Source organism: Eumetopias jubatus, unplaced genomic scaffold, assembly GCF_037043125.1.
Source record: "Eumetopias jubatus isolate StellerSeaLion01/CBP00866 unplaced genomic scaffold, mEumJub1_p1.0 scaffold_7, whole genome shotgun sequence".
NCBI lineage: Eukaryota > Metazoa > Chordata > Mammalia > Carnivora > Otariidae > Eumetopias > Eumetopias jubatus.
Genome location: NW_028274813.1, coordinates 25,317,973 through 25,459,775, shown reverse-complemented (window position 1 = coordinate 25,459,775; position 141,803 = coordinate 25,317,973). Strand labels below are relative to the sequence as shown.

The following is a 141,803-nucleotide window of genomic DNA, read 5'->3' as shown; positions in this document are numbered from 1 at the left end:
ATATTAGCAATGATAACAGCCTTGTCTTATTGATATTAAACGGACAACTCTCTCAGGCATTGTTCAGAATCACAAGGAGTCTGTGTCCCTTGGCCCCCATGCTCAGAAGTTACCACGGTCCTGACAATCATTGCCCTTCACTCCAGGAGCAAACGAAATCCTGGAGCTGCGGCGCCCGGGCAGGCCTGGCAATCCCAATTCAATCTCCACTCCTTTCTCTTCTCTCTAACTAGCTCAGGCCGCCATCACCTGGCTCTGGAGTGATGACAGCAGCCTCCCAACTAACTTCCCTTTGTCTCCTCCTGTCCCCTCCTGTGCTGTCCTGCAGTCTGTCCAGCACACAGCCACCAGAATGAGCTTTCAAAATGCAAATCTGGTCAGGCCCCTCTTCTCTTTTCCCCACTGTCTGAGGACAGGGATGGTGCGTGGCCATCCTTGTGTGAGTTCGTCCCTGCCTGGCTCTCCAGCTCCCTCTCATCCGCTCTTCCACACTGTGAGGGAGAACCAGCTGCCTCTCAGTCCTCTAGAGGCACCCTGCCCCTTCCCGTCTCCACATTGTCACACCTTTTATTACTTCCTGGAACACCCTACACACATGCGCATGTGTGCATACACACACACACACACACACACACACACACACACACACATTCTCTTTCTCTCTCCCTAACTCATATATATCACCAATGTCATTGACTCCCTGGGTGTATACTATATAATTATTTGTTCAATGTCTTCATCTCTAGCCTGTATATCCTACCAGGGTAGGAACTGTGCATTTCTGCCACCCTTAACCCCAGCACCCAGCACAGGGCCTGGCCCAATAATTTTTTTTAAAAGATTTTATTCATTTATTCTGAGAGAGAGTGAGCGCGCACAAGTGCGGAAGGGGCGGAAGGGGAGAGAGAAAAACTCAAGCGGACTCCACAAGGAGCACAGAACCCGACGTGGGGCTTGATCCCACGACCCTGAGATCATGACCTGAGCTGAAATCAAGAGTTGGTCACTTAACCGAGTGAGCCACCCAGGCGCCCCTAAATTAATAATTAGCTAGTAGGCCAGCAATTATCAGCCTTTTATATTTCACAACCCACCAATTTCGGTTTTATCCCCATAAAAGGTGGCTGGACACAAAAGTGCCTTTTATTCTTATTTTTAAAAATGCTTTTGGCTAGGCACTTAGTATTACAAGGTCGGTTTCCTTCTAGTCTCAAGACTGGGCACCACTTGGTCACGTCACGCAGTTTCCTATCCTCTTTACCAGCCAGGGAGGGTTGTGTGTTGAGATTGTCATCCTTCCCTGATTCACCACAGCAAGGCTTTGTGTGGGGAAACGTGAAGGAGATAGAAGTCTCAGGATGCCAGGGAATGCCCATGTTGCTTCCCCTGTCTGCACGCACTTGCCCCCAGCATCCCAGCCCCTTCCATTGAAACCCAGCCCTCAGTGCTGCTGCCTAACTCCAACCCGCCCATGCCAGAGCCTCTGCCCAGGCTTTTGTTCTGTATTGTGTCCCATTCTCACAAGTAAATGCCCTAGAGTTAACCGGCTAGAGTGGGGGGGGGTGTCCACCCGCCCCCCACAATAATGTGCTCTAAGAAAGAACTCAAGCTGGCGTCCCTCCCTGGAGCCTGAAGTCTTGAGGCAGAGACAGCATCTTATGGATACCTATCATTTTAGCCTTCCTGTTGGCCTGCCCAAAGTGCATGTGGAGGGCACTGGCAAAGCCTGGGGGCAGAATTTCAGAGCAATTAACTACAAATGCAAGAGGCCTCCCCTCTCATGTTGTCAGCCAAACCACAAGTACATTCCCTTCACTTGTTATAATGTAGCCAAGACACTAAAGTATTGTAACTGTGGCACAACGAAAACCCCTGTAATTAAAGGCGATGTGGTGAGGAGAAAAGGCCTCTGGTTCTGGAAGCTCAGCCTCAGGTTGAGCAATAGAGCAATATATATATTTCCCAGTAGATGGCAGGCTTCCTGCTTTATTCCCCAATCAGCTCAATTTCAAGTTGAGAAATGATTCCAAAGAGCACTCCAACAATCCAATCCCCCCCGGAAGTACCTAAACACGCTCAGATTCATAGAATGTTAAGGGTGGGCAAAAATTTGGTCAATTTTTTTTTAGCCAAACCTTTCATTTATAGAAGAAGAAAAGTGAGAACCCAAGAGGTCAGTAGACCCTGGCTTCACAAATTCTCCCAGGCCATCTTGCTTTTCTGTTATTCCACCCTGCCTCTTGACAAAAGCTATCCAAAAATTGTCCTAAGAAGAGTTATGACACAGGTGTGTTCAGTTTCTGTAGAGCAGCGTTATGATACATGCAATTTAATGTGTATACCTCATACTGACAGAGAAAACAACTCTTCCATAAACAGTGGGATATGTAACTAGTTTGGGTCTTATAATTATTCGTGAACTTGGCTAGTCCTTGGCTAGTGAGCAACTTGAAGTCTGGGATCCCTTATGCAGCTCTGTGCTCCCACCAGCCTTATACAACACCTAGCAAAAGGACACATCAAGCATCAGAGGTGGTTGAAGTAAATTAAAAGCAGAGTGTCTGAGAGTATCTAAGAGACTAGCTTACTAGGACCTTGACTTCAAAAGAAGAGAGTGTTAAATTTATACTATCATCTAAATCTCTAATTGCAAAATATAGAAGAGAAATGCTTAGTGCAGTGCCAAGAAGGTTGTAGGCAGATGGTTCTCAAACTGTGGTCCAAGGACCCCTGAGGTTTCCGTTTCCCTTTTCCAACCACATGTCTGTGTGAGGGCAGACTTTCTTTTCTTTTTTTTTTTTTAATTTTAAGTAGGCTCCATGAGTAACATGGGGCTCGAACTCATGACCCCAAGATCAAGAATCACACGCTCTACTAACAGCCAGCCAGGTGCCCGGCGCAGGTTTTCTTTAGAAACTTCAATCAAACAATATATCATAAAAGACTGAATGCACAAGTGGATATGAGAATCTATAAACTAAACATTAAAAAGATTTATAGGGGCGCCTGGGTGGCTCAGATGGTTAAGCGTCTGCCTTCGGCTCAGGTCATGATCCTGGGGTCCTGGGATTGAGTCCCACATTGGGCTCCCTGCTCCTTGGAAGCCTGCTTCTCCCTCTGCTTCTCTCTCTCTCTCTCCCTCTGTCTCTCATGAATGAATAAATAAAATCTTTAAAAAAATAAAAAAATAAAAAGATTTATAAAAATGTAAAAATGTCATTCTCAAAAATTTCTTTGTTTTGGAAAATACAGTTACTGTTTATAAAAATATGTAATGTATGTTAATATGCTCTGGGTTTTTATAGTTATTTTAAATAAGTATTTTTGTAATTTTTCAGTTATAATTTCTAATATAGTAAGGCAAATATCAAATATCTCATATAAACAAAAGCTCTTTGGGGTTCTCAATCACTTGGAGAAGTATAAAGGCTGACCCAAAAATTTGGGAACCACTATGCTGGGAACTTCATTAACCCCTTCATTAGCTCTCTCTTATTTATCTTTCATTCTTCAAAATCAGAAAGCTAAATATCTGATGATGTTAATTTTGGCATTTGCTACAACAACAACAAGAAAAAAGATAAAAGAGACATCCTGAATGTCTAATATCAGGGGAAAGGATTAACAATAATAAATATGCTCCACAAACCCAACGGAATTAAATATTATAGTTATTATGTAATAATAAAATGATTAAATGACATAACATTAAGAGTAAAAAAACATAATTCAGGATGGCCACTAATTATAAAAGTGTGAGAGTGGAACCTAATACATAAAAACGAAAACAGTAAACACCCATCATATTGTGTTTGGATGTGAGGTTATGGATGTTGTTTTTCTTTAATTAAACTAGTGGATGTTACCACATCACTGAGTATCTTTTAAAGCAACATTTTTTTTAAGATTTTATTTATTTGACAGAGAGAGAGACAGCGAGAGAGGGAACACAAGCAGGGGGAGTGGGAGAGGGAGAAGCAGGCTTCCCGCCAAGCAGGGAGCCCAATGCGGAGCTTGATCCCAGGACCCTGAGATCATGACCTGAGCCGAAGGCAGACGCTTAACGACTGAGCCACCCAGGTGCCCCTAAAGCAGCATATTCAAGTAGCATTTTCAGACCAGCTCCCCCTCCCCCAGGTCTCCTATAGTAGGGGCAGAGAGGCTGTCATCTTTTTCCACTTAACAAGTCAAAAAGCTTCCCAATTTTGAAAGCTAACTTCCTCCAGAAGTTGTTGTCTGAACAACATCTGCCAAGCGGCAAGTCTGTACCACCATGGCCCAGCCACGGCAGCCACGGTGCCACGTAGGAGGGTAGGTAATCAACGGGAAGTCGTCGGTGCTTCCCAGCTGTCAGCGAGCAACAAGGGGTCTTTGTGAATGGAACAAAACTGCATCTGCCCCTCCCTCACTGGCTGTCCTGCACTGCCCCCAACACACACACATGCACAATGTGGATTTCTGGTTTGCTTCCTAGCGTATTAATAAACTCCCTCTTAAGCAAATGGCTTCTGAGGTTTCGAAGTGAAACACATTGTCAGAAGGAGGATGCACGCTTCAAGGAATCCTGCCTTTCAGTCCATTCACTGGGTCCGGTACACATTTTGCCCAAGACCCCCTAGGGTCATTCTTCCTCTTAACTCCAAATATGCTTAGGGCGCTATTCCAGGCTCCCTGGACAGGGCAGCAGGTGTGAAAAAAATCCACCGGAGAATGAAGGAGATGATTTTATTTGGGCTATTGCAACTGGGAGGACATTCATTAACACAGAGGAACATCTCAGAGAAAAGGAAGGCGGGCCTGAGATTTTGCAGAGGCAAGACAGTGGGGGGGGGGTGGAGGAGATGACAAGTCTTATGGGGTGGCGGGGAAACAGGCTGAATCTGTGCCAGCAGGGAGGGAGGTCCTCTGCAGTTTCTCTCGTGTCTCAGCTCTCTGGCTCTCTGTGAGCACAGGGCTCAGATCAACTTCAGCATGGTCAACAGGTCACCAAAAATCTGGCCTGACTTGTAGCTGAGAGGGAAGGAATGAACAGTGAGAGTGTGGTCCCAGAAGCCTCCGGGCGGGGAGGGCACCACAGGCAGAGACCCACGAACGAGTGGACATATCTCCAGGCGCTGTTGGCAGCTGAAATTTTGCTCCCGAAATTCAGAAGTCTTCTTCTCCCTTCCTAATCCCCCCCGCTTGCCTTCTCATTTGGCAGGTGGGTGAGGATACTGTTGAACAAAAACCAGTTCAACTGCTTTTAATTCCTCTAAACACACACACACACACACACACACACACACACACACACACACACACACACACACACACGGCTTGGTTCCAACCTCCTGAAAGAAAGCTGGCCATCACCAGAAGATTCTAACCAAATATTTGGGGTTCCTGAACGATGTCTTTTGAAAAGAAAAAAAAAAGTTGAGATAATTTGAATCACTCCAGTCATGTCCTGAAGTTATAATTTTTCTTGACAGTGAGAATAGCCTTTCCCTTAACATCTTCTGTGACAAAGCCTGGCCCCCCACCCAGCTTCTCTGCCCCAGAGCCCCTCATTTCAACAAGTCTGGCCAGATGTGTGCACGTGTTCCGTTCACACAGCACAGGGTTTAAGGACGGAAGAAAAGATGAGCTGTTTCCTCCATTAGTGGGTCTTTGCACCCCTGCAGAGAGGGTTGTGGAGGGTTTGTGCGGTTGGCTGCAGATAAAACAATGGGGGTGGGAGCTGCTTTGGAAATAGGGGGAGGGATGGGGATTTTTCCATCTGGAATCACAAGGCTCTTGGTGGCAGGGCCAGATGGAGCCACAGTCTGTCTGTGGAGACAAAGCTTCTCTGTGAACTGGTCGTGCAAACAAGAATATGAGGTTTTTGACAACACAATGGCCAAGAGAAAGGAAGCTGAGCTTGGCTATGAAATGCCAAGTGCAGATCGCTCCAACTTTGGTGGATTAAGCCCTGAATATTAGTCAGTTAGGAGCTTCCTTGAGCTGATGAAAACAAGATTGTAAAGCTTTGCATTCAAACCAACTCTGTCAGCCAGTCCCCATTCTCTGAACTTAAGTCATCTTTCAGCTGGGAGCAAACACGCTTCCTTAACACACCGGAACAGTGTTGGGACTTAAATTACTGTAAAGAATTTTATAAATGCTGAGTGTCCCTGTCCACACTCTTAATGAACATCCTCTAAGCTGCACTTAAGCCAAATTCCAAGGTATAATTAGGGCTACTAAACAATGATATAATGTAGATTGCAAGTTTGCTTGAAGCTCCCAACATCCGATTAGAGGGATGGCAGCAGGTTTCCCAGAGCACAGGAGATGAAAACCATCTGTCACAGCCTGCTTCCCAAGCCCTTCCTTCCAGGAAAGCTCTTTGTGTCACTGAATAATGCCAAAAGGAAGGCCTTCTTGGCCCTTAAAGCCCGTCTTCGAACCAGAGATCACTTATCCAGCTGTGTGCCCTCGAGAAAGTCACTTCCCCCTCTGAGTCTTCATTTTCTCTTCCGTAATATGCAGCAGTTGGACATATTTGGGTGTTTTTAAACTTTTTTGAAACAATGGAACATTGGGTTTTTCCCCAAAAGAAAACTTCAGGATGGAAGTCTGTTTGTAAATATCCTATGTCGCTTGGTGGAGGATATAATCAGCATGCCAGCGATCAGACTGAGGGAGGGAGATAGCTCAGCTCTAGGTGCCTTAAACCCCCACGAGACTCTCAGTTCTAATGTAATGGATCACTCCCTGCAAACATTAAGCACTTTATAAATGTTGTATGGGAAAAAATGTGCGCTTCAGTGGAAAACTACACATCACTTAGAGCACGCTCTTCCAGGTTATCTCACTATGATGCTAGGGGACCCTTTCATTGCCTTCGAGCTATTTTACAACTCTGTAAATTGTGGACAACTGATAGCAATGCAAATAATTCTTGTTTACAGATGCACAAATAAATTCCATCCTGTGTAGAGGCTTAATTAACTTCCCTCCCTAACCCAGAAGAGAAAACAAGTGTCAACATGCTTTTACTCCATATAAATTTATGCTTCTTTGACTTCTCATTTGACATCTCAGCTACACTCCTTAATAATGAGCTAAATAGGGGCGCCTAGGTGGCTCAGTCAGTTGAGCATCTGCCTTCTGCTTAGGTCATGATCTCAGGGTCCTGGGATCAAACCCCGCGTCGGGCTCCCTGCTCATCAGGGGCGTCTGCTTCTCCTTCTCCCTCTGAGCCTCCCCGCTGCTTGTACTCTCACTCTCTCTCTCCCTCTCAAATGAATAAATTAAAAATCTTTTAAAAATAATAATCTAAATGAAGTCTTTAACATGTGTTCATCTATATCTATGTGAGAGTCATGGCTTTAGCTTTCTTTTCTAGTTCTCAGTTTAGCTACTGATCCCTAATAGCATTTATACTCTCTACACAATTGCCTGTAGAAAACAGGTGACAAAACTAAAAGGCAAACTACGGAATGGAAGAAGATATTTGCAAATGCCTTATCAGATAAAGGGCTAGTATCCAAAATCTATAAAGAACTTACCATACTCAACACCCAAAAAACAAAAAAATCCAATCAAGAAATGGGCAGGGGGCACCTGGGTGGCTCAGTTGGTTAAGCGTCTGCCTTCGGCTCAGGTCATGATCCCAGAGGCCTAGGATGGAGCCTCACATCAGGCTCCCTGCTCAGTGGGGAGTCTGCTTCTCCCCCTGCCCCCCCCATGCTCCCTCTCCCTCTCTCTCTCTCTCAAATAAATAAATAAAAATCTTAAAGAGAAAGAAAGAAATGGGCAGAAGACATGAACAGACATTTCTGCAAAGAAGGCATCCAAATGACCAACAGACTCATGAAAAAATGTTCAACATCACTCAGCATCAGGGAAATACAAATTAAAACCACAATAAGATTCCACCTCACACTGGTCAGAATGGCTAAAATTAACAAGTCAGGAAATGACAGATGTTGGCGAGGATGTGGAGAAAGGGGAACCCTCCTAGGCTGTTGGTGGGAATGTAAGCTGGTGCAGCCACTCTGGAAAACAGTATGGAGATTCCTCAAAAAGTTGAAAATAGAGCTACCCTATGACCCAGCAATTGCTCTACTAGGTATTTATCCAAAGGATACAAAAATAGTGATTAAAGGGGGCACTTGCACCCCAATGTTTATAGCAGAATGTCCACAATAGCCAAACTATGGAAAGAGCCTAATGTCCATCAACAGACGGATGGATAAAGAAGACGTGGTATATATATACAATGGAATATTACTCAGCCATCAAAAAATGAAATCTTGACTTTCGGAGCAAGATGGCAGAGGAGTAGGAGGCCTAGATTTCGTCTGGTCTCAGGAATTCAGCTGAATAGGGATCAAACCATTCTGAACACCTACGAACTCAACAGGAGATCAAAGAGGAGAGTAGCAACAACTATCTGAACAGAGAAGCGACCACTTACTGGAAGGTAGGACGTGCGGAGAAGTGAATCCGAGGCGATATTCGGGAGGATAGACGGCGGGGGAGGGGCCTCCGCCGGCCACTTCTGGCAAGTGATACAGCCGCGGAGCACAAAATCGGACCTTTTAGAAGTCGGCTCCGCTGAGGGACATCGCTCCAGTGGCTAAGCGGGGGTGGAACCCTCGCGGGACAGTGGGGTCTCAGGACCCTTGGGGTCACAGAAAGACCGGGGGAGCCTGAGTGCGCCAGAGCTCCCAGGTATCGGAGCGGGGAAGCCGGCTGCAGAGACGAGCTGAGGCGCGGGCTCTCAGGTTGGGGTTGCCATAAACGTGATCCGCGGCCCAGTCGGGCCACTGCTCCTGCAGCAGGGACCCAACAGGCGGCAGATCCGGGGAGACTCCCCTTCCTTCCCGGGGAGGAGCGGCGCGGGAACGCACCGCAGGGATCTGCTGGGTTTGGAGACTCCACACGGGGTCGGGTGCCAGAGATACAAACGCTCGGTCACAGGCCGGGTGAGCACGGAGTGCGGCCGGAGACCGGGGACAAGGGAGTGACTGCTTTTCTCTGGGGGCGCACTGAGGAGCGGGGCCCCGAGTTCTCAGCTCGGGAGATTGGGAGGCCACCATTTTTGCCCTGGTCCTCCAAGGCTGTACGGAGAGCTTGCAGGGAACAAAAGCTCCTGAGATCAAACCCGAGCAGCTTGCTTAGCCCAGACCGACAAGGGCGGGGCAATTCAGCCTCCGGCAAAGACATTTGGAAACCACGGCAACAGGCCCCTCCCCCAGAAGATCAGCACTAACAGCCAGCAAGCCAAGACCAAGTTTACCGATCAAGGAGAACGGGAGAACTCCAGCGCTAGGGGAATACTGCACATAGAATTCATGGCTTTTTTTTACCATGATTCATTAGTTCATCAAAGTTAATTTTTGTTAACTGTTTTTTTTCTTTTTTTTTCCCTTTTTCAACCAACATCTTATCAATCTCTTTTAAAAAAAAAAACATTTTTTATTTTTCATTTTTAGAGTCATATTTTATCCCTTCATAGTAGTTACCCTTATTTTTGGCATATATATATATAAGTTGTTTTCTCCTTAAAATTTTGAGATACAGTTTCTTCTAACAGATCAAAATATACCCTAAATCACTAGTGTATGATTCTGTTCTAGTCTCCTGCCTGATCACATTCTCTCCCTTTTTTCTTTCTTTTTTTTTTTAAATCTTCTTTCTTTTTTCAAACAACTTCTTATCTTATCAAGTCCTTTTATAAAATCTTTTATAATTTTCCTCTTTACAGTCATCTTCTATCCCTTCATTGTATCAACCCTTATTTTTGTACATATATGTCTTTCTTCCTTTAAAATTTTAGGAGGCACTTTTTTCTAACAGGCCAAAATACACCCAAAATCTAGTGTGTGGCACTGATCTATGCACTAGCCTGATCATATTTGATCACATTCTGCTTTTTTTGTATTGTTCTGTTTTTGTTTTTATCTCTTTTTTTTTCTTTTTTTTTTCTCTTTCTTTTTTCTTTCTTTCCCTTTCTTTTCCCCTGGTTTCAGGTCTTTTCTGATTTGTATACAATATATTTGCTGGGGACGTTGTAAACCTGTTAGCATTTTGTTCTCTCATTCATCTATTCTCCTCTGGACAAAATGACAAGACGAAAAAAATCACCTCAGCAAAAAGAACAAGAGGTAGTACCGTCAGCCAGGGACCTACTCAATACGGACATTAGTACAATGTCAGACCTAGAGTTCAGAATCATGACTTTAAAGATACTAGCTGGGCTTGAAAAAAGCGTGGAAGTTATTAGAGAAACCCTTTCTGGAGAAATAAAAGAACTAAAATCTAACCAAGTCGAAATCAAAAAGGCTATTGATGAGGTGCAATCAAAAATGGGGGCACTAACTGCTAGGATAAATGAGGCAGAAGAGAGAATCAGTGATATAGAAGACCAAATGATGGAAAGTAAAGAGGCTGAGAAAAAGAGGGAGAAACAACTACAGGATCAGGAGGGCAGAATTCGAGAGATAAGTGATTCAATAAGACGGAACAACATTAGAATAATTGGGATCCCAGAAGAAGAAGAAAGAGAGAGAGGGGCAGAAGGTATATTAGAGCAAATAATAGCAGAGAACTTCCCTAATGTGAGGAAGGAAACAGGCATCAAAATCCAGGAGGCACAGAGAACCCCTCTCAAAATCAATAAAAATAGGTCAACACCCAGACATCTAATAGTAAAACTTACGAGTCTCAGAGACAAAGAGAAAATCCTGAAAGCAGCTTGGGAGAAGAGATATGTAACCTACAATGGTAAAAATATTAGACTGGCAACAGACCTATCCACAGAGACCTGGCAGGCCAGAAAGGACTGGCAAGATATCTTCAGAGCACTAAACGAGAAAAATATGCAGCCAAGAATACTATATCCAGCTAGGCTGTCATTGAAAATAGAAGGAGAGACAAAAAGCTTCCAGAACAAACAAAAACTAAAGGAATTTGCAAACACGAAACTAGCCCTCCAAGAAATATTGAAAGGGGTCCTCTAAGCAAAGAGAGAGCCTAAAAGCAGCAAAGATCGGAAAGGAACACAGACAACATACAATAACAGTCACCTTACAGGCAATACACTGGCACTAAATTCATACCTTTCAATAGTTACCCTGAATGTAAATGGGCTCAATGCCCCAATCAAAAGACACAGGCTATCAGATTGGATTAAAAAACAAGACCCATCCATATGCTGTCTGCAAGAGACTCATTTTAGACCCAAAGACACCCCCAGATTGAAAGTGAGGGGGTGGAAAACCATTTACCATGCTAATGGACACCAAAAGAAAGCTGGGGTGGCAATCCTTATATCAGACAAACTAGATTTTAAAACAAAGACTGTAATAAGAGACGAGGAAGGACACTATATCCTACTTAAAGGGTCTATCCAACAAGAAGATCTAACAATTGTAAATATCTATGCCCCGAACATGGGAGCAGCCAATTATATAAGGCAATTAATAACAAAAGCAAAGAAACACATTGACAACAATACAATAATAGTGGGGGACTTTAACACCCCCCTGACTGAAATGGACAGATCATCTAAGCAAAAGATCAACAAGGAAATAAAGACTTTAAATGACACACTGGACCAAATGGACTTCACAGACATATTCAGAGCATTCCATCCCAAAGCAACGGAATACACATTCTTCTCTAGTGCCCATGGAACATTCTCCAGAATTGATCACATCCTAGGTCACAAATCAGGTCTCAACCGGTACCAAAAGACTGGGATCATTCCCTGCATATTTTCAGACCACAATGCTTTGAAACTAGAACTCAATCACAAGAGGAAAGTCGGAAAGAACTCAAATACATGGAGGCTAAAGAGCATCCTACTAAAGAATGAATGGGTCAACCAGGAAATTAAAGAAGAATTAAAAAAATTCATGGAAACCAATGAAAATGAAAACACAACTGTCCAAAATCTTTGGGATACAGCAAAGGCAGTCCTGAGAGGAAAGTATATAGCAATACAAGCCTTTCTCAAGAAACAAGAAAGGTCTCAAATACACAATCTAACCCTACACCTAAAGGAGCTGGAGAAAGAACAGCAAATAAAGCCTAAACCCAGCAGGAGAAGAGAAATAATAAAGATCAGAGCAGAAATCAATGAACTAGAAACCAAAAGAACAGTAGAACAGATCAACGAAACTAGGAGCTGGTTCTTTGAAAGAATTAACAAGACTGAGAAACCCCTGGCCAGACTGATCAAAAAGAAAAGAGAAATGACCCAAATCAACAAAATCATAAATGAAAGAGGAGAGATCACAACCAACACCAAAGAAATACAAACAATTATAAGAACATATTATGAGCAACTCTATGCCAGCAAATTAGATAACCTGGAAGAAATGGGTGCATTCCTAGAGATGTATCAACTACCAAAACTGAACCAGGAAGAAATAGAAAACCTGAACAGACCTATAACCACTAAGGAAATTGAAGCAGTCATCAAAAATCTCCCAAGAAACAAAATCCCAGGGCCAGATGGCTTCCCAGGGGAATTCTATCAGACATTTAAAGAAGAATTAATACCTATTCTCCTGAAACTGTTCCAAAAAATAGAAATGGAAGGAAAACTTCCAAATTCATTTTATGAGGCCACCATTACCTTGATCCCAAAACCAGACAAAGATCCCATCAAAAAGGAGAATTACAGACCAATATCCTTGATGAACATGGATGCAAAAATTCTCACCAAAATACTAGCCAATAGGATCCAACAGTACATTAAAAGGATTATTCACCACGACCAAGTGGGATTTATCCCTGGGCTGCAAGGCTGGTTCAACATCCGCAAATCAATCAACGTGATACAATACATTAACAAAAGAAAGAACAAGAATCATATGATCCTCTCAATAGATGCAGAAAAAGCATTTGACAAAGTACAGCATCCTTTCTTGATCAAAACTCTTCAGAGTATAGGGATAGAGGTTACATACCTCAATATCATAAAAGCCATCTACGAAAAACCTACAGCGAATATCATTCTCAATGGGGAAAAGCTGAGAGCTTTTCCCCTAAGGTCAGGAACGCGGCAGGGATGTCCACTCTCACCACTGCTATTCAACATAGTATTAGAAGTCCTAGCCACAGCAATCAGACAACAAAAAGAAATCAAAGGCATCCAAATCGGCAAAGAGGAAGTCAAACTCTCACTCTTTGCAGATGATATGATACTTTATGTGGAAAACCCAAAAGACTCCACCCCAAAACTGCTAGAACTCACAGGAATTCAGTCAAGTAGCAGGCTATAAAATCAATGCACAGAAATCAGTGGCATTCCTATACACCAACAACAAGACAGAAGAGAGACAAATCAAGGAGTCGATCCCATTCACAATTGCACCCAAAACCATAAGATACCTAGGAATAAATTTAACCAAAGAGGCAAAGGATCTGTACTCAGAAAACTATAAAATACTCAGGAAAGAAATTGAAGAAGACACAAAGAAATGGAAAAACGTTCCATGCTCATGGATTGGAAGAACCAACATTGTGAAGATGTCAATGCTACCTAGAGCAATCTACACATTCAATGCAATCCCCCATCAAAATACCATCCACTTTTTTCAAAGAAATGGAACAAATAATCCTAAAATTTGTATGGAACCAGAAGAGACCCCAAATAGCCAGAGGAATATTGAAAAAGAAAAGCAAAGCTGGCGGCATCACAATTCCGGACTTCCAGCTCTATTACAAAGCTGTCATCATCAAGACAGTATGGTACTGGCACAAAAACAGACACATAGATCCATGGAACAGAATCGAGAGCCCAGAAATGGACCCTCAACTCTATGGTCAACTTATCTTTGACAAAGCAGGAAAGAATGTCCAGTGGAAAAAAGACAGTCTCTTCAACAAATGGTGTTGGGAAAATTGGACAGCCACATGCAGAAGAATGAAACTGGACCACTTCCTTACACCACACACAAAAATAGACTCCAAATGGTTGAAAGACCTAAACGTGAGACAGGAGTCCATCCAAATCCTAAAGGAGAACACAGGTAGCAACCTCTTCGACCTCAGCCGCAGCAACTTCTTCCTAGAAACATCACCAAAGGCACAGGAAGCCAGGGCAAAAATGAACTATTGGGATTTCATCAAGATAAAAAGCTTTTGCACAGCAAAAGAAACAGTCCACAAAACCAAAAGACAACCGACAGAATGGGAGAAAATATTTGCAAATGACATATCAGATAAAGGGCTAGTCTCCAAAATCTATAAAGAACTTATCAAACTCAACACCCAAAGAACAAATAATCCAATCAAGAAATGGGCAGAAGACATGAACAGACATTTTTCCAAAGAAGACATCCAAATGGCCAACAGGCACATGAAAAAGTGCTCAACATCGCTCGGCATCAGGGAAATCCAAATCAAAACCTCAATGAGATACCACCTCACACCCGTCAGAATGGCTAAAATTAACAAGTCAGGGAACGACAGATGTTGGCGGGGATGTGGAGAAAGGGGAACCCTCCTACACTGTTGGTGGGAATGCAAGCTGGTGCAACCCCTCTGGAAAACAGTATGGAGGTTCCTCAAACAGTTGAAATTAGAGCTACCATTCGATCCAGCAATTGCACTACTGGGTATTTACCCCAAAGATACAAATGTAGGGACCCGAAGGGGTACGTGCACCCCAATGTTTATAGCAGCAATGTCCACAATAGCCAAACTGTGGAAAGAGCCAAGATGTCCATCGACAGATGAATGGATAAAGAAGATGTGGTATATATACACAATGGAATATTATGCAGCCATCAAAAGGAATGCGATCTTGCCATTTGCAACGACGTGGATGGAACTGGAGGGTGTTATGCTGAGTGAAATAAGTCGATCAGAGAAAGACATGTATCATATGACCTCACTGATATGAGGAATTCTTAATCTCAGGAACAAACTGAGGGTTGCTGGAGTGGTCGGGGGTGGGAGGGATGGGGTGGCTGGGTGATAGACATTGGGGAGGGTATGTGCTACGGTGAGCGCTGTGAATTGTGCAAGACTGTTGAATCACAGATCTGTACTTCTGAAACAAATAACGCAACATATTTTAAGAAAAAAGAAAAAGAAGAAGATAGCAGGAGAGGAAGAATGAAGGGGAGTAAGTCAGAGGGGGAGACGAACCAGGAGAGATGATGGACTCTGAAAAACAAACTGAGGTTTCTAGAGGGGAGGAGGGAAGGGGGATGGGTTAGCCTGGTGATGGGTATTAAAGAGGGCACATTCTGCATGGAGCACTGGGTGTTATGAACAAACAATGAATCATGGAACACTACACCAAAACAAATTATGTAATATATGGTGGTTAACATAACAATAAAAAAATTAAAAGATAAAAAATGAAATCTTACCATTTGCAACAACATGGATGGAACTAGAGGGTATTATGCAAAGTGAAATATGTCAAAGACAAATACCATATGATTTCACTTGTATGTAGAATTTAAGAAACAAAACAGATGAATATAGCAGAAGGGAAGGAAAAATAAAATAAGATGAAATCAGAGAGAGACAAACCATTAGAGACTCTTAACTCTAGGAAACAAGCTGAGGGTTGCTGGAGGGGAGTTGTGTGGGGGGATGGGTAACTGCCTGATGGGCAATAAGGAGGGCACTTGATGTAATGAGCACTTGGTGTTATATAAGACTGATGAATCACTGAGCTCTACCTCTGAAACTAATAATACACTCTGTTAATTAAACTGAATTTAAATTGTAAAAAATAGATAAATAATTAATTAATTAAAAAACAAAGTGTTGTGTTGGGGTGCCTGGTGGCACAGTCCATTAAGTGTCTGACTCTTGGTTTCGGCTCAGGTTGTGATCTCCGTGTTGTGAGATTGAGCCCCTTGTTAGGCTCCACGCTCAGCAAGAAGCCCGCTTAAGATTCTCTCTCCCTCTCCTTCTGCCTCTCCCCCCAACCCCTGCTCGCTCTCTCTCTCTCTCTCTCTCAAATAAGTAAATCTTGGGGTGGCTGGGTGATGGACACTGGGGAGGGTATGTGTTGTGGGGAGCGCTGTGTGTTGTGTAAGACCAATGAATCACAGACTCGTACCCCTGAAACAAATAATACATTATAATTAATAAAAAAATAATAATAATTAAAAACATAAAGTGTTGTAGAAGTGCCCTCAGAAAAGTAACATATGAGCCTTAGGAATAAGAAATAAGAGGCAAAACAATAGGGTTAATAGTAACCTGGCTCCTGCCCGTCGGAGAGGGCCGGCAGGGGGAGCAGTTACACCAACTCAACAGGGTGGGGGACTGAGAAGGCCGCCTGATGGGAGCTGGGAGCTCAAATAAGAGGAAACAACTAATCCAACAAGGAGAGAACAGAAATGAGTGTTCTGACCTCACTATCATCCCCTCTCCCTATTGGCCTGGGCCAACTGGACGCAAGAAAGTAAGAGAGAATGGACCCAGTCATACATGGTGGCGGCCTCCAGGGTCCAGCACGGTGGAGGGCACATCCCTGTCATTCAGACAGCCAACAAAGGTGGTTTTGGGTGAGAGTCAAACCACTCACAGCTCTATATTAACACGACCTTACTATTCCCTTGTCTTTATCAAAATAACTTTGCTATTACTCCAGAAGATTCTTGCCCAGGAAGACAAAAGTTGCAAATGACTTTACAGTTCATTCCAGAAACTTCCTGAAAGATTGATCATCTCTCTCATAGGAAGCATCAAAAGACAGTTTACACCACAAGACTCTTTGAACCCCTAGGCTGGAAATCCACACTCTGCTGTGTCCACCAACCCAACTGTTCATTATATCATGATCCTTACCACTCTTAATCAAACATGTCGCATCCACCTTGAAAGAGCCACCTGAAACCAGGCTTCAAAGTCTCAATAGATACCCCAACTCTGCCCTCCCCTGTGAGCCACACTGAGGCCCTGTGGAGTGGTGCTCTCCCTTACCACAGTGAGCAATAGGCTCAGTTCTGCCTTCTCATCCCACTGTTTGTGATGTAGAAGAGACGGCATTCAACAGCAGGGAAAAACATTTGGAGGCAACTGTGTATGTGAGCCTGAATTATTCGGGAAGGTTTCCTTCCTGCTCCAGTTCCGTGGGATGGTGGCATAAATACTCTTTTTCTTTTTCCTATGTGGATACACAATCTAGAGTTTGGGAGCTGGCCGGAGCTCAGGAGATGATCTAATCCTTTCCCTCCCTTAGGGATGAGGTCGCTGGGACACACAGAGGCGGTCAGCCTGGACAGGGTCTGAATCCAAGTCCGGTGGCTCTAGGCCAGGGCCCAGCACCTTCTCTCCCTTGCTCATTCACTTTGAACAACCATTTCCTGCATGCTGGGCTCTGTGCCTTGGGACAAGTGCTCAGAGTCTGGGTCACAGTTTCAGATATCTGCCCCCTTTGCTACCCGCCCTTGTGAAGCAGATCCTGAGCTCCACATTCTTTCCTCCAGAAAGCAATGAAAGGGCAGAAAGCTGAGACCAGTCCGAGAACTCCCAGTTTCCGACCTCTGACGTCTCAACACTTGGGAAGAACACAGAAACCTGCAGGTGACAACCAAAACATCGAGGACGGGTTTTTCTCTGGACGGGTGTTGGAGGGGAGAGGATGAGAACAAATGCGACATGGGTCCCGAAGGGCCAAGCTCCAGGGGCGCCCATGGCAAACCCCCGAGAGGCAGTGTCTGTGTGGACAGACCTCGAGAGGGGCTCGGTGTCCCTATGCCACAGAGCAGCAGAGAGCCCCCACACTTCCCCAGGGCCACATGGAAAAGACTGAGGGACGGCCCAGGAGTGAGCTGTAGGACCATTACCTGGACCTAATGCCCTGGCATAAGTAGGTCTTGGCACCATTAAGACCCCGGAACTTAAAAAAAAAAGTGGGAAGTGGGTGCTGTAGATAGAGGGGCAAGACAGTCAGAGCTAATGAGGCTCCAGGCTTTCTCCCTAGAAGTGGGTCAAGAAGATAGTGTCTCTTCTCTCTCAGCCTAGACTGATCAAACTTCCGACCAAGCACTGTGGGTGACCACTCCATAGGGTGACTTCCTACCCTGGGGTTGTAAGGAAACCTTCCGCAAAGAGCAGTCCTGAGCAAAATGATGCAGGAATGATGGATGCCCTTGTTGCTTTTAAAATAAGCCTGATCTTCCCAGCAAATGGAGGGGGCTAAGGGGGGGGGGTCTTTTGGAGGGAGTGGGGCAGGGAGCACAGGCAGCCTCACTGCCCTGCCCCGGGGGTGGGGGGGGAGGGCAGCAGATGTGACCCTGGTCTGACCCCACAGAAGCTCCCTGTCCCCTGCTGGCTGCCGGCCAGATCTCAGACTCCAGTCTTTCCCACTGCCCAGACTTTCAAAGGAGGGAAGGAAGGGAGGAAGGAAGGAAGGGAAAGGGGGGGAGGGGAAGAAGGGATCTAAGAGAATGGAGGTGGAAACTGGTGGGGAAAGGAAAACCCAAGAAGAGGAAACATAATGAGTAACTAATTATGAACTCGTGGCACCTGTGTCCTCAGTGCTTTGGGTCAACTCTTGCCCGGCTGGGCCTCTCACGGGGGCTCAGGAGGGCTGTGTGCTGGGTCCCCTCAAATTTAGAGCTCCAAATGAAATGCTGAGAAATGCTGAGAAGCACAGACCTGTGTTTTGAAGACAATGCTCCACCTTCAACTTGAAGTGTGTCCCCATCCTGAATGACTCCAGCCGCAATGCACTTGAACTGGTACCATTCACAACTTCACTGACGACTGTAGCCAGTTTTAATGGGCTAATCTGTGGAAGGCAAATATTTAAAATAAATCACGAATTTTATAATGCTGTTTGGGTTCTGCTCTTTGTTTTTTAATTTACAGGGGACCTTTAAAAACAGAGGTGACCCCAAGTCTCCCTCAATCCCTGAGCGGCCCTGCCATGGCCCCAGGCCTCAGACCCTGGAGGACACCCACAGGAACAAGGAAGGCCCCACCAAAATGTTCAGGAAGGAAGTCATGGCACTGTAACTGCTCCAGAAAAAATTATTCTGACACTTGTTCAAATGGTAAGGAAGATTTTATTTGAGATTACTGCAATAGGTATCAAGACTGTTACAACAGGGGAGAGAGATGGGACTCAGCTCCAAACTCAACAAGAACAGGTGGGGATTTATAGCCAAGGAGCAGGTTGGAGGGTGGACATTTCTAGGAGGAGACCTCAAGGCCAGGGTGTTCTTGCTCAACCCACTTCATAGGAGCCTTGCTGAAGGCAACCAGGGTGATCGAACCTCAAGGGTGGGGGGATTCTCTCTAAACTGATCTGGCAGGGTTCCTTCTTCTGTAACTGGGCTCTGCAGGCCCAGCAAGGATAGGACCAAGGTCAAGGCCAGGCCCAGCAAGGATAGGACCAAGGTCAAGGCCAGGTCAAGAAGAGTGCTCAGAGAAACCTGACTCAAATATGATCACAGAGAGCCTTTGTCCTTCACAGCCACTTTGTCCTAGAGGGTCCCCCAGCTACCGTCACACCCCAAGAACTCATTTTCCTTCATGAGAGCCCACAAGGAGGTGAGGAAGGAGACAATCTGGATCCCAACTCAGGGAATATTTTGAGTCCTGGCACTGTACCCCCATTTGTTGGTAACCGGCCCTGACTCCCTCCTCCCATGAGTTTGCTTCTCAAGGGAGGGGACAAAATGCCAAAGAATTGCCTTCCCAGCCTTCTTTGCAGCTGGAAACAGCCTTGTGACTCAGTTCTGGCCACCAAAAGAGAAGCACAATTCTCCCAAGTGGCTTTTAGGAAATGTTTTCCCGTCTGGATGCAGAGTGGGAAGACACCACGCCTGTTACTGAGGCGGTCATCCCCCACCATGAGGTGGCAAGCCTGAGGACAGGAAGCGTGCTGACGATGGAAGGAGGGGAGCCCAGGCCCTGGGTGACATCGCTGAGCTCTTCCACCAATCCCCAAACTGTCTACACCCAGACTTCTTCATGAGGTGAGATCATTAAGTGGCTTTTTGATACAAGTTACTCTTTTGTAGGTGTTCTACAACTTGCAGCCCAAAGCATTTCTAATATCCCCCACCCCCGCAATGCTGGAATTTGTAAAGGATACAGAGACATCTAGGCCTAGATTTCATCCTTCTATTCTAGAAGTTTATAGTCAAGATGGGGAAACTAGCCATATATACATGTGCTCAATGTCCGTTAAAATTAAACAACTTAGAATATAATCAAGTTTTAAACTAAAACTAACAGCAACTCCACTCCTAGGAATTTTTCCTCAGAAAATCCAAAGATATCTACCAAATTATAACACATGATAGAGAAAATGCAGACATACCCCAAACATTCCACAATAGGGGTTGACATTATAACCCGTACATGTGTGTATATATATATATATATATATATATATATATATTGTGAAGTCATTAAAGATGACACTACACTTAATGAAGGAATTCTCTAGGTGATAATCAGAAAAAAACAAGTTATTATCTTGATATGACATGAATCCTGTCTTGTGCAGAAAAGCATCCCTGAGTCTAGGTTATGTGTGAAGCTGTCAGCAGTGATTATTGCTATATGGTGGAATTATTATTGATTTTTATTTTCTTTACATTTTTCTGTACCTTTTGTATTTGGTGCAATGAACACAGATTTCTTTTTTAACAACTCCACTAAGAATGTCTCGAAAGGCAACAGATTGGGAAGACTATATATCTAACGGAGCACGTGGGGAACTAAGACATAAACAGGTGAAATGGCCCCACCCATTTCTGTGGGCTGTACAATATTTGTCATGTAACCCACCCTTCCCAATGATATGATATATATTGAAGTGAAACTGAACTCTAAGTACTTGCCTTTTATAAAAAAAAAAAAAAAAACTCTACGCAAAAATTTTTGTATTATATCTGGTATGGACAGAATGTAATTCAGGCATTGTGAACAGCTTCCAGGAAATGCTTTCAGGCCTTTTAAGTTTTGGGCTTTTTTAAAGATTTTTTTTAATTAATTTATTTGACAGAGGGAGAAAGAGTGCACACAAGCAGGGGGAGCGGCAGGCAGAGGGAGAAGCAGGCTCCCTGCTGAGCAGAGAGCCCAGTGTGGACCCCAGGACCTGGGGATCATGACGGGAGCTGAAGGCAGACTGACCCACCCAGGTGCCCCAGGCCTTTTAAGGTTTGCCTAAGAATTGTTTGCAAAGTCTTTATTGAAATACTCTGTCTATAATATAGAACCTAATTCACAATAAAGACTTTTGTGTTTCTTAGAGGCATAAATACATCAGAGGATCTCTCAATTTCCGGAATACTTCCAAATCCTAGTGTTACCAGCTTATTAAACTCTATGATACTCTGATCAGCTCATCGCTTACTTGATGTGATTCTGATGCTCCCAGCAACATAGTTTACTTCCCGAGTTTGACCCTCTTTCCCAGTTTCCCAGTATATTCTAGCAAAATAGGTAGCTTTCCAGCACCCTTTAGATTAGAACAGCATTAAAACAATCAAGATTAGGGGCGCCTGGGTGGCTCAGTCGTTAAGCGTCTGCCTTCAGCTCGGGTCATGATCCCAGGTTCCTGGGACCGAGCCCCGCATCAGGCTCCCTGCTCCGTGGGAAGCCTGCTTCTCCCTCTGCCCCTCCCCCTGCTTGTGTTCCCTCTCTCGCTGTGTCTCTCTCTGTCAAACAAATAAATAAAATTTTAAAAAAAAATCAAGATTACATTTAACATTTGAGTACAGAAGAAGATGGTGAAGGCTGGCAGAATACATCACCCCAAAATATGCCACGTTGGTGTAAGGACTATTTTGAGCTAAAGACACCTTAAGAACAGCAGATGCAAAAAGGTCATTCTGACCTCCTCTTTTCCTGGAAGCAGAAGTTAAGTCTTTAATGTGAAAGATGCCCTCCCTACCCCAGGAGGAAAGAAACATTATCATCCCCAGAGACAGGGATGGAGGCAGAAAGAAATCTGTACAAACGGACCTTTTTAAAATAACTTATCTTCCTCTAGTGTCCCCGTGTATTTTAGGTACTTTTCCACAATTGCTAGTCTTTGTTCAATCTAGCATATAAGCACTAGGTCCAATCTGCCCTTTGGGTCTTCATTTTCCTCTGGGGGCTCCCACATACATGCAAAACTCTGTATGCTTCTCTCCTATTAATCTGTTTTATGTCAATTTAATTCTTAGGAGCAGCCAGAAACCCTAAGAAAGTAGAGGTAAAGTTATGCTCCCCCTACTACACGCTCTACGTTTATTTACTAAAACCGTTGGTTGGGTTCACTGAGCCGCCCAAGATCCAGATAATATTGATTCATCCCACCCTTGGGGTAACCTCTGGCTCTGAACTGCTTCTTCTAAATTACTTGACGTTAGGAACCATCCTGTCATCCTGTTCCTGTGGCCATCGCTCCACATACCAACCTAGGCATTGGCCTCAGACCATCTCCCCCATGCACACAGGGGCGGGTGTGTTTGTGTGAGTGTGCGCATGCATGGGCACGCCTCTGTGGTGAAGGGTGTACTAAAGATTGACGCATGGCCCTCTCACTTCTTTCCTCCCACCCTCAAATGTGGGAACTGGGCTCGATCTCTGTTTGGTCGCTTTGGCACCGGTTGGCCAGTACCCTTGGCATCTCAACTTCTTCTTTATTCATTCAGTCAACAAATATTTATTAAAGGCCTACTGTGTGCCAGGCACTATGCTAGGGAAGAAAAAGAGTCATGATCCCTAACTTGAGAGCTCATAGTCTCTGGTCAAAGACATAACTTACTCGAGGAATGACACCATCAAATATAGTTCCTCTAAGTGCTTTTTCCTAACTTGATATTTTGAAATACTTTAGACTCACAGAGAAATACCATAGAATTCCTATGTACACTTTGCCTTCAATAACATCCTACATAATCATGGTACAATGATCAAAACCAAGAAATTTACATGGATACAATACTATTAACTGAGCAATGACCCTTACTGGATTTCTCTAAGTGCTGTTTATTACATTAATTCTTCAATCATTGTAGCAATCAAAGGAAGTAAATACTATCATTGCTAGTTTTATAGAGGCAGAAACTGAGATTCAGAACAGTTAACGTAGTTTGCTGAAGATTTCAGCTTGGAAGGGGCCAAGTGAGGAACGCAAACATAGGCAGCCCCCTGTAAGGGACCTGCTCCTCTCACTGAACTATATACTGCCTCTTAACATGGCCCCGGCCAGCCAAAGCAGCTCTCCTTGTTTAAACCTGAAGAAATGTACTATCATCACACTACAGTAAAATGGCTAAGGAGCCAGAAGAAGTTGTAACCCTTGGATGCCATCTTTAGAGCCCAAACATTTGCTTCCAACATCAAAGTTGGCTTCAATAGCTAAGGCTTCCCAAAGGAAATTACTATTGCAACCACTGCTGATGAAACAATGTTCTTTAGGCTAACAAAGGCTGACTTTCAAACATTTCCCTGGGGTGGAAAATAACTTCAATTGATACATTTTAACTCTCAAAGGGAAGTTTCTTTGTAAGAAACTGCAAGAAATGCAGATGCAGGTCAGGCACCGCCAAAACAAAGGCTTCAGGAAAACACTGGCTTCCTCTCAAAACCAAACCATTTCCAAGAGTCTCACTCCCACTAACTCAAACCTGAATACAACATGCCTTCATGAGTCCATCGACAGCAGAGTCATTCGAGATTAACTTGGGTTTGCTCTCCTCTGCTTTCAAGCAGATAGCCAGGCCCTTTGGAACTGCTTAGCTTCCGGATTTTGCAAAGCAGAAGGCACAAGAACTTGTAGTCAATGCCTCCTTCACTATTTTGGGGGTGGGGCACGGGGGTGGGGCAAGAAGTAAGGGAATGTAGTGAAGAGCGGTGTGCTACATCAGGTGGGGAGCGAGAATAGCAAAGGGCAGAAGAGAATCCCCTAGCCTGCGATGGGGAGCCATGCACCTCTTTCTGACAAGATCTGAAGCAACAGTTGGCTGTCTGGTGCACCTAAGTGAGCTGAGCCCCAGGCACCAAAGCTTCAAATCTTCTCAAGAGTGCTGGCCCCGAATGTGGCATAGGGGCAGGGGCCTAAAGGGAACATGGAACTGAGACACAGGGGTCTCAGAGTGGTCAGTGGGATTGAGGCTGGCAGAATATTTCAGATGAGGCTTTAATGCTTAAGGTTTTAAGATCTTTGTATAACCTGGAGAAGGCAGAGTGCTGTGGGGAAGAGCCAATAACCATTGAAACATAACTTCCCATCAATTCAACAGGCGAGATAAACCCAAGTTGATTTAAAGAATACAAAGAAATGTAATAGTCTTGAACATCTGAGTTTGTGGACTAACATTCACACCAACTATACATTCATCCATTTGTTCATCTGACAAGTAGTTATTGAGCTTCCACAGAGGTCTCGTACACAGAGACAGGACCTGAGGACATGATGGTTTCTAAGACTACCAGTGCTCATGCACTCTGAGATATTCACCCTAAACCAAGGAGAGGCCACTACAGTGTTGCTGATGGTAAGAGAAGGCGCCAGGACATGTTATAGGCATCATAAATGACGCATATTGCATTGCTACTCTTTCACTGTTAAGTTATGCCTAATGTATCAAGTTTCAAAATTATCTATGGATTTATTCCAATGAAAGACTCACAGATGAATGCAATGATTTTGCTAAAATAATGTTCATCTTACTGTTACAATACCAAAACCCTAAAAACAGCAAAAAAGATTAGTTAAATATATTACAATATATCCACTCTTTGGAACACTATACAGGCATTAAGAATGTTGTTATGGGTGCTTTTTTTCAAAAGATTTATTTATTTATTCATTGGAGAGAGAAAGGGCACGAGCGGGAGGGGTAGAGGGGGAGGGAGAGGGAGAGAGAATCTGAAGCAGATTCCTTGCTGAGCGCAGAGCCCCACGTGGGCTCGATCCCAAGACCCTGAGATTGTGACCTGAGCTGAAACCAAGAGTCAGCTGCTCAATGGACTGCACCCTATAGGTGCTACTTTTATAATTAAAAATAAAACACTGAAGAGTACTAGAGAAGAATATCTGATAACACAGAAAAACATGAGCAATGTATTGTTAAAAAAATGAGCAAATATGCTCACAATTTTGTAATAATGACACAAATATGTATATGCATAGATGTGTGTTGCATGTACAGGATACGGGAACACTGGGAAGATATACAACAAACTATTAAAAGTGGTTATTTCTGCCAGGGTTGCTTTATGATTTTTATGGGCCGTGGGCACTTTTGTCTTCATGGACCCCTTCCCCCATAAAAAATGTTAAAAATTATATTTCATAGTGGCATTGGTATAAAGATAATACAACCCAGGCCGGATTCATTGTTAAATGTTCATTATTATTTATTTTTTTCTTCTCATTTTAGGAGAAATTAAAATGAAAATATTCATGGGCGCCAGGCTCTGTGCCTCCAGGAGCTATCAGATGACTTGGTCCTCATTTCTGAGTAATGGAATTACTTGATTTTTATTTCCTTTTTGCTTATCTGTGCTTTCTAAATTTTCAATACCCTAAGATTTATTCTATTACTGTAACGAAAAACCATTTGAACAAGAGATTGGTAAACTAAAGAAATGGCCCATTTTATGCACTGCTTACACACAATACTAAGAGTGGATACAGCTTCTGGGGGCAACACCCTCCAGGGACTTTAAAACATCCCCACTGGATACAGCCTGGCATCTGCAGCATTGCTGATCTAGCCCATCCAAAGATTTCCTGCCAGAACCAACCAAGAAGACAAAACCTCTAGTTTTCAGGACAAAGTAACTCTCTGGCTTACCAAAGAGAATGGGTTCATGCCTTGTCCTTTTCACCCAGAGAGGACTCCACCAACCCACACTGGCTTTATTTCTCCAGGAGCACAGATGGTTGGCCATGTTCCAGCCACGCTCTCTGGCCCACTCTGAGAAGCATTTAGACAAGGAGGGCAGGCTTGGTAAATAGGCAATGGCACTAACCTTCTACAGCCTCCATCCATGGCACTGGTTATCATAAACTGGTGCTCTTTGCCAAACTGCGAAGTTTGCCAAAACTTAATAGATTTGATTTTATAAAGTCAGCCTTTCAAGTATGGATTTTTAATTTACACATTCATTTATTTATTCACATGTTTAATAAATATTGATTAGACATCTACTCTGTACCAGGGATTATTCTAAGAGCAGGCAACACAAGGGTGAGCAAGACAGACACAGTCCCTGTTCTCATGTTGCTAGAAGGAGAGATTCTGAACAAGGTGAAGAGTGGCTTGAAAAGGGAGAAGCGATGGGTGTGTTGAGAATGTATGGCCAGGGGATGGCACCCAGTCCAAGGAGCTGAGGATCCAGCCTTCCCAAGGAATGAAAGTTTAAACCCAGACATGGAAGGTAAGTAGAAGTGGGCCAAGCAGGGAAACGGGAGGATCAGGGAGAAGAACAATGGGCAGACTGATGCCCAGAATCCAAGTCTAGAGTCGATGAGTCCTAACGAACTGAAGACATCCAAAAGCGTCATTAAGTATGGCAGAAGGCCGGGTTAGATTGGCAGGCAGGGGCCAGATATGAAGGACCATTTTATTTAAGTCTGGGTTGGGAGGTGGGATACGTCCTTACTCCAATGGGAAGCCATCCCAGAGCCTTAAGCAAAGGAGTGCTTTGGTGCTGTGTGGAGAATGGATTGCCTAAACTCCTGCAGTGGCCCTTGGGTCACTCATGATGGCTAATTGTACAGTATGAACCCCACAATAAGACTTACTCCAGCCTACTTTAAACAACTGAAAGAAACAGAGATGTACACTGCACCTCTGTGCTTCCCACTGTCTCTATCCGAGGCTTCAGAACCATACAAGGAACACCTAAGGTGAGGCCACAGGAGGAATACCTCACTGTCCTATGTACTAGAGCTTTGTCATACTCGGTGCTTCTTCCAGCATACATCTTCCAGCATTTTCTTCCAGATTATCTTTACTCTTCTTAGCTGTTTGAATTTCCATATGAATTTTAGAATCAGCTTGTCAGTTTCCACAAAATATAACCTGCTAGTATTTTTATTGGGATTACACTGAATCAAAAAACTGATTTGGAGACAACGGACATCTTTGCAGTACTGAGTTTTCTGATCTATGAACATGGTCTAGCCCTCCCCGCATTTAGGTTTTCTTTTAATTTCTTTCAATAATAATATGTCGTTTCCAGGGAAGAGGTCTTGCACATGTTTCATTAAATCTAGCCCTGGATATGCGATGTCTTTAGGTGATTTTATGTGTAAATACTAAAAATATTAATTAAAGGAAATAATGTCTGGGGAAAGTACTTTGCAAAATGTAAAACGTTATACAAACTTGAGATATTCTTTCCCACCAACATTACTGAACACATCCTTTTGGAAAACTAGTCGACACACCTCCTTAAGGCATTTTTCTCAGTATCTATTGATTAACCAAGATGCTGAGGCTATCCAACCCAAACGGCCAAAAAACAGCGATACCAGAAGCCAAGAGGAGAGTTACCGGCCTGGAATAAACTTTAAGGGGGAAAACAAATGAGTTCTCAACCTGAATTTTAATTTTACCCAAGAGCCACCAGATGGCCTGGGGGGGAGGGTATTTTTTCAAAAAGCACATCATTCAATCAAAACTCAGGGACTGGATACGCTCCATACAGTATCTCACTCAATCTATGAGCTCCTGACACCATTGCCGAAAATTAGCCTAGACCAGCCTTCAGTGGGAGCTGAGGTGCTACCTCCCATCTTCAAAGAAATTCTCATCTGCAGAACAGACAAAGGCCAAGGCTGGCCTCTTCCTGGGGCCAATCCCTGGTAATGCTGATGCTCTCACTGGCAGTGCCTCTGAGTCTGAACTAGTGACTCACACCCCCTTCTCTGAGCCCAGCCTCAGAGACACCCTCCTCCACCTGCCAGGCCCTGCCTGCCACCAATACAGCTCCGGTGCTCACCTCTTTCCACCAGTCTAGAGGAGAAAATGGCCAGAATGAACCAGAATGAAGCCTCCAGGACATGAAGACCGTTTATAAAACACAAAAAAAGAGAAAGACTTTGCTGTGATTTACCCCCACATCATTCCACTCCAGTCTCTTGGATCCCCCCTCGATCAATGTAGCAACAATCGGTACTTGCTGAATCAGCAGATATTTATTGAGCACCCACCACGTGCCAGGCACTATTTGAGACACAGCAGTGAACAGCACAACAAAAGGTCCTGTCTTCTTGCAGCTTACGTTCCTGGGGGGAAGGTGAACGTGCCCTCAGGGATGATGGGGAACAGCAGGCAACAGGACCATCAGCTACAAAAAAAGGATTTTAGAAGCCTGGGGTCTTAGTTGGGGTTCCCCCAAAAGGAGATCCCAAGATAAGGATTTGAGAGTAGGTTGCTTATTGGGGAAGTGATCCCAGGAAGCATAGGTGAGCAAATGGGGAAGTGACAGCGAAGAAGGAAGACCATAAATAGTTTGTTAATGAGACACTTACCACCATGGGCAACTGAGGCTCAGTCCTGGGGGACCCTCGTAGAGACTGTATAGAATGTGCCTCACAAGTACCCCCCTGAGGGGCAAGGAAGCTCAAGGGTTTACCCACCCACTCCCAACCTCATTAGCCGAAGGTCCCACCAGGGTCTTAACGCCCTGGCACCCCAGGCAGAGACAAAGGGAGGCTGTAAGCAGGCACAGAAGAATCTAGAGGCGACCTCTGAGATGAGCGACAGGGATGGAGGAGGCACTGGAGGCATCTTGTTCCCTGTGATAAGCCCAGAACCTAGTGGGGTTTCAGGGACATAGTAGGCACTCAATAAATATTTGTTGAGTAATTAGATGTTTTATTATCTGGAGATGTCTTGAAAGCTATTCCAAAGTCTGCAGGAGAAAGGGCCCTGGATGTGAACTTATAAACAGTGGGCTCAAAGCACATTAAGCTGTGTTATCCTGGGCAAGTCCCTTCCCCTTCCTGATCAGTCTTCCCAGTCATAAAGCAGAGACAGACACCTGCCTTGCCTGCTCTGTCAAATTGGGATGAGGAGCCAACAAGAGAAACTCTGCCAAAGTACTTGGGAAAACCGGACTATGTTAGAACGATTTTTCTTGTGCAAAGACCCTGGAATATGGAATGAGATCTGCAAAAGGAGATTCTGGTCAAGTAAATTCTGAGTCTGTTTCCTCACTTATAAAAGAGGCACTATGATAACCAGGCCACAGCACGTCCCAGAGTGCTGTTCGGGGGCTCAGGAGGCAAGATAATGGATGTGGTGTGCTCCATCCCCTTCTGAAACTACACTAAAATGACAATAAAGGGATGTGGATTTTTAAAGGGTGGGGGGAATCATAAACCCATGATGACAAAGCAACAGGAGAGGAAATGATATCCACAAAATTTTGGAAGCAGAAGAATAGATGGTCAATTAGCAAATGGCTTCGCTAGTAGGGAAAATGAAATACCAAAATCACTAAAATCCAAGAAGAAACGCAGCTTGCCCCAAACACGAGGCACCAGCACCTTGGGAAGTGAGGGTGGCGATGGGCAGAAACAGGAAGACTGGCTGAAAGGCTTTTTAAGAAGTTAGAGCTCCAAATCCCCTGCTCAACCTTGGTGGAAACTGAGGGGTGGGTCTAACCGTTTGTGCAGCGAGGAGCCCCCTGGTTCTGATACACGTTCAAGTTTGAGAAGCACTGCTTTAGGACATCCAGCAAATTCTATCAAGACACCGCTCTATTCCGGACTCTGTTGAAACCTTGGACCCTGACCTCCTCATGTGATCCGTCTGTGATGGATGAGAGCAAGCCAGGTCACCCTTCTCTCTCATCTCCAGGGACGCTTCAGCTATCCCATCCCTCTCTCTCTGCAGCACAAAGGGATGGAACAAGGGTCCTTTGTGAACCAGAAAGAACATGAATGTCAGGATATCTTTAAAAAGAGTTTCATCTAGGGTCTGTTTGTGCCCACTGGTCTGACTCCATGGCAGCTAAAACGCCCAAGCTTCAGAACTAATGGTGCCAAAGGGACCATGACCCCCAAGAGAAGGGAGGACACAGATAAAATGACCTCAGAACCCAGCCCCAAATATTGTGCTTATTTATTCTATGCCTCCTGCAAAATAGAGTGTTATTTCATTGCTGGCAGATGCAAAGTAATGAGCCCATTGTGTGCTGATCTGGAGTCCATATGTCACCCATTTGTCTTGCAGCCTGACTGGGGGCTCTGCCCCGCTCACAGGAAGCTCTCCTGATAGCCATGCACCATGCAGCCCCGATAATTGCCCTTTACTGGGGGAGGATCCACCAGCACCACCAGAAACACTGTCTTCCCTCCCACAGCCTTCACAACCCTCACCATCCGCCACCCCGACCACCAACAAGCCTGCTGGGGCAGGCTGCTCCTGTGGTTCTCCTGGGAACTCATCTGAGGGGTGCATAAAGCCCAGTGGGCTGCCAAATGAGGGAAGGACACTCTTAAGAGACAGTAGCATACTGAGGTTAAGAGAGGCGAATCAGCAAGGCCTGGGTTCAAATCCTGCCTCTGCCACTTTGCATAGGCATGAACTTGGGCATGTTGCTTCCCCCTCTTCTGGCTGGCTGCCATCTCCCTCCCCACCACCATGGAATGGGGATAGTAAGAACCCCTTCCTCTTGGGGTGCTGTGAGGGCTAAATGAGTTAACCATTATAAAGCCCTTAACACAGCCACACTCCAAATGAGTGCTGGAGGAATGTGCTTGGTGGTGGCGATGGTGAACAGATTCTCTAAGAGCCCCCCTGGAAAGGGAATTAGGGGCCAGAAGATGGAAATGAGGCATTAACTGCAGGCTGAACGAACAGAGGCCAGGAAGGACCTGGCTCCCGAGGACGCCTGCAATCTATGCAGGGCCCCTTCGTGCACTGCGGTCCCATGGTGACTTGATGTGGCTGTTTGTTTTGTGTGCTGACACAAGCACGTCATGGGGCCAGGGGGAAGACCAAAGTGGAAACTCTTTGTCCATGGAAAAACAGTAAGCAAGTGACCGTTTTCCTCCTGTCTTCAATTGCCCAAATCCTTGTCTTATTTACAGGATTCTCACAGGCCCCAGTGGAAGACCATTTCTTTCCTACCACCTGTGATTTTATGCCAGGAGTCACAATGGGGGAATGCTACCAGCATCTCGTGGGTAGAGACCCTGGAGGTTGCCTAGCCTCCTGCCAGGCACAGGGTGCTCCCCACAACACAGGATCATGCAGCCCCAAGTATCAACAGTGCCTAAAGCCAAACGCTGTTGCCAAGATTAAAAGGAAGCTCTCCCTTCTCCATGATCTGCAAACACCTTGTTTGAGCTTGTGTTGGGGTATTGGCCTGACTCTCCTAGATATGCTAGTTAGCTAGTGGCGTCCTGGTACAGCCGGAAGGGCCCGGGTCCTGACTCAGCCACCCGCTGGCTAAAACCCAGAAACAGTCATTTAGCTTCTCTGAGACCATTTCCTCATTTGAAAAATGGAGAATTAGAATCCTAATTTACAAGCTTAAGGGCAGGGTTACATAGAATGTTGTGCAGAACCCCTGGCACATGGCAAGTTCCCACCAAGTTATCGGGACGCGTTTCACTAGATACAACCCAGAAGGTCAAGTAATGTCCTGCATACGTCTGCAACTTAGGCTATGCCATGCACATAGTAGGCGCTCGGAAATTGTTGAACTAAAGTGAAGTGTTCCCTGGAAGCCAAGGATTAAGAAATAAACCCAGCCCATCTCGGGGACCTATACATGGCCCCACAGATTTAAATGGTTTTGATTTAGTCTTCAGGATACACCAACATCCCTGCCCCTGTGTCTTCCTGTCACCAAGTCCCAGGCCCTTCCAGTGAGCAGGGAGACTGACACTGGTCTTTCCATTCTTTCTGGGACTGCCAGAGTCTTGGCCACTGCTTGGGGCCATTCCTGGCTGAGCAACTCAATAACCCACCACCAGCCAAACATCTGCTCTAGTGGAGGCAGAAGAAAGTCAAAGGAAATGCCAGTTTCCTAACAGGAGGGATGCAAGCCTGGAGAAGTGTGATCTGCCTGGAAAATGAGAGTGGTCATCCTCCAGTCCTTCAGATTGAATGGAGACTTCCTAAACACATACTCAGTCCACACCCAACGGCTGACATAGCTCGGCTACACCCGGGAGCAAATGTGAACAAACCATCTCTACCTCTTGCCACTGCAAAGCTTTCCAAGGCTCATCTACTACCCCTTTTCTCCTGCTGATGAAGACATCAGGGAAGGCCTACTGGGCCAGGAGGGAGACCTGACTGCAAGTCTGATCCCTGTCTCTAACAGGCTGTAATTCAAAGGAAGTCCTGTTAGTTCACTGAGCCTCAGTTTCCCATCTGTGAAATGAAACCTGCAAAGCTCTCTACGGTTCTTTCTGGCTCTGATAGCCTATGCTCTTTCTATGGCCAGTCGTGGCTTGGCTCCCACAGAGACCTGCTGAATGCCATACAGACAAGCCCTGATGCAGTCCAAGGGCAGCCCTTCTGTTCTCCAAGGTCGGGATCTCCTATTACTGTACGAGGTGGCCCACAGAGAATGGCAGGGGACACATATCTCCCCCACTGTTCAAGTTGTTTGGAATGGACACAATGAGCCCTGTCCCTTCACAGCGCCCCGAGGCCAGGCCAGGCTGCCCAGGAAGTATCAGGCAGGGACTCAGATTGCAAAGATACATGGCGACACAGACATTCTGCAAGCCCACAGGGATCTAGGCCAAGAATAGATAATGCTTCTACCAAGCATAATCATAATTGCTAGGTATCTAAGAGCTCACTGTTCCAGGTACAACACTGTTCTTAGCTGCTTCCTCCAAATCCCTTGGTAAGGAATCCAGACACAACCATTTCGTAAAAGGAGAACTCCACTCCCAATCCCTTCATCTGTTTTATCCCTGAATCCCTCTTCCCTCCAGGCCCCCAGTCCTCTCACTGAACTCACATCAGCTCCAGGGTGATCCCTGACACACTAAGGACTGCCTGTCACCTCCACAGAGCCTTCTTCCCTCCACAAATCGAGCACCATGCCCCTGTCTGCTGGCTGCCCTGCACTCTTGACTATGGATAGGTGCTGGGTGGCGAAGGGGAAAGAGTCAGAAATCTGGAGTTGGAATCCCAGCTGTACCAACTTGGACAAGTTTTAATCCTTATCCTCCTTGCATCTCAGTTTGCTTCTCTATAAACTGGTGTCAGCAAAACTCACTTTGAACAGTGTCCTGAGGATTAAATGACGCTGCATAGCAAGTGCCTGACCTACACTAGGTACTCAGAACAGGCAGTCTTTTTATAAGGATTTCCCTGGCTTGCTGAATAAGGCAGGCCCAGGCACAAAACATGCAAACAGTTTGAGAAAGAAGTGATTTAAAACCAAAAGTTCTTTCGGTTTTGGATTGGATTCTCTTTGGGTTAAGGAAGAGTTGACTTGTTCTTCCCTAAGAATTTTGCATTTGATCAGATAGATGCCACATCCGTGGAGAGTTCTGATATTACCATAAGGACCCTGAGGTCAGACACACACACACACACACACACACACACACACACACACACACACACACACACACACACAGAGATATTCAGGTTTTCAGGTTGTCTGAAGCAAATCACTTCCCTAGCCAGACCAGACTGTCATGGTTCTCCAGCACAGCAACACATTAACATCACCTGGGGAGGTTTTCCACCCTAAGGGTCTGCCAGCCCCATCCCAAACCACTTTCACCAGGGTCTTTGCTAGGTGGAGCTTGGATAGCAGTACTTCTAATAGCTTTCTAATAATTCTAACATGAGATCCACTGGACAGGCTCGCTCTGAAGTCCCTCTCAGCATCCTGGTGCCTACAACAATGTATGATTCAAAACTAGACACTTCATGTATGCTTGATGAATAAGTTCGTGAAGATTTTGACTCAGGTTTTTTGCTATTTCCCTATTCACGATGTATGAGGTAAAAGAACAAACAGTTAGATTGCAAATTAAGAATCCTGGAGCGGTGCTATCCAATAGAAATTTCTGCAGTGATGGAAATGTTCTATAATCTGTGCTGTTCAACCCAGTAGCTATAAGCCACATGTGGTTCTTGAGCCCTTGAAATGTGGCTCGTGTGACAGAGAACTGGATTTTTAGTTTTCTGTCATGTGAATCACATAGCCATGTGTGACTTCGGGCCACCTTATTGGACAGTGCAGACATAGAGTGTCTGCCTTTCACAAACGTACCTGTAGCCATGCCCCTCCATGCCCCTCTTTTACTAACAATGCCGTTTTCATTTAGGGCAGTCCCCTGCCCCTACTGCCTGAGGTCTTTTGGGGGCAGCTCATGAAGTTGCCCTGCCCTCTTCCAGCCGAGGGGTGGGCCCAGAACCCCAACTCCGTCAACCAGACTCTCCTTTCCAGGAATCTAACTGTAGCTTCAGTGTTGCAAGAAAATGAGTTGGAGCAGGTTAATACCAATGTGGATTCCCTAAGACACTGTGTATTCGTTTCCAGAACATTACTCCCTAGTGTGACAGTAATAAGTGAGATATGATGTGACCTAAGCATCATTATCATCATCATCCCTATCATCATCCAAGTACATCAGCAGTACCTAGCAGCCCTGGCATGCTGGCTCCTAAACCACGTACTTAAGCTGCCTACCTTCCCTGTGCATCATTTCTCCATCTGTAAAATGGAAATTAACTCATCCAAATTTCTTCCAGAGTTTTTGTAAAGGTGGCAAAAGAATTAGCCATAAGAGCTTTGAGCCAAATGAGGGAGTGACCAAAGTGTCACCAGAGGTGTTGTTTCCTGGGTCTAGGTATGGGGAACCGTGGGAAGGTTTGATGCAGGACCCAAGATCTGGGCCCCGTTCACAAGCTCTGTGACCCCAGGCAAGACACTTGTCCTTGCTCAGCTTTCTGCTAAAATGAGATTAAGGCACATCCCTCTCTAGTTTCACCATTTTCTCATTGATTTGTATGCTCCTCCCACCTTGCCTGAAACCCGTCTCCTCCTTCTACGAATATATCCCAGAAAACTCTAGGCTAGATCATGCTGGCCTTGTATCCAATTCATTTCTTCTTTCCCCAGTAACCCACTTAACTGGCAAGTTGCCCTGGGTATGCACTCTCATAGCTTCCTGGACTAAGCCTCTGGCAAAACACTTTACTAGAATCATGTTTAACCATCTCCTCCAGTAGTAGACCATAAGCCTTACCAGGGCAAAGCTCACGTTCCTCTTGTTCAGCACCGTGTCCCCAGTGCCTCGTACAGAGCCAGGCACATAGAAGGTGCTCAGTAACTATTTCCTGTTAGAATGTTTGAATAAAGACTCCAAATCCATTTTATTATTTGTCATTTCAGGAAGTGTCGTTTCACAGAATTAATCATCTAATGCTGCATAACAAAATACCCCAAAACTTACTGGCTTAAAACAACAATGATCGCTTCTTATCTCTTGTTTTCTGTGGGAGAGAAATTCAGACAGGGCACAGCGAGGTTGGCTTTATCTCTGCTTCTTGTCTGCGACCTTGGCTGGAAGACTCAAAGGCTGGTGGTGGAATAATCTCAGTTCACCACTTATCTGATGAGTGATGCTGGTTGTGAGCTGAGAGCCTAGCTGGAGATGTCAGCCAGAGCACCTCCTGTCCTCTCTCCATGTGGTGTGGGCTTCCTCACAGCAGGGTGGCTAGGTTCAAGGGTGGCTGTCCTGGGAAAGTAAGAAAGAGACAGGAGGAACGTCTCTTTTTTATGACTTCAGTTTAGGAGTTAGATAACATCACCTCCACTACGTTCCGTTCATTAGAACATCAGTCACTAAGCCCAGCCCACAGTCAAGGGGAGGGGAATTAGCCAACATCTTTTGAAAAGAGAAGTGGTAAAGAACTTGCAAACATGTTTAAACTACCACAACCACTTAGCTAGTGCAAGAGGCCAAGGGCAGGGTGAAAAGTAAGTGTCTAAAGAAGGTTTCGGTTCAAATTATTATCCGTGTGAGCTTGAAGGAATTGCTCTCTGAGAATCAGTTTTCCCACCTGTACAATGAGTAGGTTGCAGTTGTTGGCGCTTGGTGGTTTTCATGCTTGGAGTCTTCTTGCCTCAGTGAGCTTAAGAGGAGCGCCTCTTAACTAGCTTTCTTGAAGTCCCGTGACCCTTCCCATCACTCATCACCCTTGGTTTCTGACCCCGGAGGCAGCAAGAGGTAGCTACTGGAGCTCAGGGGACCTAGGAAGTTCAACACCAGGGATAACTTTAGGGAACGGAGGAGGAACCACTGAGCACCTCCTGATTCTCCAAGGCCTTCTCTGTCCCAGCCCAGGTGTAGAAACCTCAGCTTGTCAGAGACGGGGTGGTGAGAAATGCAGCAGTTACAGACCTGAACAATCCACATATGCGGGCTGGCAGGCCAGAGCCCAGGAATCTGCATTACCCCAGCCCCCACCCCCACAAGACTGTCATTCATACTAACTCCTGGTGGGAGAGAGGAGAGAAGTCTCAAAGCGCCCATGGCTATCTGTCTCCTTTCGGAAAGTTCTTTCCCTCTGCTCCCTCTTCGCGCTTTTTCCGCGTTACTGCTCTGTGGAGGGGGAAGAAAAGTTTGCCTTGGGTCTCCGCAGTCCTGGGCCCATACACAGCAATGGGCTGTACTTTCTCCTTCTTCTGAGCCGGTTGGACCCTGCAGGACCGTCGCCTCACACTCCCACGGGACGCGCGGTTCCCAAACCCTGGTGCGCAGCGGCCCCTCTGCCCCGGGGCACGAGGGCGTCCACCGCCGGGTCCAGGGAAGCCAACTAGGGGCGAACCCCGCGCCTGCCCCTCCCACTGGTGGAGGTCTTGGGGTGGAACTGGGTGGCTTTTAACCCTTTCGCTTCCAGAAGTCGTGACCCTAACCCCCAGATGTCTTCCTTTAAGGAGCCCGCATGCCAGGAGGACTCTGCGCTCACCCGGGGTGACGAGCTCGGCTGATACATGGGGAAACCGAGGCCCACTGAGGGAAGCGATTTGTAGGATGTCCCGCAGGAAACTAGACTCTGACTGCTGTCTAGAACCCGGTCCTCCAGGCCGGAGCTCTCGCTCCTAACCCCCTGAGGGCCCCTGCGAGGTGCTTCCTTTAGGAAATCCCCGACCGCTGGCCTCCCGAACCCGGCATCTCCGTGCAGTTTGCGCTCCGCGCAGTTTGCCCTCCGTGCAGCACGCTGCGAACTTCCTCCGCGGCTCCGCGCCGGCTTCGCAGCGCCCTGACAGAGAGGTGAGAGCCGAGCGGACGACCCCTTGCCTCCTAGCGATAACCTGGGGCGCAGGGCGGGCCGCCAGAGGCTGAGGGCCCGGCGGGAACGCGCTGGCCCTTTAAGGGGGGGACGGAGCGCATGCGCGGCGCGGGCCGGAGTGGAGCCCGGTGGGCGGCAGGCGGGCAGGGGACGCGCGCGGCCGGCGCAAGCTGGGCCCTGGGGCGGCGGGGGCGGTGGTGGCCCGAGCCTCGCGGAGCAGCCGAGCCGCGATCTGTGCCTGGACCCCGCGCTCGGCCGGCTGCTCTCCCGGGACTAGCGCAGCCCGCGCTCGCCGGGGCTTTGTCACTCGCCTCCAGCTCCATCCGCGGACTGTGGCTGCGCGAGCCTCGAGCCCTCCCCGCGGGAGGTCCTTCCTCCCGGCTCCGCTCAGCCCGGGCAGCGGGAGCGCGAGCGCAAGCGGACCGCCGCGGAGCATCCTTCGCCCGGCCCGGCCGCGCCACCGCCCATGCCGCAGCCACTCCGAGGCTGCGACCGCGCGGCCGGAGCCCGCCGCTCGGTGACCTCAGCCTGGCCCCTGCGCGCCGCCCGAGTCGGCCCCGCTGAGCCCCGGGCCTGGGAGCGGGACCCGCGTCCCACGATGGCTCGGTCGGCGCTGCGCGGCGCCGGGTGCCCGCTGTCCGCCCGCTGAGACGCGCCGGGCTGGGGACCGGAGGGGCCTTGGCGCTCCCCACCGCGCCCTTCCCCCTTCTGAGAGCTTCGCTGCTGTTTCCCGGGGGCTAGGGGACGGGGGCCGAGACAAAGCCCACTTTGTGCGGGGAGTTGGCCGCTGGCGTGGAATGAGCGTGTCGGCGCGCGCCCCCTCCCCGCGCCCCGCCAGCTGCGAGTCTTGACTCCCAGGCTCGTCGCGTGGAAGAAATCGCGGCCCCTCGCCACCCTCCGGTCCGGGGGTCCCGGCTCCGACCTGATGCGGCCGGGAGTCGCCTCGATATCCCCCGGAGCGCACGCTGCCTGAGCGTGCGATATTTTGGAGAGGAATCTGTTCTCTCCAAAACTGGGACTTGGGGCGCCCGGTCGGCCTGGGCACCGGTGCCTTGACCCTCTGTGGCTGCAGGTCGGAGCTGTCTGGCCTCAGTTTCCCTCCGACTTTTCTCCTCTCTGCAAGCCCAGACTGCTGCCATCATTGTTCTCGCTGTCAAATGGGGGAGCTTTGTGAAGGCTGCCAACTTGGGGTGTGTTCTCTTTATCCCGCTTCACAAAAAGAACAAAGCCTCTAAGGCTGACCCCGGACAACCACCTCTCTACCCCCTACTTCACGTTGAGGCACTGATTTTTTTTTTTTTCTTATCGAGTAGTATTTTACTGTACAGGAGCCACGCCCTGGTTTCTTAAAGGCGCCTTGCACTCTGTTTGGCCATGTGTTATCTCTGCAGCTGGTGTGTGGGAGGCCTCTTGTGAGCCACCTATTTTTTTTTTTCTGCCTCCTGATACATTCTCCCACCCCCGTCAAAGATTCGGGGATGCCAGGGGGGAAGAAGGTGGCCGGGGGTGGCAGCGGTGGTGCTGCCCCCACTGTCGCTGCCGCCCCCTCTGGGGTCAGACGTCTGGAGACCAGCGAAGGGGCCTCAGCCCAGAGAGATGATGAGCCAGAAGAGGAAGGGGAAGAGGACCTGCGAGATGGAGGCGTCCCCTTCTTTGTCAACCGGGGTGGGCTGCCTGTGGACGAGGCCACCTGGGAAAGGATGTGGAAGCACGTGGCCAAGATCCACCCCGATGGAGAGAAGGTGGCCCAGCGGATCCGTGGGGCCACAGACCTGCCCAAGGTGAGGGATGTGTATGTGTATGGGTGGGGGTTGGTATTCAGGGTTTTAGTGATGTTGGGGCTGGGAGAACAAAACCACACCTTCCTTTGTGGGGTAGGGGACCACTCGCATGGTAACACTTTAAAAATACAGACAGGTTGTACCTGTCCAGAAGAATTTTCTCTCAACTGCCCCTGAGGTTCTGTGAGGTCCACATACCCTGTTTCCAGTAGGCACTCCTCCATCTCTTTTTATTTATTTTTTTTAAGTTTATTTACTTAAGTAATCTCTACACGCCAGTGGGGCTTGAACTCACGACCCAGAGATCAAGAGTCTCATGCTCTTCTGACTGAGCCAGCCAAGCGCCCCCTCTTCCGTCTCTTTTTAAATACCCATGTTTTGTGGGCAGGGCAGTGGATTAACTAACGAGTACACCAGCGTGGCTTATATCTTATTTGCTAAGCCAATGAACTGTGTGGGCAGAGAGGTAATGAAGGACTAAGGAGTACACAGGGCTTCAAGTGTTGAGAAAATATTTTCGTGCCTCATCCCACTGAGTTCTCAGACAGCCTTGCAGAACAAGTGGGGCTTGGGGTCCCATTTTACAGATGGAAACTCAGGTAGGAACTCAGGGTCTCACAGCCATTAAGTGGACACAGAGCCAGGACTCAACCACAGGTCTTCGGGTTCCACGTCCTCTGCTCTGCTGGATGTGAGATGCAGGGCAGTACGAAAAGGGCCTTTGGAGAGGAGTAAAGTTAAATCATCTTTCCGTGTAGGGCTGGCTCCATGATGGCTGTCCTTTAGTTGCGTCCCCCATGAAGGCTGAGGCTGTGTCTCATTCATCTTTGTCTTTCCAGGGCTTTCTGTGCGCCTCGCACAGGACAGGCACTGGTGTGTGTTTGCTGGATGAAAGAGTGCTTGAAGTTTTCGCATGCATAATTTTTGTGTTTTTTTAGCATTAAGGTTGAGACTAAGGAAACACTCTCCCCCATGCAGAAATGCCCAAAGAAAAGCGCTTGGGGCAAAGGTCAGAGCCCAGTGCTTAGTCGTGCCGGCTCAGGTGAGAAGGGGACCAGGGACAGCGGCCCTTCATGTGGAATAGACATGGAGACAGCCTGTTTTGTTTCATTTTTACCAAGTTATTGGTGGAGCCGTCAGAAACTGTCTTCCGGGAAAAGGGAATTCAGAGGCTGAAGGCTGAGCAGTGGCCTAATATTTCCTGGGGAAATAAAATATGGATTGATTTTGCATGGCTACATAATTGCCCTATGTAGAAACTTGGAACTTAGGAAGCTAATCCCCTGTGATTGGACATTATTTCTAATATTTTATTCTTAAGATGAACACGGTAGCGAACATTCTAAGACATACATTTGGGGATCCGTCTCTTATTATTTCCTTGGCATAACTTCCTGGAAAGGAAGCGTTGCGTCAAAGGATACGGCTGATGGTTTTGATCACCCGCCTCTCCGTGTGAACTCAAGCAGGCCCTCGACCTATTTGAGCCAGTTTTCTCACCTGTGCGATGGAGTGGAGTGTGGGGAAAATTCAGTGAGAGACTACGTGTCAAAGGCCATAGTTGTTACTGGAGGTTTGTTACCTCTCTTCACATCTTCCCTCAGGAGGGGAGGCTAGGTTTCACTCGGTGTCGGCGCCAAGAGGGCCAGAGCCCCACGCTTCTCCCAAACAACAGCAAGTCGGGGGTTAGCAGACAGCTCTCCAGCACCTTGCTTATGTCTGAATCGGGCTGTGGGAGAGTGTGAATGGTTCCCTGCAAAACTGTCACCACTCCCAAAGACTAAAAAAATTCGCGAATTCATTAGCGACTGGTCTATAATGTCATCCTGTCATCTTCAACCTTCACGTCTAGGGAGGACACCCATGAAAAATGAAGCTCTTGGTTGGGTGTGGAGGGGATGTCATGACTGACAGTCTGGTTGGTGTGGAAGGGGTCTTGTGAGCAGACTGGAAAAATTCCAAACTCTCCCTCCTTAAACCATGTGACAAAGGTCACAGATAGAGAAGCTGGATGTCTCTGTGGGGTTCCTCTTGGACCTTAGCCCAGAATAGAAAGGAGCCCTAGAGTCTGGGAGGCACCGGTGATTGGATCCCAGAGTGCCAGCAGCAGAGACGACCAACCCCTGGGCTGGCCCCTCCTGGGTGGCCGTGCCCTTGGAGGCATTCTCTGTAGAGGTCACATCATGGCGGGCCCAAGAGCTGTTTTGTTGGGATGGCGTTCTGTTTTAAAAGATCACTGGAGCCAAAGTGTAAAATTGGGAGATTTCACATAAAGATCCAGATTGTGGGCATCTTTTCAGAAAATGAGAAGATCCGGGAACAGAGAATCTGTGATCCCACATAGCAGCTGGCTGCTGGAGCTGAGGAGTAGTTCCCTCTCTCCCAACTGGCCACAGTCCCTGCCACGCCCTCCCCGCCTGCCTTCCCCCTTTGTGCTACCTGCCCGGCCCCTGCCCGGGGCTCAGCCTGGGAGCCCTGTAGTGTAGTGTGATACAAAGAGCTCAGCAGAAGAATCTAGCATATTCAAATCCTGATTCTCTCATAACTGTTTTTGTGTGAGGAAGGCATGCAACCTCCTTGTGCCTCAGTGTCCTCAGCTGTAAAATGGGGATGGTAGCAACACCAGTGTCCAAGGGATTTGGGGAGGGATTGATGAAGTCGAGCATGGGAAACCAGGTGAGCACATAATGTGTGCCCAGCAAATGGAGCAAGGCCTGAGGGTGTGGTGGCCACACCCCAGGTGCTTTGGGGGAGCATCCTTTAGAGGATGATACAGTTCGTTGAAGGGCAGCCTGCTTCCAAAAGGATCTCAGGTCCAGGAACAGTTCGTGTCCTTTCATAAGAATCTCTCCTTGATGTTCCAAGCTGCCACCACCTTTAAAAGCCTAGGGGCCACTTCTCCCAGACCAGCTGCTGCTGGTCTTCTGACGGTGGCTCTGGCCACAGAGCTCCTGCAGAATGGGAATTTGGACATCTCCTCCAAAAAGGTAACACTGCCGGTATCCACACACGCTGACCAGCCGCCTTGGCCCACACTGTAAGTGACGCTGAGCAGGAATCGAACCTTTGCTCTGTGCCAGTCACTGTTCTAAGGCCTCGACGTGTAGCACCTCCTTTATGCTGTGAGGTTGGTTCTGTTACGGTTCCCATTTCACAAATGAGGCTTCTGAGGCACAGAGAGACCTTCAGGAACTTGATGCCAGACAGTAAATGGCAGAGCTGGGATTTGGATTGAGATGGTCTGGTTCTGACCGGCTCTATCAACCTCCAGGCTGTCCTGCCTCTTGCCCACACCTTCATCTGCGGGCTGATCCACCTCCCTGAAAAGCCTCCTTGTTGGGCTGGTTGAAATGGACTCTACCAGGGAGACTGTCTTAGTAGAGTTCAGGACTTCAGGGGGCCGTGGACCAAGGGTAACCCTTGGCCTTGGTAGTGGAGGAGGAGTTGTCCCCGAAGAGATCTGGGTAGTAGATATCACTCACTGCCACGTACCCCACTTAACCACCCTTTGACACTTCCTGGCTCCTGGTTTGTAGCTGGGGGCCAGGGGGCAAATCCAGGCTACCAATTTGCCCCCAGTCCTAAAGCGGGCGTGGCCGTTTGGATGTACGGAATCCTGCGTATTTGTTTTTGAGCGAATGAGTGTGTACGTGGACGTTCAGAAGAACAGCGTCGGCGCTGTCTGCATCACTTAACACACATAACGTGAGTCATGCAGCTGGCCAGACAGCTCCTTCCAGCTAAGCCTCAGTGGTGGGGGCCTTTGAGGCCCCACTTGTGAATCCCACATCTTTTTTTTTTTTTTTTTTTTTGCCTCTCTTAGAGTCCTTGCCTTCTCCCAGAGTAATCAATCCCTAGGTTCTCTGTCTGGATGGCAGGTGATGCCCTGACCCAAGGCTGGCTCTGGTAAGCGTCAGTGAAGGATCCTCTGACTGGAGCTCCCTCCTTGTCTGGACTGTCTCAAAGGGGGACATATTTTCAGTCTCTATCCAAAGCTCCTGGAAGTTCCTGGATGACCTCAGTCGAGAAGGGGACGACCCACTTGCCTCTCAGGGACCTTCCACCTGAGGAGGTCAGGCGCCATGCTCTTCACAGCACATTGCGAAGGAATTTTTCCAGTTCCTCTCTCCCCTCCCTCTCACCCCATATCTTGACACGGGGAAGGCTAAGCCAGGCCCTCAGAGAGTTCTGGAGCTCATCTGGCCCTCGGTGGTCAAGCAGGAAGTGGGAGAGAGCCCCTCCCCCCAATCCTGGGACTTTTATCCTCCTGGGGACTGTACGTGGCTGCGTCAGTTTGGGCCACAGTGTGATGTGAAAGGGGAAATAGCTTCCTCCAGAGAGAAGTGTCTGCTGCTCAGGACTGCCGAGACGGGAAGGAGGGGACCAGCAAAGAGAGGAAGTTGACACAGAGCTGTTGCTCTGGACTCTCCCAACCGGGCCTTCCCTCCCGCGTCTTCAACCGTGGTAGCCTTGCCATTTAAAAGGCTGTGCCCTGTGGGCTCGGTATCTCACGACAGGCAGAACCTCTCCCACCCCAGCCCTACCCCAAGGTCACACAGACGGAGCTCCTGCTTTACCCTTTGGCTCACACATAGCCCTATCCGTGCAGCCTGAGACTCAGCAGCCCCAGCCCTGCTGGGTGGGCTCCATGTGGGCTGGGGGTGGGGGTTAGGGTGGAGTAGAGACCTCAGGGGGAGAGGGGGAGACCTCTCTGTGAGGAGCCTGAGGCCACCTCCCAGCAAGATGTCCTGGTGGCCGAGGGGGAGCCCAGACAGGTGGGCCTTGTTTCTGAAAGCCGGGTTCTTCTACCTTCTATCTGTTTTGTAACCCCAGAGAACCCTAGTTGGTGCTCCTCTTGGCCACCTCAGCCTCACTGACTTGTTGCAGCCAAACTGCTAGAATTCAGGACCCCTGGCCTGAGAGGGGGACTCCTGTGCCTCCACGAAACCCCTCCAAAGCAGCGAGGCCATGGCAAATAGATCCCTGGCAAAGCCTGTCCCAAAACCTGATCCTCCAACCAGCGACCACTGACCGACTCCTCAGCAGTTTGGGCTACAGGTAGAAGGCCTGTGCCTTCCAACACTCTGTGATACTGGGGTGCATTCATCCTCACGGAAGGAGCACTCCCCCAGCCCAGGCAGGGCCCTGGGGGGAAGGCGACACCAGGTAGATCTATTTTGATCCAACAGTTGAACCAGAGCAAACCCCGAACACAAATGAAATTAACCCCAATATTGACATTCTTGTTGAGCCGGGAAGTTGACGGATATTTAAGATTCAAAACAGCTGGTGAGCCAACCTGTGTTTTTCTAAAATTATGGAAGAAGCATAAAATCGAAACATCAACATAAGCTCCAAATTAGAAATGCTGTCGAGTGCCAGGAGGGAGAGAAATGGCCTTGGTGGGGGCCTGACCAGAATCTCTGGGAGCAGTTGCCAAAGACAGAGGGTCAGGACAGGAGGGAAGGGGGAGGCCTTCAGGCGGCAGCTTCTCTGGGGGCAAATCCTGGGTGTCGGGTGGGCTGGAAGCTCCGGGGTGAGCCTCCCTCTTATGACCAGAGCTCTTTCTCCACCCCTAGATTCCCATACCGAGTGTGCCTACGTTCCAGTCCTCTACGCCTGTCCCTGAGCGCCTGGAAGCCGTGCAGCGCTACATCAGGGAGCTGCAGTATCCTCCCAGGTTCAGGGTCATGGCCACCATCTGGCTGGCCTGCTGGTCCAAAGACCAAGGGGGGCCCATCTCCAGACGGGGCTGGAGAGGCATCAGCAGAGCGGCCCAGGGCCACAACGCCCAAGAGTGCTGTTCGCAGCGCATCTCTGTGGCCCTCGAGGGTGCTGGCACCGCCTGGCCACGGGAGGGTTTTCTCGGATGAGTGCCCGCCGCACACGGGCCTCTCCGCCACCCACTTCCTCGTCCTCCGTGTGACAGGGTAAATGTCTCCTGAGGGGCCTGCTGGTGAGATTGTCAAGCCCGGGTCCCCCAGCCAAGACCTCCTCCTCTGCTGTCCATCCGGACCCGGCAAGAGAGAGGGGGAGCTCCCTTGGGGCTGTTTAACAGCTGTTTGAAAGGGATGGGAGGAGGCAGGTGGAGGAGAAAAAGGATTTTACACTCTAAGAGGTAACTTCCACATCTTGGAACGTTCTCCTAGTTCTTTGCCTCTTTCTTCCCTTGTAGGAGGCCAGCTGCCTTGCATGGAAAGACCTGACCCCCCCTTAGGCCTGATTCCCCAGTATCCCTGCTCTGGGCCTCTCCGCCCCCTGTGCCTGCCCAGAGCTGTGTGTCCTGAGTCCTCTCACTAGGCCCTGCCAGCTGCAGATGTGACAGGGATGGAAGGACCAGGCATGGGGCCTGAGCAGGAGAAAAGACAGACTCATTACTGGAAATCAGGTCCAGCCCTTCCATTGTCCCAGTGGGGACGTTGTGGGACAAACTGGGGAAGGCCGTTGGCTCAGGAGCAGCACTGGGCAGTTTAGCTGCACTGGATGCATCTCCCCAGCTCCAGCCTCCTGTCCATGCACATTGCTTCTCGGCTGGTTGGACAAGGACATGCTGCTGAGAGCGTCTGCTCTGACTCTCCCAGCCCTGGCCGGCCTGGCTGCCCGCTCCACAGCTCACAGCCTGGAGGGGAGAGCTGTGCTGGCCTCTCCTTTCCGGTGTTCCAGTCTCGAGTGCCTTGTGGCAGCACTTTGTGGGGTTCTTACCGAGTCTGCACCCCGGGAGTGCTGGGCCCAGGGTCTGGCACATGGGTGGGGGCAGAGGGACGCAGCACTTCCAGACCCAGCTAGGAAGCCCTTAACTGGTACCCGCAGGTACAATCACACAGGGACACAGTTCTTTGAAATTAAGAAGAGCAGACCTCTGACAGGGTAAGTTTGGGGAGCACCCTGTCTCTCTGCATCCAGGCTAACAGTGCACCCAGCCAGGTTGGGGCGCCTGGGGAGAGGCAGACAGGGACACTTCCCAGGGGACCCAGCCAGTGGGGGCAAGTACCACTGTGGGGTTCTAAGGTTGTCCTAAAGGGGGAACTCTTGCCCAAGATGAATATCCAGGGCTCCCTTGATGGAACATCCATGCTGAGCTGAGAGAGTGACGGGCAGCCCCTCAGCCTGCCTTGGTGATGACAGAGGGTGTCCCAGGTAGATGTCTAGCCTCATCTCTCTCTCTTTTTTTAATCAATGAGCCTAGTGGGAGAGAGCCAGGCCTCCCACTCTCTCCGGCCCCTGCAACTGCCCGCATACTCCCCATTGCAGGGGACCTGTCTGCCACCCCGTTTGCCTTATTGGACACTCTTCTAGTCACTTAGTACAGGGCCCAGTGTCTGAGAAACAGGGACCCCGCAGGCACTTCCCATTCCGCCAGCCCCTGTAGACCCTGGGCAGGCTTCACCCCAAAGAAGCCCCAAAGGCAGAGGAGAGTGGAGGGTGAATGCCACTGCTGGGTCTGGGGGCTCAGCCCAAAGTTTAAAACCCTGTGTTTTAAAAATTAATGTGAATTTTACATCTTTCTCCACACACGATCTGTCCATGTTTGCTTTCTTATGAAAAATACTTTACATGGTCTGCTTGCTCAATGACTTAATTACCCCTTCTTGAAAGCCGTGGGTAGAATCCAGCCTCTCTAACGGAGAAGCTTTGCTCTCACCGTCCTGTGGTTGCTGGGTGCTGGGGGCCCCGCTCCAGCCTCAGTGCGATGGGGGAATCCAGCACCTTCCTGGGCAGGGCCAGTGGCCAGGCTGCATTCCCAGGCCTGGGAGCAGCATCTGATGAGGAGGAAGGAACCAGGCCTCAGGGATAGGCTGTCTCAAAGTGGCCTGAATTGCAAGTTCAGGAACAGGCTGGGTTGTCGCTGGGCAGCTAACTGCCTGAGAGCCTGTGTCTAGGCCCCGGGCAGCCAGCCAGCTGCGGGGGAGCAGTTGTAATTAATTACAAGCTCTTTGGAGAAGCCATGGTTGAGTCATAGGTGTTCACTGTGCTCTGAAAGGGACAAGAGCAATGCCAGGGTCCCCAGCATCCTTGGCATGCTTTCCCGCTGGCCCCCGCAACACCGTCTTCATAGAAGGCCCCCAGACCCGTGGGTGTCCAAGACCTGCTTTCCAGGGCATGCCCCCCCTCACCCCGCCTCTTCTTCTACCACTCAGGCTCAGGACAGATTGGTGGGGGGCGGGGGGGTTGCTGGCCCTGAGCTGGAAGGGAGGGGGCACTTCTAGACCACCTGCTCCCTCCCGCTGACCCTCCCCCACTGGAAGGGACTGGAGGCTGTGTCCTTAATGGTTCTGCCTCCCTCCCCCCAGGCTGATGGACCTGGCCAAGGAAATGACCAAAGAGGCTCTGCCAATCAAATGCCTGGAAGCTGTGATCCTGGGAATGTATCCTTCCTTGGCCTTTGGAGACTAGGGGCAGGTGGGCTCAGCCTCTCTGGGCTCCAGCTTTCTCCTCTGGAAGGGGAGGGCTGAATGAGCCCCAAGGCCCTCCCAGCAGTCATGGACTTGGTCCCAAAGTGAAGAGCTCTTGGCAGACTCAGTCCCCAGCACCTCAGTTGCTAACTTTTCCAGGCTTCTTAGGCAGATCCTTATTTTTTAAGATTGTATTTATTTGAGAGAGAGAGAGAGAGCGCGAGCGCATGAGCAGTGGGGAGGGGCAGGGGCTGAGGAAGAAGCAGGTTCCCTGCTGAGCTGGGACCCCCCCCCAACACCAGGCTCTATCCCTTCCTGGGATCATGACCTGAGCCAAAGGCAGATGCTTAACTGACTGAGCCACCCAGGCGCCCTTAGGCTGGTCTTTTTTGAGTCATGTAGACACAGTGACTGTGTTCTCTGAGCCCCCAAATCAGGGCATATTGTCTCACAAAGGCTGTCGTGCCATTTCGGAGAAGCAGTCTGGGAGAAGCCATTTAAATGCCCAAATGTCGGCATCTCCAGGACCCGTTGATTTGTGGAAATGATGGATGGGGTCTTTGAAACAAAACTGCCTCTTTAACAAAGCAGAGTTTCTGGGTCACCCCCCATCCAATGGGCAGAACTGAGGCCTACAGCTGGGTCACCAGGGTAGCGAGGTGGAACAGATCAGCCCCACGTCAGAGCAGGAGGGAGACAGGTGTTTATGGCCTGTTCTCTGTTCTAATTTGTCTGTGCCTTAGCTATAGCCTTTTGTTTTGTTTCACGATGGAGAATGTTAAGCTTGTACAGACAGAATAATACAGTGAATCCCATGTGCCCGTCACTCAGTCTTACCAGTCCAGGCCAGTCTGGATTCGTCTCTGCCCACCCCTCCCATCTCCTGCTTCCCACAGTACCTCCCAGCTCTTAAGTATTCTGTGTGCCCCCCACCCCCGGGTACAGGTGCCTGGCTTAGTGCCGCAGAGAGGGCAGGGGGCAAGCTGCCGAACAGACCTGGGACAGATCGGGGAGGAGACCATGATGGTCAGGCCAGGAGCTCGGCTTCTCCAGGAGGACTGTGATCCAAGGGGGCACTCCCCCCACCCCTCATGGACATACCTACCTGAAATTATACACAGAGACCACAGGGGTGCCTCCTCAGTCCCCCTCCCGCAGAGGCCCCAAGAGCTAACTGCACCGTGGCGGTGGTTTGCTGAGAGGCAGGCCCACCTCCGTAGAGCCTGAGAAGCCTGGCCCAGTCCAAAGGGTTCTTGGCGGGGATGTGCCTGAGGCCAGCCCTAGAACTTGAGGCCGCTGCCAGTGCCTCCTTCATGAGCCCACATTCTCTTCTTCAGGGGCCACACCCCCAGGTGGAGGCTCCCGCCCACACTGTGGGAGAGGGGAGGGACACTCTGCTTCCTGCCCGCCCCCCCCCCCCCAGGCAGAGCTCACCTGAAGCTGACCCAGGCAGGATCACATGGTCCCAGAGACCTTTCAGAGGTTACCTGGAGACTCCTGGACAGGGAGATGACAAGAGCAGCTCCCATCTCGGCTGGGGCCCCTCCCCGTGGTCCCCACAGAACTGCCACAGCCCCTTTGTTTGCTGCACACACAGCGGACCCTGTACTGAGTTTTTTCCTGGGCCGTTCCTTGCTGAGCCCTGAGCGTGTGCCCTGTTCATCTGTGCATCCTCAGGCCTTGCAAGGAGCCGGGCTCAGTACGTACCCTAGCGACCGAAAGCACAGACTTCGAGGGCAGGCTGACCTGGACCTGAATCCTAGCTCTGCAGCTTACTGGCTGTGTGACCCCAAGCAGGTCCCTTAACATCTCTGAGCCTCGGAGTCCTCCTCTGCCAAAGGGCACGCTGGCCGTGCTTGTCGTGCAAGGTGGTTAGGACAGCCGGACAAGTCATTGCATAGAGGACACCTGGCGCAGTGCCTGTACAGGGTATCTGCTCCAAGCTCTTGTTTGTTCATCCCCTTCTACTCATTTGTTCAAGGAGAGTTCATTGAGTAACTCTTAGGTGCCTGGCTCTGGGCTAAGCCCCAGACAGGCATCAAGGAACGTGGTCAGACGAGGTCCCGGCTCTCAGAAGTTTGCGTTCTGGCAGGGGACACAAAAATCGTTCTGGCAGGGGACACAAAAATAAGCAAGCGGACAAAGAAATAAGTAATATTGTTGCAGTTTGTGGTGAGCGTGTCATGGAGGAAAGAAACAGGAGAGCCGACTTGCATTAGAAGGGGAGGTCAGCCATGGCGGCTGAGCCTAGGGCGTGAGAGGGGCCAGCTTAGGTGGACACGGACCGGCCCCCTGGTTAAAGGGAAGAGCTGGTGCAGAAGGTCCTGGGGGGTGTGGGGAACTCCAGGTCGGAGAGACTGAAGGAGCGCGGCAGGCGGCGTGAGAGGTTGGAGCCGGCAGGCGGCCCAGGCTGTGTGGGCCTCCCGGGCCCGGGGAGCTTGGCTAGGTGTGAAGGGCAGTAGCCAAGCACGAGTGTGTACTGGGGGGCAGCAGTGAGAGAAAGCGAATAGAACTGCCTGTGCATCTGGGAGGAAGGTATGTGTGAGAGAGAGCGAATGTGACAGCATGTGTCTGCGAGTGAGTAGGGGGGCGGGTGAGGGGACAGAATGAGGGAGGGAGGGAGACAGGGCTGCGGGCAGCAAGCCTTTCTCATCCCTCCTCCAGCCACGAGGGCTTCTGGAAAGCTCTGCAGTTTGCAGTGGGGAACTCACTGTTAGCTATTAATAGTTTGCGAGCCCTGCCTGACATTCTCGCAGCGGCCACGAATGACTGAGAGCCCTGACCCTACAGGTTACTTTATTGAGCACCTACTGCATGCCAGGCTCCAGGCGGGAGGACGGGATGCGGGTGGGGCCGGCTGGGGGTCCGCCCTCGGGAGCCAGGGCGGAGGGTCCCGCCTGCGCTTCTGCCGGCTGTTTCCTTAGCTGGGCTGGCGGGCCCAGTTACCTCACCAACAGCATGCCCACCCTGGAGCGCTTCCCCATCAGCTTCAAGACCTACTTCTCAGGGAACTACTTCCGCCACATCGTGCTGGGGGTGAACTTCGGCGGCCGCTACGGGGCGCTGGGCATGAGCCGGCGCGAGGACCTGATGTACAAGCCGCCAGCCTTCCGCACGCTCAGCGAGCTTGTGCTGGACTACGAGGCCGCCTACGGCCGCTGCTGGCACGTGCTGAAGAAGGTGAAGCTGGGCCAGTGCGTGTCCCACGACCCGCACAGCGTGGAGCAGATCGAGTGGAAGCACTCCGTGCTGGACGTGGAGAGGCTGGGCCGCGAGGACTTTCGCAAGGAGCTGGAACGCCACGCCCGCGACATGCGGCTCAAGGTCAGTGCGGGCGCCTGCCCTGGGCCCGGCTCTGGAAACGGAAGGGCTGCTGCTTCCTAGTGCGCCACTTCTCGGGGGAGTGCCCCCCGCCCCCCCTCACCTTGGCTCCCACCCCAGCAGAGGTGGAGCGAGGCTCAAGGGAGGTGATGGGGGTGAAGAGTCTCCGTGGCGGATGGGGCTTGCCTCTGGGTTCCCTCAGGGGGGCGGGCCAGGGAAGGGTCTGGAAGGAAGCAGCAGGTGAGCTGGGTGTGGGTGGAGGGCGAGTCTGCCACCCCGGGGAGAAGGGCAGGGCTGAGACCCTCTCTGGTGGAGCCCTTGGTTGGGAAATCGGGGGCTGTCTGGAGGGAAAGGTAGGGCCAGGTGCAAGGAGCCTCCGTCAGTCCTGCATATCCTGACCCTTGACCTCCCAAACCCTGCACTGAGTAGAGGACCAGGAGGAAGTCAGAAACAAGAAGGAAGGCATACCATGGGAAGACGAAGAGGGTGGTGGTTCCTTCTCCCTCTTGCCCACCTGCAATGAGCAGGAGGGCGAGGGGCTGTTGTACCCTAGCAGGTGGGCTGAGCTGCTGAGAGGCTTGCCCACCCCCAGCCTACCAGTGGGCAGAATCTTGGCCTCTCTTTGGGTGGCCCTGGGACTGGAGAGCCTCCCCTGGTGCCTGCCTGGCCCCTCCTGGGTGCTCAGCCCTTCCCCACTGGTCAGTCACTAAAGAGCCCAGGAGGCAGCTGGTGGCAGGGAGGAGCTCTATTTTCAGGGCAGGAAACAGGTACAAGGAGCCCAAGAGCTCTGCTCACAGGCGATGAGGTTGGACAGGCGCTCGCTCAGTCTCGAGATGGGGGACATGGTCATGTCACAGGTGCCGGCAGCGCCCCAGCAGGGCCGGTCTGAGCTCGGCTGCCCTGCCTTGCCAGGCCCCAGGCACGACCTTGTGCAGTGACAGCACCTTCCCTGTGCAGTGGCCCTGCGCGGCTCTGGGGGCTGGCCCTCACCTGCGTACACCAGTTGCCCTGGCTCCGGCTGCTGGGGTCGTAGGGGGTCTTCGAGGGAGCAGGTGAGACCCGGAGTTGGAGCCAAGAGTCACCTATTCTTTAGCACTGTGATTCCCAATCTATATGGTGCTAAGGATCCCCACATTATTTGCCCCTCTCCACCGTATACCCCAGGTTTTGAAAATTCAAGCTAAGCTGATCATGACATACGAAAGATGTTTCATTTGCTTTTCTCATGCTTGCTTAATCATACATGGCTGCCAGTCTGAGCTTCTGCTTGGCTCAAGATTACCAGTGTCCCCCTTGGGACTGGTAGGATCCCAACCCAGAATGCAGACCCAGGCTGCTTCCCCAGCTGTTGCATTCACGTGGCATGGGTAATGGCCCTGTTCTCCAGGGCTTCTTACAGTATCACAGAGCTCAGTGACTTCCCCCTAATGCAGACTGCCCGGCTGAGGAACCCTTGCTCTGGCAGCTTTAGTTCCTAGGAAACAGGTTTGGGATGACCCTGGGAACAGGGCAGCCTCCGGGCAGGAGGGGCTCTGGGGAAAAGCCCTAAGGGTGTCTTTGTTTCTTCCTCCACACCAAGATTGGCAAAGGGACCGGCCCTCCCTCCCCCACCAAGGACCGGAAGAAGGACGTTTCCTCCCCGCAGCGGTGCCAGTCCAGCCCCCACCGCAGGAACAGCCGCAGCGAAAGGCGGTGAGGGATGGGGTGATGGGGTCGTGCCTGGGGGAGCCTGAAGGCAGCTTTCTCCTCTCATCTTCTAGAGCCCTGTGTTTTTCTCACCCTTTTCCCACCCTTCCCTATTTTGCCTCCCCCTTCCCCCCCCCTCCCGCCCCCGTGGCCCGAGGGAGGTGATGTGGGTTGGTGGGTTGCTGTCCCGTTTCCCCGGGGCAAAAACCACACTCACTGGCCCACTGGCTGCCCCGTGTGAGGCCCTGGTGCCAGAGCAAGGGGCCCACACAGAGGGTCAGAGGCAGCTTATGTGGGAGAGAGGCGGGGAGGGGTGGGCTCCTGCCAGACAATGAGTTCTCCCAGGAACACCGCTGGGAAAGGTTAACCTCAGATGTCAGCTGGTGGGCGGCTTTGAACCTAACTTTTGCCCCTGCAAGTCTGGTGTTTGCCTCGATCTAGATGGCAAAAACATCCCATTAAAATACCAGGCCGCCTCCTCTCCTTTGTTTCCTACCCGGCGGTCTGGCTCTTGCGTTAATATCATTGTCGTTCAGGAGTCAAAGCTCCGGGATGATTAAGGGGCACAAGCAGGCCTCCCGTGGGCTGTGTCATTCCCTTCGACCGGGGGTGGGGGCATGGGGGCTTTGGTGGGGAACAAGCTCCCAGTGCAGATAGCCACAGGGTTGAGTTGTCACAGCCAGTCGCAGAGGAGGGGGCCTCCAGCAAAGAGCAGGAGCCTGTAAGAGAGTGTCGGGACCACACACAGGACGGCACAGGCAGGTCGGGGTCCCAGGAACACACTCCCACATGGACTTTGCTGCTGCCTTTGGGGCACCTTGAAGAATGGAGGGGGAGCTACGGGGAGCAGCCGCTGTTTGTTCCCTTCTCCCCTCCCCCCACCAAGCCACTCACCCCTACCCCTTCTCCATTCTCTTTTCCCTGCAGGCCATCGGGTGAAAAGAAGCCTTCTGAGCCCAAAGCCATGCCAGACCTCAATGGGTACCAGATCCGGGTGTGAGGCACGTGGCAGTACCCCAGCCTCGCCACTTCTGGGGGCCAGGATCCATCTGCCAGGACCAGCCTCGTTCGTGGGGAGGGAGGGGCTGGTGATGGGGGGCAGGGCAAGAGGCAGCAGGAAGAGTCTGTCTCAGCTCAGCCACCCAAGCTGCTGCCCCTCCCACTGGGCCAAGACCCCTAACTTTGGGCCAAGAAGCAGTTAGTGTTTTATTTGGAATTTTTAACCTGATAACTGAAGTTTAAAGTGTTTGGGGAAAACTTAAAAAACTAATGGATCTGCCCATCGCCAGAAGGCCAGTGCTTAGGAGATCTAAGTCCCACAAGGCTGGCCAGGAGGAGTGGCTGGCTCTGCTGGCATCTCTCTGGAACTTGAATCCATCCTGTCTGTGGGAAATCTCCCAGCCCCACTAAGCCTGTGGCAGGATGGGGGTGGGGTCTGGGGAGGGCTGGAGGTGTTTCTCCGGTTCTGCCTGCCCTGGCAGAATCTTGACCCAGGGAACGGGAAGCAGGGTAGAAATCATCCTGGGAAAGGTCTGTGTGGCCAGTATCAGGAGCTTGGCACAAGGCCACATCTGCCCCAAGAGCAGAGCCCATGGCCCAGGAGAGCCCTCATGCCCTTGTGGCCCACGGACAATGCTATGCGGGCTGTAAGAGAGCCCAGGAGAGACCACTGGGGGAAGAGATCCCAGGCCCCTACCTGGTCTCCTTGCTTCGTCCAGCTCTGCCTGGTCCTGAAGCTGGGGGGCTCCCTGCAGAGGGGCTGGGCTTTGCCAAAGGCCCAGAGCTGCACTGGGTTCAGTGTGACTGTAGGGACTGAGCAGGCCTGGTGGGTCCAAGAACTGTGGCTGGGGATAGAGTGGGACACTCAGGCCTGGGGCTATCCCCTGGCAGTCCCCAAGGGTTGGGGGGAGGCACTGCTACTCCCCCTTTCTGTTACCTCGGTCCTTGCTGTGAAAAGGATGCCTGTGCCTCAGGCCTGTCTCCCCTCATTTAACAGCCCATCTAGGTTTGGGGGTACCAGTGGCGATCAGGCCTCTGGCGTGTGGCTTGTCAGGGAAGAATCTGAACAGCCGGAGTCTGCACAGTCTGCCTGTCAAGTGTGAGATACCTGGCAGGCGAGTGAGAAGTGGAAAGAAGTTGGCAGGGTTGGGGGAAGGTTCTAGAGGCTCAAGCAACAAGGAGGTGGTAGGGCAAGGGTGCACCTGGCCACCATGGAGGAGCAGAGCCTGGGAACTGGGGAGTGTACGTGAGAAAAGGATGTGGGGGAGAATTTGGAATCAGGCTGCTTGGGGAATAGTGAGTTCTCTGCTGCTGGAAGTATCCAAGCAAAGCCTGGATGGCTACTTGTTGGGAAGCTGTAGAGAGGAATCAGGTTATGGGAGGGTAGCTAGATAAGATGACCGGTAAGGTTTCTTCTCACTGAGAGGCTATGATTCAGCCAGGGCCTGGGCCCTGCAAGAGGGAGGATCACAACTAGAGGGGTAAGCTCGCACGCCCCCAGGGCCAGGCAGGGCATTAACAGGAGGGCTGCGGGCTGGGTAGGCACTACTGCTGCTCAGCTCTTCTCAGAGAGGGGCCCTGCATTGCCAGATTGATTTTTTTTTTCAGAAGCCAGAACTCTGGATTTTTATGTGAAATATCCTGACTTTTAAATGTTGGCAATCAGTTCAGAAAATGTAAAAACCCAAAATGAAAGAGAATGCCAGTTTGTAATCTCTGAAGTAGAGAGAGCTGGTGCTGGGTAGAAGTCCACTGAGATGCTTTGAGGTGGAAATCGCGAAAGTTCTAGGCTTCCCAGGGCGGGCTGGGCCAGGGCAGGATGCTCGCCACTGAAGCTGCTCCCAGAGAGGGCAGCGGGCCCATGTTTGTCTTCCTCACTCTCCTTGCAGACCAGAGACCCACGAGGGTCACCAGCAGGGGTGGAGTGGAGATTGAGCAACTCCCAGCCTGCTAGGGAGATGGATAGGGAGATGGATGGGGCGAAAGAGGGAGGGAGGGAGACAGGATGCCTTTGCAAATGTGAGTGCCCATCAGGGAAGCACCAGAGGCTGGCAGCTCTTCACACCAGCAGCTTCTGGCCCAGAGCCAGGCCCAGCAGGAAGTCAGATGGGCAGTCCCTTGGGTTCCTCAGGGGTCACCAGGCCCTGGGGAGGCACCTAAACTGCGCCTGGACTGTACCCCGGCCAGGTCAATTCAAGGGCCATTGTGACCCCTGACTCACCATCCCATCCCATCCCAGTTCTCAGGGAGTGGAGTGGTGATCCCCACATTCCCCACATTGGCCTGAGGCAGAGATGGCTCCCTTTGGGGGGTGTGCAGCTGAAAAAGAATGAGGCCTTTTCCAGGTCTACCTGTGGTTGCCTCGAGCAAGCCACTCATCACCAGGGGAGGGGACTCAGACCCCCTGTAGAGCCCAGGGTTTGAGGGAAGGCGTGTGAGAGGGGATTGGGGTCAGGGAGACGGGAGGAAACTGCTCAACCCATAGACTCCTTTGCCAAAGCCGTCTGGGGAGAAGGAAGTGGAATGAGGCCCACCCCTGTTGCTGCCTCCAAGAGGGAGCTGATCACCCTGAGCTGATAGCCCCCCGCACTCCCTTTCCTCGCTGAGCCCTCGGGCCGGTGGAGGCCACCACAGGATACAGCGGTGCTTTGTAATTTGTGTTTCACATTTTCTCATATGTAGCAACCCCTCCTCCCCTCCCGAGCGTGTTTACACGGGCTCTGCTCCCTGGGGCTGGCCTGACTGCAGAGTTTCTGGGGAGGCAGAGGAAAGGACTTTGGGGCCTTAGTCACCATCTTTGGTTTCACCTCATCTCACTTCCTGTGAGGAACAGGGGCCTGGCTCCTGACTCAGGACTGCCTTCCAGCACTCAGTGGGGGCTCCTCTGCCCCCAGCAGTTGGGGGTGGGGGTGCTGCTGGCCGAGGAGTCCCCAAGGTGAGGTCAGAAAAAGCTGCTTAATGAAGGTGGGTCAGGGTGGCAGTGACTGTTCCCCAAAGCCCAGCTCCCTGTGCTCAGTGCTAGATCAGAACACTGGGAAACTGGGTTCAGAGAGCCTTCCTGCCCACCTGTCAGTCCTCTCCCTCGCATGGCCTCAACACATGACTGTGTTGTCATGTTCCCTCACCCATCGCACCAGGCCCCCATCCTTCCTGGCCATGGCCGCATGGGGAGAGTAGCAGCCCCCTGGCCTGGGTGCCATGAAGCTAGGGCCAGGGTTCCAAGGAGCAGAAAGGGCCATAGATCAGCTGGGTCTGGTTTCGGGCCCTGTCAGCACACAGCCCATTCCTTCCATCTCGAATTTGACCTTCTGGCTCTGAGACGGGGTCCAGTTCTGGTCAGCAGCGTGCCCAGAGGCCCATGTGTCTGTGTCCACCTGGGTCTCCTGCCTGGGTGGCTTTCTGGCTTCGATGCACCAACATCCCCAGGCCCACCCTCTGGCCTCGAAGTACAGGAAGTGCAAGCTGGGCCGGCATACTGTGTTCTTCATGTCAGAGCACCCCTGTGCTGCAATCTCCATTCGTTCCCGCTGAGAAGCCAGCTGAAGGGTGGGAGGGGGTCCACCCCAGGCCGGGCAGGGCTGCTGCGGTGCTAGCTGCAAGCCCCAGTGTTGACCCCCTTGCCACATCCTGGTGCTCCTGAGTCCCAAGTTCCCCTTTCTCTCGGGTGTGCTTGGCCCAGGGCCCTGGTGATGGGGGCCGCCCCTCCCTTAAGCTTTGTGTTGGGCTGCCTGTGGGACCAGACTTAGTCCTTCCTGCTCTTCCTGTGTCAGTATTGCTCCCTCCTCTCTCACTTTTACACCCCTCTCATTGCTGTGCTCACTTTTTTCCTGAAATGAATAAAGGCTCCCTGGCTCCGGTTGCACGGGCTGGGCAGAAACCACGTGGAAGCCTGTCTCCTTCCCCCTGGGAGCTGGGGCTAGAGCCCACCCCACCCACCAGTGTCAGCCTCGGTGGCTCCAGGAAGAACCTGACCAGAAATGAGGGGAGCCCCAAACCAGCCAACAGGAAAACTTGAGGCCCCTGTAGTCGTCGTGAAACTTCTGGGGTCCCAGACTATCACCCTCTGCCTGCCTACGCCACTCTGCTCTTGTTAATCCTAGCCTGGGAGATCTTTCCTGCTGGCTGGAAATGAACTCTTCTCCTTCACACAGCCAGCCTGAGCCCCGCAGGCCGGCATCTGCTCCTCCCATCCCAGTTTCCAGCAGCTCCCCAGGAACTGAGGGAGGAAGGAGTATTCCCCTAGGAGGAAAGGTTATTTCAGAAAACCACAGCAACAGGGATCTGAAGTCCCTGCTCAGCACAGTTGCCCACAGTCTCAGCACAGAATCTATGGTGGCTAAAGCCACCGCCTTGGAGAACACCTCTGGTTCCACCCATCACCCTTGCTCCTTCCGGCTCTGGGCCCCTTCCCATGCTTTAAGACTAGCCCAACCATGGCAACCAGACTTGTACAAAAATAGCTTTTAGACCCCACAGCTTTAGTTTTCACCTGTACCCTTCCTTCCTCTGCTCTCCTTTCATTCAGCTGAGAGTAAAACCTGCACTTGTAAGAAGAGGTAGGGCATTTCCTCCTCCTTATTCCAGCCAATCCCCATAAGGTCCTGTGCTAAACAGCAAGATTCGCTGACTTTCAGGGGCGTGGTAGTAAAGCATGGCAGCTCGGAAGAGAGGCAGCCTGCTGGAATCCACAAACGTCTTAGACTGTAGAGCATCCAGAGAGAGGCAGTTTTGCTACTTACAGGCTCATTTAAGTCCAATTTAAATGATACCCAAAAAAGACCTTTCAGTAAAGGTAATCAGAATCTGTGAGTAATATGGATTGTACACCTTTACCCAAAGGCAACATTATAATGTACACATTCAAGTCCAGCTAAAATACCCAGTCAAGGGCCTGTGGGTAGACTTCAGTGACATGGGCTCATTCATAGTGGGGCTCCTGGATCGCTGGTGTACAAGTGAGGGTTGGGTCAGTGCTGGGACCAGAGTCTGCTGGGATCATGAGTTCAGCAGGCTCATTGTGGACACTGCTTAGAATTGGCAGAGAGGTAAATATCATCGTGGACTTCCGGGAGGATCAGGACCCAACTTACAGGGGAGAGGGGTTACCTCATTTCCTGCTGCCCTGTGTCTTCCTGGCTCTCAGCATGTCCCAGCCTCATTTAGCCACATGACTAATTTGTGTTGGACTTTTGGATGCAGGTGGCACTTCTTGGAGCCCTGAACATGAAGAGGTTGAAAGCCCTGTCACCCCCATCTGCCAGGATCTGACCTCTTGACCATCACTCTGGAAGGCGGTGGTGACAAGAAAAAGTGGTCATAGCAAAGACCAAAACAACTGGTCCTGATGTGGACTGCCTGGTAACCCTTAGTGTTTGCCAAGGGGGTGAGGGGACCGGCTGCTGAGGCTTGGCAGGTGGTGGAGATGGGCCACCTCAGGTCAGCTGGAGGGACGGCTCTCTGGGGATATGCATTTCTTCCAACCCCCAACAAGAAAGGGCTTGGTCGTGGAAAAGATGAAACCTCCCAGAATTTAAGTGTAGAGACTCCAGTCTTCTCTCCACAGCCGTGTGAGGCCTCAGCAGCAGAGGACTTGAGGAGGGATGGGGCCGAAGGCAGAGTCGCCTTGGAAACACATTCCGTTCTCATTCTCCTAACTGGGGTGAGAGCTGACCCTATCAGGCTCTCATCTTGCCTAGAACAGTTTTGCTTTGTGCATTTGCTCAGGAGTGGGGAGGCGCACCAGGATGAGGCTGGAAGTGTCGGGCCGCAGGTCCTCCATCTCCTCAGGTGGAAACTAGAAGAGGGGGCTCCCTCCAACTCCTGGGAGAAGAGAGGCCACGCTGTGCATTACATAACCAATCAAACAACAACCCTCCGGTTAGTTGCTACACCAGGGCAGGAACTAGGGAAAAAAACAAAACAAAGTTGAAAGACAAAAGCCAGCAGCAGGCTGGTCGGTCACTTCCTTTCTCCCAGGCCCACCCCCCATGGGTCTGCCTTACAAGAGAACCTGTCTCTCCTACTCCAGGAAAGGCTATGTTCTGAGGAGGGTGGAGTGTCCAGGAATAAAGCAAAGGAGATTCTCAATTTACCTCTTTGGGAATTGTGTTTCCTCAGATGTAAATAGAGGTAATATATGAACACCTGCACTGCCACGAGCTAGTGTTGTCAACTGATAGTGGAAGTACTGTTTCAACTTAGCAAAAGTCTGTGCCAATGTCACGTGACTCAGGAAACCCTCCAGGCCAGGAAAGGGTCTCTGGGGACACACCTCAAAGCTTAGAGCTGCAAAATAATGCCTCACCCATGGGCAAACCATGCAGCCAGGCTGGGGAGAACTACCCACCCTCAATGCCTACCAATGATACTCTGCAAGTCTTAGCATCCCTTGCTTGCCAAAGCCCAAACGACATAATTTCACATCTGAAAATTCCTCACAGGTGGAAAAGATTTTTACTTTAATTCCTATTTCACCAAGATATAAAACAACAAAGAATGAACTTACCCACAGTCACCAAATGACCAGGCCAACATGACCAAGCGGTGTTCCTTATCTCTGGCTGTTTTCTTTCGGCTGAATCCCAACCCAGGTGGTTCAACAGAAGCACCAGGTAACTTTAAGTAATTCAGATTCTCAGATTCAGAGGTATGGGGTCTGGGATTCTACTCAGGTAAGGCAGGAAGCCACACCTAGTTTCAGGGCTTCCCAGGGGCATGTGGGTTTCATGGACCTGCTGCAGAAGGAGACTGGAGGAAGACGAAAGTACCAGCAGAATGAGGCCCAGAAAGGAAACCTTCCAGCAACAGATGGCCCACAGTCCAGCTCTGACTCCAGCATGCAAAAGAGATTATCAGAAATAGGCACTGAGCAAGAGGCAACTGCCACGCGCACATCATGCCTCACGCAGCTGCCATGGCTTTGACCAAGAAAATGCTTCTCACCCCACATTCCATTCAGACTCTCCTGAAATGCATGTGGACCAGAGGAAGGTATGGGGGCAGCCGACGGAATGGGAATGAAAGCAGCTGAAGGAGCTGTCCTCTAGCTTGGTGAGGAGGGAGAAGAGAGCTGGACCCCAACAAAAGGCAAGCGAGGAGGCTTCTTCAGGCCCTGTTCCTCGCAGGCCTCAGAGCAGCAGGGATATGTGCCAATTATCACAGGGCCAATATACCTTTCTCAGGTCAAGCTTTAGGACCTGAGAGCCCAGCCCAGGATCGGGCTCCTCCTCTCGCCCACCTCACTCTCCAGGCCTTCTCTCCCCCATGCCTTTCAGAATCCTAACAAAATGATCAACAGTAGCGGGGCGGGGGGGAATGGTAAACCTTTATTTGGAAAAGAGAGCTTAAATTACCACTTAAAACCCCCATTTCATTTCCAAAACAGAAACAAATAAGAAAACAAGGAAATGATCATCTATAAAACTCCTGCCCTCTGCCATCTTGAGCCATTTTAAACTGCATTTCCTGGCAGAAGAGAACAGTGATGGGCCCTAGTCCTGAAAACCAATAGGGCACTGACTTGAGACCATCTCAGCAGGTGCCCGGGGAGAGAGAAACACAATGAACGATGGGTAGGGTGTGGACAGGTGGGCCTGGGGCTCAGACAGGCACACGCCTAGTGCCCAGGAGACAATGTTCCAAAATACACACGCACAGATAAATTCCCCAGTACCTGGGCGTGGAAAGCTTATAACCATGAACACAGCAGCAGAATTCAGGCGGGGTCTTTGGCTTTCAAAACAAGGGGGAGAGAGCCTCCTGCTAACTGTCCCTAATTCTAGCCTCTCCGCCACTCCCTTCAGTCCCATTCCGGAGGCTGAGCGGGGCAGCAAGGCTAATCTGCAAAGACCAGCAGCTGTTCTGAGTTGAGGGAGGTATGAGGAGCTGCCGGCCCAGGAACACCCAGGCTGCACCCCAGCTATGAAAGATTAAGGCATGCAGGTGATACACGTGGGCAAGGGGCCCCCTGAACGGGCCAGGGTAGCCCTGTGCTAGGAAGAAAAGCACTGGCAATGAGCAGCTGAGGCCTTGCTGGCCAGAACCAATCCTAAAGCACTGCCCCCTCGAGTTCTTGGACAGGTCTTGCCCAAGGCCACCTTCTGCAGAGAGGGTTTGGCCCCCACCTAAGTATCAGGCTTTTTTAGGAGAAAATGGACAGGAATGGGGGAAGCAGCGAGGTAAAAAGTCGTGGGAGGAAAGGAACAGAAGATAGCTTCGGAGGTGTGCAGAGGAAAGAGAACAAGTCCCTGAGGTCTTGGGTCCTAGCTGAAGTGGCGGCACAGCCTGCCTGCTCTTACCGCTGCCAGGACTCCCACCCTTGCCCCAGTTCTGCAGGGAGTCCAGTAAGACAAGAAGTTTCCTGAAGGTTCTTTCTAGTCCTTTAAACCTCAAACTCTTATTCCAGTCCACTGACCCCACACAGGGGCTCACCCTGGCACCTCTCTCACAGCAGCCTGGGGAAAGGGACGAGCCCTAGAGAAAGCATGCCAGGGCTGTGGGAGCTCTGGGTCGCAGGCTCAGAGGCTGCTGCGGCAGGCAGTGCAGCCCGGAATCTGCTGTTCCAGGCTATGAGGCCCATTCATTCCCAGCAGCCAGATGAGTATATGCCCTGGGTGGCATGATGAACGCCTCATGAGACACAGGGGATAAAAGGGGAGAAGGGCCCATGCCCCTGCTGCTGCGTGGCAGCACACAGCTACCAGGTCATGCCCTCAACCTGTCAGGAGGGCGACAGCCCCAGTGTGGAAAGTGGGCTGGTCACAGGCAGGCATGGCCGTACAGAGCAGTCCCACCCCAAGAGGACACATGCATGCTACACACCTCACATGTGTGTGCCTGGCAAGACGGCTGGGCCCAGAGGTCATGAAAGCAGAAAGAAGACTGGGTTAGAAGATACCATCAAGAAACGGCCTGAAAGCAAATAACCAGTGAGATTAATAGCTCCCACAACCCTGGTAATTAAAAATTAAGGGGGAGCACTGGATACATGGAAGGAAAGGGGAAACCCTCCCCCCCCCCGGCTTCGGCCTCTCCCAGGGCCACTGAGTATGTGGCACAGGATTAGGAAGAGGTTGGGGCGGGGCAGGGACCACAGGCAGAGAACATGGACAGGCCTGGAGAAAATCTAACCATGGGAAAAGGGAAACGGGGAAGGGGAGAGGAGAAGAGGGGACGTAAGTTTCTTGGATCTAAGTTTCCAGAAGCATGGGGTATTTCCACAGTCTCTGATCCAGTGAGCTCTTCTGGAAGAGAAGCTCTCTTCCTCTGGGAGCCCCATCATGGGGCGGTGACTTCCATCCCAAAGCTGGCCAGCAGGCAGAGGTGGTCTGAAGAGCAGAAGGGGTTGGGTAAGCCGTTGGCAGCCCAGAGAATCTCTTCAGAGAGGAGGGAGAGACGGCCCAGAAGCTTGAGAGTCCCATCTTGATACAGCCTGCGATCTGTGGCACAAAACAGAAGCCAGTAGGGAAAGTAGCCACGGCCACTACACGGGGTGGCTGGGGCCTGTGGGAGCTATGCTTTATGGAGGCTGCATCCCCTTGGCTCCCCCGCCCTCCCTCACCTCCCCCTGCTGCCTCTGGCTGAGGCCTCCCTTTCTCAGATACTCTGTGATATATCAGTGAATGAAGCAGGGTGTTTTCAGGGAGACTGTGGCAACCGGAGAATGTGTGCCCAGGCCCAGCATCTACGACAACTTCGGATTTTCTGAGAAAAGCTGGAAATCCAGATTTTCTACATAAAATCTGATTTTTTAAACATAGGGAAATCAATTCAAACATTTTAAAAGACATGCTTTAAATAAAACAGGCATGCAGCTGATAGGCTGCCACACTGTGACTGCCGGTAGAGGGTGAAGAAACAAGAAATAGGGTCTCTAACCTAACCAAGTCCCTCGCTAAATGGCTGCCATGTTCAAAATCCACTTGCCTCCTGGTGCTCTATTTTTACCTCTTAAATAGAGGTAGGGCTGGTTCTGCCCACCTCTCTCTAATGCTGCAAAGATAAAAAAAGAAGGCAGGCAAGTGGCCTAAGGGGATTATGATGAGGATGACCAGTGCCAGAAAGGTATGAAATTTGCTCTTTTGCGAGTCTGCTCTTTTGCCAGCAGCCCAAGCCATGTGACCAAATGCCTGCCCTATCATCAGCTGTTCCCAAGGACTTCTGAGGGTGGCTTCTATGAACCCAGGATCCTCCAGGCTTACCAGTTCTGTTCCCATTCTCGCAGGACTCAGCTGAGAAGAAGATGTAATCCACTGTCATTCCAAGACCCAAGGGCATTGTGGTGACCTCTGGGCGGCCATGCTGGGGCAGGAAATGAGTATATACTGAGGTCAGGTGAAGGCAGTGCTGGATGGTGCCTACAGTCCTGCAGGGATGAAGGGGAAGAGGTCAGTCAACAAACACTGAACTTTTCTCAAAGTCACTTCCTCTATGGGTTTTAAAGTTTTTAAGGGACAATCCCAAATAACTCTATTTCAGCAGATTCCTTCCCACGCTAGTAAGAGGCAGATGGTCTTAGCTAAAATTAGCCTAGAAATAGACACATTTATATGCAGTCCCCCTGACCTTCCTCACCCCACCCCCACCCCACTCTCCTCTCATTACCTGGTAAAGTATACCTAATGTACCCTGTCCAGGGGTCAGCAAGTTCTTCTGTGAAGCCTTACTCCCTGAGGAAAAGTGCATGGGCTCTTCATCTGCAAGAACCTAGGTGGGTCACCTCTGGCCTCTGCACACCAGCCCTTCCAAAAGCTTAGCACATATTAGGAGAAGAGAGACCTCAGCAAAAACTGCCTCAGGAAAGCCAATGAGACTCTCTCTCCTTCACCCAGATGGGGGCTGGAAAGCAAGCTGCAGGGAACTGGAAGGAAGATCACCTGGGGAAGACAGGCTCAGGCTCCAAAGTGTCTTCCTCAAGGACAGACTGGGCCCAGCCAGCAGGCCGCTCTGTAGAAGACCAGAGAGAAAAGGTTTTATTATTCCCAGCAGACAGTGAAGCAGGGTCAGAACTTTGCACCCTGGAATCCCTCTCAGACCCTTGACCAGATTGCTCCAAAAGGGGAAAGGGGAAGAGAAGAGGTGATGGGATGAAGAAAACAACAGATCAACGTTGGAGGAAGGCAGACAGAGACCTTGAATGCAGCCATTTCTTCCTTGGCTCAGCACCTTTTCAAATAATCTATTTAAATTTATTCTTTATAAATAAATTTATTTAAATTTATTCTTTAGGTAATAGAGTCACACGGTACAAAAATCAAAATGTAGAGAAAAATATCAGTGAAAAGTCTCCCTCCCGCTCTGGGGCTCCTGCCACTCAATTTCCCTCTCCAGAGGCAACCGATGTGACCAAATCTCTGTTATACTCCTTCAGAGATTTTCTATCACATGCCATCTGCTGTGTGTATATGTGTATGTGTGCATATACATATGTATGCACACTAGGTAACATGTATGTATACATTCTTAAATACACATAAATAAGTACATACACATACATGAAGAAAAAAATACACATTTCCAGTGACCTTATTATGGACTGAATGTTTGTGTCTCCCCCAAGTATGTTGAAATCCCACCCTCCAGTGAAATGGTATTTGGAGGTGGGCCTTTGGGAGGTAATTAGGTACACAAGGGTGGAGCCCTTGTGTACTGGATTAATGCCCTTATAAAAGGTTTGGATCCCAGAGAGCTCCCTCACCCTCTGCCACATGAGGACACAGAAGTTAGCACTCAGCAACCCAAAAGACGGCCCTCACCAGAACTGGATCATTCTGGCACCCCAAGCTTAGACTTCCAGCCCCAGAACTGTGAGAAATAAATTTCTGTGGTTTATAAACCATCTAGGCTGTGACATTTTGTTATAATAGCCCAAACTGACTATGACAACAGGGTAACAAGGATCAACAAAATTGACAAACCCTTAGCTAGACTGACCAAGAAAAAAAAAGACTCAAGTTACTAAAACTAAGAATGAGAGAAGGGCCACCACTACCAACCCTATAGAAATTTAAAAATTATGAGAATAATATAAACAACTGTGAATAGGGTTAATAGGTGGAGATTTGGGGAGAACAGCATGCCTAGAGAGGACATGGAAGCTTCCCAAATACCTTGCCCTATGCGTCTCTTCCATATGGCTTGTTCCTGAGTTTTATCCTTTTATAATAAATGGGTAATCTGGTGAGTAAAATGTTTCCCTGAGTTTTGTGAGCCATTACAGCAAATTAATTAAACCCAAGGAAGGAGAGGGTCATGGGAACCTCTGATTTATAACAGCCAGTTGGTCGGAAAGTACAGTTAACAACCTGGACTTATGACTGGTATCTGAAGTCCAAGGAGGGGATTGTTGGAAGCACAGGCTGGGCTTGTGACTGGTGTCTGAAGTTGGGGAGTGGAGGAAGTCTTACAGGACTGAGCCTTTATTTCATCTGTGGAATCTGGTGCTATCTCTGGGTAGATGGTGTCAGAATTAAATTGAGTTTAACCCCCCCTCTTCTCCATGTTGAATATTAAGTCTCAGAATACCAAAAGAACAATATATTAGCAAACCAAATCCAGCAAAATATAAAAATGATTATATACTATGACCAAGTACAATTTACCCTAGGAATGTAAGGTTGGCTTAACATCTGAAAATCAATTAATGTAATATATTATATTAATAGAATACTGAAGGATAAAAACCACATGATCATCTGAACACACATAGAAAAACCATTTGACAAAATTCAACACTGCTTTACTGGGGGGGGGGGGGGGGAAGCAGCATAAAAAACTAGACACAGAAGAGAACTTCTCCAACAGGATAAAGGGAATCCACAAAAACCCCAGGGCTCATATCATACTTAACGCACAACACACTTAAAAGCTCTACCCCTAAGATCAGGAAAACAAGGATGTCCACCCTCACCACTCAACTTTAGAGAGGTCTAGCCAGGGCAATTATGGAAGAAGAAGAAATAAAAGGCATCCAGATTAGAATGGAAGAAGTAATGCTATTTCTGTTTGCAAGATGACATGACCTTTTATACAGAAATCCTAAGAAATCCACTAAAAAACTATTAGAATAAATGAATTCTCAAGACTGCAACATATAAGAATATACAAAAATTGCATTTTTATACACTAGCAGTAAAAATCCAAAAATGAAATCAAGAAAACATTTCCATTTACAATTATCATCAAAATGAATAAAACAGTAATGAATTTCACAAAAGTGTAAGACTTACACACTGGAAACAAAACATGGAAAGAAATTAAAGATCTAAATAAATGGAAAGACATTCATGTTCACTGATCATAAGATAGTATTATTAAAATGGTAATACCTCCCAAACTGATCTATAGATGTCTAGATCCCTATCAAAATCCCAACTAGTTTCTTTGCAGAAATTAACATGCTGATCCTAAAATTCATATAGAAATAAAAGGGACTCAGAATAAACAAAATAATCTTGAAACCCCACAAAGTTATAGAATGTATACTTCTCTATCTCAAACTTATACAAAGCTGAAATAATGAAGACACTGTGGTACTAGCATAAGGATAGACATATAGTGAACATATAGACATATAGTGAAGACTCATAATAGAACTGAGTGTCCAGAAACCTGTATGGCCATGTTCAATTAATGTTTCACAAGGGGAGGGGTGAATGGACAATGACTGCTAATAGATACAGGGTTCCTTTTGGGAAAGATGAAAATGTTCTACTGTTAGATTGTGGTGATGTATACACAATTCTGAATAGAATAAAAGCCACTGGCTTACACACTTTAAGTGGGTAGATTTTATGGTATATGAACTTCATCACAATAAAGCTGTTTTTTTAAAAAAAGGGTAAAGGAATGTTATGGACAACTTCCTGCCAACAAATTTAATAATTCAGATTAAATGGAAGATTCCTTTATATACTTTACATTTTACCTGTTGATTTTTTTTTTGTTGGTATTATAAATAGGGTCTTTTCTTCATTATTTTAACAAATATATCCTCATTTTTATATATGAATACTATTGTATTTCTGTATATTCATATCGTGCCAGCCAGTTTCCAGAATTATCTTAATGCTTGTAATAGTTGTTAGTTGATTGGATCACCAGTTATCTAACAACCTGAGCAAGTAATTAACCCCTCCCCTCCATTGTGTTACTTCTGTTTTCTGACCCACATTTCTGTTTCTAAATCTGTTGGCTGTCATCTTTGAATATGGCTGAATAATGACAGTGGTCATCCTTGTCTTATTCCTGACTTTGACAGGAATGCTACTACAGCGTCTTCTTTAAGCCAGATGCTAATATGTGGAGCTGAGAGAAGTGTGGTTTGGTTTTGGTTTTTAATTTGCAGGCCTGCAGCGGCTCCACTCCCCAACTCCTACTCTTCACCTCTCCTGCACATTGTTGCCACCAGGCACTCTGACTGACCAAGATCATTTTAATGGTGTAAGGGATTAAGGGCAAACCTCAAAGACAACGTGGGTTCAATTCCAGACCATGGCAATAAAGTAAATATCCCAATAAAGCCAGTCAACTGAATTTTTTTTGGTTTCCCAGTGCATATAAAAGTTACATTTATATCATACTGTAGTCTTTTAATTGTGTAATAGCATTGTATCTAAAAAAAATGTACATACCTTAATTTAAAAATAGTATTACTAAAAAATGCTAACCATCACCCGAACTTTCAGCAAGTCATAATCTTTTTGCTGGCGGAGGGTCTTGCCTCAATGTGGATGGCTGCTGACTAATGAGGGTGGTGGTTATTAACGATTTCTCTGTAGCATGCAATGCTGTTTGATAGCATTTTGTCCAGAGAACTTCTTTCAACATTGGCGTCAATCCTCTCACACCCTGACACTGCCTTAGACTAAGTTTATGTAATATTCTAAATCCTTTGGGGGTTCCTCTTGGTTTCAGCTCAGGTCATGATCTCAAGGTCCTGGGAATCCCTGCTTAGCGGGGAGTTGGCTTGTCCCTCTCTCCCCTCCCCCTCCCCCCCACCTCGCTCATGCTCTCTCTCCCTAATAAATAAATAAAATCTTAAAAGAAAAAGAAGCAACTCCTCATAAATTAAAGTTTTATCCTGCGTTGCAGCAATTCAGTCCCATCTCCAGGCTCCACTGCTCATTCCAGTTCTCTTCCTGTTTCCACCACATCTGCAGTTACATCCTCCACTGACGTCTTGAACCCCTCATAGTCATCCCTGAGGGCTGGAATCAACTTCTTCCAAACTCTTGTTAATTAATGTTGGTATTTTGACCTCTTCTCAGGAGTCACAAAGGTTCTTAGCGGCATCTAGAACAAGAAATCCTTTCTAAAAGGTTTCAATTTACTCTGCCCAGATCCATCAGAGGAACCACTATCTGTGGGAGCTATAGCCTTACAAAATGTATTTCTTCAATAATAAAACTTGAAAGTCAAAATCATTCCTTGATCCCTGGCCTTCACAATGAATACTACGTTAACAGGCATGAAAACGTTAATTTTGTACATGTCCATCAGAGTCTTGGGTGCCCAAGTGCACTGTCAATGAACGATAATATTTTGAAAGGAATCTTTTTGTCTGGGCAGTAAGTTTCAACAGTGGGCTTAAAATATTTAGTACATCATGTTGCAAACAGATGTGCTCTCATCCAGGCTTTGCTGTTCCATTTAGAGAGCAGAGGCAGCACAGATTTAGCATAATTCTTATGGCCCTAGGATTTTTGGAATGTAAATGAGCACTGGCTTCAACTCGAAGTCACCAGCTGTGTTAACCCCTAACAAGAGAGTCAGCCTATCCTTTGAAACTTTGAAGCCAGGCACTGACTTCTCTCTAGCTATGAAAGTCCCAGATGGCATCTTCTACTAATAGAAGGCTGTTTTGTCTACTTTGAAAATCCATTAAGTGTAGCCACCTTCATTAATTATTTTAGCTGGATCTTCTGGATAACTTGCTGCTTCACCTTGTACTTTTATGTTATGGAGATGGCTTCTTGCCTTAAACACTATGAACTAACCCCTGCTGGCTTCAGACTTTTCTCCTGCACTTCCCTCACTTCTCAGCCTTCGTAGAATTAAAGAGAATTAGGGCCTTGCTCTGGACTAGGCTTTGGCTTAAGGAAATGTTGTGCTAGGCTGATCTTCCATCCAGACCACTAAAAGTTTCTCCACATCAGCAGTAAGGCTGTTGCTTTCTTATCATTCAGGTGATCACTGGAGTAGCACTTTTCATTTCTTTCAAGAACTCTTCCTTCGCATTCACAGCTTGTCTTACTGTTTGGAGCAAGAGCCCTAGCTTTTGGCTTTCAACATGCCTTCCTCACTAAGCTTAATCATTTCTAGCTTTTGATTTAGTGGGAGACATGCAACTCTTCCTTTCACTTGAACACTTATGAGGCCATTGTAGGGTTACTAATTGGCCTAACTTCAATACTGTTTTGTCTCAGGGAACAGGGAGGCCTAAGGAGAGGGAGAGAGAAAGACAGGGGAATGGCTGGTCGGTAGAGCAGTCAGAACACACAAAATATTTACCAATTAAGTTTGCCATCTTATATGGGTGTGGTTCATGACCCTCCAAAACAATTCCAAAAATAATATCAAAGATCACTGACCACCATAACAAATAAAATAATAAAAAGTTTGAAATATTGCAAGAAAAACCAAAATGTGACAGATACAAAGTGAACAAATGGTATCGGAAAAATTGTGCTAATAGACTTGGTCAATGTAAGGTTGCCACAAACCTTCAATTTATAAAAAATACAATGTCTGCAAAGCACAATAAAGTGAAGCACAATAAAACAAGGTATGCCTATATCTAGTTTTTCCTTAATTTAAGGGGGGTCTTTTAAAAAGAAATCTAGAATAGATGTTGAATTTTAACAGTCTCTTGGACATCTATAGGATGCACTTCATATATTTTAATAGATTTTATATATATTAGTATGTTAAGTTATATTAATAGATTTATCAAACAACCTTTGTATTTCTGATACACTCCATTTGGTCATGGCATACTGCTCTTTCAATGTGCTGCTAGATTATTTCCTGATCTTCTATTTAAACTTTTTTGCATCAGTATTCATAAGTGGAGAATTTTAGCATCGACAGTTTTTTCTGTATAATTGTTGTCAGGTATCGGTGTCAAAATACTTGCTGCATAAAAATAACCAGTTTTCTTCCTCTGTGCACTGTAATAACTTAAATAGTAATGGAATTACAAGTTCTTTAAAGGTTTGATTACATTCTCCAATCAATCTGAGCCTGGTGTTTTTGTGGGACTACACCGCTGAGAACTTTATGTATTTCTTCCCTACTTAGATTCTCTCTCTCCTCTGTAACCAACTTTACTAAAATACATTTTCTAAAATTAATATATGCCATCTAAGTTTTTGATTTCTTTTACACTTAGCTGGGCCAAGAACCCCCTTATAATCCTATTAATTATTCTGCATCTGGATACTTTCACTTGTTCCTTCCCTGCCCTTCGAAATGGGTTGGCTAATGGGCCTACCTAATTGACAGCTGTTTTTTTGCCCAAACAACAAACTCCTATTTTTCTGTTTTCTAAATTATTCCCATTTGTATCTTTTGTTTTCTTTCAGCTTATTTGTTCTTTTTTTCTAACTTAAGTTGAACGTGTAATTTAGTTACTTTTATCTTATATACAAATGTAATTCTGTGCCTCTAAATATTCTGTATAATTCTATGAACTTTTCACTGAACAGTTTTAGCTATATCCCACAAATATATGGTACTTTCATTATTATTATTTTCTAGATACTCTGCAATTTTAGCTTAAATTTCACCTTTGACTCAAAAGTTTGAAATTTTCTAAATATCCAGATGATAATGTTTTCTTTTTTGTTTCTCATTTCTATTTTTACTGCATGTGTGATCAGAGAAAGACTGTATAACTTCTATGCTTGAGATTTACTGAGGTCTTGGTTTTTTTTGGTGGTCTAATTCTTAAGAATTTCCTACGAATACTTAAAAAGATGTCTTTGCTCTGCCTTCAATATTCAGAGTTTGATATGCATCAATCAGATTTACCATATACAACATGTTACTGGAATCTTCCATATTCTTGGTTATCTTTTTTCTACTTGACCTATTGTGGGCTAAGACAGATAAATTAAAACCCTTTACCATTAGTTATTTTCTGGCTACTGTTCCTTGTTAAGCCTGCCCTTTCACTTTATGATTGTTGATGTAATGTTATTTGGAGCTTAAATATTTATAATGCTAATAATATCTTCATTTTGAGTTGTATCTTTTACCATCACAATACACCCGAAAACTCTCAGTGAGCAGCAGGATACTACAAACGGTTTCCCTCAACAGCAGGTTCTGTCCACGCAGCACTGGGTACAGACTGCACTGTTCTGGCAGTCACACGGGACTAGAGGCCTCTGCATGCCCCGCCAGGCCAGATGAGCACATGGGCCACAGCTGCCTCTACCGGAGCTGCAGCGTCTTCCTGACCCAGTCAGCACTGGGAGCAGTCTAACAAGTAAGTTCTTCTGCAAGTACTTGGGAAGAGGCTAAGCTGTGTCCAGGCATGGGCCAGTGGAGAAGCTGGACTCAGAACTTTCCTGGTTAGAAAACTGATCAGACGCTTTCGGTCTGCGGCCATCTGGTCAGTTTGTAAATAGTGGTTACAAAAATCATCTATTAGCCATTGCTTTTTCTATGATGTGCTGTATTGGGCATATGGTTTGTTGTTATTTGTTAAAAGACCTGAGGGTCCAGAGTTCAATGGAAACAGGCAAGTGGTCATGAGAAAGAAAATCAGTAACCCCCTTTCAGTGTCTTTAAGACCATACTGGAAGGAAGAAATCATTAGTAATTGAAAATGTTTACAAGATGGGGACTTAAAATTTAGATTCTCTTCTCATGAATTATTCCCCAACAAAGGGAGCTGGGGACAGTGAGAATCACAATGTTTTTATTGCACAACTTGGGCAATGCAGAATTCTCTGGTGCATTGCAGTGTCAGCCAGTGGGAAGGTTAGACCACCACTACCTAGCACTGCAACTCACATGCTGCCTAGTAAAACCAGTGTCACAGTCAAGTCAGCAAGTTCTGATGTGCACTGGTGGGTTGCATGACTCTAGTATTAGACTGGAAATATTCTTTGTTAGCATATCTAAACACATCTTCCAGAAAAAAGAGCACATATTATGATTTCCTTATTGCACTTAAGTCTTTCTGCTCATGGTGGGAATATAAACTGGTCACTATGGAAAATAGTATGGAAGGTCCTCAAAAAATTAAAAATAGAAATGCCATATGACCTAGTAACTCCACTTCTGGGTATTTACCCAAAGAAAACAAAAACACTAATTCAAAAAGATACATGCACCCCTATGTTTACTGCAGCCTCATTTATGATAGCCAAGATATGGAAGCAGCCCAAGTGTCCATCAACAGATGAATGGATAAAGAACATATAGTGTACACACACACACACACACACCCAGAATATTATTCAGCCCTAAGAAAGAATGAAATCTTGCCATATGTGACAACATGGGTGGACCTAGAGGGCATTATGAGTGAAATAACTTAGAGAAAGACAAATAAATTAGGATTTCACTTGCATGTGGAATCTAAAAACCAAAACAAAGAACAAAATAGAAACAGACTCATAAACACAGAGAACAAAGCAGTGGTTGACAGAGGGGAGAGGGTGAGGGGGAGGCAAAATAGGTGAAGGAGATTAAGAGGTACAAAATTCCAGTTATAAAGTAAGTAAATCATAGGAATGAAAAGTACAACGTTAGGGAACAGTCAATATTGTAATAACTTTGTATGGTGATAGATGGTAACTACACTTATGGTGGATGGGTGTGTTTACTCAAATTTAATCTCAATTTTGAAAATACTGTTATTATTTTACAGTTAGTGAATTGGATATTTCCCCCCTACATAATGATTCTACTTACAAAGTGATCATCAGTATGTGTTTTAAAGGTTTAATTTTGTTATTGAATTGAAATGCTTGTTTTATGTTTCAAGTACAATACTGTTTTGTTTTGGTTTTTAATAATATATTCTTAACATGAAATGTGGGGTCCTGCTACTGTTTTAACTTTAGGATTTTGTAATTATAAAACATTGGGCCACCGCTTCCCTGCCTGAGCCCACTTAATACCAGCAGTCATCTCAGTTCCTGGAACATGCTAGCTGCTTCATGCATGGGGGCCATCATTATCATTATTGCAATTGCTACAGCTATATAATAGATTTAGTTTTGCAATTAAATAAAAAAACAAAGAGAGCCACTGAAATGTTCATTACTTGGTGCAAAATGCTAATTCAAATTAAATTCCTACAAGAAAAAATAAATTCATCACTGATCACCAGTCCTTCTAATATAGTTTTTCCAGTCACTGCTTGGTCGTTTTAGGTTGTTCTAGCAGTTTGGTCAAGAAAAGCTTTTGGCTGAGCATGAAATTCTTGAATCATACCTTCTTTCCTCGAAGCCTTGTTCTCCTGTCTTCTAGAGTTGAATGATAACGTTAAGAAGTCTGAAGCCAACCTGGTTATTTTCACTCTTAAGAGCAGCCCAATCTTTTTGGCTCAACTGCCCAAAGGATTCTTTTGTCTCTGGCTTCTAGTAACTTCAGTAAGATGTCTTATTGTTGATTCTCCTATGTCATTTTTTTACTGAAAACATGGTACATTCTCTCAGTTTGAAGACTCAAATCTTTTAATTTGGGGAAAATCTTCCTTGGATCATACCTTTACCTATTTCATTGGTGCCATTACATTGGTTTTCTTCTCTGCGAACCCCAATTATGTGTATGTGGACAGTCTCCTCATCTTCCACTACTGCCATTTCTCTCCAATCCCTTTTATCCTTTTACTTCCTTTTTATTTTGCTTTCATAGCCTCTGTCTCTTGGCCTGTTTTCAGCAGTATCTATTCCTATTCCTTCTCATGCTGCACCCAGTTTTGTCTTCATTTTATGTGATTTTTAAATTTTTTATTCTTTCCTGGCTCTGCAGCTTCCATTTCATCTTCTGATGTCTTGCAATGTGCCTGAACTTGTTTTATAAAGGCAATTATTTTTGGACTCTTATTTCATAAAGGCAATTGCTTCACTTTTTTATTCATGGGAAAATAATCATAACCTTTCATATGCTTCATGACAACAATTTTTATCTTTGAGGTAAGCATTCTTTATCTGCCTTTTATTTTTCCTGTTCCTTCTTCTTTCTTTCTTGCAGTATTCTAGCACAGTTTGCATGCTGGTTCCTTCTGGCTTTGAATTAGTTGAGGTTTTTCTGTACCAGCTATCTGTAAAGCTTCTCTAAGGGAAGAACTGGGTATGCATTCCAAGTAACAGGACTATTCCTGATGACACAGGGTTGTATATGAGTCCTTTTAATCTTTACTTCTCCGCAGCCAAAAGCAACATGCAGCTCTGTGAGTATCTCATTGCTCTTCCTGCCCCTCAAACAGATTGCTTAATGCAAATAGGGCTTGATTCCTTGATCAGGCTTTTCTCCAGTGCCTATTAAGACCAAAACAGGTTCAGACAATCTCCTATCACTACCTGTGCATCCTATTCTTGCTGATGAAATAAGGGATTTTAATTTTGTGCCTTGAGGTACACTCCTCACCTTGGAGAAGTGCACTGTGCTGGTTCTTTGTTGAGATCTACATAGTCCCCAGAGAAGTCCTTCCACACTTCCTCCAGCACCCATGCACGATCTCCAGTGCTTCCTGCAGCCATTCTACTTATGTTGTGATTCATGGTTTCAGATACATTCAGATCTCCTAGTTTTCTCAAAGATGGAGTTTGCATTGCTTTTTCCCATTCTCCTTGTTGCTTTGGAATGGTTTCAGAGACAAGAAGGGGAGAATGTCAAGTGTGCTCCACCATGTTTGATCTGGTAGTTCTCAGTAGAAGTAACTTTTTATCACAAGCAGGACTACTGTCACCTTCTGATTTTCAAACCCTGTCATGTGCATCTTCCCTATATGCTGTACACACATTGGTTATTAGCAACTTAAGCCTAAAAAGGTTACATGGCTCATCCAAGGTCTCAGACATGATTGGAACCCAAGTCTCTTGATTCCTGGTCCATGTTCTCACTGTGCCGCACATCTGTGCATGTATATGGCCACAGAACTCCACTGACCTTCCTTCTAAGCAGGCTTATTGCCAGAAGCTGACCTTAAGAATTATACCTACAAAAAGACTAAGAAACCACATAACTGACAAATATCAGGGGTCAAGAGGAAAGAAGACCAAGAAAACAAGCTTAGTTTCCATTACCTGGCTTAGTATCTGTCACTCCTTCCATAAGAACCAGTCCTACTGGTCGCTGACAGGCGATGTCACAGAAACGGAATCGCAGCAGGAAGTCTCGGCTATACTTTAGTCTCTCTGCAAACCAGAAAGGCCATACAGTGAGAGAAAGGAAGAGAAGCCACATGCTGAAACCGCCTTAATACCGAGAAGCTTCCAGTGTAGGGACAAAGAGGAAGCCTGGCTCTGAAGACAAGTTGATTTTCGAAGACATAAGATTTAAAGTTGTCCATTTCACCGGGAGGTCATGAGGACAGTGGGAAAAACAAAGGAACTTGCTAAGAGAATTGAGGGAATTACGTTTTCTCTTGTTACTGAAATACCAGCTGTCTCCCAAAATGGGCAGAGGCACGGCCAACCAAGAATGTGGCACAGGCTCACCTGCTCTCTTGGGGTGACAGGAGGTGAAGTACTGACAGCAGTCAGTGATGCCCAGGGAGCTGGGCCAGAGTGGGGCCTGCAGCTTCCTCTGGTAAAGCTGATGGGAGAAGTCTTCCTGTCCAGACACCTAGAAGGAAATAGCAGGTGGGAATGAGGATACCGAGATGGAAAAAGAAAACAGCCCATGATTTGGGACATGCAGACACACACGCACACAATCACACACTGTATACATAACATAAGCAAAACACGTCAGTCTCGGGAAGGTTAAAAATAAGGAGCTAATTAAAACCATTTTTTTTTTTAACCAGAAGCACTGAAATAGCCACAAAGCAGAAACGAGGGCTAAGGGAATAAGGTATGTGAGTCAAAGAGAATAGAACTGTATGAACACATAGTCCCCTAAATTTCACCTCCGAAAAATCTACATGAGTCTCCATGGGGAATATCAACGTTCAGGGGGCTTTAATTTGTAGTGGGAAAAGGTTTTATCCTGATCTTCGGATCTTCTGGATCAAGGTTTAGCATCTTAAGTGCATCATGAGGAAAACACAGGGTCAAACCAAACGGGAAATGCACCAAAGAACTTTACTGTATCTATGTCACCATCCTCGGTCAAAGCCAATGAGCAGCCTGGGAACAGACAGAATGTAGTAGGGAAACATTGGGTAACATCAGTCATCTGCATATCTCCACCGTGTGTAGCAAAATTCCCTTTATTTCATTTAACAACAATAAATATTTGAATGCCAGCTATGTACAAGACACTAGCTAAGTGTTGGGGAGAGCAAAATGATAGAATCTCTCTGCCCTTGAAGGACATAAATTTTCAATATGCCATCTCAAGTAAGACAGACCTAAAATTTAATGGTCACTTTCTAGCTGTGTAACTTAGGGCAAGTTAGTTAACTCTCTAGGGTTCAATATCCTCTACTATAAAATGGGATAATAATATCACCTACAATTAAGAATCTTGATAATGACAACTGATGGCTGACTGCTTCCTCTGAAGCAGGAACTGGAAAACACTTTACCATGCGTTCTTGTATTTGATCCACCAAACAACGACAACAAAAACCCCTCTAAAGTGGGTCCCATTGTATCCCTAGTGTATAGATGAGGCATGGGGCTTAAGGAAGTTAACCTGCACAAGGTAGCAGAGCAGGGACTGGAACTCAGGACTGTCTGGCTCTTAATCACTATGCTTAATGGCGCTGGTCACATGGTAGGCACTTAGTAAATTCTTTTTCCCATTCTCCGAGCTCCTTGATTATAGCAGCTTTCCGGCAGGATAAGACCTTTCTCTGCACACATGGGAACCAGGACATTGCTGGCATTTGAGTAACCTCATTAAAATAAAAGCCCAAAGTGCTCAACTATTCAGCCATTTTGTGTCCTTTCTCCACTGCGCCTTGCCAAAAGCTAAGCAATAAGTCGGACAGCAGTGGCCAGAGGAAGAGGGAGATTAAGTGACATATAAAGAAATCAGCACAAGCTGTCCATCAGCAGGGCTAAATGGGATAAAACTATGAATCTATGCTATCAACATTCAGCAGTTAAAAGGAATGAGATAGCCCCATATATACCTTGTCGAGTGAAAAAAAAACAAGCTACAGAATGAAACATACAGTAATAGGTTTATAAACACACATACAACAGATCATATACCAGCTGTCAGAAGCAATCACAGCACAGTATTGGAGGGCAAGAGCTCTGGGATCCTGGCTCCACCACTAGCTACCTGCATAGCCTAGGGCCAGCAAACTGCCGAACTTCTCTACGCCTTAGTTTCCTCACTTAAAAAATGGAAGCAATGATAGAAACTGAAAGTTGAGTGAGTTAACACATGTAAAGTGCTTAAAATAGCACCTGGAACCCAATAAGGGCCTAATAAATGTAAATTATAATTACAATATCACAGGAACATAGGTATCACTGTAAATGCATACAGAATAGTCTGGAAGACCACCAACAAACTTCAAACAGTTATTACTTCACTCTAAAGGGAAAGGTAAGGAATGTAGGTGATAAAGAGGGTTTTGGTCTTATTTTACAATGTTTGAATTCTTGCCAGAATGCACTTCTGTCTTACTTATAAACTAAAAATTAATGATAAAAATTGAAAGGATTTCAAGATGCCAAAGGCACCCAGGAATTTCTAACTTCCAGGCTTGAGTACAGTCTATTCAACAGAACAAGAAAAGGCCGGAGGGAGCCAGAAAAGGTGTAACTGTGGTCCCTGCCACAGAAGGAGCACTAGCTGCCCATACCTGAATCTCTCCCTTGGCCATATTCCCACCCCCGCAGTGGCCTCTCCCATTTCACCTTCCAGGCTGGCATCCCATGGTACTGGAGCTCTCCATCCCTGATGAAGTTGTAGAGAGGTGAATTAGGAACAGAATTCAGGTCCCCACACAAGATGATGGGGCAATGGCTGCCATCAGACAACCTGGCTACTTTGTCCACTTCGGCCAAGAGAATGGCCATCTGGGCCAGCTTGACATCACCCCGGCGTGGGTTGTACAGGACATGAGTATTTGCCACACAGAGGGGGGCCACCGACACTTGCCCCAGGCCTTCTGGGACTAGTGGCTGCAGCAGCAACACTAAGCCCACGTTGTCCCGATTGAGGAGCTCCAAGCCAGGCCGGAAGTACTCCACAGGGCTGGCACAGAGCAGACGGAATCTCGTGGGCTTGTAGCAGACAGCACAGCCATCTGTCTTACACCCGGTCCTCCTCTTGTAGAAACAGGTAAAACCTGCAAGGAACACCCGGCCAAGGAGATGGGTCAGAGTCCCCCAAGCTTGAATCCCTCCAACCAGTGGCAGTAGCCAGGGCGTGTGTGCCTATGGCACTGCTCCTGCTGCTCAGTAAGGGGGTTCCTGTCCTTGCCAGCTCCTTGGTTCTGCAGAGGTTCCCTTACAGTTATAACCAGGTGACCGAGTGGCTACAGGGGACGTAGGACTGAAGGCTGTGAAGCAATATAACTGGATAGGAAAAGCATGGTGGATAGGAAAAGCATGGTGGATAGGAAAAGTATGGTGGATAGGAAAAGCATGGTGGATAGGAAAAGCATGGATTCTAGAGTCAGACAAATTAGAGTCCTAGCTCCACAACCTACTAGCTTTGTAGCCTGGGTGACCTTGGAGCAAGTCACACACATTTTCAGAACCTCAGTCTCCTCATTGTAAAAATGGGGATAACAATAACTCAGCCTCACAGGGTGGGTTACTTCAAGGACTAAATGGCAGAAAATATCAAAATTGCTTTCAAACTGCAGAACTCTTTCTTTCTCACCCATGCAGAGGAGGAACTAGTGCACAGGTGAGACTGAGGATTTACTGAAGCAAAAGGAAAAGATGGTGCCTTCAGGAAAGAGCAGACAGGGCTGGAGGAAGCAAGACCGGTGAACATGCCAGGGAGCTGCATTACCCATCATTCGCAGAGAAGGCTCCAGCTGCTCCCAGTAATGATCTTCCTGGACTTCCTGGAGACACAGGATCTGGGAAAGTGACAAGGAAACCAATCACTCCAAAGTACCAAGAGTGCTAGAAAGTGACTCCCACCCTAGGAGCAGGCACTGAGGCCAGGTGGGAAGCTGCTGCTTGTCTCACGCAGGGTCACACTGGAACTTTCCACAGGGCTGACTCTTCCCAGACAGCCACCAGCAGCAAGGACAGGCCTAGAGTTAAGCTGAGTAGACCAGATGCATGCGCTGGATTTTCCCACTTCTTGAATCCCTCAAGTCTCCCTCCCTGCATAAAGGTGCTGCAAAGTGTGTACCCACGGAGTCTTCTCAGCACCTGCCAAAAACTCATTTACTCCAGGCAGGGAAGCTCCAGCCCTAGGCAGAACTCCAATCCTATAAACAACTATGGGGTTGAACTCATTTTCTAAGAGCACTGGGAAATAGCCCACGTTCAAAGCAAATACAAGATGGCACTTCCTCCCCTCTTCACTCACATCGGGGTCCCAGTGCTGGAATTCCTGCAGGAGATTCGCAAAGCGATAGTTCCAATTGAGGATATCCGGATGGCAATGCAGGTAGAGCTCTGAGCTCTGCTGCATCAGGTCCTGGGCCAGGATGTTATAGGACATCAGAGTGAACTGGAACTGAGGGCCATCCCCCGCCTCCAGGCCCTGAGCATCTGGCTGAGCGGAGAAATCCTCCCATTCTCTCCACAAGATTTCTGCAAACGGGTGGAAAGAAGAGGTCCACAACAAGTACATGTTATCCTCAGGCCCTGCCATCTCCACTCCTGACTCAGAGATGCTATGCCTGAAGTTCCTTTTTTCATCTTCCCTGCCACCCAACCCTCTCTATGGCTATTTGAGCAGCACTCTTAGGACATTTGCAGACTAGACAGTAAGCTCCACAAAGCCAGAGACGATCTTGGCCTGTTCGCCACTGTACCTAGCAGAGTACCTGGTACATTTTCAATAAATCTAGGCTGACAATTTCTCGCTTTTGATAAATCTATGGATCTCTGGAGAATCACAGATCAATGTGCTTCATAGTCACCTGAGATTAAAGACATTTCTAGAGTAATCTCAGCCTTGGGTGTTTCCTAACCTTTAAACTCAAAAAAGCCTGTGGGGCTATAAACCACATGTCCCCATCTCCCCTAGAGCATGGAGCTGCAAAGTGGATTTCAAAGCTATTTGAGCCACAGAACTCATTCTTCAAATTTTAATGGAAGCCAAATATATAACACAGATAAAACTGGAAGATAAAATTCTGGTTGAGGCAGAGAGTGGAGGCCCGGAGATCTCTCCACCACTACTCCTAGAAACAATATCATGGAGAATCAGAACGAGGGTGTGCTTTCAGTTCTGCCTCTACCTGGCTATGTGACTTCAGGCATGTCCTGCCACCTCTCTGCACCATGGCTATTTCATTTGAAAGACCATGGGGCTGGATGAGACAATCCCTAGATCTAAGGCCCCTCTAGATCTGATACTGTAAGATTCTCAGAAAAACAGAATGCAGCAACAGAGCTCCCCGCCAGAGAATCTTCTCTCTAGCAATGGCTCTGCTCGCACTGGAGACAAGCTGCTGCCCAGGCTCCCTCAGCCAGTTGTCAGACTCACCATGATATGGGATTTCCATTGGGGGAGGCTGCAACTGCCCCAGGCCATCAAAAGGCCAGATGGGAGCCTCTTCCTGGGGCATAGGCTCGGGTGCTATGCTCCAGGCCACCACTGCGGGGTCCTCTTCCCACTGCTCTGCAGCCAGGGCACCCATTGGGAGGACAGCACAGTCTGCATACTGGGGGCCAGTCTGCATGGGGACAGCTGCCCACATTGGGCCCTCGACCTCTGGCAGTGGCTCCTCTCCTAGCACCTCGGGGAAAGGCTCCTCCAGGTTCTCTGCTGCCCGCAGGTCACTCAGCTGCCTGCTGGACCACTTGTCCTCTGAAGCAGCATCCTGTTCTCCGGGATTATCCATCAGGAGCGCCAGGCTGCTCTGGGCTAGTCCCTTATCTACAAGGGGACCCTCACTCGAAGTTGAGAGCGCCTGGCTCGACCCTTCTTCTCGCCACTGCTGTAGCAGGCCCTCACACTCCTCCTGGTCGGGGCCCCGAGGGGCCATGGCAAAGTCGCCCTCTACCTGGGTGGACGAGCTCTTCGCCAGGAGGGCATTTTTTCGACATGTGAAGAAAGCATCTAAGAAGCAAGCCAAAATATCATGTTATAAGATGACAGTGTCGGGGCGCCTGGGTGGCTCAGATGGTTAAGCGTCTGCCTTCGGCTCAGGTCATGATCCCAGGGTCCTGGGATCGAGTCCCACATCGGGGTCCCTGCTAGGCGAGGAGCCTGCTTCTCCCTCTGCCTCTCTCTCTCTCTCATGAATAAATAAATAAAAATAGTTTTTAAAAATTAAAAAAAAAAATAAGATGACAATGTCCCCCAATCCATACTCTTCTCCCAACTAGAACAAAGTCCCATACAAGCAAGAATCACATGCACCTTGATCATCGTTGTACCATCCATCACTGAGCCTGCCCATTTTAGTGTCTGGAACGCCATCATCATTAGCATAAAGTGCTTAATAGGTGCCAGGAACTATTCTAAGTGCTTAACAAATATTAACTAATTTGTATGGTAGAGATCTGATACATATTCAGTGCTTGAATGAAAGAATGGCCATCCCACATAATCTAGGACAGAGATGGTAACATATAACCACCCCCCCTTTTATCTAGAGGTTACAACTCCTATTAAGCATCAACTCTCTGGTTCTAAGGGCCACATTACATTGGAACCAGAACTTGACCATGAATCTGAACTGTGGGTTATGACCTAGCACTGAAATTAACAAACCATGTGACCTTGGGCATTGCCCCTACTGAGAGGGGCTCACTCTTGACTCTAAAGGGGGACAGGGGAAGTTTGAACTACATAATCTCCAAGAGCCTTTCTAGTTCTATAAATCCCCTAATCTATAAATACATTCCAAAAGAAAAAGTCCTAAGGTAGACAAAAAGGGCATCTCAAAATCTATACAATTTACTTCTTGGCAAAGGCCCTTGCTCTTTTTCTTGAAGCTATATATTCTATTCATAAATCTTCACAAACTTCATTATCAGCCTTCCCATTCCCTAACACGCCAGAGGCTGTAAATCGGAAGGTGCCAACAAGTGACAGCAAGAGACAGCTGTCATCTCTCTGCCACAGCAGCCATAAATGACAGCCAACAGGCAAGAAAGCAAGTGGGAAAACTCTAAAATTAGAGCCCCCAAACTCCAAGCACAGTATTTTGGTGCAAGCAAACACCCACACTCACTAACTCACTTATTTACAGCACAGGACAAGGGACGTGCTCACCCTCAACCACAAGAGATTCATTTTATCAGCTCTATTTTTTTAAAAGGCAAGAGAAGCTTCAAAATGGTTCAAATGTTGCAAGATACTATCTTATTTATAGTCTATGTAGATTTATGTCCCTCTAACCCAGTCGTTTTCAACCAGGGGTAATTTTGCCCTCAGGGGACATTTGGTATTATCTGGAAACACAGTGGATGTCAAACCTGTGGGGATGCTACTGGCATCTAGAGGTTAGTGCAGAAGGATACTACTGGACATCCTACAGTGCAAAAGACAGCCCACAACAAATTATCCAGACCCAAATGTCAACAGTGCTGAGATTGGGAAACCCTGCTTTAAATCCATGAACTTCATTGCTGGCTTAAATCTCAGATTTGCTAATTCCCTGTCCCTTGAAACATCCCCTGCATACCAGATGGCAGACGTTCTCTGGTTTACGTGTGTGAGGGCACTTGTTTTCAAATTTCACAGATTTTTGGTGGTGGTGGTGGTGGTTGGTTTTTCAACAGAATTGTTATATAGGAAGGAAGGAGGGAAAGAAGGAGGGAGGAAGGGAGGAAGGAAGAGAAAGAAAACCTTCTGTAAAAACCAAATACACAAAGTTTAAAAAAAGTGGCACTACTTTAATGGGGGAGAGAGGGAGGTGGTCCTTCCTCTGAGATCTCTAAATTCTGACTACCGGCCTAGAAACCTGTAGACTAGTGTATGTCACTAAGGCTACCATGGCGGACATCGGAAGAGCTCCAGAAATGACAGCAACATGGATAAAGGAATATGCTTTAATTCTCTGAAAACAATCACTTTCCGTGGAGTTTCTCATCCGGAACTGAGTGTCTACTATATTCTGGGCAGTGTGCTAGCACTGGAGATACAGGGAGCAAAACACACATGGCCCTGCCCTCCTGGAGCCTGCATTCCAGCGGCAGACACACAGAAATAAATAAATGAATGAATTTACACACTCACACACATTGTGTAAAGTTCCAGAAAGGAAAAGCACAGAATGCAGTTGACCGCTCATTTCTATAAGAAAGTAGCTCTTGGTCTGTCCCGCCCTCTAAATTGCCAGAGAACATTCTGGGCGTTCTGTGGGAAGTGATTCTCCTAAGAGCCTCGGGAATTTTTCAAAGACCAGGAATGGGAGCGCTGGCAGATCATGAAAAAGTGAAAGAATAACTCTCTTCTCGCTCTAAAGTACCAACTGGGCATTGGCTCCACCCCGCCGCATCCCTAAACGCACGGGAGACTGCTTCAAAGCTGGGGTTTATGTGGTCTCCGGGTTGTGAGCACCAGTTTTTCAACCAAAAGCTCGGCTGGAAACTGGAGAGGCGGCTGTGAAAGGCGAGTGTGGAGTAACCCGGGGGAAGGCAGGTGCGTGCGGGTCTTCGGCCCACAGACCCCACCCCCACCCCCCGCTCCCGACAATTCGGGGCGTTCGCCTCGACCCGAGTTGCCAACCCTCGCCGACCCCCTCAGGGCAGTGACTCTGCGGACCCCTGAAACCTGTGCACCCCCGGGGCCCGGGAAGGGCCGGCTCCTGCCCCTTCGCCGGCCCCCTCCCACGTTAACTGTGGCCGGACGCCACCAGGCCACAGGCGCGGGGAGAGGAGGGGCGCACGCGAGGGTCGTCGGCCGGGCCCGGGCCTCATGGGGTCCAGGACGGACACCGGGGGCCGAGGGCCACCTCCCCACACCTTGGTCGGGGAAAAGTGGTCTTGAGGCCCGACGCGCCGCACGCCGCCCCAGGCCCCTCGGGGCCCCGCCGACGTGGGCCCGGGCCTGGCACCCGCCTGCCAGGACGCAGGGCCGGTACCTGAGAGGGCACGGAAGAGGCGCGCGGCCGGCAGCAGCAGGTAACACAGGCACGACGCGATCATGGCCAGCCGCCGCGCTCGCGCCCGCACCCGCGCCCGCCTCCCCTCCTCACCGCGGCCCGCCGGGTCTCTCTCGGCTCGGCCCCGCCCCCCGGGCCGCCTCACGTGGTACCGCTGCGCTTCAACAACAACTTTATTGGGAGCGCAGTGCCACGCGTGGCCCGCGGGGGCGGGGAGCCTGTTGCCGTGGCAACGGCCCGGTCTAGCTCCCCGAAGCCATCCAGGCGCCCAGTTTGAAAATTAAGCGCCTCGCTGGAGGCTGCGTAGTATCATTCCAGGGCCACAGTTTCATTCCCACTTTTGCCACATAACTAGGGGTCCCCCTGGGGTACACTATAACCTCTCCGTCCCGCAGTTTCCTCGCCTGTAAAATGAGGGGCTGGACTTTCTCTAAAGGCTCACACAGCCCTGACTTCTGTAATCTCTCTCTTCTCATCCCAGAGACGAGAGCGCCTTCTTCCCCATTTGTTTTCTTTTCCTGACTCTGCTCGGTCTTCCCCAGCTCAGATTCTAGGTCACAAATTAAGTCCACACCTTTGTCTCCTTTCCCATCCCATTCCAAATGAGTCCTCTTTTTTACCCAATCTGGAAAAAAGGGGGTGTCCCATTGGTAAGGGAGTCAAGAAAGGCAGGGGGGAAAGCTCCACAAGGCAGGGACCGAGTCTGGTTGGTTGGTTTTCACTGAGGTGTCGCTCCGGTGCTTACAACAGTGCCAGGCTCATAGAAGGGACCAAATCTTTGTTGACTGAACAAAGCAGAGGTCACTAAATGAAGGCCGGGTCTTCTGTGGATTCTGTGCTACCCGAAGACCTCTTTGAGTCTCTCTTCCCCATCCCTCATCTTCAGTCTACGCCGGCCACATTGGGAAGCAAGGACTGTGTAATACTCCCAAGTTCAGTACCTAGTGTCTGAGCTGTGTGATTTCCGATTTGTGGCTGGAGCCTCGGTTGCTCGGGGAAGCCCTCTGGGGAGTCACCAGATCCAGGACCAGCTGGGTACATCATAACACTGAAAGGCTAAAAGGAAGAAGAAGGAGAAAGTCAGTCTGGCTTCGACTAACAGCACTCACCTGTTGCCTGAGATGAAGCCGGGGCCCCAGGGGCAATCTGAAGGTTGGGAAGCCTTTTAGAAGCTAGCGCACAAACGTCAGCTCTGCCTAAGGAGCCCCCAAAGCCAGGCCCACTCCTTTTAGGTGGCTGAAATAAACCTTCCTTGTAACTTCCTTCCATTTTGTCCCAGTGGTTACCCAGAAGTCCAAGTTCTAAATCAGATCCTAAATCAAGGTACTTACCTAAAGCCTATGTTTATCATTTTGGGACATGAGGTTTCCCTTATCCACTTGGAAATATTTTAAAAATACAAATTCCTAGGCCCTACTCCCAGGGTTCTGATTTAACAGGTCTGGAATGGGGCCCTTAACACGGACCAAGTTATTCTGGTGTACAGTTGGGAACCTCTGCTAAAGGACCCGCTCTCAACTGTACTGTTCAAAGCATGTGTGAGCAAAATGTGTCAGGCCAACTGATGCCATATTCTTTCAGAGGCTTTTCCCCAAGGCCAAGTAAGTGAGACTGCCCTCTTTCTGTTTCCCAATCCATAATCAGCTATGTTGAAAAGTGTAGGGGGATGTGAGCATCACAAGGTTTGGAGTTAGACCACCTGAGTTCAGATCTGGCTCAGCCAACTTCACACCTGTGGAACCTCTCAGGTCACTGAACCTCTTGGAGCCTCAGTTTCCTCCAACCTAGGGTAAGCTCTTAGTGTTTACTATTTTTTTTTTTTTTTAATTTAAGCCTAAACCAGCTCTGGCTACTGCTAATGTAGGGTCATCTTCTACAATCCCTGGCAGAAATAGAGCCTTCCAAACTGTAATGCTAAGCTAGCCCTCCCTGCAGATTCCAAAGAGACTTGTGCTGGAGAAGAGCAGCCTCAGGCTTCCCCAGTCAAAGGAAAAGTGTTAAGTACAATCTGCACCATCTGCAGCCTTATTGCGTCAGAAATATTCCAAGAAGAGGGACCGGATGAGTCCCTCAATTTATCCCAACTGTGATAACAGTGGAGGCGATGATAAACCACTGGGTGGCTGCAAGGATGCAGACCCTATCTAGTAGGGCCAGTGGAAGGTTTTGCAATACTTTGAAGGATACAAAATGTTCTTTTCCAGGGGAATTTCCTATATACAAGAAATGCAAGTGCCTGTGGGTTCAAATTTTACTTCTGCCACCAGGGATGTATGCAAGTTCAAGATGGCTGCCTTTATTCATTTACTGGTAGAACATGTGCATCATATAGGCTGGTATAATCCTTCCTTTCAGGATTGCAGAAACTACTGACCAAGACCTAGAGCAAAGCTGCTTAGGAGAAATGCAATGTGAACCGCATATGTAATTTAAAAAATTTTAGTAGCCTCATATGAAAAGGAAAAAAAAAGTAGGTGAAATTCATTTTAATAAGAAAACTTTACTTACAAAGCAAGCAATGGGCCAGATTTGGTCCTCAGACTAGTTTTCCAACTCCTGAAATCTATCACCTGAGCCCAGACCCTTCTGAGCCATGAATGAAGAACAACCTTGTCATGTTAAACCAACAGCAAGGGGGGCAGTTTTGAGAGGCAGTATGGGCTCTGCAACCAGACTGACTTCATTTATGTCCCAGCTCTGCCACTTGCTAGCTGGCAGACTTTGACTCATTTCAAGTCAAAACCATGCCCCCGTTTTCCCCTGGACTGTCTCTTTTGTCCCTGCTCTGTGGATTAACTATAGAGTCATTTTACCTCCTACCCCCATGTGCCTTATGCCTACCTCCCAGCACCACAGGAGCTCGTCTTTCAAATTAGTAATTTAAAAGTACAACATTTTGATTAGGTGGGACATCACACAATGGTTATATGGTTTCTGAAATGCTAGCCCCACAAATAACCCCAAGGGATACATATGGCCAACAGACTTTTGACAGTGGTAAAAAGGCAATTAAATGGAGAAAGAACAACATTTTCAACGAATGGTGCTGGAACATTTGAACATCCACAAGCGGAATGAATCTCAACCCATACCTCAACAAAGGTACCTTATACAAAGATTAACTCAAAATGAATCCTAGAGAAAGCTCTGGAAACAGATTGTGGTGATGGTTATACAACATTGTTAATGTACTTAATGCCACTGAATTGTACACTTTAAAAGGGTTAAAATGATAAATTTTATGTTGGCATATTTTACCACAATAAAAAAAACTTAATGGATCGTAGACCTACATGTAAAAGCTAAAACTATAAAACTTCTAGGATAAAACATAGGAGAAAATCTACACAACCTTGGGTTAGGCAGAAAGTTTAGATATGACACCAAAAACATGATCCATAAAAGAAAAAAATGGTAATTTTGATCAATTTTGAAAATTTTTCAATTATGAATTTTGAGGGGTGCCTGGGTGGCTCAAATGGTTAAGCATCTGCCTTAAGCTCAGGTCATGGTCTCTGGGTCCTGGGATCGAGCCCCACATCTAGCTCTCTACTCAGCAGGAAGCTTGCTTCTCCCTCTCCTGCTCACCCTGCTTGTGCGCTCTGTCTCTCTCTCTCTCTCTCTCTCTCTCTCTCTCTGTCAAATAAATAAATAATAAGATCTTAAAAAAAAAAGAATAAGAAGCTAAACATAGACTGGGAGAAAAAATTTGCAAACCACATTTCTGACAAAGGACTTCTGCCCAGAATATATCAAGAACTCTCAAAACTCAGTAAGAAAGTAAACCACCCAGCTTAAAATAGGCAAAAAATCTGAACAATAAGAAAGATATATGAATGGCCAAAAAGCATATGAAAGGATGTTCAACATCACTGGTCATTAGGGAAATGCAGATTAAAACCACTAGGAGATACCACTACACAATTAGCATGGCAAAACAAAAACAGAACTGGCAATATCAAGGGTTGGCAGGAATGTGGAACTGATGCTACCATATATTTCTAGGGGGAATTCAAATTAGTGCAGCTCTTTGCACTTTGGGTAACAACATGGTCATTTCTTACAAGGTGAAACATACACCTGGTACATACATGCAACAATCCCACTCCTAGTATTTACTCAAGAGAATCTCTATTCACACAAAAACCTGTATGTGATTGTTTATAGCTACTTTATTCATAATCACCAAGAAAGGGAACATATGAAGATTTAGCAGGTAAATGGATAATGGTGTACATGCTACAATGGAATATTATTCTGAAATACAAAGGAACAAACTACTGCTTCATACAATAACATAGATAAATCTTAAATGTCAATTTACTAAGTGAAAGAAGCCAGACCCCCCCCCAAAAAAACTACACATTGTATGATTTCATTTATATGACTCTGGAGAACGTGAACCTATAAGGATGGAAATGGAACAGTGATTGCCAGGGATTAGGCTGGGAAGGGGTTAATCATAAAGGGGCAGCATGAGAGAAATTTTCAGGTGATGGAACTGTTCTGAGTGGAACCATGGTAGTAAATATATGACTCTTTGTATTTGTCAAAACTTACAGAACTGTGCTGTACAAAGTGAATATTGCTGTATATAAATTAAATAAAATCAACCAGGATATGGGGGGGGGAGATGAAATACAGGCTGTGACCAGTGAACCCATGTTACAAATGAATCAAATAGGGCTCTTGGGTGGCTCAGTCGTTAAGCGTCTGCGTTCGGCTCAGGTCATGATCCCCTGGGATCGAGTCCTGCATCAGGCTCCTTGCTCAGTGGGGAACCTACTTCTCCCTCCCCCACCCCCCTGCTTGTGTTCCCTCTCTTGCTGTCTCTCTCTCTGTCAAATAAATAAATAAAATCTTCAAAAAAATGAATCAAATAATCACATTGAAGGGACTAGGAAGAAAAAGGATGGACCTAGATTTGGCGGGTGGGGGGGATGTTTTAACTGGATACATAAGGATAAACACACACACACACTATATAATAACACTGTATTCTAATTGGTAAATTTCCCTGTTATGATTTAGCAATTCTGAAACTACTTTATATGTATCCTAGAGATGAGCAAATAAGTAAATATGTTGTAGAAAATGAGAGCCAGGTTTCTTGAGGAGAAAGAAATGACAAATATGAAAAGGGAGAAGACATGAATGTCTCCTGTGGTGCTGAATTGGAATCAGAGGTATTGGTGTGTTCATGGCTTTTGTTTAATATACATACAGATAGATGGGTATGGAAATAAATACAGATGTCTGTTATGTGTGAGTTAGTATATGTACCTACCTACCTACATACATACCTAATACATATATACATACAGATGTGTATTTCCTAGCTCTATCCACTGGGAAGGACTAGAAGCAGTGCCAACCCAACAGTGATGAGCATGCCAGCACCTAGACCTAGGGTTTCACTCTCCTTGGAAAAGTGCTTGATGCCTGTGGTGCCAGAAAGGAAGGAAGGGATCAAACAAATAAAAATAAAAGGTGGGGCACATGTCAAAAGGGCACAGGAGCCAACCTGAATGAGCTCCCACAGCTAAAGCTGGAACTTGAACAGCAAAATAATGATAGTCCTGTATCCATGATCAGCACTATCCATGATAAGCATCCATGATCCCTGTTAATATAAACAACGGAATAAACAAATAAATAGGGAAGAGGAACCACTCTCCTACAAAAGAATTCCAATTAACAAACATAGAAGGATTGTGGGAAACAGAAAATCACCATTAAAACATGACAGTAGTAAAGGTTGAGTCAAGACCTCAGTAAGATCAATGGATGCTAAAGTTATTGGGCAAAATAAATAAAGTATTGGGCAAAAATGTAAGCAGAAATAGGATATTTGCATAAAACATCTTCTCCAAAATATATAATAACTACAAAGGGGAAAACAGTAACTTTACAATAGATAAACCTGGCAGATACCACCTTGACCAAGACATCAACGTAATACATATTGACATCATGTGTCCCTGATACGCACTGAAAAGGGCACATCAGCTCTGGCACCTTTCCCAGTAATCATGACAAAACATCAGACAAACCCAAATTGAGGGACATTCCACCAAATATCTGACCAGTGCTCTTTAAAAGTGTCAAGGTCATAAAAGACAAACACTGAAGAAAGGTCATATTTTGGGAGAGACTGAGAGAGACATGGTAACACAATGTGGATCCTGGATTGGGTCCCAGAACAAAGAGTGGGCATTAGTGAAAGAATGGGTAAAGTACAAATAACGATCTGTAGTGGAGTTAATAGCATTGTACCAATGTTAATTTCTTACTTTTGATAATTTTGCTACGCAAGATGTAAATACAAGGGGAAGCTGAGTGAAGAGTAGATGGGAACTCTATTATTTTTGTAAGTCTACTACAATCTAAAATATTTCAAAATTAAAATTTTAATTTAAAAAAAGGATACCCCTGGGGCACCTGGGTGGCTCAGTCAGTTAAGCGTCTGCCTTCAACTCAGGTCATGATCCCAGGGTCCTGGGATGAAGCCCTTCATCCCAGCTTATCCCTCCTCCTCTGCCCCTCCCCCCACTCATGCTTTCTCTCTCTCTCTCTCTCTCTCTCTCTCTCTCTCTCTCAAATAAATAAAATCTTTATTTTTTTGTTTTTTTAAAGATTTTATTTATTTATTTGACAGAGAGACAGCGAGAGAGGGAACACAAGCAGGGGGAGTGGGAGAGGGAGAAGCAGACTTCCTGCCGAGCAGGGAGCCCGATGCAGAGTGTGCTGTGGGGTTCGATCCCAGGACCCTGAGATCATGACCTGAGCCAGAGGCAGATGCTTAACAACTGAGCCACCCAGGCGCCCCTAAATAAAATCTTTTAAAAATAAAAAGGATACCCCTCAGTAATAAACTTTTAAAATAACATAAAAAGAAGTTGCAAATACATTTTGTGATGTTAAAAGGTTATAAAATTTTAAAATTATGGTTCTTGAATATTTTTATTTCTCCAGAATGGACTCTTTCCCCCAAATAAATAAATAATTGCTCTCCATCATCATAAAGAGAAGTTCTAATTAAATCATGCTCCTGTTCAAAAATCTTCAGTGGCTTCCTATTGACTTTTCATTGCATTGAATCTATTCCTGAAATTGCTCTGGACCCTGTTGCCTCCCTTTTCCCTACTATTCCCTGCACCTTATATTCCCCCCAACCCACCTGGGGCTCTGTCGCAGCCTTCCTTTATTCTGCATTCCTGGAAATGCCTTTTGCCAGGACGCTACTTGTCCAGAGCCCACAAACGCTCCTCAGCATGAAGAAACCTCACCCTCCCTTGAACTCCCAGAGAATCTCCCTCCTGACCCTTATCAATTTCCAGTAACTGCCTGGTGCCTCTGCCCAGTGGCTATTTAGGGTGCTCTCCTCCAAATTTTCTAATTCTCCCTTTGTGCCTGAGACCATGTGGTGCTGTCCAGAGCGCCTAGAGTTTAGACCAGGACCAACATACTCTCCAGTGCCCTTTTTTTCTCCTTTAAGGACACTTTCTTACCCTCTGCACCAGCATGGAGTATATCAGATGCCCAAATGATCTCCAGGACTCATGCTTACCAAATCATCCTAGGAGACAAGCACTCCCCCGGTCTGCTTGGTGTTTTTTTCAAGGAACGACTGGAGATTGGACCAGTAGAATGGTGTTGCCATGCTGATTTAGGGTGACCCAAAATCATTTTATGAATGGGAGCTCTGCCAAAAATATTTGCCCACAACCCTCACACCCTAGAGGTGGCTATGTCAATTTCTATCTTGTATGATACATGCCCTGAAAGGTCCATGCCATAATCATGTCTGCATCCCCTCCCCACAGTGGTTGACTATCTCAGTGCCTTATACATAATAGATGCTCCATAAATATTTTACAGAACAAATGCCTGAAGGAAGGAGTAACATCTCAGGTTTCTAACTATGGTTTCCCTTCACAAATTCCTAGATTGTCATAATTCTTCTGAGTGGCAAAGAGGGATTTCCATGTCCCCAAGCCCTCCAGTCACTGACCTGACCGTTGATGTGCTGAAAGTTTATCAAGAAGGAACAAACACGCCTCCAGATTCTCTTGAGAGTAAACTGCAAGTGAACTTCAACTCCAAGACATGTGAAAACAGACCAGCATGTGAATGATGGTTGAGTGGTTTCAAGTTAGGCAGCCCGGTAATTTGGATTGAACAATGCTTTGGCTGCAACAAATTGTAGTGATAGAACATATGTTTGTTGGGCTTTGCTTTTGATCTTCTGCTCCAAGGTTGAGGATACTCTCCCAAGGGGGAAAGAAAAAAGGAAAGAGAACTGGGTAGAAGAAAATGGACTTCACCCATCACTGAAATATTTCGTACCTGAAGCACAACCACCTTGAGAGAAGAACATGGTGGCCGCTCTTCACAGTCACCTGACTAAGGGGCTTGGGTTTGCTCCTGCCTCAGAGGGAAACACAACATCACTGAGAGGACCCCCCACAGCACCTGCACACTCACAGCCAAGCCTGGGCTCGGCCCCCACAGACATATGAGAAAAGAGGACCTGCCAGAGCCACCAAGAGGGTGGGAGACTGGCTGTTGCCAGGTCCACCCACGTGGATCACAATGACGGCATGAGGTCATGGAATGTTGAAGAGGTGAAATGATAGTGGGTCCTAAATCACAAAGTCGCAGGCGGGTGGGCATCCTTTCGACAGGGCTCCCAGAAACCGAGCTGTACCACTTTCCCTGATGATCCGGGGAAGGAGCTCCTTCTCCCAGACAGAGTTGGGTTCCAATCCATGCCTATCCTGTTCCCACCAAAGCCCCCTCTCTCCAGGGCTTGCTGGGATGGAAGGATAACTCCAGGTCCCCCACCCTGGGATTTATCTGTCTGAGGGCAGGGTACACAAACTTTGAGACAGAAGGGAATGGACAGGTGTGCTTCTTAGGGGAGCAGCAGAAAGGTGGCAAGAAGCTGGCAGCAGCCCCTGAGAGAGCCCTGGCACCATGGACAATGATGAGCCTCTTGAGCCTGAGACAAAAGGTGAACAGGCAACCCATCTCTCACCCCCCGGGCCCTTCTGGGCTGCCTCAGTATAATACCCAGTGATCACATGGACCTGAAGCCCCCTCCTCTTCTCACGTGGGACCCTCTAGAGCCAGGACAGTGTGTCACAGTGACTTGGCTTCAGGGCTTCCCAAACAGGGAGGGAGAGAGTTGGATGCGAGATGTGATACTATGCTGGAACTGGCTTGGACTAGCTCTGGCTGACTTTAATTTTCATTTTGTGAGCTGGCCTATGTCATGTTGGTAGTTTGAAATCAGCCATGTTGGGAATATTCACGCCACCTGAATTGGCTAACACTCCAAATCAGGATTTTTTTTTCCTAGAGAGACGGTTAAACATTTAATAGCATTCTACAGAATTCTGAAATTGTAGTACTAATGAGGCTATTAAGACTCAGAAAGTCATCACTTTTTGATGGCTAAGCCACTGTATGTCTTCTAACTGCTGGGGGACTGCTCCTTCCACCCCTTGTCATGCAGACCTTGTCTTACCCTGTTGGAAATAAACATTGGAGCTTGGGTTTATGGATAAGGACTAAGAAAACACAGACCTGCATGGACTCATTAGGAACCCCACCCTCTTAGAACCTGGGTGGTTAAAACTTGGGACCACCGCCACAAATGCTCAGCCCACCCAAAGAGTAGATTGGCCAAGTTCTGATGGGCTATCTGGTGGTCAAGCATGGCTTCCCCAAACATTGCATCCCACAGAGGTGGGGTGACTAGCTCTGGACCCTTGTGTGAGGTTTTCAGGAGCCCATGCTGGTTCCAGATCAGTGGTCCAATGGCAGAAAACCCATGTCCGGCGAGTTTAGGGACTGGTGGGAGGGAAGTGTAGGGCATGGATATTTAATCATAGCAATTAATTTTGACCCCAGCAAGATTTTGCAGGCCCTTCCTTCTTCATGGTCCCAAAATGTTGGACTGAAAGGGAGAGAAGCTAGGTCAAATTCTTAGGAATCAAGTTATCCTTTTTTCTCCTTGGGACTGTTCCTGTTCCACTTCATTTCACATTTGACCCAAGTCGCCTGCCCTGCCCTGCCCTGCCCTGCCCCAGGCCGTCCGCAGCATGGCTTGTGCCTGCCAATGAGGAAGCCTAGGCATCGGCACACATCCTCTCCCTAAAAGAGTGAAGCCGACCCTGAACCCCACCCAAGCCGATGAGCAGGAAAAGAGTGAGCCAAAAGAGCAGGAAAAAGCCAGTCTCTGAGATAGGCTCAAAGCAGGGAACGGGGCAGAAGCAGGGAGTCCCCAGAGGACACGGGGCATTTAGCACAAGACCCTACAGACGATCAGGAGGTGGCACTGTCTGGGAGGGAGGGCTTGTAGAATGAAGTCCCCCTGGGGGACTGAACGCATACTGCAGTTCCTCAGCACCCCAAGCCCCATGAGGCTGGGGCGTCCCAGGCTGTAGCCGGGACCGCCTTGCAGAGCCAGGGAGCATAGGTCGGGCTCCACGTGAAAGGCCAGCAGGTTTCATTTCCAGCATCAAGGAGATGAATTTTTCTTCCAGATGAACCCGAAACTGAACCAGCGCCACAGAACAGTGATGAAACCCTCTACTGTGAGGCCGAGGCCTCCAGGGCTGTAGGAAAAGAGAAGGCAGCCCGGGAGAGCTCAGAAACCGACCTGGAGATCAAAGGTGAGGGTGGGCCCTTAGTCGGGGGGGTGGGTGGCGCGCCTCCTTCCTCAGAAGCTGGACAGCTCTGCTCCCCCGGGGCGGCCGTGGCTCTGGCCCATGGGCTATCTGTCCTGCAGGAGGAGAGTGGCTGCAGCCTGGGGCGGCTTTATGCCACATCCTCCTCAAGGCTGGCCTGGTGGTGGCAGCTGCAGCGGCTCTGTGCTGGTGGCCTTCCTGGTGAGCCCAGTGGTCACATCAGCTTGTTGGAAGCTAAACCAATACATGGACGGGGATTTCTGGTTTTCTCAATGTTTCCACATGTCATCTTTGCAAGTGTCCCGGGAGGTAGTCATCATCACCCACGTTTTAAAGAGGAGGAAACTGAGGCTTACGGGGATTGTGTGAGTTGCCCAAGGCCACGGAGAGATGCCAATGTTCACCGATCCCCTGTTCACCCCACCCTGCCAATCTGCTCCGTATTGTGGGGGCCCCCGGAGTGTCTGTGGCCCATCTTGCATCCTGGTGACTTTCCTCTCTACTCACATTTGAGTTCTTGGTTCTCCTACTTGAGAGTTCGCCCTGGACAAAGCAAGTGTGCCCTGGGAAGTGGGAGGGCGGGGAAGGAGGGTGCTGGCTGAGCTGCAGCAAAGACTCTTGTTACTGCAAACAAGGCTTCACCCTCTTCTCCCTCTCTGTTTCCCCGAGGAGGGTGGTGCCCAGAACCCCTGTGAAGCAAGGTGAGCACAAGGCTCGCCCTGCCTGATGGGCCAGCCTGGGTCAGTCAGTGCATAAACCTCCCCACCCATGGTCAACACACAACTTCCCCTCCACGCATGCCTCTTTCCTGCCTGCCCAGCCTGCATCTTGTTGCTCTTTTTCTGACTTCTTTTCCATGTCAAGACTGCTAATGTACTAATGTTTTCAACACAGAATTTTACCTGGTTGGAGGGGGTGGCAGATAGAAACTGGATGTTTTCTCCCAGATTCCTGCTTCCGTGCCATTCCTCCCCCACCCCCAACTCCCCAAAAGAGATAACACTGTTGCAAGCTGCCTCTAAAATACAACCAGAGTGGGGCGCCTGGACGGCAGTCAGCTAAGCATCTGCCAGGATCCTGGGATCGAGCCCCGAGCAGGGAGCCCGCTTCTCCCTCTGCCTCTGCCACTCCCCTAGCTCATGCCCTCTCTCTCTCTCTCAAATAAATAGATAAATAAAATCTTTTAAAAAAATAAAATAAAATACAACCATAGTGACTACAGCTAGAAAGGGTCAGCAGAACAAAACAGAGCAGACTTAGTGCCAAGGACAAAGGTGGGGCTTACCGACCCTGCCTTGGCAAACAGGGATCTCTACCCATCTCTGCCGTGCTGGGGCAGAAACCCAGAGCCCAGCTACTCCAGCTTCTCATGCCCCTGCCGCTGGTACTGAGGTGATGGGAATGGGGCAGGGAGGGCTTCCTGGGCAGGCCTGAGGCCTGAGCCCAGGCGCAATAGCAAAGCTGCAACGAAGCTACGGAGGAGGGAGAGAAGACAGGACAAGTTGATCACCTGCCACATGCTGTCCGTCCTATGTGGCCGTGGTTCACACTCGGAGGCAATTTTGCACCCCAGGGGACATTGGGCAACCTGGGCCAGGGTGGGGTGAAGGATGCTACTGGCATCTCGCTGGCAGAGGCCAGGAATCCTGCTAAATATCCTTCACGGCACAAGACAGCTCCTCGCAACCGAGAATTATCCAACTCAAAATGTCAGTAGTGCCAAGATTGAGAACTCTGCTCTACGACCATCCTAAGAAGGCTAGTTAGTAGCTGTGTCTGCAAAGTCAACTTCCTTGTAAAGTTGTCCTTTCACCGACAAAGCTCTCATTGTCTGCCTCAGAAATGTCCGGGGTGGATTGGCCAAAGGCCCTGGCATCCAAAAGAAAAACAGATGCAGGCTTTAGACCCCAGATGGCCATGGGAAGCCATGGAAGGGACTCACCTAATGAGGAGACAGCTGTGAGGGCATAGGGAACCCAGGGAGGCCCACTGCCCATTGACCACGAGCCAGGCAGGTCTAAATCCCAAGGAACAAATGTCCCAAGAGGTTGGAATGGAGAGATTAAAGTCCCCTATTCTGTTAGCTGGTTTTAGCGCTGATCAGCTGTGTGTGATCTGGGGCTAGATTTGTCATTGGTAAAGGAGGCATGACCATCCTTTTTGTGAGGAAAATGACATGCAAGTCTTTGAAAGAGGAGGGCCCACTCAAATACAAGTTTCTTTGTTTCATGCTGATTTGGGGGGGGGGCTCTCCATCTTGCACTGATTGGCCACCTTGAGAAGCCCACTCAGTCCTACGTGGGTATTTTAAAGTTGGAACCTCTCTAAATCTTTAGTAAAACTTCCCTTGTGGCTCTCATTTTAAGAGTGGCCATGACACTAAAACTAAATGGAGGCTCCCCTCAACTATCACGAATGAGCTTCTTGTCTGTTTGGCCTTTCAGAGCTGCCCCACAGTGGGCAAAAGAGCAGGGCCTTTATGCATCCTTGATAATTAGTCCTGGATGTGGGCAACCCGGGAAGGTGGGCGTGGGCACACTGCTCCTTCTCCTAGGAAAGCTTGGGGCCGAAAACCAGGGGCCTTGTCCCTTACCCAAAGGGAGACGTCCATCTGGGGCTTTCTAAAATTTGGGTCTCCCTCTCCCACTTCCAGCTGCCTTCCTGATTGGAGTCGCCCTCCAGCGCACACACCCACAGGGACATCCTCAGGCAGAGGGAACACCAGGCAGAAGCGCACCTGGCCTGGGGTTAGAGGGGAAATAAGGCAAAGGGAGAAGAGAAACCCCACTTCATCCATTTGCATCTTCTGTGTAGATACGGAGAAATTTTCCACCACTGGACAAAGGGAGCTGTACCTGGAAGCCTGCAAACTGATGGGCGTAGTGCCTGTCTCCTACTTTCTCCGGAATATGGAGGAGTCCTACGTGAACCTCAACCACCATGGGCTGGGCCCCAACGGTACCAAGGCTATTGCTATAGCCCTGGTGGTGAGCATGCCAACGGGAGCATGTGTAGACAGAGGTGGGGTTTGATGGAGTGCTGGGCCCAAGACTCAGAGAGATCCTCCATGGGACCCTAAATTTCAAGCTTTGTGCCCACCCTGCCCTAGGCTCTGCTTGACTACCAGTTGATTTACCTAACAGGCAGGGATGCCCCATTAGCTCCTGGGAAGGGGGCTGCTAGGGATCTTGGTCTTAGAAGCCTATGCTCTTTCTGCTTCAGGAAGAAAAGGCAACAGCCCTGGGTAAGTGGCTGGGCTGGGCACTAATGCAAGTGCGTAGTACAAAACGTCAGCCTGGGTCTCAATTCCAAAGCTCACTTTTGCTATAAATAGGTTCACTACTGAGCTATTCTATTCAATGCTTGCCTTTTGCAATGTTATAATTCTTAAAAGATCACACTGTAGAGTAGATCATGTTTTCCCACAGGAATAATTCTCTCTCTCTCTCTCTTTCTCTCGGCTTGGCATGAGCAACCAAGGACTTGACCTTGAATTCATCATGGCTTTATATAATTATAATTGATTGTATACAAACCACCTTCCATCCCAGAAAAACAGAACACGTGACAACTGTAGGTCAGCACAACACTGTTCATTTAGGATGGTAAAGGGAAAGTTTGATTTTTTAAAAAAAGTACTCACTTATTTTGGGAAATAGAACAGCATTTGCATTTAGCACATGCCCATTAAGAGGCTACATAAAATGTGAGATTGTGCTGCTTTCTGGGGGGGGGGGAGGGAAGAGGAGAAGAGCAGAGAACGAACAAAGTCATCTCGAAATTTATTGAGTGTTGAAAGACTGATTAATGAGGTGTTAGGAATGCACCATTACCTCATGAGTTTCATGAAAAAAAAAACGGATAATAATGCAATTCTCTCAGGACTTGGGCCACTTCTCTCTTAGTAACAACAGTTTCTGTTTGGGGGAGTTTTCTCTTCTCTGATTCTCTGTGTCACTAATTTGACAATTAATCACTGTGACATGTCAGCGGACTAAACTGTTATTTATCTTTTGTACTGTTCAACTCTGCACATGTCGTGTTTCCCTGGCTTAGCTTAAAAGCACCTTGATAGTGATGGTCATGTTTCAGGCGTCGCATCCCTCCCTCACCTGCCCGCCTCTGCGCCCTTGCACTTGGTGGGGTGCTCAGATCTTCTCTGTTCATTCTTGTTTCCCCGGCAGTGGGCACAAAGGGTAACCAGTGGCTACCGGCCTGTGTGAGATGAATGTGGATAGTCCTGGGGGGAGGGGTTGCCCACTGCCCCCCACACCATGCTGGTCACCAGGGTGACTCCGGAACTGGCCATCCGACCCCCCGATCCTGGACACTGTTAAATGACACCTGGCCACCTGAGCCAGGACCGTGGCCTTTGAGCACGATGGAATTTTGCCCGCCCAGAGAGCTGAGACCAGAAGGCCCTGAGCGGACCATTTCCCATCGCAGTAGCTGAGCTCACATTTGCCCTTTGCCTGGAGCTAGAGCTCCTTACTGCTAGCTACCTCTCTCACTGCTTGGCACACTTTGAAAATGCTCAAGTCCAGCCATGTATCTGTTCTTTCCATACCGAGACCCCTGAGGTGCGGAAGGGGAGAAAAGCAAACAGTGCTGCTGAGAGCGGACCCCTGGCCCTCTTGCTGCAAGTCACTTCCTCTGACCTTGCTGCCTGTGGGCATGCCGACTAGCTTGGATGTAGATATTTAAGACTGAAGCCCGGGTCCTTCCAAGCAGCCTTGGGGCCATGTCCTGACTAAAGAAAAGTACCAGATAAGCCAGAGCCTAAACTAGAAGCTAGACCTCTGGAAAAAGCCGGCGCCAATAGATGTTTTATGTTTAAATACCCTGATTAAATGCAGCAAGTTCTCCTTAATCTTAGAGTAGGTCACAGCTTCTCTCCTCCAGGCTAAATAGCTAGTCTGTTTAGATCATCCCTGTTCCTCGCAGTTTTCAGGGACTTCATCATTTTATTTATTTTTTATTTTTTATTTTTTTAAAGATTTTATTTATTTGACAGAGAGAAACACAGCGAGAGAGGGAACACAAGCAGGGGGAGTGGGAGAGGGAGACGCAGGCCTCCCATGGAGCAGGGAGCCTGATGTGGGGCTCAATCCCAGGACCCTGGGATCATGACCTGAGCTGAAGGCAGACACCCAATGACTGTGCCTCCCAGGCGCCCCCACTTCATCGTTTTAATGTCCCCATTCTAAATTCCCCTGCAAAGCCCCCTTTGGTGGAGGTGCCCAGAATAAGCATATTGTCCCAGCACGCCTCAGCAGGATGGCTTGTCCCTGGGCTTTCTCCTGCTCCTCTCCATTCTCCAGAAGTGCTAGCCTGCGTCTCCATACCCTCCCAAAAGGCTGGGATGTTCAAGAAGAGGACAGGCTCTGGGCAAGGGCAGGGAACTGGCCGGATCACAGACTCCCTCTGTCTTTCTCCCCCTCCCCTGGTGGCGGCCGAAGTCCAACATGAGTGTCGTCACCCTGGAGCTGGCAGACAACTCTCTCATGGAGGAGGGCCTCCTGAGCCTGGTGGAGATGCTTCAAGAGAATTACTACCTGCAGGAGATGGTACTGTGCCCTGATCTGCCAGCTCCCTCCCCCGCACCAAGGCTCTCAGAACCCACCAGAGGGCCCCACCCTGGCCCTGGCCAGCCTCCAGCCTTCTGCGAGTGGCCCGGAGGCCCCTCTCCTCCAGAGGTGACTTCTCAGAGGAGGGCTGTGCGTGTCAGAGGCTGGCCGGGGGGCTGTGTTCCCTGTGGCCCGAGGAAACCCTGAGAAACCAATTCTGCCTGGACCTTATAAGCCCTTCCACAGAGTCGCTTTAAAGTGAACTTAGAGAAAATAAAGGCATGAAATGCTTTCATCAAACACAAGGTGTCTGGAGACAGATGATGGTGAGGGTTGCATAAGTATGTGAATATATTTCAGACCCCTGAACGGTACCCTTAGGAAGAGTTACGGCAGTAAATGTTGTGTTATGTCTAGTTTACCATAATTTAAAAATGGGGGGAAAAAAGAGAGGAGAAACAATTAAGATAATAGGGCTGGTTTATATAAAGGTCCCTCCTACTAGCCCAAAAGGACTATGTCCATTTGTATCCCTACGTGTTCCCAGCAGAGTCCATGCTTCATGAATCAATGAATAGAATTTACAATGATGAGTTACTCTAAACGAATCTTTCAATTGCTTTATGCCAAACTCTCCACATAAAGCTGTCTTAGGTTTAAAATAATAATAATAATAATAATAATACAGTGTGCTTATCTAAAGTACTAGGGCTAAACCAGAGAAGTGGGGAGTCACCAAAACCAACTTCAGAGAAAACGGAGACCAGTGAGAGGGCCTCACAGCTGGGCCTTAGGAAAGCTGAATTCCCATTGTCCTCTGCTCCTTTGCTCTTCCCAATGCTTCCTACCCTTTCACCCCTGCCCCTCTCCCCTCCCAGCCCTACTCCCTGGTGCCGGCCTCCTATAAGCCCCACCCCGACACCATTTGTTAACGAGGGCCCTTGGCTGGGACTTTCACACACATAAGCGTGTTCTTGCCTTTTAGAATATTTCCGACAATGATCTTGGCTTGAAGGGGGCCAGAATCATCTCGGAATTCCTTCAGAGAAATACCTCTTCGCTCTGGAAACTCCAGCTTTCAGGTGAGCCCATGGAAGAGGCAGGAGAGAACAAGGGGCTGAAAAGTCGAGAAGGGGAAGAGCAGAGAGAATCCAGGCTCTAACTGAGCCAGACCAGGCACCCTCTGCGATTCAAGATCAGAACACTGCGTCCGCACCCTGCTAAGCCCTCTGGCCATCCTTTCCCCCTCCCCATGGCCACACTGGCTTCCTGGCTGTCCTGGACAAGAGACTTCTGACCCACTTGGCAGCATGCTTGCCTCTGCTTGAAATTCTCTCCCCCAGATATCTGCATGGTTCCCTCTGTTGCTTTATTTATGCCTCTGCTCAAATGTCATCTCCTGAGGGGGAACTTCCCAGACCTCCCCTCCATCGCCATCACTATTTTTTTTCTTAACAGCATTTATTGCTACCTGACCCCAGTTGTACACTCAGTTTTTAATTAGTCTGTTATCTGTCTCTCTCACAGAAAAAAAAGTCACTTGAGAACTCTAGCACCCACAGACTTGTCCTCACTCAGGTTTGTGGTTTGAGTTTATATTATCTTCAGGGTCCTGGAACCCCTAAGAAATTAACCTAAGTGGTCCTATACTGGTAATGCCCTGGGGCATGCAACAGGAACAAATAGAACACCTAGTTGGAGGAACAGTCCCTCGACCCAGGCTCCAGGCTGCTTGAGATTCCCACAGATAAAACTCCACTAAAGATGGGCTCACAGTCCAAAATTGCAAAACAAGGAAACAAAACACCATGAGAGCTGTCAGATTCTAACAAGTGGCCCCATCAAGAACTTGAGAAAATAGAATTATTAGAAATAGGGGTACCTGGGTGGCAGTCAGTTAAGCGTCTGCCTTTGGCTAGGGTCAAGGTCCTGGGGTCCTGGTATCGAGCCCCACATCAGGCTCCCTGCTCGGTGGGGAGTCTGGTTTTCCCTCTCCCTCTGCCCCTCCCCGCACTCACATGTGCACTCTCTCTCTCTCTCTCTCTCTCAAATAAATAAATAAATCTTTAAAAAGAAGAAGAAGATCATGCCAGGGGTGCTTAGTTGGTGCTTAGTCAATAGAGCGTGCAACTCTTGATTTCAGGGTTGTGAGTTAGAGCCCCACATTGGGGGTAGAGATGACTTACCAAAAAAAAGTCTAAAAAAAAAAAAAAGGACTATACCAGCTCACAATTCCACCAATGGAATATCTATCTGTTTTCTTTGGTTATTAGCAAGTTTTTTGGGAATCAGAATAGTTAAGTGTGTGGCTGTTGAAGTCACAGTATGTGGGTGCAAATCCCAGCTTTGAAACAAGGCAAGTTATCTAGGCCTTCTGTGACTCATTTTTCTCATTTATAAACTAGGGAGAATTATATTACCTACTTCAGACAGTGACTGCTGAGATGAAGGGAATTAAAATCTGTAACACCTAGAGCAAAACCTAGGACCTAAGTATTCAATAAGTGTTCATCACTATTACTATCTTTATTACATTCTCACATTACTACTGAAATAAAACATCTTTTCCAGATGCTTATTTCCTTTTTTATTTCCTCCTCTATGAAATGTCAATTGTTCTATGGGATTGTTTGTATTATTGAGTGTTAGAAACTCTTTATATATTATACATATTCACACTTGAATATTGGAATGTTACATATGGCTTTGCTTATGGTGTTTTCTTATACGTAAGTTTGTATTATTTACCATTGTCAAGTTCATCATTCTTTTTTATGGATTTGATTTTTGTAGTCCTGCTCAAAAAACTGTTTTCTACTTCAGATTATAAAAACTTTTCCTTAATTTTCTTCAAGTATTTTTGTGATTTTGTTTTTTCATCCCTAACCTTCAATATGTCTGGAGTTTATTGTTATTCATGGCATGAGGTAGAGAAAGAATCAAACACTGTATTTCCAAAATGTATAGCGAAGTGTCCCAGCATCATTAACTGAATAAACTATTCTTTTTTTTTTTTAGATTTTATTTATTCATTTGACAGAGATAGGTACAGCGAGAGAGGGAACACAAGCAGGGGGAGTGGGAGAGGGAGAAACAGGCTTCCCGCGGAGCAGGGAGCCCCACCTGAGCCAAAGGCAGACGCTTAATGACTGAGCCACCCAGGCACGCCCTGAATAAACTACTCTTTACTGACTAACTTGAAATGTCACCTTTATTGTATATTAAACTTCCATATAAATACAAGTTTCTTTCTAGATTTTCTTTTCCATTTTATTAATCTCTGTGTCTATGACAACACCACAGTTTTAATATTTGTTCAGAATATTAAAATTATATGCCAAGTGTTATAATGTAATGATTAGTTGTAATTAATGAAATATATCAAGTATATAATATGTAATATACTAGCTGTATCATTATATGACACAATACATTTTATATTTGAGTGGAAAAAATCTGACCTTTTTCAAAGTAATCTTGGTTATTCTTGTGCAATTTCTCCTCTAGCTGAATTTTAGAATCATCCTGTCAAGTTCCATCAAAAAAAAACCCCCAAAACTGTTGGAATTTTGCTTGGGGTTATATTTAATGTTCTAGATTAATTTAGGAAAGAATTGACATATTCAAAATATTTAATGTCTTCATGTAAGAAGACAGTAGCAGGTTACAGTACCACCAGGGGAAAATCTGTTTCCCTATACTGTCTCCATTTTGGCTCTCAGCAAGTTGTCTGTAAATCAGAATGATTAAATGTGTGGATGTTGAAGTCAATACTTGGGTCCCAATCCCAAGCACTAGGTTTTTCTCTATTTCTTCAAGTCTTTTTTTATCTTCTTCAATAAAGTATTATGTTTTTATTCCATTAGAAGTCTTGCACATTTCATATTAGGTCCAGGTGTTTTATCATTTTATTCCTGCATGAACAGAATGTTTTTCTATCATATATTCTAAGTGGTCATTACTGATATATCTGAGAGCTATTAATTTCTGTACATTGACCCTATGTTCAGTCACTTTATTTATTTATTCATTCATTCATTCATTTACTTAGAGAGTGCGAGTGGGGGGTGGGGAGGGGCAGAGAGAGAGGGAGAGAGAATCTCAAGCAGTCTCTACACTCAGCACAGAGCCCAACATGGGGCTCAGTACCCTGAGACCATGACCGGAGCCGAAATCAAGAGTCAGATGCTTAACTGACTGAGCCACCCAGGCACCCCCGCCCCAGTCACTTTACTGAGTTATCTTCCTAGTTCTAACATTTTGTCAATTAATTTTCTTGGATTATTTAGGTAGGTGATCTTTCTGCAAATAATGGGAGTTTTGTCTCTTCTTTCCAATATTTATAGCTACCAGTGATTTTTCTAGTTGCATTGGCTAAGACCTCTAATATAACATTAGCATAATACAGAAAGCTCTGTAAAAATACAAATTACCTAGTCCCATCCTAGGCTGCTGAATCAGAATCTTTAAAGGGAGGGATCTAGGCATCTGTATTTTATCAAACTTACAGCCAGCTCTACTATTTGTAACCACTGATGTAAACACAATTTGAATAGCTAGAAACCTAATTTTTTTTTTTTTTTTGCTAGAAACCTAATTTTATACCTTGCCTAGCTTATTATCTCATTTTATTGCACTGGTACAGATGCAACCAAGAAGCATTTGTGTCTCAGTGGGTTCATTCATTCATTCAGTAAACATTTATGGAGCACTGTTAGGTGCCAAGCCCTGTTTAGGTGCTAAAGATACAATTATCAAGGGTTTAAAGGAGAAATTTGGGGATAAGTCTCTAGGTCATTTATTTTCCAGAAATCTTTTTTTAAAAAGATTTATTTATGTTAGAGAGAGAGAGAGCACGAGAATGGAGGAAGAGGGGGAAGAGGGAGAGAATCCTCAAGCAGACTCCCCGCTGAGCACAGAGCCTGACACGGAGCTTGATGCAGGGCTCCATCCCAGAACCCTACGTTCATGACCAGAGCCAAAATCAAGAGTCATACGCTCAGGGGCGCCTGGGTGGCTCAGTTGGTTAAACCGCTGCCTTCGGCTCAGGTCATGATCCCAGGGCCCTGAGATCGAGCCCCACATCGGGCTCCCTGCTCATGCAGGAAGCCTGCTTCTCCCTCTGCCTGCCGCTCCCCCTGCTTGTGCTCTCTCCCTCTCTCGCTATCTCTCTCTGTGTGTCAAATAAATAAATAAAATCTTTAAAAAAAAAAAAAAGAGTCATACGCTCAACTGACTGAGCCACCCAAGCACCCCAATTTTCCAGAAATCTTTTAAACTGTCCAGGAGGGCTGGGCCAAGAGTAAGATAAGGAAAGCACACGCCTCAGTCCCAGAATTTAAGGGGCACAAAAAAGTTCAGTAACAAGTAAATAATATTGTGTTTGTGAATGTCAAAAATAATGTAAAAAAAAAAGTCTGTGGTGAACAAAATATCAACACTTCAAATATAAAACAGGATCCAAAAGGGACAGATTGTGGTGAGGTGAGTGAGGCCTAGCCATGCAAGTGTAGGGGCTAATCCTGCATTTAAAATTTTTTAAATTTTGTTCAACAAAGAAGTGTTGCATTAATTTTGATTTTTACAAATATTGTATTAAGATATTGCTCATTGTGCTTACTGAGCTGAGATTTTGCACACAAAGGGCATGCCTCACTTGTTCCCCTCTGGTCCTGGCCTTGCTGCTGTAGTCTTATTTTTTATCACGTGACAGACTTTAGGCACTAAGCTAGGGGATGGCACCACCAGGGGGTGCACAGGGGACCGTGCGCGGGCTCCTGGAACTCCCTGCCCTATCATGGCAGACAATGTTAAAGCGAAAGGCAAATAGTTGCCCTCTTTTCTCCTGTTTTCTTCCATGTTTGTATATTTGCTTTAAGTACTTGCCACCTTTCCTATGGCTGATTGTTCCAAAAGGAAGAGCCTGGCAGGGCCAGGACACGGGAGAGGAAGGGAGCCCTAGTCTGGACAACATTGCAAACACCCCACCCCCCCACCCTTCACTGCAGGAAATAACTTCAGGGATGAATCCGCAGAATTGTTGTGCCAAGCCCTGTCGGTAAGAAGTGAGGGGCAGGGGCCACTGAGAGCCCTGTGGGGGATGGCCCTGGGTGATGTGGGGGCATGGCGGGTGGCTCCGGGCAGAGAGAGGTGAGGTCCCCTGAATGTCTAGGGAGCTGGTGAGGGTCTGGACTCTGCCGAGCCTGACAACAGCCACAGCAGTAGCAGGGCCCTTTGGATGGGATGAGACCCTGCCAGGGTCATCAACAGTTACACAAAAATGCACAGGAGAATGTCTTCGGTCTAAAAACTCGCGTCCACCCGATTTTTGGTGCCTGGGAGCCCTCCATCACATGGCCCTGAGATGAAAGAGGTAGCCATAGAGAAGCCAAAACTCACCTCTCTCTACACTTTCTTTCTCCAGGCCAATTACCAAATCAAGACGCTGGATCTCAGCCACAACCAGTTCTCCGATAAGGGAGGAGAGCACGTGGGCCAGATGCTGGGTGAGTCCCCCCGCAGAGGGAAAGGGCCAGCAAAGGAGAGGCACTTGGCAGACGGTTGCCTGTCAGGGATGTATCTCCTGTTTTTTTATTGTTACTGAATGTTCAGATCATAAAGGGATGGAAGCCACACCCCAAACACATCTTAAGTGGAGCCAACACCTGGATGTGGGAAGTAAACTTTACAAAGATTAGAAAAACAGATGAAGAATATAATAACTTGCTGACCTCAGGGAGGCTAAGGATGATTAAATATGCACAGCAGGCATAAACTGTAACAAAAACCGTTCATCTGTTTGACAACAATAAGTTTAAAACTTGTCTATGATAAAAGATGTTACGGGGCAATGTTAAAAGACAAGCAGCAGATAGAGAGTACATACTTACAGCATCTGTATCATATACAAGATTTGTGTTCAGAATGTTGATAAAAGAGCCTATAGATCCATTGGACAATGATAAATACTCCCAATAAAACAATGGTCAAGGCATATGGACAGCGCAAAAAGAAAGCCAAATGCCTAAACTCTCTAGCAATTAGAGAAATGCAAAATAAAACAATGAAAAGTTCCCCCTTGTCATCTACCAAAGCTACAGAAATTTCAAGTGAGAGAATATCCAGTGCATTGAACCCAAGGGAGAAATAACAATTCTCTGAAGCTGCCAGGTAAAGGCACTTTGGAGAGCAATTCGACAGTATTTAGTAAAATTGAAAATGTATATATTCTATGATAGAGCAATTCACCTGTGCATGTCTCAGAGAAGCTCTCACACGTACACAGAGAAAGTCTGAGGAGGCTCACTGCAGATTTGTTATAAGAGAAAAAAAAGAGGGGCACCTGGGTGGTTCAGTCGTTAAGCAACTACCTTCGGCTCAGGTCATGATCCCAGGGTCCTGGGATCAAGTCCCGCATCAGGCTCTCTGCTCAGTGGGAAGCCTGCTTCTCCCTCTCCCACTCGCCCTGCTTGTGTTCCCTCTCTCGCTGTGTATCTCTCTGTCAAATAAATAAGTAAAATCTTTTAAAAAAGAGAGAGAGAGAAAAGAAAGAACCTAAATGTTCATTCCTGGGGAAATGAGTAGAAAAGGGGATCACTATTAGTGGGGGAGATGCTGCTTTAGGTGGGTGGTGAGAAAAAGCCCCATAGGGAAGGTGGCTTCTTGTTGAAACCTGAATATCAAAGAAGAATCAGCCATGCCAGGTTCTGGAAGCACAGCATTCTAAGCTAAAGGAGCAGAGCCTGGCATGTCTGAGGAGGGGGACAGTTTGGCTGCAGCAGAGCAGGCAGGGGAGTGGGGAGGGGAGCAGGCAGGAGAGGGCAATAGAAGGAGGAGGTCACCGAGGTGGCCTGCAGCCATTCAGGTGGGGCTTGGTGGGCCATGACATGCATGAAGTCTGAATTTCATTCCCCACACGATGAGAAGTCAGCGCAGGGTGTTAAATGTCGGGGAGTGACACGGTTTGATTTGCAGTTTTAGAGGAACTGTTTTGTGAAATTTTATGTAGTTTTATGAAGAACACAGCTGAGCACAACCAGACTCTTAAATACAGAGAACAACCTTGTGGCTGCTGGGGCAGGGGCAGGGGGCAGAGGTGAAATAGGTGGAGGGAACTGAGAGGTACAAACGTCCAGTTATAAAACAAGTAAGTCATGGAGATGAGAAGTATAGCATAGAGAATACTGTCAATAATATTGTAATAGTGTTGTTTGGTGACAGATGGTGACTACACTTGCCATAGTGAGCGCTAAGTAATGTATAGAATGGTTGGATCAATATGTCATACACCTGAAACTAACATAACATTGTATGTTAATTACACTTTAATTAAAAAAAAAAAAAAGAATGGAAGAAGGAAGGCCGGTGAGGAGGCTAATGCAGCAGTCCAGGCAAGACAGGACCATAGCTGGAGCCGAGGAAGGAGGTGGTGGTAGAGAGGAGTGGACGGATCCAGAATGGACTTTGGAAGTAAAGCCAGAAGGACTTGCTGATGTGGAGAATGAAGGAAAGGAAGAGAGGAAGATACACGCCTGGTTATTTTGTTTCAGGAACTGGTTGGATGGTGGTGCCATTTACTTAGATGGGGAAAGACTCGGGGAGTAACAGGTACGGAGGGACAGGGATCAGGAGCCAAGACTTCTGTTTTGGTCATGTGATGCTTACCTTGTCTGTTTGACATCTACGGGGAGATACCTGGTCTGCTATATGGATTTAGAGCTTGGTGAACAGGTCAGGACTGGAGATATGCATGTGAGAGTTAGAGGTATGGCAATGTATTTAAAACCATGGGGCAAGAGGAGATCATCTAGGCAAGGAGTGTGGATGGAGTTAAGAAGGCGGCCACTGGACCACTCTGACACCTTTAGGTGTCCCAGAGGGGGAGGAGGAGCCTGAGCAGGAGTAGGTGGGGGAAGGTGAGGTATCAAGGAACCAAGTAAGGGATGCTTTCAAGAAGGAATCAGGTCTCGGCTGGTTCAAGTACTGCTTAGAGGTCAAATAATATGAGGTCAGAAAGGTGACCACAGGACTCAGCAACATGAAGATAATTGGTGACCTTGACAAAAGCTGTGTTAGTGAAGGAGGTGAGTGTGGAGACCTGACTGGAGGGAGCAGAATTGAAAAGGGGATGCAAAGAAGTGAAGGGCAATGTGGGCACCTCCAGGAGCCCCTCGGAGAGGAGGCTGGGGCAGAAAGATGGGTGACATGGAGGCAGGAAGTTTCGTAAAGAAGGAAAATGCTGATAGGAAGAAAAGAAGAAGAAATGGGTCATGAGGAAGGAAGAGGAGAAAATTGCAGGACAGAGTCCTTGAAAAGGTGGAGACAAAACAGAGGAGCATGGGGAAGGGAGGGAAAAATAAAACAAGACGAAATCAGAGAGGGAGAGAAACCATAAGACACTCTTAATCATAGGAAGCAAACTGAGGGACGCTGGAGGGGAGGTGGGGGGATGGGGTAACAGGGTGATGGGCAGTAAGGAGGGCACTGGATGCAGTGAGCAAGCACGGGGTGTTATATACAACTGATGACTCACCGGCCTCTACCTCTGAAACTAATAATACGTTATATGTTAATTAATTGAATTTAAATTAAAAAAAAAAAAAAAAAAGGCTGGCAGCCATGGAGTGCAGCGCTAAGGGGCAGGGGTGGCCTCGGGGAGCAGTGCTGAGAGAGGGAGGGGCTGGAGGTGTGTGCTAGAGGCGGCAGGTAGGCTGGCGGGCGTGGGGGGGGCAGGTGGGGGGGTGGGGGGCAGAGGTCTCCCATCTCACTGCTGAGCAACATCTTCCCTGAGAGAGAGTCCAGGCCGACAGGTCAGAGGGGCGGAGCAAAGTGTACAAGCCTCGTGGGGCAACTTGAGTCCATCTGAAAACTGATTTTCAAATACCTTAAAACTAAATTTTAGGGGCACCTGGCTGGCTCACTTGGTGAAGCCTGCGACTCTTGATCTTGGGGTTGTGGGTTCGAGCCCCATGTTGGGTGTAGAGATTACTTAAAAATAAAATCTTTTTTAAAACCGTAAATTTTGGGTGCCTGGGTGGCTCAGTCAGTTAAGTGTCTGCCTTCGGCTCCGGTCATGATCCCAGGGTCCTGGGACCAAGTCCTGCATCGGGCTCCCTGCTCAGTGGGGAGGGAGTCTGCTTCTCCCTCTCCCTCTGCCCCTCCCCCCTGCTTGTGCGCTCTCTCTCTCTCTCTCTCAAATAAATAAATAAAATCTTTTTAAATAAATAAATAACCCTAAATTTTAAAACAACTTTAAAGTGAGACAGACTACATCCTGTTTTAATATGGTTATCATCATATTATATGTGAGCTTTAAAAAATATTTATTATTATTAGAGCTGCTAGTTATTAAATGGTTGCCACGTGATAGGCATCATGCTAGACATTTCACATCAATTCCCTCCCAAAACCTTGTATGCATTAATATCTCCATTTTTACAGATAAGAAAACAGAAGTAAGGGAAGAATAAGTAGCTTGCTCAAGGTCACACAGCTAGTCAGGGGCAAGAACAGAACTAACATTTAAATTTTGCAGCCCTTGAAGAGATGCAGGTGTGCATGGCATGTTAAGTAAGGGAATTGGCAGAGAAGAGGGATTAGGGGGTAAGAAGAGAATGAAGGCGGGGGAAAGTTTGTTCTCACAACAATATAAGGTGTTGTGCACTTTAGTGAAAGTACATCCTGGTGGTTGACACAAGAGACACACAATCAGTACATAGAACATTGACTGTGGAAAAGAAAATCGAGTAAGACATTTTCCTGGGTCTGAAGGCTGAAGGCACTGCCTCCCGCACAGTAAAGTTTCAAGAGTTCTTCAGCCTCTTCCCAACAGTGTCCTCAGCATATCTGCCTTCCCCCCGTAAAAATAAGCATGATAATGTGTTTCAACAGGATGTTTTCCCCAACCCTATGTAGCACGTAAGCAAAAATATTTTTTAAAATATTTATTTATTTATTAATTTTAGAGAGATAAAGAGTGGGGGAAGGGCAGAGGGAGAGGGAGAGAGTCCTAAGCAGACTCTCTGCCGAGCGCAGAGCCCAAACCAGGGCCCGAACTCACACCCTGAGATCACGACCTGAGCTGAAACCAAGAGCCAGACACTTAAGGGACTACGCCACTCAGGCGCCCCCAAAATATTTTTAAGTTAAAAAAAATACAACTTCTATGCAAACCAGCTTCTAGACAAGCCTGATGCCTCACCACTTAGAACTGATGGTGTCCCTAAAGTTTTTGGAGCCACGTCTGCTCCCATAGTTCTCCAAGGAAACCACGTCACATGGTGTAATATACCACCACAGCCTCTCTAGGTAAATACAATCCCTGTGTTCCGGGCTATCTCTATTAGTTTAATGGTTGCATCATATTCTGCCAGATGGATATTTATTATATACTTTACCCTTCCCCTGTGAGTCACGAATGTTACTTTTATAAGTAAGGCCGTGATAAACACCTCAAGCATGGAACGCTTCTCATATCCTGCACTGTCTCCTCAGGAAGCAGCTCAGATGTGATGTTGCTTGTGTGATAGCAAAATATCTGTGACCAGATCACATTTGCCAAATAGATTGTAGCAATTTGCTTGCCCCCTGCAATATAGCAGTAGGATTGTTTTACTACATTGTTGCCAGCACTGGGAATCCTCTTAATATTTTGTGTTTAAATGAATAACTGAAAAATTATTGCCCCAGTGTCTTACTTCGCATGAACATTGAGTAGTCCTTATTCCCCAGTGCCACGGACATCTGTCAACTCTGAGAATGGGTTCTCTGGGATTTGGGGAATACTAAGATGACTCCCTCCCTCCCCCAGCCCTCAATATAGGGCTCCAGTCACTGGATCTGAGCTGGAATCACTTCTACATACGGGGAGCTGTGGCCTTGTGCAATGGTCTCCAGGTAAGGCGCTCTCTGGCAGTGGTGTGTTGCGTCCAGTGAAGACATCCAGGGCCTCCCATCCCTCCAACTTGAACCTCTTCCTCATGACCCCATGGATGAGCACACATGGAGCTCTCGTCAAATGCTTTCCCGTTGTTAGCATCCCTCCCATAATTTCTGCATGTGCTTTATTCTTTAGTATAAATCCTACTTTGGCCAAGTCACCTTGCTGGGGCCTCAGTGGCATCTTTGGGGATACTTCAAGAGGGCAATTTCCTTAGGGGGTAGGGAATGACCAGGTTCTGACTCCCTCCACTGGGAGGGATCTGGAAAGGTCTGGTGGAGCTCTCCCTCTGGGAGACCACTGAGCACCCAACTGGATGGCAGCAGGGGAGAGAAACCAGGGCCTGCTGGCTGGAAGAGTCACACGGAGCCTTGATGCTGATGCTGTTCTCTCCCCTACCTGGAGGCTAATATGACCCTGCAGAAACTGGATCTCTCTATGAACGGCTTTGGGAACGAGGGGGCTACGGCCCTAGGAGAGGTCCTCAGACTCAACAACTCCCTGGGCTACCTAGACATCAGCAGCAATGACATCAGCAACGACGGAGTCTCCAAAATCAGCAAAGGGCTGGAGGTCAATGAGAGCCTCAAAGTTCTGAAGGTAAAGTCTTTACTTAAGCTGGGAATGGGCCGTTTTATGTGTGTGTCCGTGTGCATGTGTGCACTCACGTATGTGTGCATGCATCTGTGTGCCCACGCTTCTGTGAGCCTGCATCCGTGTGTGTATCTCTGTGTGTGTCCATGCATCCATGTGTATACATCCATGTGTCCACATGTGTGCAGCCGTACGTGTGTCTATGCATCCTTGTGTTTGTGTCCACGTGTGTGCAGCCGTGCGTGTGCCTATGCATCCTTGTGTGTGTGTCCATGTGTGTGCATCCGTGCGTGTGTGCATCGGGGGGTGTGTCCATGCATCCGTGTGTGTGTGTCCACGTGTGTGCAGCCGTGCGTGTGTCTATGCATCCTTGTGTGTGTGTCCATGTGTGTGCATCCGTGTGTTGTGTGCATCAGGGGGTGTGTCCGTGCATTCGTGTGTGTGTGTGTGTATTTGTGTGTGTTGGGCTGGGGGCAGCAGGGTGATGGGGCTGCATATTGCTGGAGAGAATTGTTGGGAAAATTCACCTTGTGCTTCACATGTGCATAGATTCGTGACTATCCCTCTGCTCTAACCCTAATGTCACCCTCTACGGTCACCGGGTGCCTGGTGTCATCTTCTAACCGGTCTTCCTTCCTCCCGCCTGGGTCTCCTCCAGACTCTGCTCCGCACTGAAGCCAGAGTGTGCGTTTTGAGCATAAGTCTGACTTTCACCCCCACCCCCATCTAGTCTCCTCCAGCTTAGACCCCCACATGGCTTCCTGTGGTTCAAACCCAGTTCTCTCATCCTGGTGTGCTTCTCCAGCCTCAGTTTACCCCACACTCTCCCTCGCTGTCCAGCCATGGCCTCGGGGGCTTCTTTCATCTCCCCCATCCCAGGGCCCGACTCTCCCTGTGGCCTCGGACTCAGCCTCCCCTGCAGTGCTCTCCCCCACTGCTCCCTGCACCTACCCGAGTCCCTGCCCCAGCTCAGCACGCCGCTCCAGCAGCTGTCCTCATGGACTCCCAGATCTCAGCTTACCCCTTCACGCACAACTTGCCAGGTTCCTTCTTAGACTCTGACTTCAGTGACTCGCTGACTGGTCACCCCCACTGGTGTGAGAGCTGCATGAGAGCAAAGACTGTGTTTGCTTCTGCCCATTATTATACCCCTTGTACTTATTGGCATATAGTAGGCGCCCAATGAATGTCCATTAATGAATGAATGAATACATCTTTCATTTAAAATTGATTGACTTATAAGGGCGCCTGGGTGGCTCAGTGGGTTAAGCGTCTGCCTTTGGCTCAGCACATGATCTCAGGGTCCTGGGATCAAGCCCCGCATTGAGCCGCCTGCCCTGCAGGGAGCCTGTTTCTCCCCTCCCTCTCCCTGCTGCTCCCCCTGCTTGTGTGCTCTCTCTCTCTGTCTAATAAATACATAAAATCTTCAAAAATAAATAAATAGATTGGCTTATAGATGTCTAACATAGAAGCTCTTGGGCAGTTGGAAAACAGATGAAAGAGGAGGCCTCCCATACCAGTTTCCCTTTCTGGGGCTCCCACAGTGAGACAGATGCATATCAGGTGGCTTGCTTCTTGCCCACGGCACAGCCCTCCGGCGCAGGCTCCGCTCGCTCCACCTGTCAGATGAGAAAGCGGAGCCTACGTGACCAGCTCAGGCCCATGCAGCTCCAGAGAGGCAGAGAAGTCAGCCCTCCCTGGCTTCCCGCTGCAACTCCAAATTCCTCAAGATGTGGGGGCGATTCGGGGGGAGGCAACAGATGTGGGGGTGCTGGTGGAGAAGGACGGGGGTTAGAAGTCAGTGACAATGAGCTGCCATCTGAGAGGACAAGCACCTTAGAGCTGCAGAGAAGAAGCCAGCTTCCCAGCAGTGGAGGGAGCAGGGCGACCGGCTGGCTAGTGACCGCAAGAGCTGGGAGCGAGGTCTGGCCAGAGCGGGAGGAAGAATAACTCAGAGAAGAGAGACTGACTGGATGCAGCCTGCCTGTGATTCAGCCTCCGTGGAACCATGAAGCCAAGGAAAGTTCGGAGCACCTGAATCGTAAAAGACTGAAACACGGCCTCAACAACATGGCAATGGGGGTTTTCTCTAATTGATGGGGGTACCGGTGATTTTAACACTTTTTCTACCTCTTTTTGAATTTCTTGTATAATGACCATGTGTCATTGTTTAAATGTTTAATTAAACCCATTGTCATGTGTTTATATTTAAAAAATTTTAAATGTCTTAAAATGAAAGAAAAAAGTTTTAAACACAACTTAAAACATACCTCTCAGTTTGGACGTAGGTGGAAGCTGCATCGGTTTTGCCACTGGAATGATCTCTTGTTCTCCACGTGGAGCACAGCCCTCCTTCCCCTACTTTTGGAAAAAATAAGGTTCCCCCAGGGAAGTGTGTCCATCAAAGTCTTCTAGAGGCTAAGCCCTATGAAGTCTGTGTTTTCTCTCTCGAGTCCATCAGAGCCCAGGAAACACCTGACACACAGTAGGTGCTCAATGAAAGTTCTGGCTGACTCATCAGGACACCACCTGGCGGAAAGCCTTCGCTAATAATAACTAACATTCATTTGCTGCTTTACTATGTACCTAGCACTCTTTTGAATGTTTCGCTTGAATTAATTTATTGGATCCTCAGAGTGGCCCTAAGCAATAGGTTCCCAGGGGTCAGGGAATTGACCCAAGGCCAGAAAACTAGTAAGCAGAGCCACTGGGCTCCATGTTCCTTGCTGTTAACCTCCACCCCAAGCTTCAGTGGCTCTCAGCTACATTAGGATACTACCCTGGCTACGCAGCTAGGCCTGCATGGTCCCTGTGACCTGGCCCATTCCAGCTCTGTGGCCTTGTTCTTTCTGTTCCTGCTCATGAAATGTTTGCTATTGCCCAAACACCTCTGCACCTTTGCACTTGCCTGCCCTTGTCGACTTCGGTGCCTCTTACTCCCTCCTCTGGTCCTGCCCCCTGCTTCTTCCAGACCAGAAGAATCCCCATTAGTCCTGCAAGGCTTAGTTCGAGTGTCCCCTCCACTGTGCTGGATGTCCTTTTCCTGGCCCCTGCATGTGCCTCTGTCACTGCCCTCACCCCACTTCTGATGGCATTGACTCCTTTGCCTGTGGCCCCCTCTAGAGTGTGAGCTACGTGAGGGCAGAGACCTTGTCCTGTCTGCCTGTGCAACCCTTCGCACATTTCCCAGCACCCGGCACATGGTAGGTTTGCTGGACGGATGGATAGATGGATGGATGAGCAGTGATGGACAAGCAGATGGATGACTGGACGAACAGGGAGACAGGTGCTTACAGAGAAGTCTGGGTGGAAGATAGAGATGATGATTTGATGGGAAGAAAGGGAAGCCCTGCTCTGAGCCAGGCTCTCCTGTCCCCATCTCGTCTTCCTCTGATCTGGCCCCTCCTCCCACAGCTTTTCCTGAACCCTATGAGTATGGACGGGGCTGTTCTACTTATCCTGTCCATCAAGAGGAACCCCAAATCCAAGATGGAAGAGATCGACATTTCCGTGAGTGATCAGACAGTGGCTGCTTGCACCAGGGCCCACACCAGTTACCACGGCCACGCGCACCATGTGGGCGCTTACCACAGCCACGCTGGGTGGCCAGGCACCAACAGCTCTGTCCCTGACACCCATGCTCCATGATAAGGTCACTCCTTCTGGAGTACAACTTGGCCCTCTCTTGGGCTCCTTTTCGCAGGCGTAGCCCGTCCGTTGGTAACTTTATGGTGCGAAATCCCAGACCAGAGCCCGAGTGGGTCTGGGAGCAGAAACAGCAGAGACGGAGGTGGGATCCCCCGAGCAGCCTTTGTTCACTGCCAGCCCTGCTCGTGGACAGCCCTGGGTCCCAGAACGGTTCCAGAATCGCAGAACTTTTAGAATCTGCATATTAACACACGTACAAATTTGTATTTGTATTCCATGACGTGGCCTCCTGAGAGTAGCATGTAAGGGTGAACGCCCTGAGGGAGGAGGAAGGCCCAAGGAGGGGACTTCGCTGGGCCAGGTGTTCGTGCCTGGATCATCAGACAGGTGGTAGCTGGCCCACCACTTTATACTAGTTGTCCCCCCAACGTGATCTCTGCTCCGCTCCTCTGGCCCCACTCTGGGAGGTAGGTAGAGTGGACTCATGTCCCAGAGCTATCGTGAACAAAGTACCACACTCCAGGGCGGGGAGGGGGGGCAGGGTTCAAACAGTAGAAGTATATTATCTCACAGTTCTGTGAACCAAAGCCCAAGATCAAGGTGTTGGCAGGACTGGTTCCTTTAGAGGACTGCGAGGAAGAACGGGCTCGATGCTTCTCCCAGCTTCTGCTCATTTGTTGGCAATCTTGGATGTTCCTTGGCTTGTAGGAGCATCGCCCTGAGTTCTGCCTTCAGCTTCCGATGGCGTTCTCCTTGTGTGCATGTCTGTCTCTGTATCCAAACGCCCCTTTTTAGAAGGACACCAGTCATAGTGGATTAGGGCCCACCCCAATGACCTCATCTTAACTCAATCATCTAAAAAGGCCCTGCTTGTGATCCTGCTCTCACTGTGTCTCTCTCTGTCAAATAAATAAATAAAATCTTTGGGGCGCCTGGGTGGCTCAGTTGGTGAATCGACTGCCTTCGGCTCAGGTCATGATCCTGGAGTCCCGGGATCAAGTCCCACATCGGGCTCCCTGCTGAGCGGGGAGTCTGCTTCTCCCTCTGAACCTCTTGCCTCTCATGCTCTCTATCTCTCATTCTCTCTCTCTCTCAAATAAATAAATAAATAAATAAATCTTTAAAAAAAATTAAAAAAAATAAATAAAATCTTTAAAAATAAATAAATAAATAAAAAGACCCTATTTGCAAATAAGGTCACCTTCATAGGTACGGGGGATTAGGACTTCAGTATCTTTTTGGTGGGAACACAGTTCAACCCATAACAAGAACTGTTCCTCATTTTCCCCTTTTGTATATAAGGAAACTGAACCAGAGAGGCTAGATGACTTGCCCAGGACCACACAGGCAAGTGAGAAACATGACAAAGGGTAAACCCAGGGCTTCTGCCTCTTACTCTAGTGTTCTATAAAGGGACAGTGTTAAAGTCATGTTACATTATTTTAATGCCACACAAATATGATATTTTGCCAAGATCTGAAAGCCTTGCAATAATATCAGTGATGATATTTTGAATGTTTAAGCCCAAACTCCTTGGAACTAAATAATAAGTAAAATTTGGACTTAGTTTTGCCACAGATTATGAAACATTAGAAAAACATACCTGCTTTTCTTTTCATTCTGTTCTCTTCTCCTTGCTCCCTGCCCCCGGGCTCCTCTTTTGCTCATGGTCTTTCTCCTCAGGGGCCTTCTGTCCACCCTCATCCTACAGCTCTGGACTTGCACCCCTCACGCTGCCTTAACCCCCACCCCACCCCAACTCTGGGACTCAGTTACGAGTCCAGATTTTGTTGGCATTTGCTCTCCCCCCGCCCAGTGCAGGTTGGAAGGCATTCCCTCAGGCACTGTCTTGGTGTCTGGGGAACATTGGAAGCGGTGCTGTTTGGCTAACCCCAGATGGTGCACGACCCCACGAGCTGAGATCACACTGCCACCTTACAAGCCTACCAGCACAGACAGGTCTGAATTAGACTTTTCCTTCCCTTTCGTCATCTCTCCTGATGTAGCTCTAAACAGTGTTGGAATCCCTTCATTGCAGATGAGTTTTCTCTAGAACTTTCTCTAGAATATCTACAAATTGGGATGAGGTAAGCCTGCAGCCCTTAAGCATGGGTTTAATTATTTGAAGTGGCAAATAATTCCTCACAACCACATCTGAGGAATGAAGCAGGCTGACCAAACCAGGGAAGGTCAGCTTTGGTCAAACACTGCTTCACAGAACACGTCTTCTCCTGTGGCCTCTAACCCAGCTCTGAGGGCACTTCCAAAAGGCACATTCCCAATGGGTTTTGAACCAGGACAGGGTGGTTGGGATGAGGAATCCTCTTCCAGGGCACCTGCTCCAAAGACCAATATGGTGTAGAAATGGACATTTCAGGGCATTTGCCTGGAGGCCAGTCTCCTAACCCCATAGCTGTGTCTCATCTGCCACACGCAGACACTGAGGCTCACCATCCGAGAGCTGAACTGAGAGTATGTGACAGTACCAGCCCTCAGCTAGAACATCTGATCAAAATCACGTGCAAACCTTACAAGTCAAATTGCAAGCTCTAAGAAAGGTGAGCTACACCAGTCTAGGAGCAGCACTGCAGAACAAGCTGGAAAAGCCAAAACAAAACAAAACAAAACAAAACAAAAAAACGCTCTGCCTTTGGCTTGGATGGGCCTGCTGGTCTGCAGGGCGGAGGTGCGGAAGGGGGTGGGGGGGTGGAGATGGTACAACGGCGGCAATGCCTTCCTCATGATGGGTCCCCTCTCTTCCCGCCTCAGAATGTGCTGGTGTCTGAGCAGTTCCTAAAAATATTGGATGGGGTGTGTGCCATCCACCCCCAGCTGGACGTGATATACAAGTCAGTGCAAGGCTTCTCTGCCAAGAAAGCGCTCCTCCAGTGGACGAACCCCATGAAATTGATCCAGGTGAGCCCTCGCCTTCCTCTTGGAGACCCCAAAGACCAAGAGTCGCCCCTCTCCCAAAGCGTCTGCACAATCCTCTCCGACAAGGAATGTCTCTCGGACGTGGAATATTCCTTGTGGGTGTTGGATCCCCTCAGCAGTGCTTCCCGGCTCCCAGAGGAAGGGGCCATCTGGGAAAGGGCTGAAGTGGGAGGGGCTTGGAACAGGATGGTTTCTACCAGCCAGGCTCCTCTGCTTGCTAATGTACAACCAAAGGCAAGTCACTGTGCTCTCTGGGCCCCAGTCTCTTCACCTGGAAAATGGGTAGAACAACAGGACTCACGCCGGGAGGGCTGCTGTGGAGATCCAGTTCTGTTACACACAAACGCCTGGCCAATAATAAGCACCCAACAAATGCAAGCTCTTGCCAGTAGCTGGTAAGGATGCCAAGACACCCCTGTGGTGAGGACAGCTATTTGGTGGCTTCAGCTAAAGAGGTCCTTTCTGTCTTGTGGTCACCTGCTCCCAGCTCAAGTCTCAGAACACAGAAGGCAGATGTAACCATGGAAATGAAAAATTAGACAGTTTTAGAGCTACAAGGGCTCTCAGCTGGTCTGATCACCTCACAGAGTAGTGCCCAGCCCAGGCTGGTGTTCCTATTCCCGGCTCTCACCGGTGGTAGGGTTGACCAGCCTCTGCGGGATGCACACTGGTTGCCATCTGTGGTGATGCCATGCCGATGTGGGTTCTACAGGGTATGTACTGCTGGGGCTGCTTCCCGCTCCTTGGTTGGTCTGCTCTGTGCCTTAGCTTCCAGGACTAAATAGAAGAGCTCTGCATGAATATTATTGTTGTGTGGAAAGTTCTAGAAGGCAAGGGGGTTATCAAGTATCTTCACGAGTCAGATGACATAAGATGGAACCAAGAGGAAACCTGTTTCGCAAGGGGAGCAGGATGCTCCAGGGAACAGGAATGGAGTTCTCAGATGCAAAGTTCAAGCCCAAGGGACTAAAATAAAGGTGATGACATTGGCAGGAGTAGGGAAGTCCTCTCTAGCCCCACCCTCTCTGTCCGCCCCTCCCAGCTGGTTCTCCAACATTTGAGCCCCCCTGGATTTCTCCCTGTTTCTCTACACCAGTTCTCGCTCAACCCCAGGCCTGTGCACATGCACATTCCTCTGCCTGGAACACCCTTCCTCCTGCCTTCTGTGTCTCACTCATTCCTACTCTTCCTCTAGGTCTCTACTCAAGTTCATGTCCTTGGGCAACCCTTCCAGACTCCCTAGTCAGGAGTAGCTAGGCCCTCTCTGAACTCCTCCAGGGCAGGAGCGATGATGGGTCTTGTCACCAGCACCTACCAAAGCAACAAGCCCTTCTTGCGCTGGTCAAAGTTCTTGTTGCTGAGCACACAATCCACTCCAGCTGGGTTAAACAAAGAGGGATATATGACCAGAGACAGACCCCAGAAACATTGAGAGGGGCTGAAGAAACAGATTCTTGGTTTAGGTTCCGGAAATGGCTCCCGAAATCCCCCATGTGGGCTGCCAGGGTGATGGCTGCTTCTGCTATGATCGGGAGGCTGCCCAATGGGGAATCACCCGCTGAATCAGGACGGCCCCCCAGCTGCGTCTGGCCTGCTCCTTCCAAGTCAGACCTCCCACACAAGCCTCCCCTGGGTGCTTGGTGAAATGCATCCCATTCCAACGCCTAGCTGAAGGGGGGTTTCGGGAAAGGTGACGTTTGGCTCTGCAGCATCTGCACTGTAGAGGAGCGTGCTGTGGAGGGAGGGGAGGCATGTCGGCTCACCCGCGGGGTCCGCCACAGTGCTTACAACCGCCGACAGGGTCGAGCTGCCTGTGCGTCACCTGGGACGTGCTGGATTGAGGTGCCAGTGGGTGTCAGCACGGACTTGTGAGCAGCTATTGAGGATGCAGAAGTAGGGTCCCCCCGGGGGAAGAGGCAGTGCACCCCAGAGGGCAAAGTGTGGGGAAAGAAGATCCGGGGACCGAGAACTGGTCCCTGAGGAGTTCCTCAGTGAGCACGGTTATCTGCGGGAATATCTATCAATCTGGCTGGGCCTTGAGGGCCTTTTGAGAGTGGGAGGGGAAGAGAAACATAAAGATACTTAGAAAGGACCCCAAAAGAATGTTTTAATGATACTGAAAAGGTGTTCACAATGTATTAGTACAGGGCATTTTATAAGAGTATGTACGATAGAAAGACGATGGATGGACGGAAAGATCGATAATAGATGACAGATGAATAATAGATGATAGATGATAGATGGATAGATGGATAGATAGATAGATAGACAGATACATAGATGATAGATAGATAGATGATAGAATGATAGATGATAGATAGATAGACAGACAGATGGATAGATAGACAGATAGATAGACAGATAGACAGATAGACAGATAGACAGATATATAGAAAGAACAAACAGCAGAGACCCTAATCCTTCCTTCTTTGGAGCCGCATGGCGATCCTGCTCCGTGGAGTGGGGGCTCCCGGACACTGAGCAAACCCCACAGCCGTCACGGCATGCAGCTCCGTGCAGGGCTCTTGGGCTTAGGCGACCGCTAACACACAGGAGACTCGGCCCCCCAGGCTGCCTCTTACACCTCCCCTGCCCTTGCCAGGCCACCCTTTGGCGGAAGGTAGCAGTGGGGGGTGGGGGGTGGTTAATAGATGTTATAAAGTCAAGTGTGTGCTCCTGGTGTCTCTCCTGCTTCTCTCAGAGCTACGCCGACCAGCACGGAATCACAGTTGTAGACTTCTTCAGGAGCTTGAACCCTAAAGGAATGATGACGATGCCTGTGGGCGACTTCCGGAAAGCTATGATACAGGTGTGCTGACCCTGTGGCTACAGCCAGGGTGTGTGTGTCTGTCTGTCTGTCCGTGTTTCTGTGTGTGTCTGTGTGTCTGCATGTGCGTGTGTGTGTGTGTCCGTGTGTCTGTGTGTGTCCGTGTGTCTGTGTCTGGGGGCAGGGGCTGCAGAGGGATGGGCAGAGAGCTCCGCTGACCTTGCCCGGCCCACCCACCCCTTCAGCAGGACAAGGTCCCCGTAAACCTGTACCAAGTCAGGGAGCTGATAAAGAAGCTGGATGACAAGAGAGGCGGGGTGAACTTCAGGTCAGTCCCAGCCCCCCCCATGTCCGACCTCCCCCGAAACAGCACTCTCCCCAGGGCCCCCCCGCGGGCTGCCCTCCGCCTCAGCTTCCCCTCAGCCATGGGCTGCTGGCTGCAGGGCCAGACTCTGGGGACACAGTGGGGTGACACAGGGGAGCACGTGGCTAGGCCCCAGTATGGTGAGAGGGGTCTGCAGGTCCCCCGGGAGCCCGAAGGGGAGGATGGCTCAGGCAGGGACGGGAGCCGCACTGGGAAGCCACAGGCCACTCAGCGCCATGGGCGGGACGTGGGCTCCGCCCCTTAAAGAGACAGGAAAGAGCCAGGGTGACAGTCCCAAGGGAGCCCTTGCTGCGGCCTCTCACAGGGCTCAGCAGCCACTGTCCTCGCCTGCTCACGGCGATGGACACTGAGTTTTGGAGGAGGGCAGCACAGAAGCTCAGTGTGCCCACAGAACAGGGCAGCTGGTCTGTGTGGTTCCGGAAGCTGCTCCACCGAGCTGGACCGCCTCGCCAAGGCCTACAGGTTGGCCCCCCTCTGGCCCTTCGGCTTTGCGTCTTACAGTGTCCTTAGGGAGCTCTGTCCAAGGGATCCACTCTGGCCCTGCCCCACGAGCCTTCCCCGGGTACCTCTGTCCTGTGCCCGCATCAGCGTGCGTGCGTGTGATATAGGGGTTTAAAATGTGGGCTCTGAGGCCGGACCACCGGAGTCCCAAGCCCAGCTCCACTCCTGGGCAAGTTACCCAATCTCCCTGGGCTTCAGTTTCCCCATCTGTACTATGAAGCTAATAATAGTGCCTATGGTAGCAGAGTTTTTGAGGACTAAGTGGATGAACGCCTGTAAAACATTTAGAACATTATCTGGCATGTGGTAGGCTCAGAGGACACATATGTTTTCTTATATATTATTTTACCCTCACAAACACACAGGTTCCCTTATTTATCATAAATAGAAGCATGTTATCATGTTCCTCTGAGCTTGCTTTGCCTTCCAGGATGTCTTGGCAATCTTTCCACGTCTGTACATTTAGATCCATCTCCATCTTTTTTAAATGCCATGTGCTATATATAGCACAGAAGTCTCATTATTGAGTCTCATTTTTAATGGACGTTTAAGTTATTTCCATTGTTTTGCTACCACAAATAATACTGTAACCAGCATCCTTTTGTATACGGTATTTGCACGCATGAGTCTCTCTAACAAGGGCTTGGTGGAGCGAATCCCGTGCAATCGCTGGGCCAAAGGGTATGCATATTCTAAATTTCAGTCTACTGCCAAACCCCTGCCAACAATGTAAACCAGCTCACTGCCCGGTCCCCCAAGCCGGCACGTAAACTTACCCATGTTCAACCCTCTGCCACCATGAGCACTGGGTTGACAGATGGTCTCGCTTGGATTTGCGACTGCCTAACATTCCCGCCAGTCAGCCACGAGGCTCCACCGACACCCAGTGTTTTCCCCTTACCTTTCAAACCAGTTTCTTGAAAACGGCGAAGCCATAGCAACAAGTCTGATCTGGAGAGAAGTCCTGGCGACAGAGAAGTCCTGGCAAGTCAGATGGTGGCAGGGAGGAGGCAGCGATCTGTCTGAAACGTCCATAGACAATCATCAAGGCCAGACTGTGAGCAAGCCAATAAAGTCTGACTGGGTCTCCATGCCTCTGGGCTGCTGGTGGTATGCCCTTCCCCGGGGCAGCACCTCCTGGTTTTAGTGGCCAGCAGGGGGCGCATCCTCGGCAGCCTTGGTGGGAGCGGGGGTGGGGGGGCGGGGGGGAACAAATTGGAAATGCAACCGGGTTGCTAGGCTGCTACAGAAAAGCGGGGAGTGGAAGGGAGGAGATCAGTACACAAAAGCGGTCATCATAGTAAATGTAAACTGTGTCCAGGAGGAGATTTCTGAGATGCTGGAGGCAGTGGCTGAGGGAACAGATGCTCAGGAAACGAGAACAGGGATATTTAGAAGCAAATGCTGAGGGACCACGTGGAGAGAGCCCAGGATGGGAGACAGAGACCTGGCAGGTGGTGGCGGCCCAGGACTACCCAGCCACCTGATCTTGAAGGCTTGTGCTTCCAGCTGAAAAGTAGGACAGCTGAACTAAAGACTTCCCAATCTGTTCTGGGGAATCTACTATTCTGCATTTCTTTTTAAAATTCTTTGGAAGCTAGGGAGATAAGAGTTGCTTAGCATAATAAGAGCAGGGAGGGTCAAGAACAGCATGCGCTGCACAGGTAAGGGGGGTGGGCACCTTGAAGGGTTCTGATCAACCTTGCCAGTTGTCTTTGTGGGTGAGCAAGGGAAGGGACTGAAGCGTGCATCTCTGTAGCACCGCAGAGTGCCTGGCACAAAGTAGATGCTCAATAAATACCTTTGGAATGAACAAATACATTCACCTGGCAGTTGTTTTCGCCAAGTGGTGGAGAACTGGGAAAATCTGGGGGTAACCAAGAACCAACACTTTTGAGCACCGGTGGAGTGCTGGACCAGCATCTAGGCATACTGTTACCACCCTGGGTTTCACTTTGCTTCACCAGGGGGTGGATCTGACGCCAAGGCCCCTCTGCACATGGGACAGAATCATTATTTGAAATAATTTATGCCCCCTCCCCACAGTGCATTTCCCCCTTTCCTTTCCTTAATTGAGGTCTTAGCCTGAAGTTCAATTTCCATTGATTAAGTGGTATAGGAGCTCAGAGTCAAAATTAGGATAATAAAAGAAAATAAAGAAATGCAATAAGGGATTTGAGGGCTGAAGCTCACATCTACCATACTCACCAGGGTATGTAGATGTCTTTTGCTCCGACTCCACAAATGAATCCCCTTGAAGTCAGGCTATGTCTTTTAAGTTTATTATAATCTCTAAATTTCCCCATCAAGTCTCCTGCCCATACTGAGCATCCAATAACTGCTGGTGTCTGGGTGGAACCCTGAGGATTATGAAGCCACAAAGTATCAGAATTTGTGGACTGTAAGCCATGGATCAATAAAAACAGCAAAGTTTTCTCAAGATGCTTTTAATCCATCTCTTGCATAAAAATGAAAAGGCAGCAATCTTCTGATCAAATGTTATTTTTTGTTTGGGTAGGTTTGGGGAAATTATGGAGATATAGGGAAGTTAAAATCCACCCCTACTACCACCCCCGACCATCCAGGCCATCCCTTGACACTGCCACCCCCAAGTGGGTGAAGGATTGCCAAACCAAAAAAACCTGCCTTGTAAGAGCCTGGGAGCCTTCCCAACGTTGAAGTAATTCCTACAAGTGGCCACTAGGTGTCAGGGCAGCTCCAAAAATCCGGGTGAGCACGCCTCCAGATTTTACAGACTGCTTTGCAGCTTTTGCCTCGCCCTTACTGTGAGCTCCCAAACTTCTGTCCCCTCAAGAGCCTGACGTGAAATATGAGCCCTGAAGCGTCCAGCAGCCTGACACTTGGGCAAACCTCTCCAAGGCTCAGTGTCCTCACGGTGAACTGAGGTTTCTAACAGCTACATTTGCACCCTTTGGGGAAGAAAATCAGGGGCTGGTAAAAACCATAAACATTCAGTCCCCTCCCCCAGTCAGCCCACCCTGGAGCTGGGCAAGACCGCAGGAGGAGACAGTGCTTCATGGGGCGGGGGGGGGGGGGGGGGGGGGGGGGGGGGGGCGCAGAATGCACAAGGAACTCATCCTCTGACAATCAGCCTGGCAAATTGGGAGGCTGATGGGCAGGAGGACCCAAGCGGGAGCTGCAAGCCCAAGGCAGGGCTAGAGGAAGCTTGCAGGGCTGGTGGGTGGAAATGGCCCAAAGACACTGGCCCAGCACTGGAGGGGGTCAGCCTGCAGCCCCGGGGAAACAGCACCCTGGGAGTGCCCCTCCTTCCATGCCCTAACTCGGTTAGCTTTCTTTGTGCGCTTTTTGCTCCTCCCAGAAACCCTGTACGGGAGGTCTGTTCTTAACCCCATTTTACAGGTGGGGAAATGGAGGCCTGGAGAAGTTAAGCATCTCACTCAAGGTTTCTTGCTAGTAAGTGGCAAGGCTGAGATTCAGACCCTAGCAATACAGCTCTGGCTTCCTGGGGTCTTAACCACTATACTTCCCGCCCCTTGGTGGTTTCCAAGTGGCAGCTTCAGATCAAGATAGGGAAGTTGATGGGCACTTAACTCTGTTTATACTCTTTCTGCAACAAAGTGAGGAATAACTAAATCCATAAGCAGGCATGAGCTCCAGGCCAGGCTGGACTAGCCAATGGGAGGGAGGCAAAGGCAGATGGTAATGTTGTATAGCAGCTGATTTCTCAAGGTCAGGTTGATAGGCTCTCCCTGTCCCCTGCATTGCTCAGGAATTGCACCAGGGGAGGTAGGATGGGAGAACAGAAGGAAGCGTCTGGAAAGTTCTGTGTGCCAGCATCACAGATTCTGGCGTGTGACATTTCTGGGTTTGATTAAAGCCAGGCGGCTTTACCACTTGCCAGCTCTGTAACTTTGAGCAAGCCACTCAACCTCTCTGAATCTCAATTTCCTCATCTGTAAACAGAAACAATAATGGTATCCCCTGCCCCACAGGATTGCTGTGAAGATTTAATGAACTCATGCATGTGAAACACTGAGCTCAAGGCCTAGCGCACAGTAAGTGCTTCTTATAAGGACGACCTCATTACAGTGGGCGTTCCTTTCCGAGGGGGGGTGGAGATGAGGGGAGCCCTAGTCCCCCAGGCACAAGAGCAGCCAAACCAAGCAGCCACCTTTGAAATATCCAAGTACCGGCCTCTGAAACACCATGAAAGCATTCTAATCTCAGGCTTTGGTTTAAGACTTGCATAAAAAAATCAAAGGAATTTGTCCAGAGTCTGTTTTTTTTTTTTTTTTTAAGATTTTGTTTATTTGAGAGAGAGAGAGCACAAGCCGGAGGAGGGACGGAGGGAGAGGGAGAAGCAGGCTCCCCGCTGAGTGTGGAGCCTGACACAGGACTCGATCCCAGGACCCTGAGACCTGAGCTGAAGTCAGACGCTTAACCGACTGAGCCCCCCAGGCGCCCCTATCCAGAATCTTAAGAATTGGAGGGATGTGGGGAGGACCAGGGAGCGGCGGCACTGTGCGGACAGTGCGGGGAACACAGTAGACATCTAGCATTTTTAGACATCTAGCTGCTGAGGTCTGAACCCTTCTTCCTGGGCTGAGAATGCCTCGCCTTGGGGGAGGGGCAGCTGAGACTTGCCGCGGGGACACCGGAGCATGCCTACACCAGACCCCGACTCCTGGCGCTAGATTCAGGAGCCGGCACCCCAAAGCACCGAGGGCCAGTGCGAATTCTCCCTAAGAGCCGAAGCCCTGCAGCCGAACGAGCCCCCGCAGCGGGGGCGATGCTGCTGGCGACCCTTGAGGACACAGAGCCGGCAGGTCAGCGGTGTGAGCGGCAACCTCAGCCATAGTGACAGCTGCCATGTCCTCGGGGGACCAGGCTGCCTCGCCAAGCGGGGGCTCGGGACGGGTTTTGTTTTGATGTGTTTTGTGTTCAACAAAATCAAACAATAATTGGCAAGGCAAGCCTGCATCCTAAACACTGGCTGCAGATCAATGGCCTTGAACTACAGGAAGGGAACATTTCGCCTTCAGCAAGCAGCCGTCCTGGATGGGGAGGGACACCAGGGGGCTGGGAGGCCCACCTTGAGGCCCAGTGGTTTGCCTTTTAAGGAGGGTTGGTGGTGTGGCCCTCGGAGGGCTACTTTGGCTGTTCGGCCCCACCTTAGGGAGTCCGTGGGTGAGCTGGTGTGGGGCTGACTAGCTGGCTGCCGTGGTGGCCAGGATGAAGAAGACGGACCTCTCATCAGTGTGTACAAGTGTTGCGTTATCATCAAGAACATACTGGGTCTTTCTCCCAGTTCCTGCTACCAACTTTAAAAAAACCCTTGGGGGGCACATGGGAGGCGCAGTGGGTTGAACATCCAACAGTTGGTTTTGGCTCAGGTTGTGACCTCAGGATCAGGATCGTGATCCAGCCCCCTGTTAAGCTCTGTGCTCAGCACAGAATCCACTTGAGACTCCCTCTCCCTCTCCCTCTCCCGCTGCCCCTCCCTCCATCTCTCTCTCTAAAATAAATAAATAAATCTTTTTTTGGTTAAACCCTTGGAATTTCCTGAGTGGCAGGAGTGTCTTTGTTATGCTGATGAAGCAACCCAGGGTGGGCCCCTAGATAGCTTCGGGATGCTGGTAGCCATAATGACCAACCAGGGAGTAGAGGTTGGGACTTTGAGCCAATGCGAGAGGGCTTTGAGATTGAGTTCAATGACCTAGCCAGTGTTCAATCATTCCTACCTAATGAAACTCCAGTGAAAACTCTGGACAGTGGGGCTCAGAGGAGCTTCCTGGGAGGGGAAGCTTTGCAACTCCCTTTTAGATCTTGCCCTGCACACATCTTCATTTGCCTGCTGCTGAGCCAGAACCTTTGTAATAAAACTGTAATTATAAGTACAGCACTTTCAGTGAGTTCTGTGAGTTGTTCCAGTGACTTATCAAACCTGAGGGGGTCCTGGGAAACCCCCACGTTGTAGCTGGCAGATCAGAAGTGCAGATATCGGGCGCCTGGGTGGCTCAGATGGCTAAGCGTCTGCCTTCGGCTCAGGTCATGATCCCAGAGTCCTGGGAGCGAGTCCCACGTCGGGCTCCCTGCTCCTTGGGAGCCTGCTTCTCCCTCTGCCTCTCTCTCTCTCTCTGTCTTTCATGAATAAATAAATAAAATCTTTAAAAAAATAAATAATTAAAAAAAAAAAGAAGTGCAGATATCCTGGGGAATCCCCTTGCACCTGGCATCTGAAATAGTCTGTAGGGGACTGAGCCTTTAACCTGTGGAGTCCCAACACTCACTCTGGTGGTGCTGCCCCGGCCCCAGGTATGATGGAAATGGAAACCGTACATGAATGCATTATCACGTGTGAATTATAGAGAAATAATGTGTGTGCTCAAATATGTCCATGACCAACAAGACGGTGTCTGTGCCCAACAAGAGGGGCTTACCTGCGTTTTAAGCCCCAGATCCACCTGCTTTATTGTTTGCATCCTTACGACTAAACTCAACAGCCACTCCCGGCTTGTACCTCTCCTGGCTATACTGCCGAGTTCCCAGCAGAGGGCGCTCCAACCTCACAAGTTCTCCCCCTCCGGAAAGCTTCAGCTCTCTAACGCGGGGGTTGGGGGAAAGAAAAGGAAAACAGGACCTCAAACTGGCTCCAGGAAGTCAAATTCAGATGCTCGAAAAGGGCAGCAGTGCACCTGCTTCAGCGACACTGGTCACAGCAGAGGGGCGTGGGCCAGAACTCTCACCCTGCCTGGAGAGCAAGCTTCTCCACCAGGGGCAGGTCCAGGTTCTGTGGGGGCTGAGCTGCACGAGCTGGGGGACCTCTTTATAAATATATACACTTACAAATACAAGATGAGGTGATAGTAAGTGGATGTTTATTTAGAAGGAGGAAAAAGTCACAACAAAAGGCACATTTTCCAGAAGCTCATAGTGGTCTGAACGTCAGATGGACCCTGGGCCTTGGTAGAGGGTCTCACTGAGCGAGGGTCCGTGCAGCTCCAGCCTCTTCAGCTTCTTTAGGGGTGCAGGGGACTCTGCCTCTGCCTGCATCTCCCCCAGCAGCGAACAGCTGCCTCCGAATGAGGAGTCCAGCCTGCTTCCTGAAACACGCTAGCAAGACACAGCTCAGGCCAGCCGCCTGTCTAGGTCTCAGCGCCTCTCCCCCCCACCACTGTCCTTGGAGTAGCCACTTGTAACCACACCATGGCCATGTGCGTGGCCGGCCACTGTCCCTTCCCTCTCTGCCACACCCCGGAGGCTGCCACCTCTATCTATCTATCTATCTGCCTGTTGAGGAGCCAGGTGCTGCGTCTCCCTCCTTGAGTCCTGGCTTCACTGTGGGTCCTCCATCCACCTGCCTTTATTTCAAGATTCTGAAACTCACAGCCCCCAAAATGCCTTTCCTAAGGGCACTGTGACACAGGAAATAACCTTTTCTTAAAATTAATGGCGAATGCAAGTCTGAGGGATGGGGGTGGGTAGGGAGAGCGATTACATACTTCAGTTTATACTAAAGTGTGAGTGACTTGAGTTAAACTCAATAAACATTTATTAAGAGCTTCCCCTGTGTCCAGTGCTATTGTGGGTATGTTTGGGATACATCAGTGAGTAAAACAAAACCCATCTCTTACATGGAGTTTACACTCCAGCAGGAAGAGACCGACCACAAACAATATAGACAATCAATAAGTGAGTCCTACGGTGTGTGAGAAGATATTAAGTGCTATGGGGGGGAAATGAGCTGGGGAAGGAGGTTCGGGAGGGTCGTTACTGGGGGGGGGGTAGACTGGGGGCGGTTACAATTTCAGGCAGGTAACAGGTGGCATTTGAGCAATGACTTGAAGAACATGGGTGGAGTGGGAGGGGGGGGAAGCTTTCCAGGCTGAGCAAAGACCCAAGACAGGAGCGGGCCTGTAGGACCCGTGATCCCGCCTGTGCAGAGGCAGCAGAGTGGGGGGGGGGAGGGGACTGCTAGGAGGGAGGCAGGGGCGATGGGATGAGGTCAGAGGGAAGGGCCAGCCCACGTGGTGCCCTGAAGGCCACTACGTAGCAAGCAGGGTCTGGGGGACAAGGCCCTTGCAGGGTTTGGGGCAGCGGAGGGCACACTCAGACACCTTTTGAAAGGATGCTTGGGCCAGGCTGGGTTAAGCTTGACTTTAGGGACACAAAAACGGAATCAGGAGAGTCACCAGTGGGGCCATTAAGATAATACCGGCAAAGCTGAAGGGGGACGCTGTGGGGGTGAGGTGGATGCCAGACCCTGGATGTACTTAAAGGCGGTGCCAACAAGGTTCCCCAACAGGTAAGATATGGACTGTGTGAGAAAGCGATGATGCAAGGTTTGGAGCCCCAACACCTGGAAGAATAAAGTCCTCATCACTGACACGGGAAAGCCTCTGATGGAGCAGATTTGGGTGTTGGGGACGGAGAGAAAGAAAATCAAGAATTTATTCGGGGGGTGTTTGTGAGATATTGCAGGGAGGAGTCACGCAGGGCTTCGGAATCCAAGAATGGGCTTTGGGGGAAGGATCGGGACTGGGGAGTATGCTCGGGAGCCCTGGGCGTCAGAGAGATGGCAGGAGAGCAGCGGGGGGCCCTGGGGGTCTTAGCATGGACGGAGAAGAGAGGGAGAGCAGAACCGGCACAGGGCATTGCGGGGGGGACCTCCCAGCCGGGAGGAAGGGGGGACCCCAGAGTGCAGGGCCCAGAAGGCGCTTGAGGAAAGCGGCCAAGCCCAAAAGACTCACCCCAAAGCCTCTCCCAAGAACAGCGTGGGTGGGTGAGCAGGACGAGGAGAGTTCAGGTGGGCTGAGGGCAAAAGCCACTGGAGAAGAAAGGGACAGGAGAGGGTCCTAAATATCCAACTGCCTGCCAGGGCCCCGCAAGAGCCTTGGCTCCGTGCTGTCACACCAGCAGCCAACGGGACTGTCCACAGTCTGTCAGGCTGGGAGGGGATCCGAGGCAGAAGTTGTAAAGCTCACAGTCCCCAAGGCCACCACAGCCGTCCAGTAGACTTCCCTCCCACTCTGTGCCCACATCTCCTGGAAAGCGGCCCCCGCCACAGCGACCACCAGCCGTCACGTAGCAATGCCACGGTCCGTACCATCTCAGAAGCATCCAGAGCAACGGGGAGAACTCCAGGTTTAAAGACCTGGGTTCAGACCTTTGTGCCACCATCCTCTGGCCATAAGATCATAACTTCTCTGAGCCTCAGTTTCCTTATCCGCAAGTGAGGGCCAAGTGCCTACTTCTCAGGACTGTGATGAGGAATAAGTAAGATTAAATCAACACGAGTGCATTTCTAACTATAAAGCTGTATACGAATGCGAGGGAATAGCCATCGGCGTTTGCAGGAAGCCTGACACGTGTGAGGAGGAGGAGGAGGAGGAGCCCCTTCACCTTCCTCAGCCAGGTAAGCTCTCCTTCTTCACAGCTCAGTTCTGTCAGGGGAAAACTTCCCTGTCTCCTCAGCGTGGCTTAATGAAGACCAGATCCGTGGTTCTCAATGGGGTGGGGTGTGATCCCACGTCCCTGAAAGGACCATTGACCATGTCTGGAGATGGTTTTTGGTTGTCAGAGCCTGGGGAAGGGTGCACTGAGTAGGTAGAGGCCAAGGATGCTGCCAAACATCTGTGATGTACACAGGAGCCCTGCCGTAGATGGAATGTTTGTGCCCCACCCCCAAATTCGTGTGTTTAAATCCTAACCCCCAAGGTGGTGGCCTTAGGAGATGGGCCTTTGGGGTGTGATTAGATCATGAGGTAGGGCCTCATGCACAGGAATAAGGCCCTTCTAAAAGAAGCCCCGGAGAGCTCGCTCCCTTGCTCCTCCCCCACGGGAGGACAGAGAAGATGGCCGTCTGCACACCAGGAAGGGGGTCCTCACACCGCAAGTCTGCTGCCTCCTTATCTTTCCAGCCTGCAGAACTGTGGAGAGAGAAACCTCTGCTGCTTATATGCCACCCAGTCTACACTCTTCTTTGGTGGCAGCGTGAACAAACGGAGACTAAATGGAGCCGGGGACAGGTGCCCCTCCCTGTCTTTCAGGGAGAGCTGAGAATGCCCGGCCCGCGCTCTCCCAGCCTCCCTTGCAGCTAGCCACGCCCAGGTGACCCAGCTGGGCTTCGAGATGTGAAGGGCAGGCCACTAGGGGCTTGTGGGAAAATCCTTCCTCCTTGATAAAAGGAACAGGCACAAGGAGAGCCTACCCTTGCTCTCTGCTTCTGGACATGATTGTGCGAGGATGCGGTAGCCGTCACATGGACTGGAGGTGGCATCACCCAAAAATGCTGAGCATAGCAGGGCAGGAAGATGGGGACGAGCCTGACTCCAACAACATCACTAAGTTGCTAGGCAACCCAGCCTCACACCTGCCCTGCAAAGTGAACCAGTAAATGTCTTTCTGCCCAGGCTTGTGCCAAAGCATCCTAGGAGATGCAGGCCACCCTCCCCACACTTCCTGTCCACACCATCACTGTGGGGCCACTGTCTGGTGACACATGGCCCTCCCCTACGGGACTGGGAGCCCCTCGAATCTGGGGCTGTGTTCCCATCTGTGATCTCCAGGCTTAGCAACATGCCTGGGACAGAGTAGGGGCTCAGAGATATTTGATGAATACATTTAAAGAATGGAGGACAGAGTGAGGGGATCCCTGCCCTCAGCAGCCCAGCTGTTGGGCTTCCTGAGAGCTGCCCCAGCAGACACACTGCACTCCAGCAGCCTGGCAGTGCCCGTGTGTAAACATGTCTGGGGTGAACGCCCACAAATGCCTCGGATGACAGAAGTACTGGCCCAGAGGCTGTGGTTCCAGCCCCACTAGGAAAGCAGATATTCCAAATGCACAGAGAACGGAGGACTGAATTGCTCCACGGGGCCAGACTGGAAGCAGGCTATAAATGCAGGTGTTTCTACTAGAAAAGGCCTCCCTGTTGACACCCACCCTGCTACCCAGGCCCTACAGAGATAGACTCTTCCAGCTACCAATACCCTTGCCCCACAGGGCCAGGGAGTCAAGAAGTCAGCCACCACCTGGCCCAGTGGGGTACCCCCAGAAGGAGGGGTCTTCCTGAATCCTCAGTGCTAAGGACCCCTGACTGGGAGTTGAGAGGGTGACAAGGCCTTTCCCTCCTCGTTCCAAGCTCCTTCCACGATGCCAAGCTCAGTCCTGCCCCCTTCGGGTCTGCTACAGGGACCCACTTTAGCCTGGCAGAAGTATGTCAGGGGAGCCTCTGGTGAGAAGGAGCTGGTACAGTCCAGTGGTTAAGGGTCCCAGGCTTCGTGTCAGGCTGGCCTGTGCTGGAACGCTCGCTCAGCCGCCTCCTCCCTCCCTCCTTCCTCCCCTCATCATCTATGGCCGTCCTGCTCTGTGCTGGGCACTGAGTGTGGCACCGGGGCTAGTCTTCAGCGTGGCGATTGGCCAGACGTGAATTCACACAGCAGCTCCACTCACTGACGTGGAGTTTAACCCCAATCAGGGAGGCGCACAGAAACCGACAGCCACCCGAGCACGGCTGTGTTAAGGGCTGCCACCAAGGAAGGGTGTCCAGGGATGACGTGGCCGCCATGGGGACGGCAGCCAGTCGCTCGGCTCATCAGACTCTGTTATTGGAACAATAGGACCCACCTCCTATGGCTTTTGTGAGAAGAAATGGGACACTGCCTGTAGGCCACAAATGCCCCTCACCAGGCCCTGACTAAGGGCTTCGCCACGGGAGGGGTGGTGGCCATTACCATTACCAGGAGGCCAACGGCGGGTCTGGAAGCGTGGGGATGAGGCTACTGAAGAGGAAGGCTCTTGCACAGGCTTGTGCCCCGGGGGGCCTGCCAGGGCAGGGCAGCGCTGCTTTCTGTTCCTGTCAGGCCCTCCTTCCCTCTGGCCTGGCCCTTCCATGCAGCTGGACGGGGAGGCTCCAGTCCCCGGGCAGAACCCACCTGCTCTCCCTGACCTCAGCTGAGCTTCGGCTCCTGGAGTCAAAACAAAACTCCCGAGGCAGCGCACCCCTGGACCCAGGCCCCACCGTTCCTCTGGCTCGGGGGACTCCACAGCCCCGAGGGCAGTGCCCCTGCCAGGTGACAGCGGGTCAGCCGCGGTGCAGTGGTGACAAAGAGCAAAGCAACCAGGCTCGGCTGCACGAAGGCCTGGTCCGGAGCTGACAGAGCGGCCCCGCTGGCCCCCTACTCCCGCCGCTCAGAAGGAATAACACTCATGGGGAACAGAAGGCCAGGGCAGGAACTGGGACACCTGACCTCCGGCCCAGAGCTCTGGGGCTGGCACACCACACGGGCAGCTAAGGGGAGCCCCTGGGCCCAGCTGTCACTGCCAAGCCTCCCCCCCACCCCCGCCCATTGTCTGAGACAGGCAGTACTGCGTGGGATCATGAGGCCCCAGTCTCCTTGCTGCCTCAGTTTCCCCGGGAGGCCATGAGTGTGGGACATCAGACACCACCACTAAGGACAGTGTTAGATACAAAGGAGCAGAGTGGGTGGATGTCTGCTCAGACCTGCCTTCCAGCCAAAGACATGCTCTGGTCCAGGAGAGGGCTGGGGAGGGGCCAAGGAGGGCCAAGGGTGTTCTGGGAGCGGGGCTGGTTTTATGGGTGCAGTGTGTGTGGTCGCACGGGCCCCGTACTCAGAAGGGCCTGGGGCTTGGTTTCATGGTCTCTTGTCACTGTCCTAAAATTCTTGATTATTTTTTAACAAAGGGCCCTGCAAATTACATACTGGTCCTGTCTGAGGGAGAAGACATTTGTACACAAAGGGCCTTCCCGTCTGGGAAACCGAATTGGAGGGTATGGGGAGAGCCAACCCACCATCCTGCTCCCAACAACTCAATGAAGACGCAGAAACTAGAATGGGTTCTTCTCTTGGACAGATGGAATATGTTTTCAGAAGAGCGGAGAGATCAAGAGCGGCCCTGACTTCAACAGGTTGCCCAAAAGGCCAAGAAGGAAGAAGGGCAGGGGCCAGGGGAAGGCCAGCCCCTCCTCCTTAGGCCCCAGCTGCCTCTTCCACGAATGGGGTCATGGGGAGCATGAGTGAGCCCCTCAGCGGGCACTCGCCATTGCAGGAGGCCTCAGTTCTGAGGCAGGCAGGCAGAAGGGAATGGGGGGCAGAGGCGGGAGGCGGTTAGGCCTCGGAGCCAGGAGAAAGGCTCTTCAAGGTCCTCAGCCAGCTGGGCCAGCCCAGGCCTGCTCCAGCCTCTGGTCTCCAGCCAGTAAGTAATTCAGAAATTCCTCCAGAATGCTGCCGGGGCCTGCTCGCCTTGCCCACCCCCCATGCCCCAGCCTGAGCCTGCCTGCTTGGTCCAGGCGGACTGCTAGGTTCCACCTCCCCGAGGCAGGCCTGCTGCAGCCGCCCCACCTCACTCACAGCTGGGCCAGGCTCCCACGGGGCCGGGAAAGAGGGGGCAGAAGGGGAGCGGCACGGGGCCCCGGGCCAGGGCTGGGGAGAATCCAGGCTCCCCAGAAGAGGGTGGAGAGGGGGCCCAACCGTGGGTGTGTTGTGGGGGAAACAAGGGAGACTCGGGGATCTGCCTGGAGCCCAGCCTGGAGCCTGGCCTGGCTCTCAGGAGCCAGGCCCAGGGAAGTCTGCCCTCCCTGGCAGAGACTGGCCAGGCTAGGCAGGAGCCAGGAGCCGGGGCAGGGCCTGTCTCCATACCCCCACCTTCTGTCCCTGAGGCTGAAATCTGGGCCACTGGAGACTCCCTCCTTGGCATCGGTCAGATCCTAGGCTGCTAACCCCCTCCCATGAAAATGCAAACTGTCCTAGGAGGCCCGGAGGGGGCAGGGGAGGGGCGGGATTCCCATCAGGTTTTCATCCTTCACACTTGAGGGAAGCTTGTGCTGGGCCAGCCTCAAGTAAAACCCCGAGAAAAGGGTGAGGGAGGTCTTCAGTGACGTTGGCGGCGAAGACTTGCTTTTGCAAGGGAGGAAGGACGGGCAGAAGGGTAGGTGAATTTACGCATTTCAGACTTGTTTCCTGGGCAGGCTTTCCTGCCATGGGCCTGGGTCCCCAGGCTCACAACCACACGCCACTCTCCACCTCCGTCCCGCTTCCTTCTCTGGGCTCAGACTGGCACTGCAGCCCCTGGGGGACTACCCTCCCATTTCACAGACAGGGAAGCCCCCACATGCTGGGTGAGGTCGACTACTAAGTGTCTGGGCAGAGCAAGGCTCCTGCCGCCAGCTTCTTGGGGGCCCTCCCTGGACAGGGCCAAGGAGAGCTCTGGACTCATCTCAGCTTTGCCACTTACTGGCCTCAGGGCCTTGGGCCAAACACTTGACACCCCCTACCTGTAAGGGGAGAGCTAACAGTCCCCTGCTGGGGGCCCTGTGAACCCAGACCTCAGTAAGGATGATGGCGTTGCAGGGGTTGGTGCGTGGCTGCAGGGAAGTCCTCAGTCAACAGGTCCTCCCCTTTCTGTGGCAGTAACTCTGCCCCCCAACCTGGCTGCATCCCCCACGTTCCAGCTGCCCAGTGCCCACTCCAGGCCTTGTTCTCTTGTTCTTATCAAGCTAGAGGAGATCTGAATGTGTCCTCGCGAGAGCTCTCTAGGCCCAGTGGCAGCTCTAGCCACCGACAGAGTGGAGCCCCCGTTTCCCTCCCTGGAGGCCTGATTCGAGTTCCTTCCATTGTTGAGAGGATCCGAAGGTATCTTGACTCATCCCTCGGTCTATCAAATCTACAAGAGCTGAAGAACATGAATCTTCATTCACCATCTCCCTTAATTATAAAAGGGGTCCCCCGGATAAGCCTCCATATCCCCAGGGCCTTTTAGGGTCTGAATGCAAAGCACAGTCCTCTGCTTACCCCAGACAACAACTCTACCAGCTGTTCCCACCTCTGCTACCATGGCCCTGGCCTGGCCCTCTGGTCGCCTCCACCCCCACCCCACCTGCTTCTCAGAAACCTCAACTAGCTCCCCGACTCAGTTTCCCCTAAGCTGACCCACCCCCTGGTTTGGGTCTCTGTTCCTGCCTGAGGCCTGACCCTTGGTCCCAGACTTCCAGCCATGAGCTCTACACATCTACACACACACACACACACACACACACACACACACACACACACACACACACACGGACCTGCTGACCACTCCCACCTGTCCCCTGGTCTTCCTAATACTCACCTCTAGTCACTAATGCAGGACCAAAGGCCTCTGCAAAGTGCCCCCTAAGTCTTATCAACAACTTCTAGAAACTTCCGGGCATCTTGCATGCATTTGCAGACCAGGCCAGTTCATCACCATGTGGCACCTGTGGGTTAACTCTGTGGGTACCATTGACACTTGTTCCGTCCTGATTATTAGGGACACTGCCCCACCGGCAGTTACAATCATGCCGTTGTTCACACACCTGGCTGCAGGGGGAGAAACTCTGTTAAAAACCCCCCAAACAGGGCTGCTTGTGCTCCCAGGGACACAAACCATTTTTAATAAGAGAGTTCTTCCCATTGTAATTTTCCACACCCGCTCTATGTCTGCCTCAGGTTTCCACATGGCTCAAGTGTGAGGGGAATCCTCGTCACACTCCCTGGTGGCCCCCAGAATTACCCCTACACCTGGACACCTCTAGATCCCAGCATACGGGGCCTGATCCTCTCCCTGGAGATGAGTCAGATCCACACATCCCTCCACAGCTCTTGCAAACAGATTTCTAGAAGGCCTTCCTGCAGACACATCTTGGGCTGAAGCTGGGACCCTGCTACACTCCCATCAGCTCAGCCTGGCTCCAAACCCCTCCACCTGTCCAGGACCCACACCCCTCCACCCATTCTTTCCCCACAAGGGCTGCAGTCCTGGATCCTTCAGCATCCAAGACATTTCATATTCGTCCCCCATCTCAAACGCGACCCACGCGAAAGCCCCCTCTGTGGTAGATCCCCCTCTACCCCACTCTGTCCGTATTTCTGTCTCTCCTGTGTAGTATGTCCTACATGTAGCAACTTCTAGAGACAAGGACAGCATCCACTGATGTGCAGGGTGAAAAGTGAGTGCAGAACATGGGCTGTAGAGTTGGCACATTGCTCCTTCTTTCCATGAATTAAATGGGAGACCTGCCCAGGGGCCTCTCTTTTGTCCACTCGCTCCACACACCTTCCCGTCTTGGAGACACCCAGGTGTGGTGCGTTTACTCCCCAAGATGACTTAGAGATATTTCGAAAAGAGAAAGAACTTCTCTCTTCTTACCAGGGTGATGGCCCTTCCCATGTCAGCGCATCCAGAAGGTGGAGACCATCACCCCTCCAGAAACAAACCCAGTGAACGTCGCGATTACACGTGTCCTCTGCGGAACTGCCTGGTGAGGGGCACCTCGGGGAGCACAGAGTTGTGCCAGAGAAAGTCCCTGTCCTTAACATGTCTCTTAATATGTTCTGGGACACAGACGCTTTTGAGAATCTGATGAACACTGCGTATTTGCCCCAGAAAAAGGCACCCTCCCCCAATTTTGCATACAATTTCAGGGGGTCTGCTGACCCTCCCCGTAGACCATCCTGGGACTTCCCAGGGGTTCATGCTGCCAGGGTTAGGAATCCTTCCTCGAGGCAGCTTCCAGTCGTCCATGGAAGAATACCAGATGGGAATTTCAAAGGGACGGCGCCGTGAAGCCAGCCCTCCGTGCCGTGAGAAGCAGAGCGCTGTGGGGCTGTAGTGAGGAGAGCGTGACTCTCCGCGGACAGGACCAGGAGGAATTGGCGTGGGCTGGTCCTGCCGAACTCAGCGCTGGGGTGCGGAGGCCACAGTTTGAAGGCAGCGTTGCTGAGCATCCGGGGTCCACCCCGAGCTGAGAGAGAAGGCAGGAGGTAACGGGCCCTGTGGACTCCACAGGGCTAGAGAATTCCAGATTGTAGCTGCTAAGACCGATCTCTATCTGGATGTCCTAGGGGAGAAGGCTGGAAAGCCTATCAGAGCGCACGTTCACTTTCTCCAAAGTTCTCAAACTCGGAGTGCATCAGAATCAGAGGGGGAGGGAAGCCCGTTAAAAGTGCAGGAATAAGCCCTACCCCTTCCATCCCAGGGCCCAGGGGTCTGCATTTTACAGCCCCCAAGTGGTGCAGCTAATCCACAGACCACAGGTATTCCCTTTGGCAGGGGGGAAAGCTCCCATATCCACAGGGATTCATCTGCCAGGACTCCCTCCTCCCCTCCCAGCCCTTCTGCTCCCGCTGCCACACACCAGAACTCCTTCAGAGTTGGTCCCGGCCCTCCGTTCCCACGCTCATCTGAGCCTGCACTTTGGGAGCCTCCGGTCTGTGTGCGCACAGGAGGCTCCCAAGCGGGCATCTGGCAGCGCTGAGCCTGGGACTGGGGTTAGGGGGGAAGGTAGATGACAGTGAGGAAGGAGAGCTGCTCAGAGGGAAGCAGCCCTACCCCGCTCTCCGTGGGGAAGCCTGCGAAGCAGACAGAGGATCCGAGGCCCATGCGGTTGGGAACTGCCCAGGGTTGAAGGGGGCGGTACATAGAAAGGGGACCAGGGACTATCAGAACAGGGGTCACCTGGTTTTAAAGCCTGAAGGTATGGAAGGCAGCAGGTCTTGTCAGTCTTGGAGATGAGGCTCGGTGGCAAGGAAACTGGGGATTCGCCACCCCACCCCCCACACCTACACGCTTGCTTTGGAGAGAGGATAGAATCAGAGGGTTCTATCAAAGACTTTAGACTCCCCTGGTCCAGTGCCCTCATTTTACAGATAAAGAAACTGAGGCTCAGAGAGGAGAAGGACTGTGTGTCCAAGGTCACGTGGCTTACTGGTGACAGAACTTAAAGTCAGAGTCCCTAACTTCCCTCACAATGGGGTTTCCTCAACATTGAGACAATAGATCCTACGAGGGGAGATAGTCAAATATTTTAACCCCAACGCACAGCCTCAGCAGTCAGAATGGGCATTGTCCTTGGCACTGCGTCAGGGTCCTGGAGGCCCCAGAGACGTCCCCGTAGCTGTGGGATCTGGGAGAGGTCCTCAGGTTCCCAGGGGGAGTGACTGGGACAGTAGTGGGAGGGTTTGGTGTGGGGAAGGGGGGTGGGCCACTCGTTGCCAACTGGAATG

General features: G+C 49.0%; 4 protein-coding genes across 7 annotated transcripts; 2 read left to right on the top strand and 2 right to left on the bottom strand.

Annotated features, from left to right (window-relative positions):
- Positions 1-35,272: 35,272 nt before the first annotated feature.
- Positions 35,273-37,543, bottom strand: LOC114204417 (uncharacterized). The gene is made up of 4 exons (XM_088025159.1): positions 37,532-37,543; positions 36,897-37,397; positions 35,988-36,529; positions 35,273-35,662 (listed from the first exon to the last, which is right to left on the bottom strand). Exons 1-3 carry the CDS (start codon positions 37,541-37,543, stop codon positions 36,113-36,115), a joined length of 930 nt encoding a protein of 309 aa, XP_087881285.1. The 3' UTR covers positions 35,273-35,662; positions 35,988-36,112.
- Positions 37,134-57,280, top strand: VASH1 (vasohibin 1). Of its 2 annotated transcripts, XM_028097516.2 has the most exons (8): positions 37,134-37,201; positions 38,691-39,001; positions 44,581-44,669; positions 45,809-45,868; positions 47,293-47,367; positions 50,337-50,718; positions 52,295-52,407; positions 53,329-57,280. In XM_028097516.2, the coding sequence occupies exons 2-8, from the start codon at positions 38,699-38,701 to the stop codon at positions 53,399-53,401; spliced, it is 1,095 nt and encodes a 364-aa protein (XP_027953317.1). In that variant the 5' UTR covers positions 37,134-37,201; positions 38,691-38,698; the 3' UTR covers positions 53,402-57,280. The 2 variants fall into 2 exon arrangements, with proteins under 2 accessions (XP_027953317.1, XP_027953326.1); XM_028097525.2 differs by lacking the exon at positions 37,134-37,201 and having other exon boundaries at positions 38,280-39,001; positions 45,812-45,868.
- A 2,554-nt stretch (positions 57,281-59,834) lies between these two features.
- ANGEL1 (angel homolog 1) lies at positions 59,835-84,873 on the bottom strand. 3 transcript variants are annotated; one of them, XM_028097495.2, is made up of 10 exons: positions 84,839-84,873; positions 81,175-81,750; positions 80,047-80,273; positions 79,516-79,585; positions 78,408-78,841; positions 76,083-76,209; positions 75,669-75,779; positions 64,275-64,344; positions 63,600-63,763; positions 59,835-62,837 (listed from the first exon to the last, which is right to left on the bottom strand). In XM_028097495.2, exons 2-10 carry the CDS (start codon positions 81,674-81,676, stop codon positions 62,677-62,679), a joined length of 1,866 nt encoding a protein of 621 aa, XP_027953296.1. In that variant the 5' UTR covers positions 81,677-81,750; positions 84,839-84,873; the 3' UTR covers positions 59,835-62,676. The 3 variants fall into 3 exon arrangements, with proteins under 3 accessions (XP_027953296.1, XP_027953285.1, XP_087880623.1); XM_028097484.2 differs by having other exon boundaries at positions 84,725-84,854; XM_088024497.1 differs by lacking the exon at positions 81,175-81,750 and having other exon boundaries at positions 84,725-84,854.
- An 8,851-nt stretch (positions 84,874-93,724) lies between these two features.
- On the top strand, positions 93,725-123,519 carry LRRC74A (leucine rich repeat containing 74A). Its single transcript, XM_088025158.1, has 14 exons — positions 93,725-93,761; positions 95,299-95,427; positions 98,257-98,429; positions 100,902-101,009; positions 101,995-102,091; positions 107,018-107,067; positions 107,434-107,515; positions 112,819-112,904; positions 113,353-113,547; positions 116,956-117,051; positions 119,959-120,105; positions 122,825-122,932; positions 123,136-123,218; positions 123,303-123,519. Exons 1-14 carry the CDS (start codon positions 93,725-93,727, stop codon positions 123,517-123,519), a joined length of 1,608 nt encoding a protein of 535 aa, XP_087881284.1.
- The last annotated feature ends 18,284 nt before the right edge of the window (positions 123,520-141,803 follow it).

Excerpts from the sequence above, each read along its gene's own strand:
- LOC114204417 (XM_088025159.1), bottom strand. Across the intron at positions 36,530-36,896 it reads AGCCGAGCTCGTCACCCCGG|AGCAGTAACGCGGAAAAAGC; the intron begins GTGAGCGCAGAG and ends CCCCCTCCACAG.
- VASH1 (XM_028097516.2), top strand. The coding sequence starts at position 38,699 with ATGCCAGGGGGGAAGAAGGTGGCCGGGGGTGGCAGCGGTGGTGCTGCC. Across the intron at positions 44,670-45,808 it reads CGCTACATCAGGGAGCTGCA|CAGGTACAATCACACAGGGA; the intron begins GTATCCTCCCAG and ends AACTGGTACCCG. Across the intron at positions 45,869-47,292 it reads AAGAGCAGACCTCTGACAGG|GCTGATGGACCTGGCCAAGG; the intron begins GTAAGTTTGGGG and ends CCCTCCCCCCAG.
- ANGEL1 (XM_028097484.2), bottom strand. The coding sequence starts at position 84,788 with ATGATCGCGTCGTGCCTGTGTTACCTGCTGCTGCCGGCCGCGCGCCTC. Across the intron at positions 80,274-81,174 it reads AATGGAAATCCCATATCATG|AAATCTTGTGGAGAGAATGG; the intron begins GTGAGTCTGACA and ends ACCCGTTTGCAG. Across the intron at positions 78,842-79,515 it reads GCCTTCTCTGCGAATGATGG|GTTTTACCTGTTTCTACAAG; the intron begins GTAATGCAGCTC and ends TGTTCCTTGCAG.
- LRRC74A (XM_088025158.1), top strand. The coding sequence starts at position 93,725 with ATGGACAATGATGAGCCTCTTGAGCCTGAGACAAAAG. Across the intron at positions 95,428-98,256 it reads AACCGACCTGGAGATCAAAG|ATACGGAGAAATTTTCCACC; the intron begins GTGAGGGTGGGC and ends TCTTCTGTGTAG. Across the intron at positions 112,905-113,352 it reads CCTTGTGCAATGGTCTCCAG|GCTAATATGACCCTGCAGAA; the intron begins GTAAGGCGCTCT and ends CCCTACCTGGAG.